We start from the raw sequence: 144,179 nt of genomic DNA on the forward strand, positions 1-144,179 counted from the left end.
TTGGTGTTAGAGGAATCGCAGCGTGGACACTTGAGAGCTTGTTGTGGCTGGAGTTGGTGGTGTTGTTGTGATAGTTCTTGGCCTTGTTTCTCCATCAGTTTACTTGTAGATGCCATCGAGTTTTTCTCATCTATCTGAGTCTGCGGCAAAGAGGAAAGCAAAGAAGAAAAAGAAAAAGGAAAAAAGAAAGAAAGAAAGAGTCTCAAGGTGGCGTTTTTAGGGTAAAAATAACAACACAAGTTATATATTCTCTTCCAAAAGCTAAGAAACAAAAATGGGGTCATGTTTTGTCTAATAATTGAGAGAGAGAGATAGAGAGAGAGAGAGAGAGAGAAAGAACCTGTGGCCACTCGTTAGTAGTTGGAGAGATGACAACCATCTTCTCACAGTTTCCCATTTCCTCTCACAAAGGAATCCGTTGAAACAAAGTGTAAACAGACAAAGAGCAGGTGGCAACCTCAGTTTCTCTCTCTCTCTGTGATGGGGTAGAAATACTGGGAAACTCAGTGCGAGAGAGATTACAGATTGGCATAAAAAGAGGGAGCTGTGTGATTAAATTATTCAAGTGATGGGTCATCTTGATCTTCATCTGGCATAAAAATAGATGGTTAAATATTATTATAATTTTTGTTTCAAGGAAAAGAATGTTTGGAGGGACATTATTCAAAATTCAAGAAAAGGACAGAGAGGTAAAGATGAATCTTTAGAGGTTCAAGAAAGAACAATACATAGCATAGACTATACAATTACACATCGCTACGTAACGTAACATTCTCTTGTATGAGAGATGATGGATTGGGGGAATCCAATCCCTAGAGCCCAATACCCAATGCACCCAACACAGCAAATCCCACTTCCAATTTAATATTACCATTCAAATTATATATGCTTATGAATATGACCTTGGCTAAATTCTTTTATACAAAAATGTAATGCTACATCTCATTCGAATTCAGTTTTCTTGAGATTCTAACATTTTCTGCTTTTGAAATTTCAATTTATTTTTTATTTTTTAAAAATTACTATTTGGTTAGTAATTTTTACATTATGTTCAAAATATAAATATGTAATTTTTTTATATAAAAATTAAATGAAATTCAGAAATTTATAGCGAAACAAATTCAAATAATTTTTTCATATATATATATATAAAATACTCATTGGAGACAAGACTTTTAAGAGTGACATAGGGTTGCATGCGTTATAGCAAATAAAATTAAGCATATTGTTGAAGATTTATGGCTGCTTTTTGAATGAGACTATTCAATTATATTAAAAAGACGATATGAAAATTCCAAGAGAAAAAGGACAAGAGAGCTCCATGTGGAGACTAAGTTACATCTCTTTCTCAAATACCCCCAGAAAAGATCACCATGCTAGCTAGCTTTATTCCTGATGGCTAGGGATGTAAACGGTTAGGATACCCGCGAAAATTAAACTACCCGAATTCGAACTCGATTTATATTAGTAATATCCGAACCTGTTTCGAACCCGATTAAAAATTAATTTAAACTATCCGAATCCATCCCAAACCCGATTATTATTATCCGAATAAAATCCGAACCCGTTTAATCTTATATATTTTAATTAATAATTTATATAAAAGATATTTTTCATTAATAATTTTCATTTAAAAAATTTAATATTTCTAAAGAATATTTAAATTTAAATTTTTAAATTTAAATATATAAAAAAAATTATAAATATTATCGTAAAATATATTTTTTATATTAAATTAATTATTTCTATAAATGGGTTCGAGTAGTGGGTACCTGTACATAAAACTCGAATCCGATCCGAATCCGTAATGGGTATTACTTTTAAAAGCCAAACCCATCCCAAATCCGATTATAACTACCCAAATCCATTCTATTAGTGTTCGGTCGGATTAGATATCCGAAAATATCCGATCCGTTGTCATCCCTACTGATGGCTCAATTAGCCAGCTCTTGCATGCTGTGCTTATTATTGAATATTTGTTTTTTTTTTTTAAAAGAGGAAAACAAATGAGAAAAATTCAAATACCGTTAACAATGTCAGGGAGAGAGATTAGAGAGCAGAGAGAGAAGTGGGGAAGGAAAGGAAGCATAAGGGTGCAGAGGCATGTGGTGGGCAGCTCAGCTGCTGAAATGGAAAAAAGCAAAGGCATTGTTTGGGGAACAAAAGGATTTTGTAGTCTTTCAAGGGATCTTCTCTTCCTCCCTAACATCCCATCATTATTCTTGGCGCAGTCCTTGGTTCCCCCCTCCATAGTTTAACTCTGATATTTGATAATTAATAGATAAATTGATTATTACTATTCAATATTTTTATACTATAATATATTTTACACTTTGGAGTAATTTTGGTGGGTTGAAGATATAGTTTTCAGATTTGGCTGTCACTTTTAGTTTTTTTTTTCATATAAAAGATCTTTTATTTGATTTATCATCGATCATATTAACTAATTAATTAGGCTGTACACATATAATGTACTTTTCAAACATGAAAAGAGTAATAATGGTAATATATGAAAACTTATAAGAATATTCTATGTAAAATGATAAATTATCCTATAATATTTTGAAATAATACTTTAGTTTTGTCGGAAATGACTAGATAAATCAATTGGACGTAATTCTATATACAGACATATGACACATGTCTCGATTGATGATTATCTAATTTTGGAAGATGTGTATTGACGACCTTAAATGAATTCTAAAATCAACCAATAATTTTTTTAGTTAAAAGTAAAATAAAAAAAAAGAAAAGGCAATTGATTATACGGAAATATATGTTTGGTGGTTTAGTTGATTTTTTATTGTCCTTCAGCGTGAGACTCTCTTATTTTTGTTTAGTTTTGTCATTGTCTCTATTGTTATCTGATTATGTTCATCCGTTTAGTAGGTAACTTTTCTGTTTTTGTTTTATTTCTTTATGCTTATAAGTTTGTGCATCTATATTAAGACTTTTTTGTGAACCTTGTTTTGTTGAGGGCTCCAAGTAATTGACAGAGAGAACGCACTTTCGGTGACGTTGGTATCTTGAGAGTGTGCTGCTACTTCCGGCAATTTCTATTCTCGCACACGGTGATCGGCTGAGCTCTTCCTCTCTTCTGGACCGCTATATGGATAATTGATTTAAAAACTCTATGGTGTTTGCATGTTGTTTTTCTTATTTTTTGTTCCTTTTGTTGTGCCTAGATATCTATCTAGTGTTGTTCTTATCTCTATCGAGGTTTGATGGGTCTGTGGATCTAGTGAAGTATTTGGTGTCGAGGTCGGTGTAGCCGATAGTGGGGATGTGTGTTTTGTTTGTTTTCATAATCTGTTTAGCTAGTTGTGGTGATACTCTATGGCGAAATCTCAAAAAGTCTATGGGCTGGCCATTTTTTCGATGGAGCAAGCTGTGTGGTGAGTCGGTTTGGTCTGGTTGTATAATTTGTGTGATTAGATTGATTTAGTTTGTTTTACTTTAGTTTAATTTGAGCTCATTTAATTTATTTATCTATGCCTTTAAATTTTATTTGAGTCCTCTTGTATTAATCCCTTAATAAAAAAAAAGAATAATATAAAAAGTGGTTGAAACATTTTTAAAATTATAATTTAAATTTACTATACATGTTTTTTAAGGAAAATATTTACTGCATATTTGATTTTTAGGTTTCATACACAATTGAAAAAATAAATTAATTAGCATGCTTTAGGTCCCATCAGATATGTATATTCACCATCACAATCATCAATTTCTTTTCACATTGTAATGCCAACTTGATTAATAATCCAATTTTCTTTTCTTTCTATTATTGTGAACAATTTTCAGTTTTGGGAAATTTTTTCACAAACGGACGTCTTGCAGCAGCAAAACTTTAAGAAAAATACGTGCTTAGTCCACCAATGTGGACTTAATTATAATAAAGTTCACATAAAAAATTATTGAAAATCATATATTTATAGTATTAAAACATAGATCTATATTATATCTTTAATTATTAATATTTATATCATATACATAAAAATAAAATAATATAAAAAATAATTTAACAGTTTAGTCTGATAGTACGTGAGAGATGTCAAATTCTACTCCTCCAATCTCTAATTTTTATTGAATAAAAAATAATTTAATAATTTCGATTGAATTGACATAACATAATATGATAAAGCATAAAAATTTGTATTTCAAGTTAGAATGTGTTAATTGACAATATAATTCGAAAAAACAAAAAAAGGAATTTTATCAAGGAATTGATTGTTTTGTTTTTTTGAAGGTTTTGTTTTTATCCAATATTCGCCCATATAGACCATGCCAAGCCAAGCCAATCCACATATATATATATGTAGATTTTTTTAATAAAAAAATTATTAACATCACTTTCTTTCATTTATACATCACTATTCAATTCTTCTTGAATTAGAAGTAACACCAACCAAGAATTTCGCAAAGCACTCACTGTTTGAAATTAAAAATTTTATAATAAAAAATTAATTTTTCTTTATTTTAAATACAGAATTGATAAAAAATAATTTTTTTTTAACAATGTAAAAATTGCATTTATCAAAATCAAAAGAGTCTCATATCCTTGAAATTAAAAATTTTATAACTATTAATTTTTTAAAGTTAAAAGAGGATTAATTTTTTTTAATTTCAAATAAAGAATTGATAGAAAATAAATCTTTTTTCAACAATATAAGAGTTGCATTTATAAGACCAAAATAGCTTTAGATAATGAGAGAATTAAAATTTTGTATACAACTAAAAAACTAGAAAAATAAACTCACACCAAACTGAAAAAATAACATACAAACTAAATTAATCTTCAAAATCCATTCAACCCGGCTATTGAAACTAATAAATCGTAGAGAGAGGGACACCAATCATCATCATCACTAAGAAATTGAAACCCACTAGCAACATCACCGACTAAAATAGAGCATTAACAAGACACATTGAGTAACATATCAACGACAATAACAAAGTTCAAAAAAATAACTATGCATGTCTAAACTAGAATCTCAAAGATAGTAGCTCATATAATAAATCTAGAATGCACAAGAAGGAAAACAGTCGGAGCCTACAGCCAACATCGACCCAAGGGAAGCGTGATTCCCTGGATGTAGCAGAGCGGTTCTAGGATACCAACATCACAATAAGTATAAGCCTCTCTAGCGGTAAAAAACTAGCTATTAACCCTCAATAGGTAAGATAAAGTAGCCAACCCTCACCCAGAAAACAATCTGGGCCTGCAAAATTACAAAAATAAAAAGAAACCCAAAATAAATAGGCTTCGCCATCTATGAGGAGGGAAACTAAGGATGACATATCATCGACTTTGTTCGAAGGTAAGGTAAGGAAAAATAACCAATTTAAAAGAAAATCAAAATAAAAAATAAAATCATCGGGGATTTCAACCAAGAAACCGCTTACACACGCTTTCCACTGCCTTCTGCTTTTAACCTTGACTTTTCTCCTTAGCGCTCATTAAAACAGGATTATTTAGATTCCGTCATTACTTTTAACTGATATCATTTGATTGAGCCGAAATCAGAAAAGATTAAAAATTGAAATTTTTTATTAAATTCTCGAAAATTAAAAAAAGTACTTCAAACAATTAAGAAAAAAAGCTATTTATAATAATAAAAATCTTAATATGAAAAATTATGAAAAAATTTTAAAAATAATTAAAATACAAAATTAACCATCTAAATGATAGAATTTAGCCTCGAACTTTATAAAGGTCTTAAACTCTCGTCATATTTTTAAAAAGTGCTCCAAACAATCAAGAAAAAAACTATTTATAATAATAAAAACTCTAATATGAAAAATTACGAAAAAACTTTAAAAATAATTAAAATGCAAAATTGACTCTCTGATTGATAGAATTTGACTTTAAATTTTGTAATAGGCCTACGACTCTCGTCACAATTTTAAAAGTTGTGCATTTTGAAATTCTCTTAAAAAAAAATTATTATGAGTTTTCAATTGAAAGTTTTAAATAAAAGTTACGTCTAATTTAAATCTTTTATAAAATTCAAAATTAATTACTTTTCATCACTAACCTCCTCCTCCTCTCCCTTTTATTTTAATAAAAAATAAATTAACTGAACTGTGATACTCTGTTGTTCAAATATGAGCCTATATATATGCCCCGACATTATGGGTACCCTATAATTGATTAATGGACCAAGGATTTGGCTTTAATAAGTCTTTTTCTATATTTGGTCCCTCTACGTATATGCCACCGTCGTGGGAACCCCTATGTTTTGATGTAGACTAAGATGGGATAATTGAAAGATAGGACAGGCTTACATTAGGGCAATTGGCATTGGCTGCCATCCCAATTGAATGAATTATTAGCCATCATTAACTCTCATGATTCATACTTGTGTATAATTTTGTCGCTAGACATGTCTTCATAAATTGACAACCACATCCTTCTCCTTTAATTTCTTTCTTTCTTTGTTACAATCCCACATTGCTTCATTATTTTATCCATGGGGAGAAGAGAGATCAAAAGGGCACGTGTCAAGTTTAATATATAATCATAATTAGTAAAGGAAAAAGTTTAATTAGTGGATCAATTTAATATAATTAATTAACCATCAGTTTGAAATTATAAATTTTGTTTTTAATAATTCTCTTATTTAAAATTAATAATTAATAATTCCAATGACCAATTGATAGTGTAATGGCTGTTGTTGGGAAGAAAAGCTTTTTGGATCTTGGGTGATTACCCACCCACATTCATCCAATCACTCCCTCGCCCACTACAACCGGACCAAAAATGCCAATTGGCTAACGCGAAAGAAACCCAACACGCAAGTTAAAGCAAAAGTCTGCATCAGTCTTCACAGAGAGAGATAGAGGGAAGAGGGCTCAAGCATCAAATCCGAGCCAATTATAGACATCAAAGGCTGATCACCATCATCCACTTCCAACACAGTGTGCAGACAAAGATCTCACACTCCATTTGCTTTTCTTTGCTTTTTATTCAAAAAAAAAAAAAAGTTTAAAATTAAAAAAAAAACTTGTTGATAATTATATTATCCAAAGTCTCTAAATTAAGAGATTGTTGCCAGTCAATCTATGGTAGATCAAAGAGAATTATTTCCCCAAATTAATTATTTTATTATTTCCTATTTAAATTAAATGTAGTGGATCATTTCTGTCCGGCCAAAATGGAGGACGTCTTGGGCCTCAATTAGTCTTCTACTATGCTTCAAGTTTCAGGCCGATATGGCTCAGTTTATGGATTCCCGGACCTGATAGTTCATAATTGTTTTTTGGAACGACATCGTTTCATATAGTGGGTCTAGGCTACCCGAGTCCGCTTTTTAGTTTGTTGACTGTAAATTGAGCCCGGTTTATCTTCGTTGTTGAGCTAAGTTGGAAGAGGCATCCTGAATTTATGAGTAATTCAGATTTAGAAGTTTCTAATTTTTCAAGAATTTAATTATATATTATCTAAACTCGTTTTAATAGAATTTGGTAAAATAACTCTGTTAATATCATGAAAAAATAAAGTCGCAACTCATGCTGATTTAAGTAACACTACTAGCAATTGTGCCAAGCTTGTGGTGGTAGTAAGCTTGTGGGTGATTCCCATATCAATGCTTGGCATTGGAATTGTTCCTGGCAAGAGCTCTTGGTAAAAGAGTGTTCTACTGTAATGCTACACTCAATAAAAAGTCTTTTGGCGGTAATATGTGCATCATGTATGAGATAATCACCTACTTGAAACCAACTCTTGATAAAAGAAAGCAACATTTTTTCTATGATCCTAGCCCTATACTTCCATTGGTTTTTGAATTTGATATCCGAGACTTATTAACTCGATTAATCTAGATTTATGTCGGATAGTCCCACTAAAAGGATAAAATGCTTGCTTCCTCTCAAGTTTTAAAGTGTTTCATATCTAAAACTTCAAATCGAGATCTCTAGTTAAAAGAAAAGAGATTCGTGTTATTCCATCTCATATTTTGGAGTTGTCTACTCTTTAAAGCCCTACCAAACTTTTTCAAAAAATTGAAAATTACTTGCCCTCACTAATAAGAAACAACAATCCCTTCCCTTCTATTACCTCATCTCGATTGTCTTTTTAATAAATGAATATAAGATTAATTTACAATAAATTACTTAATATTGTGGTAGAATCCAGAATTTCATTTGTTACTCTTGTTTTGTGATAGAGGATTCTCTCCTACATTAGACCTTTATGAGAAGAAAAAAAAAATTGAACGAATATAGTAAGGAGCCTTTGAGTTTACAATTCTTTCAAGTGATCTTGTATCATAATGAAAATCACACCTGCAAATGCTTCTTGAAATTTGGTTCTCTTGCTAGCAATGCCCGGATAACATGTCATGAGAACTAGAAACCAATCATCAGCTAAACTTGGATGCCTAATATGTGAGGGAATGTTTTGAGGTTTGATGCCTTGGGCCTATTGATTTCCATCAAACATTTCAATCTCTGGCGATCTATTGGTTTCATTTTATGTTTGTTCATAGTTTTCCAATTCCAATTTCTATATTTTGCTTAGTACTCTCTATATATATAGAGTTTAAGGTTTGGTGTCTTGATGCATAATTCCCACGAGTAATAATCAAAGTAGGATCATTATGGGACTGGTGTATAATCAATATTTTTATAGTGATGATGTTCTTATTTCAGACCATTCCATTAGTACCATGAACCTAGAAAGTAAATAGGAAAATTGAAAGCTCTATTATTTCATTACAAAAGAATGCTATAAATACATGTTTATACAGTAAATACATGGAAAGAATATAAATTATAGTTGTTGATTGTAATCTCTAATTGACTGAAATTTCAAGATTAATTATAATCATTGATAGGCAGAGATCAAGGCTGAGAGTAGGGAGAAAAATTCTGCAGAGAATATAATATCATATTTTCTTATTATGCCCCCACAAGATAGGGGTGAGCTGACAACACCTATTTTGGACTGCTGGTGAAGGAAAGTAAATAGAGGTACCACCTTGGTCAGAAAATCAGCAAGTTAGGAAGAGGATAGAACATGTTGAACAACAAGAGTATGGTCACGAACTTGTTCACGGATAAAGTGATAATCAAGAGCTAGATGCTTCATATGAATATGAAAAACCGGATTTTGAGAGAGAAATGTGGCCCCTAAATTGTTACAACAAATAGTTGGAACGGTAGGAAGGGTGGGATGAAGCTCTTTGTGGAGATTAACAACCCAATTTGTTTAAGCAGTAGTGTTGGTAAGAGCCTTGTATTCGGCTTCAGTCGAGGAGCGAGCAACAGTGTGTTGCTTTTTGGAGGACCACTCCAAAGAATAAAATGTAAGCTCCAGTAGAATATTCATCATCTGGATCACCACTCAATTAAAATTAGAGAAGGCCACAAGTTTTAAGGGGGCTCTGGGAGCAAGTTGGAGACCAAAGGTGATTGTGTACTTGAGGTAGCATATAACTCGCTTGCTAGTGTGTATGAGTTGGACGATTGAGATAATTTACGAACAATAAATGATATGTCTAGCCAAGTAATGGAAAGGTATTGAAGGGCACCAACTACTTGGTGGTACTGCTTCGGGTCGAAAGGGCATCAATTTTGTTCTCTCGCTGGAAATATATAAGAATAAAAAGTGATTGAGTTGTAATATCAAATTGGCTAGTCATTTGATATATAAAACAAGTCAATCATTTGTGCATGCTCATATAAAGTATTGACACTCTTTCCAACTTTAACAGTGGATTCTTCCCCTTGATGAAATGAAGTTCTAATCGTTATTACTATTAAATGAATAATTAAAGTTTAATTCTATGGTGAAATATATAAAATAGAGACAAAATAAGTAAAATTAAAATCACAGTCAAGGAAATCTGCATAAAAGATTGTTGAACCACCCTTCCATACTTGACATTTATAGCACTTTTATGAAGATGGCCTATTAGGGATGGCAGGCGGGCGGGTTTTCACGGGTACCCGATCCGCCCAAACCCTATTAGGACGGATTTGGATATTTATAAAACGGATTTGGGCGGATTGGGGTTTGAAAAATTTTACCCGTCTCGAATTCGGGTAGGGTTCGGGATTAGGTGATCGGATACCCGTTACCCGAACCCGTTTAGCTATACTAACCCTAATTCCTTATCCCTAATTCATTTTCTCATTTTACTCGAGCTTCTCTCTCTGTCGGCGCCTCTCTCCCCCCTTCCCTTCCCATAATTTCCAATTGACGCCTCTCTCCCACTTCACTGACGACTGCCGGCAGCCCAGTCGGCACCGGCGACATCTGCTTCCTCTCTCCAGTCAACGATATCTCCTTCTCTCTCTCTCCAGTCGGCGATATCTCCCACTTTCCAGTCAACGCATCTCTCCCCCACTTCACTTGACGAGTGCCGGCAGCTCAGTCGGCACCTGCAACGTCTCCTTTCTCTCCCCAGTTGACGATAAATCTTCTCTCTCTCCGGTCAGCGATATCTCCTTCTCTCTCTCCAGTGTGGCAACATCTCCCACTTCCCAGTCGGAGACAACTCTTCACTTACCAGGTTAATGTATTTTCCAGTTTAAATGTTATGCAGATAAACTTTACATCTTTTGGCACATTGATATATTTAGTCTCATGGATTGATTTTTTGAGCATCTTTTGTCAGGGATTTTCCTAACCTTTCTTTTTGCTGTTGTCATCTTCTCTTGTGGTTTTTTTGGATGCTTGGCATTTGTCAATATTGTTTTGAATATTATACTGCAAACTGGGGATTCTAGCTGACATGCTTGTTGTAGTCAGTAGCTATCTATTTTCGGAACTACTAGTTTAGTAGTAAAGTAACACATACTGGAATTATGCTAGAAACATGAAAGAAAAAATACTCTTTTCTTTTTTCAGGCACTTAAAATGGTTTTGGAAAAGGAAAATTGGCTGAAATTACAATCAGATACTGTAAAAACAATCAGTTTTGATGGGCTTGTTGGGGATGGGGCACCCTTGATCGTTCCATCAGGTGGTGACTCCACTAATATCAGATTGTGTCATTCTCATAAACCATTGAATCTGGTTGACCCTACTGCTGAGAAGAATGGTTTTACAAGTCGGTCGGGTTCGGGTAGTGTGCGGGTATTGCTAAACGGATTTGGAACGGGTACGGGTAGTAAAATTAAAACACTAAACGGATTTGGGATGGGTTTGAAAATTTTATATATAATCGGGTTCGGATTTGGGTACTCCCAATTTCGCGGGTACCCTACCCGTTGCCATCCCTATGGCCTATTTTTTTTATGCATGTATAAGAGGGTAAAAGTTTTCAACAATTTGAAGTACATTGAAACTGTTATAGTAATCAAATATTCAACTCGTAAAGCTCAAAATAATGTGAAATTAAGTTATTATCTATTAATTTAACACTTAAAATATGAGAACTATATTTAGAAAGTATGTGATAATGAGAAAATAAGACACAATCTCTTCAACATATGTGGACGCGCTATATAATTTTAGATCGCGTAATGCATGTATGACCAAATTACACTTAAACTCATTTTAGTATTTTAATATTTTATTGAACTTATTTTAAATTAATTTAGTCTATTTTAGAAGACAAATTTGTACAACCCATTTAGGAGAAATATTTCTCTAAGACAATCTCGAAAAAGAATTTTTAATGTAATTTAAATTTGATAGTTCGACTAAGTATCTTTTCTACATTGTAATTAAATCTTTCATAATCTAGAATTAGAGTTTAGAGGCTATAAAACATTCTTAAAATGGTAATCACGAATTTTAGTGTAACGACCCCAAAATGGACCGTCACCGGCGCTAGGATTCAGGTCGGCTTAAGGCCGCCAGAACCCGTAGCAAGCCTGCTATACTCTCTGTGTACCTGTAAAACTCATACATGATCATACATTTTCTGTGAAAATAAAACTCTTTTCTCTACACCAAGGCTTAACCTGTGCATGCACTATCTCTGTACTCTGTACTCTGTACTCTGTACCCCTGACTAGAGCTTGCTCTAGATGGGTTAACTCATACCTGTTAAGCCTGGTTTTTCACATACATAAAAACATATATACATATCCAGATCATGTATGTAATAAAAGCTTTACAACACAACACAACTAAGTCAAGCACAACTCTAACGTTATACACAACTATAACATCTCTTTAAAATTTACATGTCCACTCTATACTATTACAAGCTCTTTTACTCTTTCTGTACTCTGCTGAACTGTCCCTGTACACTGAACACTGAACCTGCAAAACTGGGGTTAAGGGAGTGGGATGAGCTCTATAGCCCAGTGAGTAGAATAGTAAAACATCTCAGTAAAACATGCTCGCATGGAATGCGTCATAACACAGACAAACCACATCAAGAGTAAACCTGTCACCACATAGTCCCAGTAACTCTGTGCCAGGGCGTAGAATCGAGCACCTGGTCTTCCTGTCATATATGTATATGTGTATATAACACCTCTGTACTTACCATTGCCAGGGCGTAGTCAAAGGCTCCTGGACTTTACTATATACCTGCCAGGGCGTAGTCAAAGGCTCCTGGTCTTTACTATACCTGCCAGGGCGTAGTCAAAGGCTCCTGGTCTTCCTGTCTGAGACTATTGGATCATTCAGCATTCACCCACATCAACAACTAACTATGCAATGCAACATATTCGTGGATACTAATGCAATCAACCTATGGCATAATCATGATGCATGAGATATGCTAAAACATTCCATTAGTCAATTAAAAGAGTTAAGTTTAGTTCCACTCACCTCTGGCTAACTGGACTGACTGACTCTGCAGGCTCTGAAAACGCTGGGCAGTACTCACTGCTGCTCTCTCTGGTTCCTCTGGTCTGTATAGGTACAGATAAACTCAAATGAGGGACCAAACTAGCTTATGAATCGAGCTTCTAAATCACTCTATTAACCTCCCCAAGAATCCCCTTAACCTCACTCAACTATCCATGCAAACCTTCGGCGGCCGAATCTCAAGCTTCGGCGGCCGAACCCTTTCGGGGGCAAGTTTCGGGGGCCAAAAGGCACTCCAGAGACGAAAGGCTCTAACCTTCGGCGGCCGAATCCCCCAAACAGAGCCGAACATGCAAAACTCGCGGGGCAAGCTGTGGCAGCCAAAGCCACCATGCCAGAGGTTCGGCGGCCGAATGAATCTTCGGCTGCCGAACCTGAGTTCATCCAGAACTCAGCTCGACGGCAAACCAAGCTCCTCCTTCCCTTCAACATCTCCAAACATGCATACTTCAACTATTCCACACACATATACGCAAGTATATGTTCACAGGGGTCCAAAACTATCTAATAACCCCAAACAACAAATCAAACATAACACATAAATATATATACATACATAAAAAACCACCAAACATGCCTCTCTCTTCATAATCCTATAAAACCTTCAGAAAACATATAAACAGATTCAAGAGCACCACTTACCTCCTGTAAGAAGAAGCTAAACACTCTGAACAAAAGGAAACGGACCAATTTCCTTCAATCGCTCAAACTCTCAAACACTTAGTTTTGTTTTTCGTCAAAACTTTCAAAACCTTAGAAAACACACACTACTCTTCTGCATGAGCAGCTAATACCACTTGCAGATGAGTCATGAGAGACGTGGCCTGCTCTATGGCAAGAATCTGAGGCCAACATCTGTCACAATACATGACTCAGCTGGCTGGCCACCTCAGCTTCGGCTACCCAATCGCATGCAAAATCATGCCACATTCGGGGGCCGAACTTGCACTTCGGAAGCCGAACCTTGAGCACTTTCGGCGGCCGAACTTACCTTCGGCGGCCGAACTTGGCTCATCTGCCTTGGGTCATTTCAGCTCAAAACTTAATGCCATTTGACTTTACCACATTAACACACATCATAACATGTAGTAAAACATAACTCCTACCCTCCTTTAGCATTCTGACACCCCGGATTCCACCGGACGACAGGAATTCCGATGCCGGATTCTAGCCGGGTATTACATTCTCCCCCCCTTAAAAAACATTCGTCCTCGAATGATTCGAAAACAAATAACACATAAACCCGAGGAAACTAACCTCAAAACAAATATGGATACTGCTGGAGCATAGACTCCCGCATCTCCCAGGTGCACTCTTCTAGGTTATGGTGGTTCCATAGAACTTTCACCATCGGAATCCTCTTGTTCCTTAGCTGTCTGATCTGCGTGTCCAGAATCCGCACTGGCTGCTCTATATAGGTGAGATCTGTATGAATCTCCACCTCAGGCTCACTCAGAACCTGATTCGGATCTGACACAAACTGCCGTAGCATAGAAACATGAAATACCGGGTGAATCCTCTCCATAGAAGCAGGCAAATCTAGCTTATACGACACATTTCCGATCCTCTGCAAAATCTCAAAGGGTCCAATGTACCGTGGAGCTAATTTACCCTTCTTCCCAAACCGAACCACTCCTTTCATTGGAGACACTTTTAGCAATACCATATTACCCTCCTGAAACTCTAACTGCTTTCTGCGAACGTCTGCATAACTTTTCTGTCTACTCTGCGCTGTCCTGATTCTATCTCTGATCACGGGCACTACTCGACTAGTAATCTCTACTAACTCTGGCCCTGCAAGAGCCTTCTCTCCTATCTCTTCCCAACAAACAGGGGATCTGCACTTCCTCCCATACAAAGCTTCATAAGGAGCCATCCCAATGCTAGCATGATGGCTGTTATTGTAGGCAAACTCCACCAAAGGTAGATGCTGCCTCCAAGAACCGCCAAAGTCTAACACACACAGTCGAAGCATATCCTCGATGGTCTGGATGGTCCTCTCTGACTGTCCATCAGTCTGTGGGTGGAATGCAGTGCTAAACTCTAATCTCGTGCCCATCGCACTCTGCAGACTTCGCCAAAATCTAGAGGTAAACTGAGGTCCTCTATCTGACACTATCGACACTGGAGCACCATGTAATCTTACTATTTCATCCAGATAGACCTGTGCCAACTTATCCACAGAATAGTTACTCCGAACTGGAAGAAAATGAGCAGATTTCGTGAGTCTGTCCACAATCACCCATATAGAGTCTATCCTGTTGGACGCTGCTGGTAAACCCACTACAAAATCCATGGCTATGTTCTCCCATTTCCATTCTGGAATCGGCAATGGGTTAAGCATTCCTGCTGGTTTCTGATGCTCTAGTTTCACCCTCTGGCAAACTTCACAAGCTGTCACAAACTGCGCCACTTCTTTCTTCATGGCTGGCCACCAATAGACTCTTTTCAGATCCTGATAAATCTTGGTGGCTCCTGGGTGAACACTATACCGCGCATTATGAGCTTCCCTCATAATGTCTTCCTTCACATTGCTCCTATCTGGTACACAAAGTCGACTCCCATAGCGAAGGATCCCTTTGCTGTCAAATCTGAACTCTGCACTGTTGCCTGACTGAACAGTCCTGGCAATTTTCATCAACTCAGGGTCCTCATGCTGTCTCTGAGCTATCTGCTCCAGAAACACAGGTGTCACTCTCATATGTGCTATCAACGCACCTGTACCAGACAACTCTAACTGTAATCCGTCGTCTAAGAGCTTATAAAGCTCCATCACAACTGGTCTCCGCTCTGCTGCTATATGGGATAAACTGCCTAGTGACTTCCGGCTTAGGGCGTCTGCCACAACATTCGCCTTACCCGGATGATACTGGATCTTACAATCATAATCACTGAGCAATTCTACCCATCTCCTCTGCCTCAAATTCAGCTCTCTCTGACTCAAGATGTACTGTAAACTCTTGTGATCAGTGAAGATCTCGCATTTCACCCCGTAGAGGTAATGCCGCCACATCTTAAGTGCAAAGATAACTGCTGCCATCTCGAGGTCATGGGTAGGGTAATTCAACTCGTGCTTCTTCAACTGTCTAGAAGCATAAGCTATCACCCTATCACTCTGCATCAAAACACAGCCCAATCCCACTCGAGATGCATCACAGAACACTGTGAAATCCTCATTACTCACAGGCAGAGCTAGCACTGGTGCTGTTGTCAATCTCTTTTTGAGCTCTTCAAAGCTCTCTTCACATTGGTCTGACCAGACAAACTTCTGGTTCTTCTGAGTCAATTTGGTCATAGGAGCCGCTATCTTTGAGAAGTTCTGAACGAATCTCCTGTAGTAACCTGCCAGTCCCAGAAAGCTTTTAATCTCAGTCACTGTCGTGGGTCTGGGCCAGTTAGCTACAGCCTCTATCTTCTTGGGGTCTACCTCAATACCCTCTGCTGATACCACATGTCCCAAGAAGGAAATGCTCCTCAACCAAAACTCACACTTCGAGAACTTGGCATATAACCCATGCTCTCTCAGTGTCTGCAAAACTATCCTCAGATGCTGGGCATGCTCCTCTGCATCTCTGGAATACACGAAAATATCATCGATGAACACAATGACAAAGTGATCCAGAAACTCACTGAAAACTCTGTTCATGAGATCCATGAATGCTGCAGGGGCGTTAGTCAACCCGAACGGCATCACTAAGAACTCATAATGCCCATATCTGGTCCTGAAAGCTGTCGTAGGCACATCTGCCTCTCTGACTCTCAACTGATGATACCCGGATCTCAGATCTATTTTCGAAAAACAACCTGCTCCAGCTAGCTGGTCAAAGAGATCATCAATCCGAGGTAGCGGATATCTATTCTTGATAGTGACCTTGTTCAACTGTCTGTAGTCGATACAAAGTCTGAGGGATCCATCCTTCTTTCTGACAAAGAGCACTAGAGCACCCCAAGGTGAGGTACTAGGGCGGATGAAACCCTTATCTACCAAGTCCTGCAACTGCTCTTTTAACTCTTTTAACTCTGCTGGTGCCATCCTGTAGGGAGGAATAGAGATAGGTCTGGTATCTGGCAGCAATTCAATTTCAAACCCTATCTCCCTATCAGGTGGGAGTCCTGGTAAATCGTCTGGGAACACATCGAGAAACTCTCGGACTACTGGTACGGCGGCTGGTTCCCTCACCTGACTGTCTAGCTCTCTCACATGAGCTAGAAACCCCTGACAACCCCTCCTAAGCAAACGACGAGCCTGAAGGGCTGAAATCATACCTCTGGGTGTACCTCTCCTGTCTCCTCTGAAGACACACTCTGACCCATCCTGGTCTCTGAGACTCACTACCTTCTCTCTACAGTCCAAAGTAGCACTATATGTAGATAACCAATCCATCCCTAGAATGACATCAAAATCCGTCAAATCTAGAACCACAAGGTCAGCTGGAAGGTATCTACCCTCTATAAACACTGGACTGAACCAACAGACTGACACTGCCACTGATGGGTCACATTTAGGTCCACTGACCCAGAGAGGATACTCTAACTCAGAACTGATCAAACCCAATCTCTCTATGGCTCTCGAAGCAATAAAGGAATGAGAAGCACCGGGGTCCATCAAAGCATACACATCTGAACACCCAATGATGAGATTACCTGACACCACTATGTTCGACATGTTCGCTTCCTCCTGTGTCACAGTGAAAATCCGTGCGGGGGCTACCGGATTTCCACCTCGGGAACCTGCTGTTGAAGTAGAGGCTGCCCCTCTCCCTCTACCTCTGCCACTACTCTGAGGCATGACTGGAGCTGCTGGCCGTACAACTGGCTGTACCACACTGCCTGAACTCATCTGCTGGGATGGTGCAAAAGTCACCTGAGGACAATCCCGAGCAATATGCCCTTCCTGTCCACATCTAAAACAAGCTGTAGATCCCAACCGACAAACTCCGCCATGTGGTTTTCCGCATCTTCTGCAGACTGGAGCTGTGCCAGAGCTTGAGCCACTACCTATTCCCAGACCTGACTTCACTTTAGTCCAGAACTTATTCTTTGTTCCTTTTGCTCTATCCCATCTCTTGCTGCCTGAAGTGCCTCCACTGGGGGCCTTAGAACCCGAAGCCTGTGCCTTTGATTGTTTCTGAATATTGGCACTAGCTTCCATTTTCCTGGCTGCGTCCACTATGGTGTGGAAACTCTCCTTTTCTGCTGGAAGAATCAAGGAAGCATACCTGGGATGCAATCTCATAGTATATCTCCTTGCCTTCTTCTGATCAGTATCATAGGCTTGACCCACATACTGAAGCAAATCCAGGAACTTATCTGTGAATTCATCAACACTCATCTCGTCTGTCTGTCGCAACTGTTCGAACTCTATGACTTTCATCTCCCGAGAACTGTCAGGAAAAGCCCACCCTGCAAACGCATCGGCGAACTCTCCCCATGACATGCTGTCCATTCTGGGTTCCACATAGTTCTTAAACCATTCTCTGGCTTTCTTGCATTTGAGTGTAAACCCTGCCATCTCAATGGCTCTACTATCATCAGCTCCCAACTCACTAGTTATCATCCTAACTGATATGAGGTATTCAAATGGATCATCTCCCGTGTTATATTTAGGAGCATCCAATTTCACGTACTCCGTCATTTGCACTTTACCTCCAGATGAGCTAGGTTGATGTCTATCAACAGGGGCTACTGGTTCTGGTGGTGGTACTGGTTCATTTATTTCTGGGTGTGCTGCACTTGGATGGGTAGGGGAAGATGGATACATAGGATATGGTGGGTAATAAGGATAAGGCATATATGGCATGTACGGAGGATATGGGACAAAACTAGAGTACTCTGACATACCTCCCATCGGATACTCTGGATAGCCAAAACCTGAGGTCTGAGCACCTCCCTGTGACTCTCCCATACCTTCCTCAAAACTGCCTATACCCATGCTATCATCTCTAGACTGATCAATCTCCATAGCTTCCCTCCTTTCCTCTGATCTTTCTCCTCTCACTGTTCCTCTTCTGCTCTCGTCGACAGACCTTCTAGGGTCTATTGACATACCTTCCCTGCTAGATCTCTGAGACCTTGCCCTTGGCAATGCAGGAGGACGAGCAGCTGGTCTCTCACTCTCTGGTGGGACTCCAGTCAATCGGGCTGATCGACGAGTTCCTCTCATCTTTCTCTGAAACCACAGCATATAACAGAGCACTTGAGCACATAAACAACACATAACAATAAGGCACATGCATAACTCATGGCATATCACAGATAGGACGCAAAACCCTATCCTAGTGGACATAATTTCCTATTGTGCTTGACCACTCTTTATGAGCCCGACACTGTCTCTATAGGTCCGATCATGTGAACCTAGGGCTCTGATACCAATCTGTAACGACCCCAAAATGGACCGTCACCGGCGCTAGGATTCAGGTCGGCTTAAGGCCGCCAGAACCCGTAGCAAGCCTGCTATACTCTCTGTGTACCTGTAAAACTCATACATGATCATACATTTTCTGTGAAAATAAAAACTCTTTTCTCTACACCAAGGCTTAACCTGTGCATGCACTATCTCTGTACTCTGTACTCTGTACTCTGTACTCTGTACCCCTGACTAGAGCTTGCTCTAGATGGGTTAACTCATACCTGTTAAGCCTGGTTTTTCACATACATAAAAACATATATACATATCCAGATCATGTATGTAATAAAAGCTTTACAACACAACACAACTAAGTCAAGCACAACTCTAACGTTATACACAACTATAACATCTCTTTAAAATTTACATGTCCACTCTATACTATTACAAGCTCTTTTACTCTTTCTGTACTCTGCTGAACTGTCCCTGTACACTGAACACTGAACCTGCAAAACTGGGGTTAAGGGAGTGGGATGAGCTCTATAGCCCAGTGAGTAGAATAGTAAAACATCTCAGTAAAACATGCTCGCATGGAATGCGTCATAACACAGACAAACCACATCAAGAGTAAACCTGTCACCACATAGTCCCAGTAACTCTGTGCCAGGGCGTAGAATCGAGCACCTGGTCTTCCTGTCATATATGTATATGTGTATATAACACCTCTGTACTTACCATTGCCAGGGCGTAGTCAAAGGCTCCTGGACTTTACTATATACCTGCCAGGGCGTAGTCAAAGGCTCCTGGTCTTTACTATACCTGCCAGGGCGTAGTCAAAGGCTCCTGGTCTTCCTGTCTGAGACTATTGGATCATTCAGCATTCACCCACATCAACAACTAACTATGCAATGCAACATATTCGTGGATACTAATGCAATCAACCTATGGCATAATCATGATGCATGAGATATGCTAAAACATTCCATTAGTCAATTAAAAGAGTTAAGTTTAGTTCCACTCACCTCTGGCTAACTGGACTGACTGACTCTGCAGGCTCTGAAAACGCTGGGCAGTACTCACTGCTGCTCTCTCTGGTTCCTCTGGTCTGTATAGGTACAGATAAACTCAAATGAGGGACCAAACTAGCTTATGAATCGAGCTTCTAAATCACTCTATTAACCTCCCCAAGAATCCCCTTAACCTCACTCAACTATCCATGCAAACCTTCGGCGGCCGAATCTCAAGCTTCGGCGGCCGAACCCTTTCGGGGGCAAGTTTCGGGGGCCAAAAGGCACTCCAGAGACGAAAGGCTCTAACCTTCGGCGGCACCTTCGGCGACCGAATCCCCCAAACAGAGCCGAACATGCAAAACTCGCGGGGCAAGCTGTGGCAGCCAAAGCCACCATGCCAGAGGTTCGGCGGCCGAATGAATCTTCGGCTGCCGAACCTGAGTTCATCCAGAACTCAGCCCGACGGCAAACCAAGCTCCTCCTTCCCTTCAACATCTCCAAACATGCATACTTCAACTATTCCACACACATATACGCAAGTATATGTTCACAGGGGTCCAAAACTATCTAATAACCCCAAACAACAAATCAAACATAACACATAAATATATATACATACATAAAAAACCACCAAACATGCCTCTCTCTTCATAATCCTATAAAACCTTCAGAAAACATATAAACAAATTCAAGAGCACCACTTACCTCCTGTAAGAAGAAGCTAAACACTCTGAACAAAAGGAAACGGACCAACTTCCTTCAATCGCTCAAACTCTCAAACACTTAGTTTTGTTTTTCGTCAAAACTTTCAAAACCTTAGAAAACACACACTACTCTTCTGCATGAGCAGCTAATACCACTTGCAGATGAGTCATGAGAGACGTGGCCTGCTCTATGGCAAGAATCTGAGGCCAACATCTGTCACAATACATGACTCAGCTGGCTGGCCACCTCAGCTTCGGCTACCCAATCGCATGCAAAATCATGCCACATTCGGGGGCCGAACTTGCACTTCGGAAGCCGAACCTTGAGCACTTTCGGCGGCCGAACTTACCTTCGGCGGCCGAACTTACCTTCGGCGGCCGAACTTACCTTCGGCGGCCGAACTTGGCTGATCTGCCTTGGGTCATTTCAGCTCAAAACTTAATGCCATTTGACTTTACCACATTAACACACATCATAACATGTAGTAAAACATAACTCCTACCCTCCTTTAGCATTCCGACACCCCGGATTCCACCGGACGACAGGAATTCCGATGCCGGATTCTAGCCGGGTATTACATTTAGGATGTTATAAGTAATATTTTAATTTTCTTAATACAAAGATGAGTATTTTTTGAGTGCCTCCATATTTAGTAAACTTATCAAGGTTTTCCTTTATGGTGGTTCTAACTAGTCTATTGCTCCATATATAATTTTCATTTTTAGTTATATTGGTTTATTAGGGTTGTGATAGAGCAACTTTTAAAAAAGAAAATTACTTTTTACTCCCTGAAGTTTAACGTAATTAACACTTCTGTCCCTCTATTTTGGCGACCCAACACTTAAGTCCATCTATTTTGGCGACCCAACACTTAAGTCCCTCACTTTCTCTTCCGTCCAAATTCATAGTCTTTCTGTCCATTTAAGCCGTTTGGTCAAAGATTCAAAGGTGAGATGATAATTTTTTTCCAAAAATATCATTCTCTCAACGTGAAATCCCTATTTTTCTTCTCTTTCATATCTTCTCCATTTCCTTTTATCCATTGTTAATTCTCCTCTCTTTTTTTTCTCTCTCTCTCTTTTTCATCTTTCTTCTCCCTCATGTTTTCTCTATTTCCTTTTGACATTGTTGATTTTTCTTTTTTTTTCTCTTTTTCATCTTTTTTCTTCCTTATATTTTCTCTATTTTTTTTGACATTGTTGATTTTTCTTTTTTTCTTTTTTTCTCTTTTTCATCTTTGTTCTCCCTCATATTTTCTCTATTTCCTTTTGACATTGTTGATTTTTTTTTTCTATTTTCCATCTTTCTTCTCCCTGAAGCATTATTTGAGAGTTGCAGAAAGGGTAAGAGTTATGGTGAAGAAGAAGAAGGAGTTATGGTGAAGAAGAAGAAGAAGAAGAAGTTGCAGAAAAGGTAGGAGTTATGGTGAAGAAGAAGTTGCAGAAAGGATAGGAGTTATGGTGAAGAAGAAGAAGAAGAAGAAAAAGAAGAAGAAGAAGAAGAAGAAGAAGAAGAAGAAGAAGAAGAAGAATCTACAGTGAAGAGGCATTGGGTTTGGGTTTCATGATTTTGAAATAGCGGGACTTTTAGTGAGGGTCAATTTTGTCAATTCACGTGTTCCAAACGGCTATTTTGGACGGAAGGACTACGAATTTGGACAGAAGAGAAAGTGAGGGACTTAAGTGTTGGGTCGCCAAAATAGAGAGACAGAAGTGTTAATTACGTTAAAACTCAGGGATTAAAAAATAATTTTTCCCTTTTAAAAATTATCAAAGCCTTGTTTATTGTCAACTGTGTACTCGAGATTCTTGATCACAAAGTGATTCAGGGTTCCATATCAATTGGTATCAGAACTTGATAGTAGATAAATTTTTATTTGTCTATGTTCCCTTGTTTTATTGTTTACTTTTAATATCATTATCTTTATTTCAACTATTGAATTCCTTGTTTATTTATTTTAGTTTTTATCTCATTTATTTAAAAGAAAAAAAAGTTTTGTTTCAATTGTGTGAGATTTAAAAAAGAACAAAAAAAAAGAGGAGAGATTCAAAGTTTATTGTTTCATTCGAAAAATATCAAGTTGAATTCAATAGTTCCATAAAAATCTTGAAAAAAATCATCTACAAAGAGAATGCATGAGCCACCAATGTGATGTCATTCAATCTAAACATGGACGAGAAATTGAATCTGAATCAAGTTTGGAAGATTATTCTATTGAAAAATTCAAGAAGTTGAGATTTCAGTTTTAAAATTCTTATATAAGACAACCTGTATGGAAGTGACTCCGTGTATATTGATCATTTTCTTGCCACTGTGGTGGTCGATTCGAGGAAGAATCGTCTTGATGAGGGAGGAATTGATGACTAAACTAAAATTGCCACTATAATTATTTAAAAAAACAACTAATGTAGAGATGGCTATATGTACATTGATCCATTTATCATTATTATGGTCATTGATTCAAGGACGAATCATTTTGAGGAGAGAGAAATTGATGTGTATAAAAAAAATTTTCAACAATTTGAAGTGCATCGGAGTTATCATAGTAACTACATATTCAATCCGCAAAACTCAAAATCATCTGAAATCAAGTTATCATAAATTAATTCAAAATTTATGAGATGAGAACTATATTTAGGAAGTATGAGATAATAAGATATAAGGCACAATCTCTTCAACATATGTGGACAAACCAGAAAATTTCAAATTACATAATACATATATGGCCGGACTGTATTTAAACTCATTTTATTATTTTGATATTTTAGTATTTTATTGAACTTGTTGTAAATAAATTTGATCTATTTTAGAAGGCAAATTCGTACTGTCCGTTTAGAAAAAAGATTTTTTCAAGACAATTTAAGAAAAAAATTTTTTTAATGTAATTTACATTTGACTGTTTGACTAAATATTTTTTCTATTTTGGAATTAAATTTTTTTACTCTAAAATTAGAGTTAAAGGCTATAAAACACTCTTAAAGTGGCAGCCACGAAATTTTGGATATTATCAATAATATTTTTATTTTCTTAATACAAATATGGATATTATTTGGATTTTTAATCACAAATTAATTCTGGGTTACGCATAATTTTTTCCTGATTTTTACCACTTTGTTTCAAGTACTTCTTTTTGTTCAACGACATGTGTTATGACAGAGAATGGATTATATAAATAAGCAGCAAATAATTTAAAAGCCCAAATTCTTTGTTTAATAATAAAAGGGATAAATTATTATTATGTCCATGATATTTAATTCACTATACTTTTGATATTAGATTAAAATATTCTCACAATTTTATTCCGTTAATTACTAAGGATATCTGTACAAATTTTTATTTTTTTTATTGTTAATTACTCTCGTTTTAGCTTTTTAACAAGTAGAGAAATTTTTTTAATTTCCTAAATACTCTAAAAAAAATACAAATAGAGAAACAGAAAGAAGTTTTTGAGGAGGAGCTGAGATCGCTCTTTGTGGAGGATTTGGAGATTAAATATGCCAAGAGTTGTAGAATAGAGATTGAGTTCTTGGAGGAACAGATAATGTTGAACCAACGACCTCTGTTTTTAATGGCTTTGTTGCAATTACACGGTATTGTAGGTTTTTGCTTTTTGGGTTTGCCAGAGACAAGGTGGAGTTGCAATTTGTGGGACTCCAAGAGGAAAAGAAAATGTTGTTGCAGCATTGCTTGAGTTGTGTAGGGGTGGTGGTCTAGCTGCAACCGAGAGAGGGCTCCGTGCACCAGCATTGGCTGGTTTGCTTCAGACTTTGCTCTTCACGGGCAAGAAGCGTGCACGAAAGAAAGCAGCATCACTTGCTAGAGTGTTTAGAAGGTGTGAAAATTATGCCTTGCATTTTGGCGGATTAGGACCTGGATATGCATTCGCCGGAAACTCCATTACGAGTCGGGATTCAAGATTCAAGTTTCGCCAGTGAAGTTTCAGTGGCCATGTCCATTTTCAGTACTCGTACTGTAAGAGTAACAAACAGTCTTCTCGTTGTTTACCATGCTTGTATGTGTCTCCCTTTTTCTTTGGTTGGTAATATTTACAAATTCTTTCATTGAAATTTGGATGATAAAGAGAAATTTTTACATATTCACCATATTTATATATTTTTTATCCGTAATATTTTACACTTTTCTTTTCATTTATATTTTTTTAAAACATTTAAGAAATTAAAAAGATTCGTCTATTCATTAACTAGCTAAAATAAAATAACTAACGGTAAAAAAATAAAAATTCAAATGAATATTTTTAGTGATTAACAAAATAAAACTGCGATGATATTTTAATTTAATATATTTTAATTTAATATAAAAAATATAAAGATATTTTAATTAATTAAGTTAAATTTAAAAAATATAATAATAATTTATCCTAATAAAAGTTCCAACGTAGAGGTCTTGTCACGATTCATGAATTGGACCCAGTAGGCAAAAATAGCTTGGTGTTTGGTAGAAACTTGAAATATTTGGTGAATAAAATATCTATCATCCATGTGTCCAAATTGAATGCTCTGGCCTTCCGATTCCTTGAGTCCTCAGACACCTACATGTGAGCCAACAAAAGCACATTGGATTAAGAAACAAACTTCGCTTATTCGATTCATGATGAACAGTACAAGGTTCTGAACTAGTACAAAGGGGGACCAACTCAGATGATAATGAACGTGGTCCTAATTGGTGAAGATAACAATAATTCATAAGAGATGGTATGGTTCCCCACTTTGCTTAAAAACCGTTGGTTGCAGCAAAAATATTAAAACAAATTAATGGACCAAAGTTGAAAAGTTGAAGAATTAGATGCCAAGGACATATAATCGATTATGATCGTACCATATCCATCTAATCTTGACAGATAAGTTTGGAGAAGTATTAAGCCATTTACAGTTGAATATATATGCAGGAATCTTTTCAAGAAAAGGGTTGTTTGCTTTCGAGTTTTAAAATTATAATTTTATATTCAGAACTCGAACACATTCAGAACTCGAATATAAAATTTCTGATTAAATAAAAAAATATACGTATATAAAATTTTTAATTAAATAAAAAAATATACATACTATCGAATCCCTTTTCGTCGTATTAATCTAATGGCATTATTTAATTAATAACAACGTGTTCATTTGAAAAGTCTTTATCTATATTAGTTAGATCTAGCAAGACTACTTTTGGATCACATTTATATTTAGAAGTATATATATACATGGGTTCTTACATATCAAATACAGTTCAGTTATAAAGAAGACAGGATTAGTATTTTACACCAATCATGTTCTTGTCTTGGAGCTCATAAAAACCTTAACTTTCCAAGCTTTCTACTATTACCTTTATGGTGAAAGAGAATAAAAATGAAGTCTCTGTGGTCCTCACATATAAATCTTCTCTTTTCTCATCACCCATTTATCAAGGTCTTGCTCTTCTTTATTTTCTGCTTCTCCCTACATCTTGTGTTTGCTTCTTTTACTTGTCTTTTTTTGCCTTCTCTTCAGTATGACAAGTAGCAAAGCTGAGGGAAAGAGGAGCTTGAAGGAGATGGAGGAAGAGGAGGATGAGGAGGATGAAGAAGACAGTAGTGGGTTAGGGTTTGGAGATGATGACAAGAAGAAGAAAGGGAAGAAAGGATCTAATGGTAGTGGATCACTGGCTGCAGTTTCTTGTCAAGCTGAGAATTGCACCTCTGATATGACAAATGCCAAGCAATACCATAGACGCCATAAAGTGTGTGAGTTCCATGCCAAGGCTCCATTTGTCCTTATTGCCGGAATCCAGCAACGCTTCTGCCAGCAATGTAGCAGGTGTGAAACCCTAATTTTCATGCCCTTTGTAATCTTCTCACTTCTTAATTTCCATACCAAATTGTTGATTCCACTCTAGTTCATGCCCATTAAGTCATTTCCAATAATGTCGGGAACCCTAACTTCTGGGTCATATTTTAGGATTTTTATATTTTCAATAATTTCTGAAAATAGTTTTTTAAATTTATACTATGTTTGTTTCATGAAAAATATTTTTTAATTTTAAAAATTACTTTTTACATTTTTTAGCTTTTGGGTAGTTAATAGAAAATATATTTGTTGTTAAAAAAAATTTAATCATTTTAATTAATTAAAAAAATTTTCTTTTTAAAAAATTTATTTTCTATGTTTTAAGAATTTTATTAATTGATTTAATTAGTGGCTAAAATCAATTTATTTATTCAGTGTACCCAAATTCAATTCTCTATTTCCTCAATCTCCCAAATTTTGAAAGAATTCATTAATAGAATATTAACTTCTAATTTCAAAGAACAACGATAAATAGAAATGCTTTTAATTGAGAATAATAATCTTAAATAAAAGATAAATATTAAAATTAATTAACTTGAACGTTGCAAATTATTAAAGGCTTTTTACATCTCCTTTTTACCATATTTTATTGACAAAGACTGAACTAATGTTGTGTATAATAATATAAATATGAGGTAATATTTTTTTAAAATCAAATTTATATAGATTTATAATATAAGTTTCAATTTATTTTATTGAAAATATTTTTTTAAAAAATATTTTCCTTAAAATCCAAAAACATGCTTTCATTTCAAACCTAACCATGCTTTCATTTCAAACCCACTTGCATTGATCTTTTTTTTTCATTTCCCTAAGTTGTCTGGATTAAGCACAACGATTAAATTTTTATAATTTTTTATAATTTATCTTTTTTTCTCTCTCTTAATTATTTCTGTATTAATTAATTTACTATTGAAAGAGTGAGATAATTGATTAAGGTGGCATAATTATTGATATGAAATAATTGATTAAGTCAATATTCCAATCAAATAACTTTTATATATAATATAAAATTTCATTTTTGCAGTTCTAGGTCTAGAGCTTTGAGAATTGAGGGAGTAGGAAGCCATTGGCTTTGATAATTTGAAACCCAACATTTTTTCCTATTTGCCTTTCTTTTTTTTTTAAAAAAAAAATCCTTAATTTTTAGACTATATATCTCTCTCAATCTCTTAATTTAATCTTGATTTTTACGTTAAATTGAGTTTTAGTTAATTTTTTTTTAAAAAATAATTATTAAATTAAATGTTATGTGCTGCAGGTTCCATGAGTTATCAGAATTTGATGACAACAAAAGAAGTTGCCGGAGTCGTTTAGCAGGACACAATGAGAGGCGCAGAAAAAGCTCTACTGACTATCATGGAGAAGGCTCAAATTAAAAAATAAATAAATAAAATTAGGTAAAGTAAATAAAAAGGTTTTTACCAACCACTGGGGAGGCAGAGGCTTGCAAAAGAGGGAGAAAATTATATATTATTTTCCAAAAAAATTGCCTCTTCCAAGCATATTTAGACACATTTAGTGATCTAAATATGTCATCTTTAAGCATGTGCTCTCTCTCGTATGTCAATTTAATAATATACAAATTTTACAATGCATATCAATCAGCTCTTTTTCAATAATAATATCTGATATTTAATTTACGAAAATAAATTTCGTTTAATATGATTTATTCGGTAGTTAAAAACATATATCCGTCTCTTAAATTTCATCCGAAATAATTTTAAAAAAATAATTTGAACTCTTAAATTTCATATCGGATTCAAACATGTCAATTTTATAAAATTTTGTGATCCCAAAATAATCTAGATAAAAAATTTGGTTGAAGAAACAAAAGCCTGTAAATGGCAATGAAAAAATTGAAATTCTCGGGAATTGACTACCATACTTGATCATTCCTAATACCCTACATTTTCATGGCAAGCTCCCAGGTGACTATTGCAGCTGCATTAGCTGGAAATGCTCGCATTATTGCCGGACCCAACCCTGCAAAGCATCCTTTAAGTTTATCAATCCTCTAAATCTAACATAAAGCCTGCCTTATTTCATGAGGCAAACCCCCAGTTTCTGGAAGTTGGATGTTATTCCAAAATTATAGAACCAAGAGAATGAGGACTGCCTCCCGAGTTCAGTACTCTGAAATGGATTTCTGGTGGAGATTTTATCTGGAGCAGTCTGGATAATTGTTTTCGCCACATCCTTAAGGGCAAAACAGCATACCAGAGCTGAAGCATTTTGTCCCGGTAAAAAAAAAAATTCTTAAATGGATATGGAAAATTTATTATTAATTATGCCACAAATTCTAATTTTCTCAATTTTCAATATACATCAAAATATTTTATAATAATTTTGTATTAAATATTTTCTCCATTACATAAACCTAAAACCTTTAAACCATGAATTTTTTAATTTTTGATTTATATTAAAAATATTTATAACAGTTTTATATTGAATATATTTTTTTCTAAGTAAATCTACTCTTAATCTTTAATTTATTAATTTTTAATTTATATCAAAATATTTTATTGTAAATTTATATTAATAATTTTTTAACAATATTAAAATAACAATTATTTTTATAAAATTTTTATTTTTTTAAATATGAAAGCTAAATTATTTATAAAAAATAAATTTAAAAGGCTAAATTATTACAGTTCAATAATAAATTTTAATGAATAACGGTTCTATTAATAAAATAAAAATTTTTCACATATTATAACAATATTCCATTAAATATTTTTTATTATGTTAATATAAACAATTTAATTTAAGTATTTGTATTTTATATATTTATTTATTGCAATATATTTTAAAAAATTATATAAATTTTATAAAAAATAATTTATTGAGTTGTATCAAATTTACTTTAGTAGAAGTAAGAAAATATTTAATATGAAACTATAATAAAATATCTTGATACAAATTAAATATTTGAAAATTTAGAGGTTATAAAATATATTAATATATATTAAAAATTAAAAAATTAAGATTATGAGTTTAAAATTTACTTATGACTAATAGTAAATTTTAAAGAAGGTATATTCTATTAATAAAATAAAATTTTAAAAAATGTATTATTTATTACTAAAAAATATGGATTAAATTATAAATTTTATTAAACTTTTAAAAATTATAATATAAATCAGCTTTTAATATTATATATATATATATATATATATATATATATATATATATATATGTGCAGTAAAGTATATTTTTTTAATTTTTTATTTTTTTTATTTATCAAAAATACTGTACTGTATAAAATTCAACTACCCCATTTTTAACGTGCGGTAGTTAAATTTTTATTTTTAAAATACTTTTTTACTGCAGTAAACTTTAAATTTGCACTTTAAAAAATAATTTTTCTCATACTAGAATTTAAGATTTTTTTTTTTAATCTTTATTTAGTAAAAAGCCCCCAAAAATGTAATATTCTAGTTCAGACATATCTAAGGCTCTCAGAATGCTTACAGCTACACCACCAAAGCCATCAATCACAATTCCAACTCCCATGTCAAAGAAGTTGTTGTGGTCAGAAAAAGAAGCTTTCAATCATTAATGCATGTAATAACGGACGGACATACTCATAAACACTGAAGAAGACTGCATTTTCAGAAGATTCTCTTAATAGTGATGTAAAACCTCCTCGAAAAATGCCTGAAACCTGAAAAAGTTTCCATCAGGTGAAGACTTAAAATTAAGTAGCAAACACGCAGAGGATTCTCACCCCTTCATTTTTTCTCTGTTTGAAGGGTACATTCAAGAGGAATGCTTTATCTCTAATTTGAAATTGATATTTTGAAATTTAAAAAATAGATTTTAAAATATGAGTTTAAAGTATGGGTGTAGGTTTAGAAAGAGAGAAAGGCATGCCTTTTCTTTTATTTTTTTTCTTTTTGTCCGCTAATGACGTTTACCGGCCTCTCTGCTGCTTTATCGTCTATCTCTATCCGTATATACTGACGTGTCAGACCTCTTTCCACGCCAGACGACCATTTAATTCTCCCGATACGCATACTGACAGGACTGCGAAATGATCATTCTTCCTCACGTCACATTACCAAGCTGGATTGCCTCTTACTGGACCTAAGCTTGCAATCGGCCCAACCTGCCCCATATGTCTGAATCAAAACTTGAGAACCAACTGATAACTAAAAATCAATTCTTTTATAAATTTTTAATAAATAATTAAACAAAATTGAACATATTTCTACTAAAATAACCAAATTTCATCTATTCGGTTATTCAATTATAATCGAATAATAACACACTCCTAGTTGACACTCAAAAGATTTGTGGGCTTTTTTTAACTGGCGGAGCATATAACTCCCCAAATTTTTAAAATTATTAGGAGTATTATGATAATTTTACTTTAACACAAAATCAATAGAAGAAAAATTACAGTTAAATACCTTAACTTTTAAAAAATTCATTAATTTATTCCTTAATTATATTTTATAAAATCACTTTTAGTAAAAAAAAATTCATTAACGTCTCTTGATTATTTATATTATTTAGTCCATATAATTTTAATTATTATATTATTTAATTTATATAATTTTAAATATTAATATCATTTAGTTCCTCCAACTAAAATCGAAAGAAATTAATTAATAATTTTTAAATAAATATACTAGATAATTTAATTTTATAAAATATATAAATATTTTAATATAGTGATTTTGATATGAGATGAATTAATAAATTTTCTATAAACTCAATGATTTTAAAGTAATTACCCCATAAATAAAACCCAATCCTTAATACTCTTACCCATATGTTCTATTCTTTTGCAATTAAAAAAATTTATTTCTAATTTTTAAAATTTCAATTCCAACTATTCTATTTTTTTTCTCTTTTCAAAATATTTATAAAATAAATTATTCAATTTTTTTTACTATTTTATTATTACAAAGTGATAATTATTTTAAGTTATATTGAATTAAAATTATACGTTAAACTATTTAAATATAAAAAAAAATGTTAAATTTTTAGAAAAAAAAAAGTTATAAGTAATAGTTTAATTATTTAATATGTTTCGTCTACTATTTAATTTTTAAAAAATAACTCTAATAGAAACGGATTAGATTTTTTTGTAGTTATAAATATAATTAAATCAAATAGTATTTCTATATATAATAAGTTAAACTATTTAGATTAAAAAAAAGAAATTCTAAAAATCCATAACATTTTATATGAACAAATTGATTCTAACTTTTAAAATTTTTATTTGCATATAATTTTTTCAATTGTTCTACTTGAATTTAAATCTCAAACTTAAAAATTTTATTTTTATATGCCTATAAAATAAAATTTTTATTAAATAAATAAAAATAATAATATTGCTGAAAATATGAAATTAAACTCTTAAATTTTTATATCCGTCACTGCTTTTCTCCATAACTTCGGTTTACGTATTTTCTAGCCGTTGTTTCAGACCTCTTTTAACACTCAGTTACTTGAGCTTGTGACGTTTCTCATCTTATGTTACATGCAAGACCAGAGCTTTGCTCATTGTCATGGTTTTCCTTAGAGGAGTGGCAGTGCCAACGGTCCTCTGAAAATTCTACTTGTTGATTAAGATTCCTTCTTTCTGGGCTTGAGCTTGGCCTTCTATTTGGGATGAGTTGGACTCGGTTAAAACATGTTTAAGGTATTATCTATTGTTGTTGCTCTTTTTAATGTATTAGGCCTTAAGATTTTTTTTAAAATTAATAAAGTCCCTTTTATCTTCAAAAAAAATATTATTGGGACCATAAATAACAAACGAAAATATCTGCCATCTTCACTTTTCCGACACAACCAGTATAACATAATCTGGCTTGAACAGGAACTTTTTTGCCTAAATCGAACATTTTCGCCCTTAATTTATTTTTAACACGAAATAATTAATTTTAAATTTTAACAGACATAGATTGAATTAAATTTTTACTGTCGATATTCGATGGAGACCTACAATAACTTTTTAAAAAAAAAAAAATTTCGTAACGCACGACTTTCAAAAATATAACAAGAATCACATACCTATTACAAAATTCGAACGAAAATTCGAGCGAAAATTTCTTCGTTGAAGGGCTTAATTTTATATTTTAATTATTTTTTAGACATTTTTATAATTGTACGTATTAAGATTTTTTTCTATTATAAATAGTCTGTTTTTATTTATTTGAAATTCACTTTTCAATTTTAAAAGAATTTTAAAAAAAATTTTAATCTATTATTTCTTTTCTATCGTTTTAATCAAATGACATTGATTAAAATTTCTGATGAAATATAATGCGTCTTTTGTCAAATTTAGTGTAAGCTACAAATATTAGTGATGCAGTCTCTTGACATGGTCATAGGCTGCAATACCAGTTACTTCCACAATCAAATTTTGCATATATTCTCGGACAGCTTACTGTCTGATTAAACCTTGCAAGCAACCGGATTCAACTGGGATGGAGCCATGGAGGAGGATATGTGTCTTGATTATGTCATTGTTGTGCTGGTCAATGACTTTATGCAAGTTTTGTTTGATAAAGATAATTTCTGATTGCTATTGATAAATTGATTTTTTATTTATTTATTTATATATATTTAAATAAGAAGTATCCAAATCTTTAGCTTTTTTAGAATAATCTTTAGTTAAATAATCAAATTTAACTAAATCAAAATATCTAAGGTTCTATTAAAAAAAAACATTTTTCATATCGTTAGCGTTTAAGATACTTCAAAAAATTATTCAAATATAAATTAATTTTAAAAAGCAATGTTATTTTCTTTTCTTTTTAAATCTTATTAAAATTACTAAACTATTTACATATAAATCTAATAAATTCTCCTTATTTTTAATATTTCAATCAAATAATAAAAAATAATTTATTTTTACAAAATATAAAACTTATTAAACTATATTATTATATATTTAATTCATTTCAAAATATTTAAATATTTATTTTTACAAGACATGAAGTATTTAATATTTTGTTAATTATTTAGTTTAATTATTTTTTGCATTTCTTATACATAAAAGGGTATTAAAATATATAATTTAGTCTCTAATTTTTATTTAAAAAGTCAATCAGCATTTTAATTTTTTTATTATTAATTTTAAATATTTAATTTTTATAAAAATATATACTCTAAATTTTTAAAATTAAATATTTATACTTTAATAAATTTAAGTGTTAAATAATGAAATGTGAGAATATGTAAAAGGAAAAATTAATATATTTGACATTTTTTAAAGATTGGGAAAAATTATAATTTGTTCACATATCATCACATTAAATTATTCACATAGCATTTTAATAGTTGGGGATCACTGTCATTATTACCATGACAATGTGGACAGCTTCCTAACTCATTGATTAATGGTCCCATATGAATAGAAATTGAATAGCTATATTCCACTAAATTTTCTTCCTTTTGATATTTTAATCATGAGCTTTATCTTATGGACTCATAAAAAAAAAAAAGATGAATAGAGGATATATTTTAATTACAAAATAATGCTACACACCAATCCTTCAATGTAAGTTACGAGCGGTTAATACAAAATAAAATCATGTGGTAGATATCTTATAAATAAGAAGCGCGGACTAGCACGAGAAAAGGAAGACTTGGATATCTCAACCAGGGGCGGAGGGAAGGTACGGCAAGGGGGCACGTGCCGTACCGGCGACCGGAAAATGCTTTGAAGAGGATGAAGGTGCCGCAGCGGCGCAGTCGGTACCCTACCAAAGGGAAGTTCCTGGCTCCGCCACCCAGTCATCACTAGAAGACTCACCCTTCTTTCCTCCCAATAAGGTGAGTTTCAGCACGAAATTACCATTATCATACATATTATGCCTGTGATTGTGGGATTCTCACATGTAGGCTAGTAATGTCTTGTATCAAGCAGATGACTATACTACCGTTGAATTATTATGAAAATACAATATCTATCTCTATCCCTTACGGTATAAAAGGAGAAGAATCACAGAGATAAATATACACTATTTTAAAATACTAAAACTCTCAATAGTTTATTACATTTTCTTTATTCGTGGAGATACTGACTTGAGCGTCAGAGTGGTTGTTGTGAGCACCCACTAGCACCTCACGTTTCTTCTTTTGCAGATTCTAACCAATTACAGCACAGTCTCGTTCCGACCATGTTATTAATTTAATCTCAGCAACATCATTTAGTTTCGCTGCTAGGAGCGCGTTGAACTCTATCTGTTCATTGGGATTAAAGTCGGTCTCTTATTCCTTTTTCTTTTGAAAAAAGAATCTCCCTCTTCTCTGATCTCTCAAAATGGTCATAATCATGCATGTCATTACGGGAGGACCTGATAAGGGCAAAGGAAAAAATAAGCGCATGGTAAAAGATATCTTGTTTGTTCGTCAAGAACTATGGACCAAGCAAGAAGTAAAGTTCGGTCCTGCCGATAAAGCGGTAGGGTTCTTTTAAAATGACCATTGGTTGTTAAGATCCTCCTGAACCAGTACGAGGTAAGGTAAGAATTTGTGAATACAGGTAGTTCTGTCAATCTTCCTATCTTAAATGTTTTTAACAAGTTAGGCTTAGATAAAAGCAGTCTTATCAGAGTTTTCTATCTTTTAATAGGATTAGGAGATAAAACTGTGGCAGTACTGGACACCATCAATAAAACTGTGGCAGTACTGGACACCATTAACCTTCCCTTTGTAACGACCCGAAAATCGGACCGCTACCGGCGCTAGGATCCGGGTCGGCTTAAGGCCGCCAAGACCCGTAGCAAGCCTGACATACAACCTGAAAACCTGTTTAATCCCATACATGATCAACAACATACATAAAAATTTAAAACTTTTCTTTCATACATCCAACTCAACCTGAACATGCACTGCACATAGCCATAATCATAATCATGATCCCTCTGTGGGATCTCATCAATGCCCCAATGGGCGATACATCATAAGATGAGTTGGCTTTCATGAACATAATAAAACATCTAAGATCATGTATTAAAAGGGATACCTCAAACATAATGTCAAGCACAATATCTAATCCTCAATATCATTACATGACTGAAACTGTACTTTTACATAACATTAATACATCTATCATGTCCACACTAACTATTACATACACGTGACTTCATTACTCTTGTAAACCTCCTGGTCTACCCTGTACCTGAAATCCTGGGGAAATTTGGGAGAGGGGTGAGCTACTAGAGCCCAGTAAGCAGAATAATAAAACACTTAAAACATATGATAACATGAAATGCATCACATCACAGCTAATCACATCAAGGATGAACTTGTCACCAATAGCCCTCTACATGGTCCAACTGTGCCAGAACGTAGAATGGGTCCTGGTCTTTCCCTTACATATCATAACATAACAGTGTCCAACTGTGCCAGAACGTAGAATGGGTCCTGGTCTTTCCCTTACATAGTGCCAGCGAACGTAGAATGGGTCCCACTGGTCTTACTTTCTGTACCGTACATATCATATCGTCATATCATAGATCGAGGGCTATGGATCATTCAACATTCATCCACATCAACATCAAAATGTGCAATGCAACATATTCGTGAATTCTAATGCAAGCAACCTAATTCATCACATGGCATTCATGATGCATGAACAATGCTCAAAACTTTGAAATTTATTTACTTTAAACGTAAAGGTTTATTCCACTCACCTCTGGATAGCTCTGACCAGACACTGGGGCAACAGACTCACTGCTGGGGTCCTCGGTTCCTCGGGTCCGAACCTACACAGGTGGACTCAAATGAGGGACCAAACATACATGAACATAACTCTAAACTATTCTCCAAAAACCCCTTAAAACATCATGGAATAATCATAGAAAAACATGCAAGAAAGGGCTGGACAGGGCACTTTCGGCGGCAGGTTCGGCGGCCAAAAGTCCCTCCAGAGCCGAAAGTCAGGCAGGTTCGGCGGCACCTTCGGCGGCCGAAGCTCCCAGACAGAGGCGAAAATCATGCATGTTCGGCGGCACTTTCGGCGGCCGAAAGTCCCAGACAGAGACGAAAGTCTCCTTTCGGGGGCAAGCTTCGGCAGCCGAAGGCTGCCTCCACAAGTATGTTCGGCGGCCGAAAGTTCCTTCGGCTGCCGAACCTGGTTTCTCCCAGAATGGCAGAAACTCAGCTCCCCTATGCATTTATGCCTCCTATCTCATCCAAACATGCATAAACCTATTCTACAACATTCCTCAAACATACACAAGCAAACATACAAGTTCCTAGGGGCATCAAACCATCAAAACCAACTACAACACACAAGCAACTCACATTGTCCAAAAACACAAATAAAACCCATAAACCTAACCATGAGCTAAACATGCATTCTACCCCATAGATCTTGCATAAAACTTACTTTAAACATGAAATGAGCTTAAGATCGGCTCTTACCTCTTGAAGATCGAGAGAGAGACGTCCTAAACTCGGAGGTGGGAGATTTTTGAGTTCTTGAACCTCAAAGCTCCAAAACTTGCTTAAAACTCAAAAATCTTCAAAACAAAGTAAAAACTTGTGAAAAACTCGAAAGATCTGAAGGAAAAGACTCAAGATCGGTGAGGGGTGGCGGAGAACTCACCTTGGCCGAAAATGGGGAAAAAGCTCGCCCGTTTTCGGCTAAGGGACCCTTTTATAGTGGCTGGCCAGGCCACGTTCGGGGGCCGAACGTGCCTCCGCATGCATGCCATGTTCGGCGGCCGAACTTGAGGTTCGGCGGCCGAACCTGGACTTTCCTCACTTATGCTTTCGGGGGCCTAAAGGCGCTCCCGAAGGCATGCATGTTCGGCGGCCGAACTTGGGATTCGGCGGTCGAACCTGAGTTTTCCTTCAAGGTTGTTTTTATGCAAAAACTCATTTCCATTTTACTTAAAACCATGAAATACCTTAAAACATTTTATAAAAACATGATTCTACCCTACTAGAGGCTTCCGACATCCGAGATTCCACCGGACGGTAGGAATTCCGATACCGGAGTCTAGCCGGGTATTACACCCTTGGTGTTGGGTGATGAGAGGTATAAGCAAGAGTTGTATGCAAAGTTTGCGGGGTTAGATATCCCATTTGAGTACAATGTGATACTCGGCCGTCTAGTCCTAAACTACTACGGTATCATTATTAATATGGGTGCTATGTATCTTAAGCTTCCGGCTCCAGGGCCATAGCAGTGGTCCGAGGCCATCCGAGGTTAACCAAAGAATATTATAGACACCTAGTAGAAAGCCTCAGGAAAGTAACCATGCCCATTGACTTGCTGGAGAAGTCAGAGTCTCACGTAAAACTAGAACCAATAGACCTGATAGAGGTAGTTCAAATAGGAAAGGAGCGAAAGGTACGGTTCGACACTGCACTGACCAGCGAAACAAGGACTCATCTGGTAGAGTTATTAAAGAGCTGAGTGTCAACTTTAACTTGGTCTCCAAAAGATGTAACGGGTGTAGACCCGACCTTTATCACTCACAAACTATCTATCGACAAGAACATAAAATCAGTCCAACAAAAGAAAAGAAAGTTCATACCAGAGAGGTAGCAGGTGATCAAAGAGGAGGTTGATAAACTCTTGAGTGCAAGGTTAATAAAGGAAGTACAGTATCCTACGTGGCTGGGCAATGCGGTCCTAGCAAAGAAAGTTAACGGAAAGTGGAGAATGTATGTGGACTTCACTGACCTAAATAAAGCATGTCCAAAAGATTATTACTCATTGTCGGCCATTGATAGATTGTTGGACTCGACCTCAGGCCATTCAGTGGTCTCTTTCCTCGATGCCATCTCGGGGTATCACCAAATCATGATGGATACTGAGGACACAGAAAAATCCGTATTCATAATAGATGAAGGAGTTTTTTGCTATAAGGTAATGGCTTTTAGATTAAAAAATGAAAAAGCAATGTACCAAAAGTTGGTGTTAGAAATCTTTAAGGACATGGTGGGTCAACTGTCAAAGTATACGTCGACAACATGGTGATAAAAAGTTTATCATTAGAAGAACACCCGAAGGATATCCGGAGAGTCTGATATCTTACACAAGGCGGCATGAAGCTGAATCCGAAAAAGTATACCTTCGGGATAAAGGTTAGAAAATTTCTAGGATATATCATCTCAGAAAGGGGTATAAAGGCGAATCCTGAGAAGATCAGCGTCATCCAAAACATGAAAGCACCCAAAATCATCAACAAAATACAAAGGCTAAATGGGTGAGTCACTGCTCTAGGCTGATTCATATCATATTCAGCCAGAAGGTGTCTTCCATTTTTTAAAGCCTTGAAAGGCAAAGGTAAGTTTGAGTGGGGAAAAGAGTGTGCAGATGCCTTTAAAAGTTTAAAAACCTTTTTATCCTCTCCTCTATTGCTAAGCCCACCTATCGAAAAGTGTAGTTTTATTTCTATATTTGTCTACGACGCAAAAAATAGTTTGTTCAGTGCTCGTTCATAAGAGCAATGGGGAACAAAGCCCAGTATATTATGCTAGCCAAGTTCTGAAAGGGGCATAGTTGAATTACCCTCCCCTTGAAAAATTGGTGTTTGCAGTACTCATGTCGGCCACAAAGTTACGACCGTACTTCGAGTCACACACTATAGAAGTTAGAACTGATTATTCTCTATGAAAGATTTTACACAGACTGGAGATATTAGGACAGTTGTCCACCTGAACGGTAATATTATCGACCTACAATATCAGGTATGTTCCCAGAACGGCCATGAAAATCCAGGTTCTAGTTGACTTAGTCGCGGAGATCACTCCACCGTTAGAACGCTCGGAGTCCTCTGAAGCAACCATAAAAGAATGGAAAGTGTGGGCAAACAAAGCTTGCACGGCCGAGGGCTCAAGAATCGGGATCCTTTTATAGTTCCAAACAGGAATAAAGTTTTGGTATATGGCAAAGCTTGCCTTGAAAGCCACCAATAACATAGCTGAATACAAGGTAGTAATAATGGCCTTAGGAATCATCAAGGAGCTAGGTATCCAAAAATCAATTATTTTTAACGATACACAACTTATTGTTAATTAGTGCCAATGACAAATTTAAGGTCCGAAAATCGAATTTCATCAAATATGAGGAAAAGGTCTGGTCCATAATGTAGAAAATCAAGAGCAGGCAAGGCCACTGCGAACTTCACTGGGTAGCCAGTGATAACAATGAAGAGGTGAATCTTTTAGTCAAGATGGCAGCAACAGGTGAATAACACTTAACTCAATCGTTTCGATTCGAGGAGTTACACACTCCGGCAACAGAGGTGGAAGAGTCCTTCTCCATAAAGGAAGGAGAATTATGGATGATGCTCGTATATAAATTCTTGACTCAAGATGATCTTCCAACCGACAAGTTATCAGTCAAACAGATAATAAGAAAATCTGCTAAATACATACTAATTGATGATTAGTTGTATAGGAGGTCCTCTATATAGCCAGGGTTGCAATGTGTGACAGAAGAGAAAGGCCAAGAATTCCTAAAGGATATCCATAAAGGTGATTGCGGAAGTCAGGAAGGGGCTCGAACAATCGCCCGGAAAGCATTTAGACAAGGATACTACTGGCCAATGATAATGCAAGATACGAAATTACTTGTCCAGAAGTATCGAAGATGCCAAGTACACGCAGACATCCTAAGGACACTGGGAGAAATGCAAGTGGCCATTGAAAGTCCTTAGCCTTTTTTTCAGTGGTGATAGACATCCTTGGCCCTTTCCCAAGGCATCTGGGTCAAGAAAGTTTGTTATCGTGGCAATAGACCACTTCAATAAATAGGCGAAAGCTGAGGCAGTATAATCCATTACTACCCAGCAAGCAATCTATTTTGTCAGCAAAAATATATTCACCCGATTTGGAATACCCAAAATAATAATTACCGATAGTGGAACACAGTTCGCAAGCACTAGATTTAGAAACTTTTGCAAGAAATGAAAATTTGATTTGAGGTTGAATACCCAAAATAATGATTACCAATAATGGAATGCAGTTTGCAAGCACTAGATTTAGAGACTTTTACAAGAAATGGAAAATTGATTTGAGGTTCAGCTCAATCTACCACTCTTAGTCGAATGGTATAACAGAAGTCACAAACAGGACTATATTATAGAGGCTAAAGAAAAGGCTCGACCAAGCCAAAGGTAATTGGCCCGAAGAATTACCTCACATATTATTGGCGTATAGGACTACTCCCAAAACAGCTACTGAAGAAACACTCTTTTTTTTGGTATATGGGGCTGAAACAATCATCCCCGTGGAAATACAAATGAGCAGCTTCAGGACACAACATCTTGAAATTTCAGGATATCCCGAGGAAATAAAATTCAATTTAGACCAATCTAAATTTTTGCAGAAAAAGCCCGCAATTAGAATGATAGTTTATAGGAATAAAATGTCCAAAATATTCAACAGCAAAGTCAGACCGAGAGCCTTCAATGTGGGAGACTTGGTCCTTAAAAGAGCAGACGTAATAGGTGACAATGCCAAACCTAGTAAGCTAGGTGAAAACTAGAAAGAATCGTTTAAGGTCTTAAAGGTTATTCGCCTAAGATCCTATAAGCTGGCCAAGCTAAATGGTTAAGTTATTCCTTATGATTGGAATATTGTAACTTGAAAAATTTTATCAATAATGAGTTAACAAAGTTACTGTCATATGTTAAGTACTCCAGTAACAAGAAACAGTGGATTGTCTTTCCAAAAAAAAAAAAGAAGAAAAAACCCAAGAAACAACAATCGGCCACAAGGCAGTTTTTGGCAGGTCAGGTCACAAGACGGTTTTCGCTAGACCACTCGGACGTTGGTCCCACTAATAATGATCACAAGGCAGTTTTCGCCAAGGCAGGTCACGAGGCAATTTTCATCAGACCACTTGGGCGTTGGTCCCATTAATCACGGCTACAAGGCACTTTTCACCAGGCCAAACTACAAGGCAGTTTTCGCCAGGTCAGGACACAAGGCGGTTTTCGCTATGCCACTCGAGCATTGGTTCCACTAATCACGGATACAAGACAGTTTTCATCAAGTCATAACACAAGACAGTTTTCGCAAGACTACTCGAGCATCAAGACCTCAAGACAGTTTTTAGTCAGGCCATATCACAAGGCAATATCCCAAACCAATAGGACTTAAAAGGGAGTATAATAATTTTCAAGGAATAAAGGGGAAGCCAATCAAAGATGATAGGGTAACTAAAAGGATAAACCAAGAACCAAGATGAATGAAGGCTACTTATTACGAAAACGCACAGGGCGTCAAGCGAGGTAGAGATGCATACTCGCCAACCCTTAAGTTCGAATATCCATTCTATTCTACTAAAAGTTTATAAAAAATATTTGCTAAACCGAGAGTCAAAATCCATAAAAAGATATGTTTGTACTATCAAACGAGATAGGCAAAATAAGCATTTTTATTCCAAAAGATTATAAGGAGATAAAAAGGACTCGAGTAAAGTCTCTATTACATTAGAACCCTAAAAAGTCTATTAACAAAAATTCTATCTCATCTTATGGGAGGACAAGGGCCATGCGAAGAACTGTCTCTCCAACTACCTTCCTGGCCTTGTTCTTGGGGACAACCTTGTATAATCCTCACCTTAGGATTGAAAAGGCGTTATAGTCGGACTGGTTTCAGCTTGTGGAGCCAAGTAATGTGATTGCATCTTCATAAAAAATCCAAGAATCACGACTTTGAAGAAGCATGACAGTCAGACCAAATGCAACTTTCAACAGTACACCCTCACAAAAACTCATCTTCAACTGCACTTCGTAGACCATGATGATATTTCCCACACAGATCCAGTTACCCTTAAAGAGAAGAAAGTAAGTACCTTAATTCGTGTCTCCCAAAAATAGTAATAGCAAAACACAAAGGAGAAAGAGGTTCTTATACAATGGCAAGACCGACAAAACCTTGCCAAAACTTTTCATGTGGACCGAAAAATGAGGCTGTCATTATGATTAAAAAAAGGCAAAAGGATATAAGTAGTCAAGTTGCGCCACGTAATCAAGAAGACAAAGCGTCACCTTTGAATCTGAAGAATCAAAAACCAATTAGAGAGCCTCTGATGCTACACAACAATTGTAATACCCGGCTAGACTCCGGTATCGGAATTCCTACCGTCCGGTGGAATCTCGATTGTCGGAAACCTCTAGAAGGGTAAAACCATGTTTTATGAAATGTTTTTAAAGTATTTTATGTTTCTAAGTAAAAAGAAAATTTAGTTTTGAATGAAAAAGACCAAGGAGGCTTTGCCAGGTTCGGCCGCCGAAAGTTATGTTCGGCCGCCGAACATGGTAAGGTTTTGGGAGCACTTTAGGCCTCCGAAAGCCTTGTTTGAGTAAGTCAAGGTTCGGCCGCCGAACCTCATGTTCGGCCGCCGAACATGCATGAGATGTGGGGGCACGTTAGGCCGCCGAAAGGTGGCAGAACCAGCCCTATAAAGGACCCCGTGACCGAAACAGGCGAGGTTTTCTCTCCCATTTCGGCCGACGGTAAGCTTTAGCCCTCCTATGGTCATTTTAAGTGTTTTCCCTCAAATCTTTCAGATTTTAACAAGTTACATCTTGTTTTTGAAGAGTTTTGAAGTTTGAGCAAGTTTGGAAGCTTGGAAATCAAAGAGTGGATTTCTCCCTACCTCCAAGCTAGGATCGTTCTTCCTCTCGATCTTCAAGAGGTAAGCTTAGATCCAACCTCTCTTGCATGTTTTAAGTAAGTTTTGAGTAGATCTATGGGGTAGAAATGCATGAGTAGGCTTGTGGAAGTTTATGTGATGTTTATGAGTTTGATGTGCATGTTCTTGAGCAATGTGGCTTGCTTGTGTGTTGTAGTTGGGGTATAAGTTAGTTTGAGGCCCCTAGGAGCTTGCATGCTTGTGTATGAGTGTTGTAGAAGAGTTTTATGCATGGCTAGGAAGTTTGGGGAACTTGGAGGCAAGAGGAGCCAAGTTTCTGCCCTTTGGCAGAAACCAGGTTCGGCAGCCGAAGGCACTTTCGGCCGCCGAACGTGGCTTGAGAGGCAGCTTTAGGCTGCCGAAGCTTGCCCCCGAAAGTTGGAGTTTCGTCTCTGTCTGGGAGTTTCGGCCGCCGAAGGTGCCGCCGAACCTGCCTGACTTTCGGCTCTGGAGGGACTTCCGGCCGCCGAAGGTGCCGCCGAAAGTGCCCTTCCCAGCCTTTTCTTGCATGTTTTCTAGGATTGTTTTGAGGTGTTTTTAGGAGGTTTTTGGGGGTATGTTTAGAGTTATTTTCTTGTTGTTTGGTGCCTCATTTGAGTCCACCTGTGTAGGTTCGGACCCGAGGACCCGAGACCCCCGGTTGTGAGACAGTCTTTTAGAGTCCGTCGTTAAAGCTTCGGTCACCAGGTGAGTGGGATTATTCCCTAAGTTTTTAAGTAATGAATAAATAAACAAATGAATGAATCTGATAGCATACTCATGCATCATTAATGCCATGCGATGTTTCAGGATGTTTGCATTAGAAATTCACGAATATGTTGCATTGCATAATTTGATGTTGATGTGGATGGTTATTGGGTGATCCATAGTCCTCTAATGTTATGTTATGATGATATGTTATGGAAGACCAGTGAGGCCCATTCTACGCCCCTGGCACTATGTAAGAGAAAGACCAGCGAGGCCCATTCTACGCCCCTGGCACTTTGGAATGTTATGTTATGTATGTTATGTAAGAGAAAGACCAGCGAGGCCCATTCTACGCCCCTGGCACTTGGAGATGTGAGGACTAATGGTGACAATACCATCCTTTATGTGATTAAATGTGATGTGTTGCATTTCATGAAAGCATGTAAAGTAAAAGTTATGTTATTAATAAAATGAATAATAATATACCTAAAAAGTGTGGAATTAAAGCAAATGTTAATAATAAAAATGGAGAATAAAATACCTAAAAATGGAGGAATTAATATCATGTTTTTACTTTTTACTCGCTGGGCTTTTTAGCTCACCCCTCTCCCCTAACCCCAGTCTTGCAGGTGCAGAGTAGATAGAGAAGTCAGCAAGAGTAAGAGAAGTCTCTGTAATAGCATAGAAGTGGACATGGATTAGTTGTAATGTAAAAGTATGTTATGTAATGTAATGTAAGTTTTATAGTGTGCTTGACTAGAGTCTGTTGTAATCCCTTAAATACATGATATAAATGTTTTATGATGTTTATGTAATCCAAGCCTGCTATATGTTATGTACCCCATTGGAGTATTTGTTGAGGACTCCAATGAGGGGTTTATGTTATGTTTATGCATGCACAGGCTGAGCTGGATAAAGAAATGTTTGAATGAAAGAAAGGTTTCATTTTTTTATGTATGTTTTGGTTCATGTATGGGATTGAACAGGTTCACAAGATGTATGTTTGGCTTGCTACGGGTTCTGGCGGCCTTATGCCGACCTGAATCCTAGCGCCGGTAGCGGTCCGGTTTTCGGGTCGTTACAGAATGGTATCAAAGCCCTAGGTTCATATGGTCGGACCTAGAGTGTCGGGCTCATAGATGTGATAGAAAGGTCAAGCACAATAGGAAATCATGTCCACTAGGATAGGATGTAGAGTCCTGTCTTGCATGAAGGTATGTATGCCATGAGATATGCTATGAATATGATGTGTATATGATGTGGGTTCATGTGTTTCCACATGAACCATTTGATGCTAATGTTTTGTTATCTGTGCTGTTTTTCAGTAAACAGAATGCGAGGAACTCGTCGATCGGCTAGATTGACTAGAGTACCACCGGAGGATGAGGGCACGAGCGCCCGTCCTCCAGCATTGCCAAGGGCAATGTCAAGTAGGTCCAACAGGGACAGAGCAGTGAGGGACCCTAGAAGGTCCTTAGATCTGGGTAGAAGCAGATCAGTAAGGGGTACAGTTCAGGAAAGAAGGTCAGTGGATGTGGGAGAAGAGATGGATGTGGACCAGAGGAGGGATGGTAGTCTTGGTGTGAGCATGCCAGAAGAGGGCATGGGTGAGTCTCAGGGAGGCACTCAGGCCTCGGGGTTTGTTCCACCACCCCAGTACCCACCTTTTTCACCATACCCCGGGTATTCGATGGGAAGTACATCGGATTTCCCCAGTTTTAATCATTACCCTTCTCACATGCCATACCCACCTTTCTACCCACAGTATCCACAGTACCCTATGTACCCACCTCCATCCTTCCATCCAGGCACGGCAAACCCTATCCCAGGGGATGCCGCACCACCACCACCAGCAGAACCCACAGTTCCAGAAACCCAAAGACCTCAACCTACCTCATCTGGAGGGAGCAAGGCCAAGATGACCGACTATATGAAGTTGGGTGCTCCCCAGTTTGATACCGGTGATGATCCGTTTGTGTACCTGGAGAAGGTCAAAACGATTACAGATGAGATAGGTGCTGATGACAGCAGAGCCATTCAAATGGCTGGTTTCACCCTGAAATGCAAAAAGGCCCGTGAGTGGTTCAAGGGCTATGTGAAACCGAGGGTGGACAGTCTTTCATGGGAGGAGTTTGCGAATGAGTTCGCAGGATGGGCTTTCCCTGACAGTTCCAGGGAGCTGAAGATGATTGAGTTTGAACAGCTGAAGCAGACAGATGAGATGGGTGTCGATGAGTACACCGATAGATTCTTAGAGTTGTTACCGTTTGCTGGGCAACATCTGGACACAGATCCGAAGAAGTCAAGGAGGTATATCATGAGGCTCCATTCCAGGTATTCCTCCTTGGTTCAGTCAGCTGATAGAGAAAGTTTCCATGCCATTGTAGACATGGCCAGGAGAATGGAGGCTAGTGCAATCATCGAGGGGACTGTTAAACAGTCAGTGACACAGCCTTCAGGTTCTAAGACCCCAGGTGGGGGAAGGATAGACCCTTCATCCTTGAGTTCAGCTAGTAAGAAGTGGAGCAGTACCACTAAGAAACCAAAGAAGAGTAAGTTCTGGAGCAAGATCAAGTCAGGTCTGGGATTAGGAAGTGGCTCAAGCTCTGGTGCTGATAATGCAGTGTGTGCAAGGTGTGGTAAGCTACACAGAGGGGTATGCCGGTTTGGGACGACGGCCTGCTACAGGTGTGGGCAAGAGGGACACATGTCCATGGAGTGTCCTAGAGCAGTTCCTATGGCACGGCCCCAGCAGACTACTTCAGGTAGTGTGGCACAGCCAGCAGCTTCAGCCGCGACACAGGCTAGTGGCAGAGGCCGAGGGAGAGGGTCAGCCTCTTCTTCATCAGCTTACAGAGGGGAAGGTCCGTCAGCTCCAGCACGGATCTTCACAATGACGCAGCAGGAGGCAAACGCATCAAACACCGTGGTGTCAGGTAATATCATCATTGGTTGTTCAGATGCTTATGCCTTAATGGACCCGGGTGCATCCCATTCTTTTATTCTCCGAGAGCGGTCGAGAGGTTGGGTTTGATGGTCTCTGGGTTAGAGTGTCCCCTATGGGTCAGTGGACCCAAGTGTGACCCGTCAGTGGCAGAGTCAGTCTGCCAGTACAGTCCAGTTTTCATAGAGGGAAGATGCCTATCCGCCGACCTTGTGGTTCTAGACTTGACAGATTTTGACGTCATTCTAGGGATGGATTGGCTATCTACCCATGGTGCTACCTTGGATTGCAGAGACAAGGTAGTTAAGTTCAGATGTCAGAATGGGTCAGAGGTTGTCTTTAGAGGAGACAGGGGGAGTACACCTAGAGGTTTGATATCAGCCCTACAGGCTCGTAGGCTGCTCAGGAGGGGTTGTCAGGGTTATCTAGCTCATGTGAGAGAGCTAGACAGAGATGTCAGAGAGCCCGCCTCAGTGCCTGTGGTTAGAGAGTTCTTAGATGTCTTCCCAGACGAACTACCAGGTTTACCGCCTCCGAGGGAGATAGAGTTCGAGATAGAATTGATGCCAGGAACCAGACCGATCTCTATCCCTCCCTACAGGATGGCGCCAGCAGAGCTAAAGGAGCTTAAAGAACAGTTACAAGAGCTGGTAGACAAGGGTTTCATCCGACCGAGTACCTCACCTTGGGGTGCTCCAGTGTTGTTCGTGAAAAAGAAGGATGGATCCCTTAGACTTTGTATCGACTACAGACAGTTGAACAAGGTCACTACCAAGAACAAGTACCCGTTGCCTAGGATCGATGATCTATTCGACCAGCTAGCAGGAGCAGGTTGTTTCTCCAAAATAGATCTGAGATCTGGGTATCATCAGCTGAGGATCAGAGATGAAGACGTGCCAAAGACAGCTTTCAGAACCAGATATGGGCACTATGAGTTCCTAGTGATGCCGTTCGGGTTAACTAACGCCCCTGCCGCATTCATGGATCTCATGAACAGAGTATTTAGCCAATACCTGGATCACTTCGTTATTGTCTTCATAGATGATATCTTAGTGTATTCCAGGAATGCAGAAGAGCATGCCCATCATCTGCGGTTGGTCTTGCAGACTTTGAGGGAACATGGCTTGTATGCCAAGTTCTCTAAATGCGAGTTCTGGCTGAGGAGCATTTCGTTCTTGGGGCATGTAGTGTCAGAGAATGGTATTGAGGTGGACCCCAAGAAGACAGAAACTGTGGCTAACTGGCCTAGACCCACTTCAGTGACAGAGATTAGAATTTTCTTGGGTTTGGCAGGTTACTACAGGAGGTTCGTCCAGGACTTTTCAAAGATAGCAGCTCCTCTGACCAGGTTAACCAGGAAGAATCAGAAATTTCTGTGGACCGACCAGTGCGAAGAGAGTTTTGAAGAGCTTAAGAAGAGGTTGACTTCAGCACCAGTTTTAGCTCTGCCATCTGGTGATGAGGACTTTACAGTCTTTTGTGATGCGTCCCGTGTGGGACTGGGTTGTGTACTGATGCAGAACGAGAAGGTGATTGCTTATGCTTCTAGGCAGCTGAAGAAGCATGAGTTGAATTACCCCACACACGACCTGGAGATGGCAGCAGTAATCTTTGCACTCAAGATGTGGAGGCACTACCTCTATGGGGTAAAATGTGAGATCTTTACAGATCATAAGAGCCTGCAGCACATCCTGAGTCAAAGAGATTTGAATTTGAGACAGAGAAGATGGGTAGAACTGCTCAGTGACTACGATTGCAAAATCCAGTATCATCCGGGTAAGGCTAATGTTGTAGCTGATGCCTTAAGCCGGAAATCACTCGGCAGTCTATCCCACATCACAGCAGAACGAAGACCAGTAGTAAAGGAGTTCTACAAGCTCATCGAAGAAGGGCTACAGTTAGAGTTGTCTGGTACAGGTGCCTTGTTGGCTCAGATGAAAGTGACACCCGTGTTCCTTGAGCAAGTTGCTCAGGAACAGCATGAGGACCCCGAGTTAGTGAAGATTGCCAGGACTGTTCAGTCAGGCAATGATAGTGAGTTCAGATTCGACAGTAAGGGGATCCTCCGCTATGGGAGTCGATTATGTGTGCCAGACGACATAGGACTAAAAGGAGACATTATGAGAGAGGCTCATGATGCAAGATACAACATTCACCCCGGAGCCACCAAGATGTATCAAGATTTGAAGAAAATTTATTGGTGGCCAGCAATGAAGAAAGAAGTGGCACAGTTCGTGTCAGCCTGCGAAGTGTGTCAGAGGGTGAAGCTGGAACATCAGAAGCCGGCCGGAATGCTTAACCCGCTACCGATTCCAGAATGGAAATGGGAAAATATAGCTATGGACTTCGTAGTAGGGTTACCGGCGACGTCCAACAGAGTGGACTCCATATGGGTGGTTGTGGATAGACTCACCAAATCTGCCCACTTCATCCCTGTCAGGAGTGGCTACTCTGTGGACAAGTTGGCACAGGTGTATGTGGATGAGATCGTCAGGCTGCATGGGGTTCCTGTTTCGATAGTGTCAGATAGAGGGCCCCAGTTCACCTCCAGGTTTTGGCGGAGTCTGCAGGATGCCATGGGTACTAGGTTGGATTTCAGTACTGCCTTCCACCCCCAGACTGATGGACAGTCAGAAAGGACCATCCAGACTATAGAGGATATGCTCAGGATGTGTGTGCTGGACTTTGGCGGTTCTTGGAGGCAACATCTACCTTTAGTGGAGTTTGCCTACAACAACAGCCATCATGCTAGCATCGGGATGGCTCCATATGAAGCTTTGTACGGAAGGAAGTGCAGATCACCTGTTTGCTGGGAGGAAGTTGGAGAGAAGGCCTTGGCAGGGCCTGAGCTAGTGGAGATTACCAGCAGGGTGGTACCCATAATCAGAGAAAGAATCAAGACTGCTGCAAGCAGACAGAAGAGTTATGCAGACATCCGCAGAAGGCAGTTAGAGTTTCAGGAGGGGGATCTGGTATTGCTCAAGGTGTCTCCAATGAAGGGAGTGGTTCGCTTCGGGAAGAAAGGTAAACTAGCCCCACGATACATCGGACCCTTTGAAATCTTGCAAAAGATTGGGAATGTGTCGTACAAGCTGGATTTACCTACTTCAATGGCAAGAATCCATCCGGTTTTCCATATTTCGATGTTGAGGAAGTTTGTGTCAGATCCGAGCAAGGTTCTTAGTGAGCCTGATGTGGAGGTCCAAGAGGATCTCACCTATGTTGAACAGCCAGTACGGATCATAGACACCCAGATCAGAAAGTTAAGAAATAAGGAAATCCCGATGGTGAAAGTCCTGTGGAACCACCACAACTTGGAAGACTGCACGTGGGAGACACGGGAGTCCATGCTCCAGCAATATCCCCATCTCTTTTGAGGTACGTGTGAAGTGTTTTATGTGCTTAGTATGTATGTTATGTGTTGTTTGGTGAACATTCGGGGACGAATGTTCTTAAGGGGGGGAGAATGTAATACCCGGCTAGACTCCGGTATCGGAATTCCTACCGTCCGGTGGAATCTCGATTGTCGGAAACCTCTAGAAGGGTAAAACCATGTTTTATGAAATGTTTTTAAAGTATTTTATGTTTCTAAGTAAAAAGAAAATTTAGTTTTGAATGAAAAAGACCAAGGAGGCTTTGCCAGGTTCGGCCGCCGAAAGTTAAGTTCGGCCGCCGAACATGGTAAGGTTTTGGGAGCACTTTAGGCCTCCGAAAGCCTTGTTTGAGTAAGTCAAGGTTCGGCCGCCGAACCTCATGTTCGGCCGCCGAACATGCATGAGATGTGGGGGCACGTTAGGCCGCCGAAAGGTGGCAGAACCAGCCCTATAAAGGACCCCGTGACCGAAACAGGCGAGGTTTTCTCTCCCATTTCGGCCGACGGTAAGCTTTAGCCCTCCTATGGTCATTTTAAGTGTTTTCCCTCAAATCTTTCAGATTTTAACAAGTTACATCTTGTTTTTGAAGAGTTTTGAAGTTTGAGCAAGTTTGGAAGCTTGGAAATCAAAGAGTGGATTTCTCCCTACCTCCAAGCTAGGATCGTTCTTCCTCTCGATCTTCAAGAGGTAAGCTTAGATCCAACCTCTCTTGCATGTTTTAAGTAAGTTTTGAGTAGATCTATGGGGTAGAAATGCATGAGTAGGCTTGTGGAAGTTTATGTGATGTTTATGAGTTTGATGTGCATGTTCTTGAGCAATGTGGCTTGCTTGTGTGTTGTAGTTGGGGTATAAGTTAGTTTGAGGCCCCTAGGAGCTTGCATGCTTGTGTATGAGTGTTGTAGAAGAGTTTTATGCATGGCTAGGAAGTTTGGGGAACTTGGAGGCAAGAGGAGCCAAGTTTCTGCCCTTTGGCAGAAACCAGGTTCGGCAGCCGAAGGCACTTTCGGCCGCCGAACGTGGCTTGAGAGGCAGCTTTAGGCTGCCGAAGCTTGCCCCCGAAAGTTGGAGTTTCGTCTCTGTCTGGGAGTTTCGGCCGCCGAAGGTGCCGCCGAACCTGCCTGACTTTCGGCTCTGGAGGGACTTCCGGCCGCCGAAGGTGCCGCCGAAAGTGCCCTTCCCAGCCTTTTCTTGCATGTTTTCTAGGATTGTTTTGAGGTGTTTTTAGGAGGTTTTTGGGGGTATGTTTAGAGTTATGTTCTTGTTGTTTGGTGCCTCATTTGAGTCCACCTGTGTAGGTTCGGACCCGAGGACCCGAGACCCCCGGTTGTGAGACAGTCTTTTAGAGTCCGTCGTTAAAGCTTCGGTCACCAGGTGAGTGGGATTATTCCCTAAGTTTTTAAGTAATGAATAAATAAACAAATGAATGAATCTGATAGCATACTCATGCATCATTAATGCCATGCGATGTTTCAGGATGTTTGCATTAGAAATTCACGAATATGTTGCATTGCATAATTTGATGTTGATGTGGATGGTTATTGGGTGATCCATAGTCCTCTAATGTTATGTTATGATGATATGTTATGGAAGACCAGTGAGGCCCATTCTACGCCCCTGGCACTATGTAAAAGAAAGACCAGCGAGGCCCATTCTACGCCCCTGGCACTTTGGAATGTTATGTTATGTATGTTATGTAAGAGAAAGACCAGCGAGGCCCATTCTACGCCCCTGGCACTTGGAGATGTGAGGACTAATGGTGACAATACCATCCTTTATGTGATTAAATGTGATGTGTTGCATTTCATGAAAGCATGTAAAGTAAAAGTTATGTTATTAATAAAATGAATAATAATATACCTAAAAAGTGTGGAATTAAAGCAAATGTTAATAATAAAAATGGAGAATAAAATACCTAAAAATGGAGGAATTAATATCATGTTTTTACTTTTTACTCGCTGGGCTTTTTAGCTCACCCCTCTCCCCTAACCCTAGTCTTGCAGGTGCAGAGTAGATAGAGAAGTCAGCAAGAGTAAGAGAAGTCTCTGTAATAGCATAGAAGTGGACATGGATTAGTTGTAATGTAAAAGTATGTTATGTAATGTAATGTAAGTTTTATAGTGTGCTTGACTAGAGTCTGTTGTAATCCCTTAAATACATGATATAAATGTTTTATGATGTTTATGTAACCCAAGCCTGCTATATGTTATGTACCCCATTGGAGTATTTGTTGAGGACTCCAATGAGGGGTTTATGTTATGTTTATGCATGCACAGGCTGAGCTGGATAAAGAAATGTTTGAATGAAAGAAAGGTTTCATTTTTTTATGTATGTTTTGGTTCATGTATGGGATTGAACAGGTTCACAAGATGTATGTTTGGCTTGCTACGGGTTCTGGCGGCCTTATGCCGACCTGAATCCTAGCGCCGGTAGCGGTCCGGTTTTCGGGTCGTTACAACAATCTTTCGATAAAAGTCGTGAGCTGTCAACACAAAATAAAGCTACATGGCAAGTATCTTACAAATGAAAAAAGCGAATCAGTACGAAAAAAGAAATATTCAAACACCTCAACACTCAAGCCATCACCAGACTCGTCATTCCCCCAACAAGGCGAGTCTCAGTATAAAATTATCATTATGATACATATTACGCATGTGATCAGCATGAAATTACCATTATCATACATATTACGTCACGATCTAATTATCATTACCATACATATTTTATCATTATCATACATATTACGGCTTGATCAGTATGAAATTACCATTATCGTGGAACCTGTTAACTAGTGATATTCTGTATTAAACATATAGCTATATAGTGATATTCTGTATTAAATATATAGCTATACTATCGTTAAATTATCAAAAAAAAAAATATCATATCCTTCTATCTCTTACAATATTAAAAAAAAAATCAGGATAAATACGCTATTCTAAAATATTTAAAACTCTCAAACATTAGAATATTTAAAAACTCTGAAACATTAAAACTCCCAGTTGATTACATTTTATATTCCTCCCAGTTCATTACATTTTATATTGACTTAGAACGAAATTTGAATTTCGAAAATCTCACATTTTCTATATCCAACCAACATATTAATTGAATTTTAATCACTATCGTTAATCACGTCATCAATCCAATCACATCATCAATTTAATTTCAATCACTATCACACAATATAAATATATTGAAAATAAAAATATTAAAATGAAAATTTTTTTATCAATGGTTCAAAAGTGTTAGAATAATATATATTCCGAGTAACGAAAAAAATTTACAAAATTAATTTTATTTGATTTAAATAAACTTGATTGTTATTATTTAAATTGTATTGGGTAAACCAACAATTCTACCAATTCTACTCGACCTCTGTACTTCATATTCAAGAATTAATTTAATTTAATTCATTTTCCGTTTGCGCCCTCTGTTTCGTCCTCAATCAGAGAGGATCCATTTTTTAAAAAAAAATCCTGGGTTTTGAAAAGTCATCGCCTGTGGCTGTTCTCTCTTCTTATCCATTATGGGACCACTTCCTTTCCCCCATGTCCCCTAAATATCATTAAAATGTGGGGCCTCATATCCTCTCATATCCTATGTCCCTTAAACTTTAATCAAGTAATTAATCAAAGCATAAACTTGGATAATCACTAAGCTACACAAGCTTTTACATTACTGATAATAACAAATGGATATAGATGAAGCCCAATAAAAAAATTTACAAATACATAATAAACTATTTATTTATGTCAATAATAAGAGTAGATCCATCGCCACCGTCCACGGCAGATCTCGACTTGCGAACATCAATCAGCCGTGATAACATTCCACACTTAAGCAATTTACTCACAAACGCTCGGATACTTCTAGTCAGCTAGTAGCCATAGAAAGCACTCACTAGTCACTACTCACAGCAACCATTAAAACGACAAAGATGCAGTGCAGATAGGGAAACAAAACGACAATATTTACATGGCAACCCTAGTTGACCGACACCTCAGCGATGCTTGCTTCTGGTTTCTCCACTGTAAAGCCTGCAATGATCACATGCAACCCACCTCATTTTAAAATCAAAACCAAATAGTCAGGGTTGGAAAATGAAATTCTAGAATTGTAGATCTTTGCCATCTGATGAGAAAAGTAAATAGATCTAAAGGCTTGAATCCACTGAAGCACAAATTAGCGTTCGACAAAAATACCAGACACTCGAGACTCGCATGCATGCAAAAAGAAGATGAAGATCTATTCCCATGCGCCACTATAACACCTGAAAATATCTCGAGATGTATAGTACAGAGCCAAAGATCCTTCTCATCTCGTGTGTGCTTGCAAAGAAAAGCAAAGAGAAAAGAAAAACTAAAAAGAAAAAGAAGTCAAGAACCCATCCACCTCTTTTTTTTTCCCATCCAGGTTAACCAAACATGCATAGCTCTGAAAGCTGATATGAAACTATGGAGGATCAATTTATATACCAGTCATAGACAGTGGGGGAGTTAGGCTGTGGCTTGTCGAAGAGCTGAGCACCGAGACCCTTAGTGGCAAGGTTGCTACCAGGGTGGAAAACGCTCCTCCATACGTTGTCCTTGCGAACCGAAGCCGGAGTTGTGGGCGTCACCGGTGTGGTAGGTGTCCCAGGACTTGCTGGCATGGATATGGACCTCTGGAACTTGCTCGTCTCTCCTCCCCCACCTACAGAAATCAAAGGAAAATATCATCCATGAATACAAGATAAACTATTTACTTCTAATTGATGGTTAAAGACTTGGGTTTTGTCAGCTCTAGTGATACCTATGGTCAGGGGCTTGGTGCTGATCTTTCTGAGCTTGCCAAGGCCACGATCGGGCTGAGGCCCGGCAACGACGTCATCCCACATCTTGTCGAGCAACATCTTTCTTCCTCCTTTTTTAGCTTGCTGAGGCCTGAGTGAGGGTTTCAGTAAGGTGCCTGGACCAGATTATATAGAGAGTATGAGAGCGGGTCTCAAATATCTATTATTGATGGGAAGTTTCCAGACAGGATTTTCCTACTTCCAGGCACGATTTTCTCGGGTATAATAACAAAATAAAGGATTGATGGAATAATGGAAATTATTCACTTATACATCCTCAAATATTATCGTTCTATAATACATGCGATTTAAGACTTATTCATTTAAATTAATAAAAGTAATTAATAATTTTAATTTAAAAAATTATAATAATTTATTTAAAGAATTAATATTAATTTAAAATTTTTAAAATGATAGATAATTTGACAGAGGGAATAATAATAGTCCATGTAAAATTACTAGGAATGAGTCGGGGGGGGGGGGGGGGGGGGAGTGGAAATAAGAAAAGTGGCAAGTGGACATAGAATAAAAGATATGGATAAGGATGAGGAAGAGTTGAAGACCGGGTAAAATAATAGTATCTGGTTATGAACTGATGGGTGGTTTGCTGGACAAGTGTAATTGTTTGTCCTATTCCATGGACAGATGTGGGTTCCAACTTCCATCAGTGTGGAAAATTATTATGATTTATGGGATTTGATGGCGTAACGTGGGGCCTACTGATTTGTTAATAATGGGATTTTGTTTCTGTGGGTGCTGGGCTTGACTACTGTACAGTGCCCGTATGTCCGGACGATGAGATTTTGTTTTTTTGGAATGGCGGACGGTGAGATTATCAGCACTTCAACAGACATGGGTCCCAATTTTAACAAAATTTCTTTTTCTTGGGCTGATATCTTTTATTGGTTTCCAAGGAATGTATGTTCCAGCAAGTCGATCGCTCCTAGAATAAAATGTAATGTGATAATCTTTGAATGGGGATCACATTTTGAGCATGTTCTTTCTTTTCTCCACAAATTACAAGCAGAGAAGGAAAAATCGTCCGTGATTTGATAAATGATATGTATTTACATATGAAAACTAACCTAAATTGTCATGGGCAGATTTCAACTAGTAAAGATAAGCCTAATCAGGCCCAGCTTAGCGATCTTGCTCTTGGCCCATGAGAAACGGTTGGGCGCCATTAACAGACATAATTGTGACTCAAGTCCTTTTATTTTTATTTGAACTACAGATTCTCTTCGTACTAAGTTGTCTCCTGGCGAGTATCTTTCGGCCATTAACATTAATTAGCTATTTAAGTTAATTAAAAAAAAAAAAAAAAGAAGAAGGAGAAGAAGAAGAAGAAGAGGCTCTAGCTACTCGGAAGCACCGTCAACAATTTTCATTCATCTTTCTTACTAACAAAAATGGTCAACTTTTTTCCAACTTTGGTATCGGGCTGAACAGTTCGCTTAATTACTATCCAATAGAACCAATCCAATTAGTAAGAATGGAAGCTTTATCTCCTTCAATCGATCAGGATTCGACTTTATTAGGAGATGGAAGCTTTTTCTCCTTCAATCAATCAGGATCCGACTTTATTAGGAGCAATTCAAAATTATTTATCTTGAATGCACAATGTGAATATAAAGGATCCCCTCACATCCTACTAATAATTAATATCTGAAAGAAGGGTGAAATATATAGATACCTTTCAAGAAGCTTTGATTTTGTCCGACTCTAGGAAACCAAGGATCCTGCCAAAAAAGAACAAGAAAATAAATCCAGAACCAGAAGTTTTTCACGCTTTCCCTTTAATCGAACATTAAATAGAAAAGCACGGAAGCGATATGAACATCATGGAAAAACAAACGTTAGGGGACAGTCGCTACTCCACATCCAGCTATACCTTTGTATAAAGCTGCAGGTTCTAGAAATCAAGTTCTCAACTAAATGGCAACCCACCTCCAATTGCAAAACAAGAATTCCATGGATGTTGCTGCAGATAGCTATTCATGCGAATCACCCTTCTTTACAGGCTTATCTATCAAGATCTGTGCCCAGCTGATATTTCAATCTCCAGTGAACAGCTGCAACTACAAACGTCTGTGTCAATCTAGGCAACTGAAACATAAGCCTGGCTCCAAATGTGCAACTCATAGCAATAACAAGAGATTGATCTAGGGCAAACATAATAACACAAAGGTCTCTGACAACCCTAATCATAAAGACAGAAACCAAGAGGAGCATACAAATATGTGATTGGACCAGAAAATAGTTCAGTCGTTTGTCTCCCCATGCAGGGAATGTCATGCTCAAGCCAAGTATTAAAGCACATAATGTTCCAGAAGAAACTTTCAAGTCACATTAAACAAAAATTCTTCTTTCCAATTTTTCTAAATTGACTAATTGAGTTTCCAATTGTTCACTTGTGGAAGGCTTCAATTCTGCTCAAGCTATTAGTTACAGTAAGCATAATTCAATAAACCTCCATAATTGTTTTTCTTTGTCACATGGGCTGAAGCACAATCAGAGCTTACTGATGACACCCTCTAAAGATTAAATTAGTAATAACCTACATTTGTTACAACAATATAATCAGAAAAACACTCGACTGCTAAAAAATTCCACATCTTGATTTCCCTCATTTTGCACCAGTTCAGTTTTCCAATATGTGCACCTGAATGTCAAATATGCATAATTAGGCACAGCCTAAGACTCTAAATCTTTAACAAAAGCACTTCACCATTAGAAAGGTCCAAGGAAGCATCATTAGACCTATGTTACTTGCACTCGGATTCAGGAGTCAGAAATGGGTGCATATCCCTGTGTCTGACTTGTCAACTTTCTGAATAAAAAATACGGACATATGGATCTAAGTTTAGACATGGATGCTTGCATACGTAATGTGAGATAAAATAAACTAGAACAAAGAAAAATAAAATTATCTAGGAATAGTTAATAGTCTAAATAAATTATCAAATACAACCAAATACATCATTCGAAATTCAACCAAATAACTTTTTTTATCTAAATACATGCTCTTCATCCTGAGAGAAAAGAATGCTCTAAACTATTTATGAATATGTCACTCAAAAAAGTATCGGATACATTCCATGTCTTATCCTATAAAGTGTTATGTCGACAAGGGTACGCTATGGTAAAATAAAGAGTCCGAGTATTAGAGCATTAGACACTGCTACAAATCAGAATAAACAAAAATTAAATTCATTCTTTTGACTTAAATTCTGTTCTTGATTTACACTTGTTCCAGTGATGTAAACCTCTTCTTTCCTACTTGTAGTTTTATCATCTTGCATCTCTTCTTTTTCTTTTTTTTTCCTTTGGGACAAACAAATATGGATGCAACCTAGTGCACACAGGTTCTGTATCTTATAACCTTGTAGTCTGGTTGTTTAGTGATAGATTTCAGATAAAGCATGTGGAGAAGAAAACCTGAACCAATCACAGGTTGGAGCTGAGAACAGAAGAGAAATAAGGCTCTAAAGACCATCTATATTCCTCAATGAAATCAAGTTTACAAAATATTTGGTATATAATTATGAATATCCCCATTCTTTCAATTTGTGTCCCCACCATACCTTATGTTTCTTCTCTAGGCACTAGGCAGTGAGTTTCTTCCAAACAGCTTCCCACCAAATGAACATGGAGTATATTCTCTGCCTTGCTCCATCCATAAGAATTACGATTTCTCCACTGAAACAGTCACTTCCTGCTTCACCATAGAGCCCGGTCCAATACTTCATGGTTGAGATTCTGGTATTCTACTAGGATTAAATTATGAACTACAATAGAGCAAGGCACATCAATTAGCACTTCACAGTTGAAAGATGCAGTGGTAGCTCTCAGAACTATCCAAAGGATATCATGCAAAATTTGCCTAGTACATGCTATCAACAATAATTTCATACATAAAGGGATGTCATAAGCAAAATAAGTTAAGCACCTCACTCCACAAAAAATCTCCATATATTTGACAGCATAGTAGAAAAACAACATGCAATAACACAGGCATCTGAAAACCACAACAAAATATGATAAACCAGCATTTACACAAAAAAGACAAAAAAAAGATAAAAACACTGAGTGTCAAATATAATGGCAGAAGTGCAAAACAATTAAGCACAAAAGTAAAAACTGCCAAATGACAAGATCACTCTGCTGCCTTCCATTAACTAGTTCACAAATATTTGCAACTCGTTCACCGTTCTTGAAAAAGTGTTCCAAATTGATAAATCATATCCAATTATAACCTCAAATAGGGGTGAAAACACATTGGTTTTACCCAATAAACCGAACCAATCTAATTCAGTTTTTCTGTTCGATTTTTCAGATAATTTAACTCAGTTTTGATTAATAATTAAAGGGAATTTCAGTTTTTTGTTTATTAAGATTTGAAAACTGCAAAAACTGAACTAACCGAGTCTATATGTGCACCCAAAAGCTGTGTCATTTTATCCATGTCTATAAAAACATGCTTTCATTCATTTGTAACTTGTCTTCCATTTCTTTCACAGAGCTAAGAGTTGTTTCTCTTACCTCTTCTTCAACCTCTCCTCTATCCCACATCCACCTCATCCATGTCCATCCTCCTCCATAAACAAAGCCAATGACCCATGGACCATCACATCCACCCTCCAGGCATAATTGATTCCTCCACAAAGTTGGTGTAGCACCATAGGAGCATGGTCTTAAAAAAAGAATGTTACATTGCATAGCAACTGTTATTTATAGGTTTCTGGCCCTCACATTACTGTTACTGTTACTCCCATTATTTAAGGGAAAAGAAAATTTTGTTCCTATAATGGTCGTTATAACAATAACAGCCATTATTTACCATTAAGTAACGGTAAGGGACCATTATCTAACCTTTTCTCAAAACTCGATGGAAGCAACAACTCTCATTTTTTTTAAAGTTTGGGAAGTTTTAAGCTGTTGTGTCTCATTTCCTCTCTCAAATTTCCATAAAAGTTAACTATCTATCACCAAAACTTCACTTCTTCTCTCTTGAGCTAAGATTCGCAACCGTCTTTCTAATTATACACATCTAAGTTATTTATCTTTGTTTTGGTGTGTTTTACTTATTTATTGAGGAAAATTATGTTTGATGCCAAGTTTTTATTATTAAATTTATAATATTGAAGAAATAACCTTGCCATTTAAAGTGTTTTGAGCACTTCTTGCTGCCTAAATTATTATTTTAGCTTTAAGTTGATTATTGCTAATGATGTCTAACGATGATAGATATAAAAGATATTAAATCTGTGTATTTAATTGCATTCATATTATTAAACATTTCTTCATTTCATGAACTTTGCAGTTCGTTTGAAAAATTTGCATAGCAATAGACCGTAATATTACAGCCTTTATTGTTGCAGCCGTCCTTTGTCATGCAACTGGATCTGGATCTCTATGTTGTTGCATGTAGCTCAATTGCCTCACCAAGTCGCATCATCAATGTTTGATGAGATTTCGAAGGTCTAAATTTCTCAAAATGTTGACATTTCTAAGATATTGTATCAATCTCGTTTATGTTGTTTTGATTGAGAATTGCTAGATTTGGTTAATTATGTTGATTCTACTTTCTGTTTGGGTAAAATTTGAGTAATTTTGTCAACTGTTGTTGTTGATACGAATATAACCATGTCAAGGTATTTAATCTATTTTGTTGGCGAAAGCTTCCTCACCTCTATAATTTATGTATTTCAATTTACATTGTTGGTAACTTGGTTTGAACACAAGTTGAGAGAAGCTTTCTTTGTATTGTCAGGTAGGAGATGGAGAGTGCTGAAATCTTGAATAGATTGATTCCAAGCCAAATTGAACCGACTTTTTATCGGTTCTTTGGTTTACTTATTACTTCAATATGGTTCTGTCTTTGAAAAACTTGCACTTTGGTTTTCATTGTTTTTGTTCGAAACCGAACCAACCTATTACATACCTCTAACCTTAATATTTTCAATCCCATGTGTATCTAAAAGAACATAGACACATTCCAATGGACCAAAGAGGCCTAAGTGAAATATACTAAAACACAAGACGAATTTGAAAAAAAAAAAAAGTTGAGTTTTAATTATGTCAAATAATCCTCATACATACTGTTGATTTTCTTAATTACTAGAATGTATAAGAAACTGTACAAAAGCAACAGAAAGGACTTGGCTTGGCATGTCAAGATTTCCCATACTTTGTACAATATCCCTGCAAATGAAAGAAGCAACCATCAAATGCCAAGCACGAAGAAGTTTCAAATCTAAAAATTTCTCCTTTCCCCAAATGCATATTGTAGATAAAACTAAGGTGCTCACCTCAATAAGCTTTGCAATTTTAGGTTGGCAAGAAGAAAGATATTGCTTAATTGATTCGATTGTAGTTGGAATTTGATGAGGCTGCAAGGTGCAAAGAACCTTCTCAACTGTCTTCTTAACTATTTTGTTATGTGCATCCTTGCTGAGATGACCCTCACGCCAAGTCGGTCTCAACAATTCTTTAACAAAATCAACAAGAGCAGCACGAAAATGCCTCAAAGTTCTGGATTCTCCATCTGTCTTTTGCTCAACATCCATTTCATTCTTTTGCCTAACCCTATCTACCTTTAAGTCTTTTTTGCGTCTTGGCCCGTCATTTGTTTGCCTAGAATCACAGTCAATATCAATTTTGCGTTTATTTGGTACATTATTGAGATGGCTACTGCTTGAAGTATTTTCCTCCTTGGGCTTGGTCTCTTTTTGCACATTGACTGCAGAAGTTCCCCCTACCACTTTTCCAGGTGTAAAGCAATTCTGGCCCAACACATTTTCATGGAATCTACTATGAGAAGATACAGTACTTTTGTCATTATCACATTCTGGTCCAAGGATCTGACTCACTGAGTTGCCATATGTTGGTAGATGTGATGAATTAAGGTTGGATGTTACTTGACTAACAAAAGAAAACTTAAAGGGAAGTTTGTATCCTGCAGTGGGCAAGTCAATGCTATCACGAAGAGGATCATACTGGCTTCCTGGAGATGATGTCATTGTGTGAGTGATAAAAAAGGATGGCCGAAAAGGTATAGATGGTTCCCAGTCATTTGAGAAAATTTTTGCTTTATGTTCTGTATAGCACAAGGGATCCTTAGATACACTGGTTAGGGGCACATTCTCTAGCTCTGAACCAGAGCGAGGGGAAGCAGTTTGCAGTATTGGAGATGATCTAGAAGCACAAAAGTCTCTATCATTCCCCAGCAGCTTTTGAGAACCAAGAGGACTTATATTCATGGAGGAAGTCAAAGAAAATGATGGTCCTTTCCAAGCTGAGATCTGGTGAGATGGCAACATACTACTACCTGAAAAAGAACTGTCCAGATATGAACCATGCACATATTGACCTCTAATACATGCTTGATTGTCCAGACTACTCAAATAAGAAGAGGAATTCCATCCGCGGTGATTGCTTGACGTTACAGCCACTCCACTTGAAGAACATTGATGTTCAGGAAGCAATCTGCTCTGGAATGAAGGAGAGCTGCCTCTATTAATTGCAGAGGCATAGCGTCCATAATCAGAAGCAGGCCAACTTTGTCTAAGATTCTCCTTTCCTAAATCCTTTAAGGAGGAAGAAACCCCAAGATCACCTTTTGATGAAGGAAATTGCTGGGTGTCAGGGTGGAGGTGGACTCCTCGGGACAAGTCCTCTCTTGGAAGTGATGAAGATTTTTGTTGTTCATCCAACTGATGAAATAATTGGCTTTCTCCATTTTCAAATGGCAAGATTTTTTCTGAAGAGAAACGACTAGGAAAGGCAGAACCATTTCCTATTGATGAAGCTACTAAGTCAGGAAAACCAGACAACTTTGGTTTTTCCATTATGTTTTTCAAACCTGTGACAGGAGAAGGTGCAAGGTGTACATTATAAATATCATAGAGAATGTTCCTCAACATTTACACCACAAGGAATATTATATACCTTCATCAAACTGGTCTCCTTTTGATAAATGCGAAACAGCTGCATCTCCCTCCAGCTGTTCTTTAGCATTATCTGCTTTATTATTAATATGAAGGAACCTACAGGAACTACCTCTAATGCACCATCCTTTAGCAAAAAAGTTGCAGATAACTGCTGGGCGTTTGTTCCAATCCTTAAATTCAGCAGAAGGGGATGGACTTTGAGCCCTTATCTCTGAAGTGACCACTCTGGAAAACCTAATGGTTAGCAGGAATAAGGAATTGGTAGGTAGCACTCAGCAAATGCAGAAATGTTTCAAAGAATAAAAACAGATATTAGGTAGTGAAACGCAACAGGTCCAGTGATGTGAAAGTGAAATTAAAGAAATATCCAGCCAGTATCAACACACCTTGATGCTGTTTGCTCTTTATCCTCCGGCTGCATTTCCATTGGCTTAACTTCTACCTCAGAATCCAGAATACCATTAGTATCCATACTTAAGCAGTCTTTTATAGCTAAGGCATTGGACACCTCATTTCTTGCAATACTAGGACTGGTGGTCTCATCAGATATAGATTTATCATTGCATAAATGAACCTTGCAGTCACCATTGTGTTTGCTGAGTTCTTGTGAGTTTTTCTTCACAAAGGCCTCAACATCTTTCTCAACTGCAAACTGTTGACTTTCATTCCCCCCAGTGGTTAACAAACAGTCTCCTGATTTACAACACTCAGAATCCTCATAGTTCACATGCACTTTTTCCTGAAATGTCAATGATTCATCCAAAGGACCAGAAAGTTTGGGATTACTGATGCTGTCTTGTATGTGGGAATTAGATTGCAGTCCCAACTCAGACCTTCCCAACGTGGAAGATAATACCAACTGCCCCTCAACCTCCTTATGTTGACCAACATCTACATGGAAGAAGAACTAAATCAAGAAATGAAGCAATACCAATTTCCCTAGAAAACATGTCTGCTATGAGGCCCTCAAAACAGATCCTGGGAGATTTAGGCCTATTCATTTGTTGAAAACAGTAGTAATTTTCTAGAGAAGTTCTCTATGAAAAATTAAAAACAGAATTTTGTAGGCATATGTGCTAACTTTTGATAATGGAGAACTGAAAAACTGAATTCCAAAACTTCACTAAGGGCTTATTTACTCGAGGAAAACTGTAGCAATTTTCTGAAAAAGTATTCACAAAAAAGCTAAGATACAAAGTTTTGTGTACATATTTGGAAATTTTTTTCAAAATATAACTAAGATTTGCAAAACGGCCTTAAGTTTTTTTCTCCTATTTCATTTTATAATACAAGTTTTGCTTTTTAAATCTTTTTCAAATGAAAAATAATGACTTCTATATCCAAAATTATACTATCTATATCCAAAATTATACTATCACCTTTTGATAACTAAAATTGATAAGTTATTGAGCAAAATAATTATTTAAATTGAAAAAGATAATTATATTATTATAAAATAAATAAATAAATAACACATTAAAAGATTTAGAAGTAAATTTTAAATATATTTCATAACAAAAATTTTAAATATATTTTATAACGATTTACTTTTAATTATGAAAATATATGAACAATATTTTAATTTTTTAAATTAGAAAGTTATTTTCTATTATTGACAAGTCTTCCTTTTTTTCCTTATCTTCCATAGAAAATGAAAACTAGAATATTCTTAAAAAATGAGAAATAGAAAACAAAAACTATTTTTCATAAGTAAAAAGGTCCTAAAATTTGGAAAACAACTTTAATTTGCTTTCCATTATTTTTCTTTTTAACAAAAATTCTGTTTTACAACTCTTTTCAAAGTGAAAACAAAGATCTTTCTACATTCAAAATTATGATACAACTTGTTTTATAATTAACATAAAATAATTTATTTAAATTTTTATTTACAATAATAAAAAAATTAATCATATAATTATAAAACAAATGAATAACAAATTTAAAAAATTAATGGTAAAATAAGTTCTCAATATACATCATAATGGATTTTTTTAAATTATAAAATATATGAATGGTTTTTTATTTTTTGAATTAGAATACTTTTTATTATTGACAGGTAAATACATTTTCCATGTTTTTCCTTATTTTCTATGGAAAATGAAAACTAGAGTTTTCTTGTAATATGAAAGCTAGAGGTATCTTGGAGAATAAAACTAGAGTTTTCTTAGAAAATAAAAGAAAAAATTGTTTCCACAAGTAAACAAACCCTTAATTAGTAAACGGAACACAAAATCAGCTCTCCAAGTGGTTCTTGCTAAAAGGGGAAAAAAGAGCTTGCAAGGTTGCATTTATCAACAATTGCAGAGTGAAGCATAAATGAGAAGTCTACCTCATTGTGATGGTCTCATAAACTCACAAGACCCTCATAATGCAATACAGGTCAAGGGCCGGTAACGTGACAAGATGATTATGCCAAATCTAACCACGTAACAATAACAAAACTATAGAATGAAATATAAGCTCGTGATTTTCCAACCAAAATTAAGAAAATGAATGATAGCAGGGAGCAAATTCACCATTTCAAAGCCAGTATTGGAGGAAATTGCATTCTCTCTTGGAAAACAATTCCTGCATGTTTGGCATCAAAGGAGATACATTATCAAATCTCTCAAATAATGTCATTCCTACAAAGGCCAAGTTGGGAAATAGTTCACTTTTTTATGAAATGTTGCTTTTAGCCTTAAGGATGGGTCATTAGCTTGTCTAGGACTTTGGGGTACTGCCTACTGGATTGTATATCTCAATTTTTTTTACAACTGCACTTTACTAAAAGATGTCTCAATCTCAAAAGCTAATGCTGCCTCTTGCCTGCGTTAATCTTTTTCCTTCTTTTCTATTTGAAGTCGTATCTCTCATTCTTCATGTACATATCAACACACACAAAAATGAGCACACACATGAAAAGACAAATTTATAGTGTAGCTCCTCCCAATCATGATGTTGGGGGCAGGGTGCTATATCATGAAATTTTGTCCAACCCTTCACCTTCATAGGACAGTTGATTGGAAAATCCTATTCTGAAACCCAATCTATTCAGCCCAAAAAATTTGCCCATGGATTTCCTACGCAGATCTAAAATTTCAAGATGGCTGCCAGATTCAACTATACAAGTTTTGGAGACAGGAATAGCCAAGCTCAACTCAAAACTCAAAATGAGCATCAGGCTAATCTCATGCCTAAAATATTAATTCTAATCAACCTCAGAAAACGCATGTGCTTACCCAAATTGATTAAAATGAATTAAGACTACCCTTGGCCAACTCAGCACAGCTTATTCACAGTTCTAAGCCTAAAAACTTTCATATGAAGCACCTACTCTTAAGGATCAGACTTAGCTCACCCTATACTATAGGGCAGCCACTGTTATCAGAATCTTTCGATTCGAATCAATTTTTTCAACAAATCGATTCGAATCTATAAAGCGAATCTTAAATGTACCTCAATCTTATGATTCTTGATTAGAATCTTATGATTCTCGATTCGATTCTGCATGCTAGCGATTCAAACATATAGGGTAAATTACAAATTCACCTAAGTTGTGACTAAATTGAAAGAATTAATAGCAAATCAAGTGAATTAATATGAATCGATCGAGCCTTCACCACATTCAATCAATTATTTACGAATTCAGACCTTATAATTTTTTACAATTCAAAATCTCATTCATTTTTACCATGAAAAAAATGCACATAAAACCTTTCCTTAACTATTTTTCTTCTACCACCCATTCTTTTCTCTCTCCCTCTTCTTTCTTTCCTTTTTTCTGTTTAGTTAATTTACTTAACTAATTATAGTTGTCATGTTATGACAATTTATTTATTAATATTAAAATCTGCTATCTCGTTTTACTAAATAATTACTTGATTAAATTTAAATGAGAGTTTCAGCATATGTATAATAATAACTATTGTTTACAATTTCAGAGTTCATAATTTATAATATAAAACTATTAGATAACAAAGGCTATCCTATTATAAAGAATATTTTTAATTATACAAATGACAATTATATATTTACCAAAACACGTCATTATAAGATTTCCTTTTACTCATTTTCAGAGTAGATATTATTTTTAATTAGTTTTTAGAAATTTTTAATGAATCTTATGATTCAATCTGATTCTCAATTCTTGATTCATAAAATGAAGATTTTGATTCTTGATTTGAATCTCAATTTGACAACTATGGTGCCAGCATCTACACAACTAATTAGTAGACTATCCTCAGTGCTTATCGAGCAACTTCATTTTCCTTTCTTTAGGAGAACTTTTAACAATAAAACAAAAATAGGTGGTCCAGGAATTTCAAGAAACAGGTATTATGACTTTTTCAAATAATTGTTTCATAAAAGCAGCATCAACCTTCAAATTATAATGTTCAAATATGTTCCTTAAATAATTATCAAGGTTGATTAAAAAGTGATGTAATTCCTCATTTAGAGAAAAGGGTGAAATTATCATTCCCATCTGAAATTAAGCAGCAGCAACATTCACAATCTAACGTAAACACTAAACTTGCAAAGTAGAACAATGTAACATACACAAATACCATTATATTTCAACATCAAGGACAGTTATATTTCACATGTAGAAAAATGTAACAACATCAAGGACGGTTATATTCTACTGTAACACACAAATAAATACGATTATATTTCAACACCAAGGACGGTTATATTTCACATGTAGAACAATGTAACAACATCAAGGGCAGTTATATTTCATAGTTACCGGACTCTCTCAACTCTCCTGTGAACTGTGTTCCGGATACTTCATACTGAAATGCAGTACTTTTGCGTCCCAAATCATTGGGAGACGCGATTTGAGACACCAAAATAGAGATTCCAACAAGAAATAAAAAGATGAAAGGGCTATAACAAAGGAAAAGTAAAAAGAGGAAAGTACATTTTAAAACAATTTAAGTGAGATACAAATAATAGATTTAAATGTTAGTAGAATAGGCGACAATGTTAACTTGAGTGTATAAATTACTATTTTATTAGTTAAACTTTAAAATATTCTCAAAAAATGTAAATATTATTAGCTAACATACATTTAATTATGTAAACATTATATTATATTGCATAAACATAATGTACATGCCCCAAATTAAATTGGGACACCAACTAAACGTACCACTAGTCCAATTAGCATACCTATTAAGCCTACCCTCTATGTATCCTATATTTCATTCCTTAGCATACCGCGATTTAGAGTACTATGTTATATTTCCTCTTATAAAAGCAATTAAGGAGAGTTGTGGTTTTGCCGATGCCAATCACCAAAAAGATTTCCACCATAAAGCAAGGTTCACACTTCCTCCCTCAAAACCATTCAAATTCAAGGAGAACAATAATTTCCCAAATGCAAGAAAACCTAGAATCATCCCAGTAAAATCTAAAATATAGCAAATGTCAATGAATCTCGATCACTTGGCACACTCCTCAGAAGTATTGCGGACCAAACTGTACCTTTTGACTTATTAATTTCTAGTACTTGTTTCATCAAGTGAAAGACCGGGCAACCAGATCCTAATTACATAGTTCCATATAAAAAGAGCATAGATTTGATATCAGATAACCATCAATCATCTCTATCTCTCAATCCAACAATGTTTCCAAACAACATCACAAAAAATAGCACTAAGGAAAGCAACAACAACGTCACAACACAAAGCAATTTGCTGGGAAAAATACCAAATCAAACTTAGAAAGGAACTAACCGTTGAGTTCGACATTAGATTCCTTTGATGAATCTAACTTATCATCATCATCATCATCATCATCTTCTTCTTCTTCTTCTTCTTCTTCTTCTACTTCTACTACTTCTTCTTCTTCTTCTTCTTCTTCTTCTTCTTCTTCTTCTTCTTCTTCTTCTTCTTCTTCTTCTTCTTCCACTTCAATTTCTTCTTCTATCTCTTCTTCCTCTTCTACTTCAATCTCTTCGTATTCTTCTTCCTCTTCCATGTCTTCTTCATCAACATTACCGTTATGGACTTCTTCTTGTTCCTCCACTTCTATTTCAGGCTCCTCTTGTTCGCGGTTATCAAGGTCTGAATCGGAGATCTCCGCCGGCGAATCGGATGAGGGAGGCGAGTGGTCATCATTGTATTCGGCGGTGCGCGCGGCTGTGGAGGATGATGGTGGCATTGGGTTTCAAGCACCTGGAAGTTGCGCTCCCTTGGGTTTGAGCAGTTTGTTCCGGCTCGTTAGGGTTCACTACGCTTAGAGATTTCGGGCAAAGAGGTCATAAGACGGGCTCTTTCACAAATGAGTAATGACAACGATATAAACTCATAGGCTGTTCCCCTCAATCGGCTGAAATGAATTAGCCCATGCGCCACCGTTTCATCACTTCCTTTCTCATTTGGCCCATTTTAGTCTATTTCCAAGGTTTGCAGCCTTTGTTCCTATTAGTGGTCTCCTGTGGTGTTTTTCTTTCCCTTGCCTTCGGGTAGGATAGAGATTGTTTTCTATTTTATCTTTTTTTTTTTGCCTCTGCCTTTTAGTTGCCTTTGACAGGAGGATGGTTTAGTTGCCTTTGACAGCAAGAGGATGGCTTTGTTGTTTGCTTTGTTATTTCTATTGTTTTCTCTTTTTAGTAGGTTTGAGTCTTGATATGATAAGTTTTTTCGAGTCTTTATATAGACTTTTTCAATTTATCATCAATGATTTCATTTAATTACAGGAAAAGGTTTTATTTGTAGTGATATTGATATCTCAAGAATGCGCCACTATATTCAACGATTACAGTTTTCACGCACCATATTTGATTGAACTCTGTAATGTTCCCTTTTTTGTATCAGTGTGGATCGTCGATTCCGTTTTGAAGATTTTTTCAGCTTATGTTGCTCATTGATATTTAGCTTTCTTCTTGTATTTGTGATGTTTGTTGGCTTATTTTCTTTCTTTTGGTTTGATGTTGATTCTTATTATACACTTATTCTTATAGCGTCATTTCATAGGTATATCGATACAACGAAAAAATCAGTGTTATAGTCGGTACATATGTATTATTTATCTATTTACCTCTTGGATTTATATAATTTGATATGTTTTAATTTATTTTTTAGTTTGACTCTTAAAATTTTAGTTTGGTTCATTTTTTTGTTTTGTTTTCGACCTTTAAATTTTTATTATGAAACTTGTTAAATACTATAAAATGAGCATTAGTTAAAAAAAGAAAATAAATGCACCTACTCTATCAACAATTTGCATCAAGCAAAAATATCTACCCAAATCTAATTGAATCCTACATACTTCTACAAAACCTGTAAATAAAAAAGAGGATATATATATATTATAAAGTAAGACTAGTGCATAGACGACAAGAACGAAAAAATTTAAAAAGAAAAAAAGAATTAACTTATAAATCTAATAATAATTAAAATTAACTAACTACTTTTAGTTTATTGTAAGGTTTAGAGATGGCAATAAATCAGATATTTTCGGGTACCATATCCGATCGAATCTCAAGACAATGAATTTTGATAGTTATAATCGGATTTAGAATAAGTTCAAATTTAAAAAGAATATCCGTTGCGAGTTCGAATCGAATTCGGATTTTATATGTAGATATCACTATCCGAATCCGTTTATATAAATAATTAATTTAATATAAAAAATATATTTTATCATAATATTTATAATTTTTTTATATTTTTTATTTAAAAATTAAAATTTTAAATATTTTTTAGAAATATTGAACTTTTTAAATGAAAATTATTAATTAAAAATTATTTTATAAATTATTAATTAAAATATATAATACTAAACAGATTTAAATTTTATATAATAATAATCGTGTTTGGAATGGATTTGGATATTTAAATAGTTTAAATTAATTTTTAATAATTTATATTACTAATATAAATTAAATTCAAATTCGAATATTTTAATTTTTATAAATACTCTATCCATTTATCTTCCAGTTTAATGGCATAGTCTTTTGCAAAGGACTTTTAAAATATTTCAATGGACCTTCATATTCAATTGGGCTCTCATCATATACTACTTAAATCCACTAAAGAAATAACTTATACACTAAGAGTTGGACACCATTCGGCCAAGGTTAAAAAGAAGAGCAAGTGAATTTATTTTCCTTTCTTCAAGTTTACTACTATAATCTAATTTATCTTAATTGAATAAAATAAAATAAAAAATAAAAAAGACAAGAAATAAATTCAAACAAGGCAAAACACATATTAAAATAAGGAAATAAATATTTACAAATATAATAAGAAATAAATTCAAATAATGAAAGAAATAAACTATAGAACGAAATGAATTCCAACGTTGAAAGAAATAAACTGGCTAAAGTGATTATATTGTCACTAATGAAATTTTAGTGGTTTTAATAATGATTTTGATGAGATTTAGTGGTAATTATTTATCAGTTATTGTTTTCACAACTAAATAATAAAAGTGACGGGTTCATATCCACCTGTGTTGGTACGTTATCTTATAGTATAAAATATATAAATTTAATTATTATTTAAATTATCAATAATGATAATAATTATAATATTTTATTCAATAAGGGATGGCAAACGCTCTCACCTTTGACGATAGCAAATATACTACCTCCATGGAGGAGGACGATCGGATTGACAGGAGTACAAGGAAAAAACGTAAAGAGCTGGCGGATGATGCTCCGGATAACTACTTGGACGAAGAAGACCACGCGGTTTTGGATGGCGGGACAAGGAGGGATGATAAGGAGCCGGAGAAGCCTGATCTCCCTAAATTTTCTTTCAAAGACACATTGTTGAATCAACATATGGGGACTAGAGATGCTTGTTTTTGATGATGATGCAATGAGTGAAGTATCGTGGGAATCTGATGATGAGGGGGATGCTACTAGCCCTAGGGTTAAAATAACGCCAGACGAAAAGAACACGCTTCGACAGCCCTGGCGAAACTCTTTGATTCTTAAACTTTTGGGACGTTCGATAGGTTATGTTTATTTATCAAAAAGAATCTCTGAGCTTTGGCGTCCGAAGTCTCATTTCAATGTTATAGCTCTTGATAATGGCTATTTTTTAGTAAAGTACACTAGCAAGCAAGACTATGATCATGCACTTTTGGGTGGACCTTGGATGATTGCTAATCAAGTACAGTCTGGGCCAGGATTCCTTGCTTACCTATTGAATATTACAATGACAAGTTCCTTTTGAGAATTGGGAGCTTGCTCGGAAAATCTATTAAGGTGGATCACAATACAAGTATGGTGAGTAGAGGACACTACGCCAGGATTTGCATTGAGATTAACATGGAAAAACCCTTAGTGGCCAAATTCAAGCTTCACCGACGTGTTAGACCAGTGGAATATGAAGGGCTCCACCTAGTGTATTTCAGTTGCAGTAGATATGGCCATGAAGCCGAGAAGTGCCCGGTGAGGGGAGGTTCTGGCGATGCCGGTAATCTTGCGGGGAAAGCCCATGCCAATGATCCGATTGATTTGGATAAGGATGAGGGAAGAGCAATCCCTAATAATCCGATGATTGTCAATGATTATGGGGATTGGATGCTTGTCAAAAAAGATAAAAGGAATTTCAAAAAAGTCTCTAACACAGTCCTAGTCAACAAGGAGTCTTCTAAGGAGAAATATTCTGCTAAGGAAAAAGGGACACAACCTTTGACGGACCATTCTAATCGATATGCTGCTTTGGAGATTAATGAGCCAGCTCCTGTTGAGCCCATGCGACTACCCCCCTCTAATACTATTGATAAGGGCTCATCCCGAGCTGTGCCGTCCTCTAGTGGCCCGCAAACTAAAAGACCTGCCAGTAAAAACCCAGTGAGACCTGGTGCTGGAGATACTGGGACATATATTACTTCTACTCCTACCAATTCTTTTTTAGTTTTGAATAAAGTGGCTACTCTTCCTAAGCCTAAAAGAGCTGCGGAGGAGACAGAACATGTCCTTGTTTTTGGAGGGAAGACATATGCTTCGGTCTCTCGTACTGTTACCAACCGGGGTGTCTTTTCTAACCATGCCAACACTCATGCCAATGGTAACCTCGATTTTCCTAATGTGGAGAATCAATTTTCGCATCCCTCTACTCCTAATATTGACAAGAACCTGAGAACGAATGAGATTCAAGAGATGGACATTGTTCCTGAGATTTCACTTGAGGGGGTAATGCTTTAGTCTCTCGTCTGGGGGAGAGATGGTCAATTGATGTCTTCGCGTGGAAGCTCGTTATTACTTGCAAGCTGATGCTGTTGGGGTTATATGGTCTTGTGGCTTTGCTTAAGGGCTTAATACCCTCCTTACTATGTAAAAAAAAAATAATGATAATAATTATAAAATTTACAATAAAATAAAATAAAATAATAAAATTAAACAATTCAACAAAATAAAATTTATAAGTATTAAAATATCTTAATTTCGATTATTTCATTTGATTAATAATTATATTTTAATTATGAAATCTAAAATAAATAATTTTAAATAATTGATCCTCTTTTGAGTAATACCAAATTAACCAAAAATTATTATTTATTTCTAATAATACTTTAATTAATTTTTAAATATTGTAATTATTTTATTTAAAACTCTACGGAGATCAAATCTTTATGTTGATATAATTATTATTTTTATGATATTCAATTCACAATTTAGTCTTACAAACATTCTCTTATTATTAATTTAAGAATAAAATCATTCAAGTATCATGAAAGTAATTAAAATATTAATATTAAGAATTGAATAATATATAAAAAAAAATTAATTCAAATAAATTAAATAGAATCAATGATCTAAGTTACATCAAGTTTCTAGTAAAAGAATTTAGTTACTCATGATCAAAAATTGAATAACATATCCATAACTTTGAAAAACAAAACAAAAGAAGTGTGAATTTTTCATTCTAAATCTTTCAAATTTTTCTCATTGAAATTTTCACCGTTAAGCAAAAAAAGTATTTCGGCCTCTAAATTATGAAGTCCTTAAATCTTTAAATTATAATATTATAATGTATTTATAATCATTAAAATTTTATTCCATGTTCTTAAGAAAAACATGAAAAATCAAGACTTTTAATAAAAATATAAAATATTAAATATAAAGAATTACGAAACACGGAACAGATCATAAAAATAAGAATCTATCAATATTGTTTACGGTGTATTTTGATCAATTTTTATATAAAAAAATGAAAAAAAATGTAAATATAGCATGTAAATAAATTAATTATTTAAATATAATAAGGAAAAAATCAAATAAAGTAAGAAATAATTAAAATAAAGAAAATTATAACCATTAATCTAATAATTCAGACATGGAACACAGGAAATTAAATTTAAAATTAAAAAAAGGGCAAATTTCCCAACTCGTTTTACATATTTCATATCAATTCCTCATTCATCATTTTCAAGACAGAATCTAGTCACTTTCACAATACTATATTCGCACATAGCTCTTATATTTATTCTCATTTCCGCTTATAAATTTAAAACGGTATGAATGTCTCTCGTAAATATAAGTTAAATTGAATACTCAACCATTTTATTATTGCACCCACAAACTTATACGGGTGTTAAGTGCATATGTCCATTTTGCTATTAAATTGAATCTGTTAAATTTTTATATATAATTTGAATTATATCTGATGTGACTGAAATAACACTGTATTGCGATAAAGTGAGGTGGTTGACATTTATAGCCGTCACTCCGATACTCAAGTTAATAAACTGAAAAAGAAAGTGTAATATAATATTTTAAACTCAAGAGTAGTTGTCTAAGAATCTTTAAACTCATGGGTAGTTGTCTAAAAATTGCATACTTTATCTCCGTAATCATATGATGCTGTAAGAAGATATAGTTGGTTATCACATCTTTTAGAAATTCGACTAATATCGGCAAATGGATATGAGATTCTGTGTAATTTTCCATGGAGATGAGATTTCGTGATTATAAATGTAATGGGATCAGTTAGATTGTCCTTTCTAATGGTAATTTTTCATGGAGTCTCACCATGTAGTTGAGAGGGCAAATTTTGACAAAGAGTCAAAACCTATGGCATTCGGGTCTTCTTTTCCGCTGAGACCAGATATCATCTCATCAGACCTTTATCACGTGACCCTAATTTTAAGTGCCAGGCGTATTTTGAGCGATTACTATAATAATATTTATTTATCTATTTAACTAATTAAATAAATAAATTATGACTATGATCCAGAATTTTAATAAGTAAACTATATAAATCTTATATAGTTTTAATTAAGTTCTTATTTAATTAATTATATCAAAATCGTAATTTTTTCAAATTATAATTTTATCTTAATACCAATTTATATACAACCAAATTCTACTTAATTTAACTTTTCGTTTTATTTTCTCTTGCAATTATTTATGTGTGTGACTTATTAAATTCCAAATATGTTGGCAACAAATATAATTAACTAATTAATTAACGATCAAGAATATTATATAGCAATATGTCAAAACTACCCAAATATTTAGAATATCAAAAGTTATTTGACTTAACTTTTCAGTACATGATTTGTCTGTATAATTAATATCTCTTCGTTACAAATGTCTCGATTTAACATTTGATTTTAACATTTAATGCATAGAACATGTCTGCAATATTAAATCATATTAATTCTCATTTATTAATCATTGACCTATTGAATGAAATTTCAAATCTTAATTATTAATTTCATTCTACCTTATGCAAGGATTTCATGATCAATACTAACAAAGAACAAAGAACAAATGAGACATTCCCTAATTTATCCTAGGTGATGAATTTTATCTCAATCACATAAATATTTTCATACAGTTTTTAATATATCAAATTCATCTCAATTTGTTACTCATGAACCAAGTAACGTATAAAATGAATCAAAACATAAAAGTCTCTATATAAGATTATTTATTGATTTCAAGTTAAAGAATTACTTATATAACCATCACTTGAATAATCCATAGACATAAATTATTTCTCATATGAATTTCTCAAATATGTCAGTTTAGTGCACTTATTCATAAAATAAGTATCTACGTATTAGTTCTAAATATCTCACATATCTCAACTTATGAGATCATTTGCTTTCTCTAAAAGCAAACAACATAATACATATTAGTTTTCACAGTTTTAATTATTATCCAATTATGATAAAAACATCGATCAGGTGATATTATTTAAATGTAATAAGAATCTCACAATTATAACGATATTATAATTTTCTTTACACAGTAATATAGTTTTATGAATTTTATCTTTACTCCAGATTTAGTTCAAGTAACACTAAACATAAATAACTGCATTTATTTAATTGTATTTAAATATTTAAAATATATTATCATAATATCTAATTACAAGGCATATTACTAACATCTATATATTAAAATAAGTCATTTTGTTGCGCAAAATATAATTGTTAATAAATATAGATTTTTTTAAAAAATAGAAATTTATTTTCATTAAAAGGGGTTACAAAAGTCCAAGAGATGCAAATAAAGCTAACGCCTTCTTACACCATAACTGGGTGAAAGGTCTTAAAGTCTTTAAAAGTCCAAAAACTTACACTACTTAAGATTCAACAAATAAACTTGATCCATTCCTTGACCCAGTAACCACCACAAATCAAGATCGCTCCCATAAACTCTTGTCACCTATACATATGAAAACTGATTAGGAACTCCAACAATATTAGCCAAAGCATTCAAAACTAACTGAAGAACAGAGGAGATGGTTCAAATCAAGCAACAAGTAACCCAAGCCATTTAAAATCAACAAATATTGATACTAGTAGAGGGAGTCGCACATGCAACACTAGAACAAGATAGAATGACGAAAGCCAAATATCACCAAAAGAAAAGGAATGACTTCTTTAATAAATTCTAGCTCCCATTGCCTGAATTAAGAAAGAGATACCTTAAGATGATAACAGTCAGCAAATAAGAAATAGAAGCATTCATCACAAAATTGTGAGTCGCTTTTGTCACCTATCGCCCGAGAATAGCTTCTATATCAATATGAGGATCTCTATTTATAAAAACAAAGAAGACCAATAACCAACATAATAATATAGAATAAATATCTTCTCTCTTATAATAATTATAATGTAAGAACCCACTTTAGAAAAGGCGGAGAAAGTCACCTCTGCCCGATAGTGGCAGGGGCAATCTTAAATCCGATAAAAACTATAATTTTATTGAATGAATTTGTGTTTGGGTTTAATTTTTTTTATCGAAGAATTTGTGTTGATAGATGAATGAATCTATATGAACTTGAATATAAAGGTTAATTTTATAATTTTTAAATACTCTTCCTCGTTTAATTGACTATTTACTTGTTGACTACTAGATTTATTAATAGAAGGATCTAATAATTATATTTGGACAAAATTAAGAATATTTTAATTCGAGTTAAAAATTATAAGGACCGACTAGTTAATTTTATTAAAATATAGGGATTTCATAGTAATTTTTTTAATATAAATATGATTCAAAGTAAATAAAAATACTTTTTTAAAACAAATATCCTATTTTTTAATATTAATTATCTTTAATATGAAAAATCCATATAATCAATGAATTACCGTTCTAGTAGCTATGGAGTTCAAATGGTGACATAAATTTCCTCAACCAACAGATCTGCTCAAGAGTCCGATTATAAAGATCAAATGAATTGTTATATTAAATCTTTCAAAGCCACATTTCAACCTCAATAGCACCATTTTGTCTCTGTAGCCTCGCAACCCTTTTGGTCTTTGCCTCCAATAAGGATTATAGATGAACTTTCACAAAGCCCTAGCTAGTAAGGAGAAGACAGAAGTAGAAACAGTGGTGGCTAGGAATTATAATAGATAAATTATCAGTTGGAGTTGCACTGATTTCTTTGATATCCTTGATTTCCTCATGATGGAAAGTTTAGGTTGTCTTGAAGCAGTGCTCCTAACCCGCATGAGAGGGTTTAAAAATATCATTATAGAGCGTGATATTAAACAACTCATAAAAATTATTAACCGAGATGATGCGAGTTAGAAGAAAATAATTTTACTTGGGTCAAGCACTCTTGTAATGAAATAATAAACTCTCTTACTAAATAAGTTTTCAAAGATAATTTTTTTTTAATAGATATGTGTTTATTTAGTCAATTTTATTTTTAATATTATAGATCGATGATAATTTTTTTGTTTGACAAAAAAAATCATCCAATTAACATGATAAATAAAAGTGTATAATAATATAAATTTTAAAATACCTGGTTAAAATTTAAACTAAGATAATATAATTTTAAAAAATTACCTCAATACATTAAATAAAATTAAGTATTTATATTTTGCTAGAAAATACTACGCCTAAATGTTGTCTTAAAAAAAAAACAACTCGTGTGACTAATTAACTTTTTAAAAATAATAAATTTATTTTAATATATATATATATAATATAAATTAATTTATAATTTAAGATAATTAAAAAATATAAGATAAAAATATTGCATTTGCTCTAAATTATAAAGCAAAGCTAAAAGAATGTTAAATTTTATTTTTTATTAAATTTACTTATAAATTATTATTGAAAAGATTAAATAAACTCGATATAATATATTTAATATTTTAATGATGATTTATAAATAAATTTAAATTAAAATATAAAATATAATATTTTTATACTGATAATTTTAATATTTTACTCACAAAATTAATTTTGTATAAATGCAGTTTTTATTTTTTTGTCAAGAGAAGAAAAGAATGTGATATTGGATAATTTGTCATTAGACAACGTCACGTCATCCCGATGATTGCGCAGCAAACAGCGGTCATTCCTCAAGGGGAAAATGAGGAGATACAAAACTCTTTTAAAGTCAAATAAACAGAGTTGACGAGTATCCTAAACCGTCCGATTAAAATCTACGTCACAAATATCACTGAGGAGCATCCACGTAAAAGTAAAACAAACACATAAATTCTTTGCGCGTAAACATTTCCGTCTTCTCCCCGTCAGGTGCCTTCTGGACTTTTGAAGTGGACGCGGCAAAAAGAAACCTGGAAGCAGCAAAAGAGCAACTGGAAATAGCAATTTCATCCCTTACATTTCATCTTATGTCATCATCAGTCCAGTAGTGGGACTGCCATTTAATGGAGAAATAGCGCCCCATTAGACATCGAACAACTCTGATGGAGACTTATGAGCTTTCAGCACGTTGGATTAGAAACTGTCCACCAAGGATAATGGACCCCATAGGCACTCCAGCACCTGCTCATTTCGCGATTCAACTAAATGAAGAAAAGTGCAAAAAATTAAAAAAAAGATCTAAAATGTTCGTTGTTTGTCATCAGTCTCCCCTCTTTCTCTTTACTTACTTTTTTTCTCTCTTAAAAAAGCCAACGAAAACTCAAAAAGATTGCAATCGCCAGGAAAGAATGAAGCTATAGAGAGAGAAGGGGAGAGAAGGAGAGAGCGTATTTTCAAAAACAAAACGGAAGAAAAGCAAAATTCAAGCTCAAATGCCGAGATTTCTTCTTCTTCATTCATGGCTTCTCATATTTTGCTTAGTTTTCTCCACTTATTTGGCAAGACCTTGTGAGTTCTTTCACTTAACTTTATTAGTTCTGTGATTCAAATTTTGATCATACAATGCCCGGGGATTTTAATTACGGATTCTTATAGTAAGTTTGTCTTTGCATTTTAGTTGATTTTCTTCATAGATTAGTGTTTTTTTTTCTGAATGTGTAGGCATGCTTATCGATTATCAACTGTTTCTTGTTTGGTTGATCATGGATTTATATCTTTCGTTTATCTTTCGCATTGATGATTCACTTTTAAATCTGATGGAGATGGTAATTAGCAGTTTGAATTTATACACACACATATATGTATCTATGTATGTATATATGTAACAAAGCATTAAGCTCAAACTAGTTGACTTGGCTATTTCTATATTTTTCACCACTCAGGACTGTTCAAAAGCAATTCAATTCCATATTAACATAAAAAAGTTGTAAATCTTTTGAGCTAATTCTCTCAATATCATCTTAGGTTGGACTGATCACATCAACTTAATCAGCTATCTCTTATTTTATACCTTATATATACTACATGCACTTTTTGGTCAGATGTATTATCATACCACCATTTATTCATCGTACTTCCATCATACGCATTTTGTGTGTCGGCTGGCCAAACCATAATTTTCTAGAGCTTTCTTTTCACATTTCAGGGATTCCATTTCAACCATCATTTTAATTCTATGAGTTATATCCATATTTATTGCCCCTTTTTTAGGACTGTAGAATCTAAATGCTTCACTTGGTTGCTTTTTGTCTCCAACATTCTACTCAATCAAACATCACTTCCATTCCTTCTATGAAAGCTAGACTCACAATACATATATTTTGTGTTACTTCTAATTTGCCTAAAATCTTTATTCTCAGGAGTCCTTTACAATTCATCCATTAAAATCATTTGCAAATAACATGCAAAATGAGAGATTTTCATGAATATGACTAGTTAACTCATTCATAACTAAGATAAATAGGTACAGACTCGAAGCTGATACTTGATGTAAACATACTGTCAAGAGAGAACTCATTTATAGCCTATCCAACTATTCTTACACTTGTGATCGCTCTCTCATACATATCCTTAATGACATTTATATATTTGAGATAAATTCATTCCATCTCCGGTACTTACCAAAGAACTTCTCTCAATATTCTATCATGTGTCCCTTTAGATCAATGAATTTCACATTGAGGTCTTTCTTACTCTCCTTTTAAATTTCCATCAATTCTGTTGCTAGAAGATAGACTCTGTTGTAGATCTATTAGGGATAAGACCAAACTGGTTCTTTTATAACTTAGTATCCTTAATTATGCATTCAATCTCTTTTTTCCATATCTTCATCATGTGACTTGTTAGTTTAATATCACAATAATTGGTACAACTTTGGATGTCTCTTTTGTTTCTAAGGATAATAACCAAAGTTCTCTTCATCATGTGACTTGTTAGTTTAATATCATGGTAATTGGTACAACTGTGGATGTCTCCTTTGTTTCTAAGGATAATAACCAAAGTTCTCTTCATCTACTAATTGGCATCTTGCCAAAAAAAGTGTTGGAAAAAAGAAGGAAATGAAAACTTTCTTATCCTTCAGTTTTTTTTTTTTTGGTTATCAGCTTCACTAAGTAGGGAAAACTTTACTACACTAGACTTTGTATGGCTAAATCCATTCAGTCAATGTTGATTTAATAATTTCTGTCAGCAAACAACTAGAAATGTAGGGATACTTTGCACCTCTTTTATATATTTTTTTCTCTCACATGGTCAGGATGTAAGATTAATGTACCTAGAAATTGGAATTACATGAAAAATAAAGAAGGAAAGAAGTGAAAGAAAAAACCATGAATCATTGCTTCACTCTACTATCTATTCTATAACTATGTCTTGATGGTTAGTAATGATGGAGCCAAAATTGATTATTTCTTGTCACAAGGATTATTAGGTTTTTGTTGGGAGAATATACACCCTAGTCAAGCACTTACTAACCTGTTAGATTTTTGGCTCATATTCCTAGAAGGATTGAAAGACTTTGCTAATTAGGGTCGGGAAATAAAATATTTCTCAATAAGATGGAGTATTATTTCCTGGATAGAGTAAATCTTCTATTATTGTTTTATTCATAAGTTCAATTCCTAATTAGATTAGGACTAAAATTATTGACACTATAAATTGGAGTATTATATGAGATTATTTGGTTGCCTATTGAGGAGAGGGGTTTTTACCCATTTCAATCCCATGGGGGAAAGAAGAAAATATTTCGGCCTAAGGTGGAGAGAAGGCATAGGATTCAAGTAAGAGGAATTCTTGTCCACTAACGAGAGGGTTATTTCCCATGAAGTTGAAGACACTCTTTCTAGTGTATAATATAGTTATAATAAATATATTGAGTTATTCTTATAAGAGAATGAGAGAGGCTAACTAATGAATTTATTATTAGCATTTTAAGGTGAAAGATGAATGCATGTGGATGTAGCCTTGTATTGAGAAGATGAACTACATTAAATTCTTGTATTTTGCTTTTATTATTCCTAGGTGATTTTCCCAGCATAACCTTTTGAACAATAAAATAAACTAGGACCTCTCAATGACACAATAATGTTTCACATTCAAACAAAGTTGATCTAGTTGCTTTCTTTAGCTTGGAGATTACTTTGTTGTTTCGCTTGCTATTTTGGTGTTGAACTTGTGAAATTTGTTTTTTTTTTTCACAGCACCCTGGGTCATGCGCATAAGCTGTGGAGCTCGTCAAAATATGCATACTCCACCAACCAACACACTTTGGTATAAGGATTTTGCATATACAGGAGGAATTCCTACTGATTCATCTAAGACTAGTTATATTGCTCCTCCACTTAAAACTCTCCGCTATTTTCCGCTATCTGAAGGTCCCAATAATTGCTACAATATTAAAAAAGTGCCAAGAGGACATTATTCTGTAAGGATCTTCTTTGGATTGGTTGCACATCATGATCCTGATCCTAATTTTGATAATGAACCTTTATTTGACATTTCTATCGAAGGCACCCAGATTTATTCTTTACAATCAGGTTGGAGCAACCATGACGATCAAACATTTACTGAAGCGCAAGTGTTCCTCACAGATGGTACTGCCTCGATTTGCTTCCATAGCACTGGTCATGGAGATCCAGCAATACTTTCGATTGAAATTCTTGAAGTTGATGATAAAGCATACTATTTCGGCCCAGAGTGGGGTCGAGAGGTAATCCTCAGAACATTGAGCAGATTGAGTTGTGGCAATGGGAAGTCAAAATTTGATGTAGATTATAGTGGGGACCGATGGGGTGGAGATAGATTATGGAGTCGCATGACTACATTTGGACGGAATTCTGATAAAGCTATATCTACTGAAAATAGCATTAAGAAGGCTTCAAGTGCACCAAACTTTTACCCGGATACTCTTTATCAGACTGCCCTTGTTAGCACTGATAGTCAGCTAGATTTGGCATATACAATGGACGTAGATCCTAATAAAAACTATTCAGTTTGGCTACACTTTGCTGAGATTGATGTTTCAGTCACCGGTGTAGGGCAAAGGATATTTGACATCCTGATTAATGGTCATATTGTATTTGAAGGAGTCGACATAGCCAAAATGAGTGGGGATCGTTATACGGCTCTTGTACTGAACACAACAGTTGCTGTTAATGGGAGAACTTTGACAATAACCTTGCGCCCTAAAGAAGGTAGCTATGCCATAATCAATGCCATTGAGGTTTTTGAGGTTATCACAGCTGAGTCCAAAACTTTATTGGAAGAAGGTACAAATTCTATGCTGCTTTTCATTTTGATGAATTTAAGTTTGTTTATGTGCATGCATGATTCCATATGGTTATAGTGCTGCTATGAAGTTCATTTAGTTTCCATATATGACATCTAGCAGTTGTTTAATGCATTAGAATTACTCCATTTTTGGGGCACTGCTTTCCAATTTATGGCCTGAAATTGGTCAAAACATGCATGTTACTGTCATATTGACATCTGATTTTCATATTTCTGGTATCATTTAATGGATCGTAACAAAAGTATTGAAGACCTTTGTTTGCTGATCAAGTTATCTTATGATTATCTATCCAGTGTCTAGCACTTCAAAAACGTTTTATTTAAATAATATATTTGGTCAATGTTAATATTCTAACAAGAAAACAAGCTGTTGGTGCCCCATCGATTGAAGTAAAATCAAGTCAGTTCTGTTACTTATCCTCTGCATTAGAGATTATAGAAGTAGTACTCTTCATTCTGTGGATTGTTTAAGCAAATGAAATTTGGAGGTTCTTCCCATAGCTCTGATGGGCACACAAAATTATATTATCACTAATGGAGAAAGTCGAGAAGATTGTTGTTATAGTGGTTTTTCTTTAAGAGAAACCACCAACTCATGGTAATAAGGTAGTGAGAACTGAAACTTTGATGAAAGGAAGAAAAAGAGAGCAGAAGATTTAAGAGAAAATACTTGATTATTCCCCTCAAGCCAATTGGGGTATATATACTACTTACAAGAGTATACACTAGGTAAGAAAATAAATTAATTCCCTAATTATAGCCTAATCATATCCCAATCATATCACACAATCATATCCCTAATTACCACTACAAATCTAGGCTATTTATAGAAATAATCTCAACACTCCCCCTTAAGCTGGAGCGTACATATCATATGCTCCAAGCTTGTTACAAATATACTCAATTCGTGGTCCTCGAAGTGATTTTGTGAAAACATCAGCTAGCTGATCATTTGAGTTGACAAAGCTAGTAGAAATGCATCCGGACTCAATCTTTTGCCTAATAAAATAGCAATCCACCTCTATATGCTTCGTCCTCTCATGAAAAATTGGATTTGATGCAATATAGAGGGCAGCTTGATTATCACATATCAACTTCATTTGGCCAGTATCACTATATTTCAATTCCTAAAGGAGTTGCTTCAACCAGATGAGTTCGCATGTTGCTAAAGCCATAGCTCGATAGTCTGCTTCTGCACTTGATCTTGTAACCACACTCTGTGTTTTACTTTTCCAGGATATGAGATTCCCTCCAATCATAATACAATATCCTGAAGTAGATCGTCTATCTGAAGGGGAACCTGCCCAATCTGCATCAGAATAGCCAACAATTTGTGAGTGACCCTTGTCTTCATAGAGTAGACCCTGTCCTGGAGCTCCTTTGATATATCTAAGAATGCGAATGACTTCATCCCAGTGACTACTGTATGGAGTTTGAAGAAATTGACTAACCACACTTACAACAAAAGAAATATCTAGTCGTGTGATAGTGAGATAATTGAGCTTGCCGACTAATCTTCTGCATCTAGCAGGATCTTTAAGTGGCTCCCCCTGTTCAGGAACAAGCTTAACATTTGGATCCATAGGAGTGTCCACATGTCTACAGTCTAACATGCCTGTTTCTTCCAATATATCCAAAGCATATTTCCGTTGAGAAATTGCAATACCTGTTTTAGACTGTGCCACTTCAATTCCCAATAAATATTTCAGTTTCCCCAGATCTTTAGTTTGGAAATGACTGAACAAATGTTGCTTAAGCTGAGAGATTCCATCATGATCATTTCCTGTAATAACAATATCATCAACATAGATCACCAAGTAGATGCATCTATCACCATTATAACGAAAAAATATAGAATGATCAAAATTACTTCAAGACATTCCAAACTATTGAACTACAGTGCTAAATCGTCCAAACCATGCTCTTGGAGACTGTTTTAGCCCATACAAAGAGCGCCGAAGACGACATACTAAGCCTGACTCCCCCTGAGCAACAAACCCTGGAGGTTACTCCATATAAACTTCTTCAGCGAGCTCTCCATGAAGAAAGGCATTTTTAATGTCCAATTGATGCAGGGTCCAGTGATTAATTGCAGCCAATGAGATAAGGAGGCGAATAGAAGCTATTTTGGCTACGGGAGAGAAAGTATCACTGTAATCAAGCCCAAAAATCTGTGTGTAACCTTTAGCTACAAGGCGAGCTTTAAGGCAATCAATTTTGCCATCAGGTCCCACCTTAACTGTGTAAATCCATCGACAACCAACAGTAGACTTACCAGGTAGTAAGAATACTAGTTTCCAAGTTCCATTATTATGCAGAGCAGTCATTTCCTCAGCCATGCCATTACACCAACCAGGATGATCTAATGCTTCTCTAACTGTCTTGGGTATGGAGACAGCAGACACAGCAGAAACAAAAGTATAATAGGAAGGAGACAAACGATGGTAACTCACAAAATTATAAATGGAATGAGGATTTTGGGAAGAGCGAATACCTTTTCGAAGAGCAAGAGGAGTAGCTGCTGTAGTTGAAGGCATGACCGAAGTAGGTGATGACGGAACGGGAGGTGAGTCATTAGAAGTACCTGCATTAGGGAGAGAAATGTCATTGTTATTAGTAGATGGGTGAGACCGACGTGTATAGACCTGAAGAGGTGGCATAGGAGTGGGAGATGGACACACTTGTGGCAAAGAAGAAATAGGAGCCGGAGGTACAGGCAAAGCGCTAGGGACAAAAGTTTTGTGTGTTGGACTAGAAGAAAAGTAAGGAGAGGTTTCAAAAAAGGTGACATCTGCAGACATAAAATATCTGTTAGTAGTAGGACCATAACATTTGTAACCTTTTTGAAACCGTGAATAGCCGAGAAAGACACATTTAACTGATTTGGGTTGGAGTTTGTCTTTGCCAGGAGTATGATCATGAACAAAGCATATACATCCGAAAACACGCAGAGACAACTGGGTGGTATTCTGGTTAGGAAATAGGACAGAATGAGGACTTTGATGCTGCAAAACAGAAAAAGGCATTCGGTTAATCAAGTAACAGGCGGTGAGGACAGCTTCCCCTAAAAAACGCAACGGAACATTGTGATGTAGGAGTAAAGTGTGGGCTGTTTCAATTAAATGCTGATTTTTCCGTTCGGCAACTTCATTTTGTTGTGGAGTATAAGAGCAAGAAGTTTGGTGAGCAATACTTTGAGTAGACAAGAAATGAGTGAATGAAGAAGACAAATATTCTCTTGCATTATCACTTCGCAGTATCTTAATGCGAACACCAAATTGATTATGGATTTCAGCATAAAACTTTTGAAAAATAGGAAACAAATCAGAATGATTCTTCATCAGAAAAAGCCAAGTGCAACGAGAATAGTCATCAATAAAGGTAACAAAATATTGAAATCCCAGAGTTGTACTAACCCGATTTGGACCCCAAATATCTGAATGAACAATGTCAAACATAGAACTAGCCCTATTATTGATTCTCTTGGGAAAAGAAGCTCGAGTTTGCTTCCCGAGTTGACAAGACTCACATTCTAAAGAAGGCAAGGAAGAGATGCTAGGAACCAGTTTTTGTAACTTGTTTAGACTTGGATGTCCCCAACGACTATGAATGAGTTCAACGGAGGTGGAAGACACAAAAGCAATTGAAGAGTTAGAAGTGGAAAAATAGTACAATCCTTGTGACTCATATCCTGCTCCAATCATCTTTCCAGTACTCCAGTCTTGCACAACCACAAATTCAGTAGTAAAAATGACTGAATAGTGAAGATCTTTAGTCAATTTGCTAACAAAGATTAGATTGTATGGATAGTCTGGGGTAAATAAAACATTAGTAAAGGGGATAGAAGGAAGGAGATATATGTTACCGATCCCTTTAACTTGAGTTTGTGAACCATTAGCTAATGTGACTTTAGATGATGTGGAAGGTGAAACAAGAGTAGAGAAAAGGGAGGGATTACCAGAGATATGATCAGAAGCACCAAAGTCGAGAATCCATGAACCAATGGGTAAAGACTTGGTTAGATAAGTAAAAGAATTACCAGAATGGGCAATATTTGATTGGGCCATAGAGACTGAATCTGAATTTGTATTGAGGGTGTTTTGATTCTCAGACATGTCGAGAGAGATTTTGAAACAACAAGGGACCAAGTAGGAACCCAAATCTGCAAACAGAAGCCAAATCTGCCAAAAAGAATGTCTGTGAATAGTAAATCTGACGATCGTACCTACTTGGCTTTGGTCGCCGGTGCCGGGCAAAGCTGGGAGAAGAATCGTCGGCGTGAAACGGTCACCGGAAAGTGGTGCACGCGTCCGTGCGTGGATGAAAGACGTGTGAAGGCAAGTTGATCTGATGACCGGACCTACTGGGCTTTGGTCGCCGGCGCCGAGCGAAGCTGGGAGAAGAATCGCTGGCGTGAAACGGTCGCCGGAAAGTGATGCACGCGCCGGCGCATGGCCGGAAACAAGTCTGTGCGAGGTGGCACGTCTAGAGGCGGTGCTTCGCCGGAAAGTAGATCAGAGGCCGGCGTGGAGAATGGGCTGGGTGGTGAGACTAACTGATTTCCAGAAAGTCACCAAAGCAAGATGTCAGATCTGCAACTCAAAGGTGAACCAAATTTCTTAGCTCTAATACCATGAAACTTTGATGAAAGGAAGAAAAAGAGAGCAGAAGATTTGAGAGAAAATACTTGATTATTCCCCTCAAGCCAATTGGGGTATGTATACTACTTACAAGAGTACACACTAGGTAAGAAAATAAATTAATTCCCTAATTATAGCCTAATCATATCTCAATCATATCACACAATAATATCCCTAATTACCACTATAAATCTAGACTATTTACAGAAATAATCTCAACAAGAACAATGAGATTGGCATCTTTAGTGTATTGTCACTTTCTCTTCATATCATTGCTATGAAGTGATGTTGTCTTGATAATGCCATTAAAATTTGGAACTTGAAATGAGTTGAATCATTTGAGGAAATCCACCACTGCACCTTATCTGCTGGAGGGAAAATAGAAATGGTGAACTTATAATATAGCTTAATGTGCTGCTGCATGAGAATGGTATTATCAAATAGGCAAAAATATGAGGATGCAGGACAGACTCGAATTATCTGTATGAATACAAGCTCAGGTTAGCAAAATAGGCAAAATAAATGGTAGAAAATGGGTATAAGGCTTTGGGTCTTGATGTAGTTGGAGACTGGAGTATGCTGAAGTGTGATTAGAGGTACACTGATGGAGCTTAAAAGTTGCTGAAATTTTACGGCAGCAGGGGAAAGAGTTTCATAATGCACATTGTGAACTGAAGGGGAAAGGATTGGAAAGTTGATCCAAGTCTCCCACCCAACAAGTGATGTGAGTGCACGTACAAAAGACGGGGTAAAAGTAGAGGTGTACTGCATGGAATGAGGTTGGATGATTGAGTGGTTTCACAGTCGAGAAGCCATCATGGGGGAGGATGTACAAGAGACAGTATCAAAAGAGAGGTCTACCTAGGGAAAGGAGGTGGGATGACCTAGTGGAAAGGAAAGAGGTCAGAAACCACGTAAAGGAGGTCAGATGGCCAATATTAATCACTGTGAATTTGTTAAAGAATTAATGGATTATTTGAAATTTGTATATTTTGGCAAAGGGAATATTTCTCGTGTTTATGATATGTGTAAAGCGTTTTATCGAGCTGAGAAAAATGATAGAATTCTGACCTCTTATTTTATGGATTTTAAAAGAGTATGAGGAACTTAATGTCTTGATGTCTTTTAGTGCATATGTGAAAACTTAACTAACTCAACGAGAGTAAATGGCTGTTATGAACTTCCTTGTAGGTCTCTCTCCAGAGTTTGAGACAGCTAAATCTCAGATTCTTTTTGACTCTAAAATATCATCGTTACATGATGTTTTCACTAAGGTTTTGTGTACAAAGTCTCCAATTCCTTCACACACCACTAGTGCTCTTTTAGTCGCAATGATAATGGCAGACAGAATAACAGAGGTGAGCAAAGGGGAGGTTTTAATAGTGGCAAAGGATCTCAGCGTCTTGGGAAAGCAGTTTTTACCTTTGAGTCCAGTGGAACTATTTGTTATTACTGCCGTGAATCTGGACATATAAAAAAGACATGCTTGAAACTTCAGAATAAGAATCAGCGCTTGAAATGGCACATATGGCAGTTGAGGCCTCTTCTAATAAGGGAATTTTGATATCTGCAGATGAGTATACATATTTCACCCAGTACCAGTCATCTCTGCAATCTTTTGACCCCTTTATCACTGCAATTGTCGAGTCAGGTAACTCTACTGCATGTCTTGTGTCGTCATCTTCTAAATGGGTTATTGATTTTGGTGCTATCGATCATATGTCAAGTAATTCTACCCTTTTATCCAATCTTAAGTCTCATGCATCTTCTTATGTTACTCTTGTTGATGGCACTAAATCTTCTGTCATGGATTCTGGACATGTCAACTTAACTCCTTCTCTTTTTGTATCATCTGTGTTATGTCTTTCTAAGTTTTCCTTTAATTTGCTTTCCACATGTCAACTTAATCCCTTCTCTTTTTGTATCCTCTGTGTTATGTCTTTCTGAGTTCTCCTTTAATTTGCTTTCCGTTAGTAAACTCATTCATGCACTGAATTGTTGTGTCTCATTCTTTTCTGATCATTGTGTTTTTTTAGGATCTTTCGACGAAGCAGATTATTGGTAAAGGGTGTGAGTCAAAGGGTCTTTACATCTTGGATTAGCAACTATCTAGATATCTTGCATGTTCCATGAGGTTAATGCCTTTTGATGTTTTTATCGTTTGGGGCATTCTTCTCTCTCGGCTTTGAAGAAGTTATGTTTACAGTTTCTCTCTTTGTCTGTTCTAGATTGTGAGTTCGCCAAACATCATTGTTTACCTACAGTGTCTTAAGTCAATAAATGGGCTTCGTCCCCCTTTAAACTAGTCCATTCAGATGTTTGGAGTTCTTGTCCTATCGTGTCTAAGTCTGACTTTTAAGTACTTTGTTACTTTTGTTGATGATTTCTCTTGCACTACTTGATTATTTTTAATGAAGAGTCGTTCATAATTATTCTTTATCTTTTGTGCTTTTTATGCTGAAATCCAAACTCAATTCAATATTTCCATTCAAATTTTGCAAAGTGATAATGCTAAAGAGTATTTTTCTGGGGAATTTCAATCTTATTTGTTACAAAAAGAGATTCTTCATCAGTCCTCCTGTGTTGACACTCCTTTACAAAATGGAGTTGCCGAAAGAAAAAATCGACATCTTCTTGAAGTAGCCAGAGCCCACTTATTCCGGATGAAAGTACCTAAATGCTTTTGGGTTGATGCTGTATCTACTGCTTATTTTTTTATCAATCGCATGCCCTCCTCCATCCTTCATGGTGATATCCCTTATAATATTTTGTTTTCCAATAAATCTTTGTTTCCTATTGAGTCACGTATTTTTAATTGTACTTATTTTGTTCGTGATGTTCGTCCGCTAGTTACTAAATTGGATCCCAAATCACTCAAACGTGTCTTTCTTAGCTACTCTCGACTTTAAAAAGGGTATCGTTATTTTTTCCTGATCTTAATCGGTACCTTGTGTCTGCTGATATAACATTCTTTAAGTCCACTCCATTCTTTCCGCCATTATCTATTTATAATACCCAAGGGGAGAAAAATGACCTCTTATTATACACTGTTTGCTCTCTGTCTCCTCAGACTCTTCATGCACCTTCCGCTCATGTGCCAGGTCGGCGCTCCCATTTATCATGTTTATTCTAGATGCTTAGAGGACTCTGACTATGCTCCGTTACCAACTTCTTCATCGATAGATCCTGCTTCCACCAATCCTTCACCGTCTAATTTGGATTTTCCCATTGCTCTTCGCAAAGGCAAACGTACTTGCTCTCATCCATTTCGTCTTTTGTCTCTTATAGTCAATTATCCTTTTCTTCTCGTTGTTTTGCCACTGATTTAGATTCTATTTCAGTCCCCAAAACTGTTATTGAGACTTTATCTTATCCTGGTTGGCGTGCTGCAATGGAAGAGGAAATGATAGCCCTAGACACTAATGGTACTTGGGAGTTGATGTCCTTGCCCCTAGGAAAGCGGGCTATTGGGTATAAATGGGTGTTTGCAATGAAAGTGAACCCTGATGGATCTGTTGCTCGCCTCAAGGCCCGTTTAGTGGCCAAAGGTTATGCTCAAACTTATGGCGTTGACTATTCTGATACATTCTCTCCAGTTACCAAGCTCGCATCTGTTCGATTGTTTATTTCTTTGATAGCTACACATGATTGGCCTTTGCATCAACTAGATATTAAAAATACTTTTCTCCATGGTGACCTTCAGGAGAAGGTTTATATTGAGCAACCACCTGGTTTTGTTACTCAGGGAGAGTTGGGCAAGATTTGTAAACTTCAAAAATCCCTCCATGGCTTGAAACAGAGTTCTCGGGCATGGTTTGGCAAGTTTAGTAAGGTGGTCCAACAGTTTGGAATGAAGATGAGTAAGTGTGATCACTCAGTGTTTTATAGAAAGTGGAGTAATTCTGCTTGTAGTATATGTGAATGATATTGTTATCACAGGAAGTGACATTGCTAGCATTACATCTCTAAAAGAATTTCTCAAAACACAGTTTCATACAAAGGATTTGGGCTACTTGAAATATTTTTTGGGCATCGAAGTTATGTGGTGTAAGAAAGGCATTTTCTTATCTCAAAGAAAATATATTCTTGATTTATTAGCAGAAATAGGAAAATTGGGTGCTAAGCCTTGTACTGCACCAATGACCCCTAATCTCCAACTTACCACAGAAGGCGGTGAGCCATTTGCAGATCCTGAAATGTACCAAAGATTAATTAGCAAACTGAATTATTTGACAGTGACTTGTTCTGATATTGCATATTCAGTGAGTGTGGTAAGTCAGTTTATGTCCTCCCCTACTGTTGCTCAGCGGGATGCTTTGGGACAGATTCTTTGCTACTTGAAAGAGGCTCCTGGACGAGATCTCTTCTGTGGTAACTATGAGCACTCAAATATTGAATATTTTTTTTATGCTAATTGGGCAAGCTCGAAGGTTGATAAGAGGTCAACCACTAGATATTGTGTTTTTGTGGGAGATAGCATGGTCTCATGAAAAAGTAAGAAGCAAAATGTGGTCTCTCGTTCTAGTGCGGAATCTGAATATCGAGCCATGACACAAGCCGTGTGTGAAGTATTGTGGGTGCGTCAACTGTTGAAATAGGTTGGGTTCACAAATTCGCTGCCTGTTAAGTTGTGGTGTGATAATCAAGCAGCTATCCACATTGCCTCCAATCTAGTATTTTATGAGAGGACTAAACACATCGAGATTGACTCACTTTGTTCGTGAGAAGGTCCAACAAAAGATAATCTCAACAGGATATATCAAACCGGAGAACAGCTAGGAGATATCTTCACTAAGACTCTAAATGGGACTTAAGTTGATTATATATGTAATAAGTTGGGTATGATTAACATCTATGCTCCAATTTGAGGGGAGTGTTATTGGTTATAGGAAGTAAATATTGATAGATCTACTAGTTGCTTAATCTTAGGGATTGCATAATCATAGGTTTGATTTCCTTTCCTTTCTAGATACGGTTTTTCATGTATAAATATGTTGTAATTTCTATCGTAAAAGATAACAAAAATGACGTTTCTACAAGCTCATAAGAAAAAGAAACAAGTGTGATCAGGCACCAGATTCTCTCTTCCCCTTGAGAATCGCGTTTCGAGTATTGTGTACCTAGACGCGATATTTTTGCGTTACAAATCATTGGGAGATGCGATCTAAGTCACCAAAATAGAGGTTCCAACAAGAAATGAAAAGATGGAAAGAAAGAGGAAAGAAGAAAGGTAAAAAAATATGCCTGTATGCAATAGTATGCTGGCACAAGAGAAAAAAGAAAAAGAGGAAGAAGAAGAAAGACTATAACAAAAGAAAAATAAAATACATTTTAAAACAATTTAAGTGAGGTGGTAGATTTAAGTGTTAGTGGAATAGATGGCAGTGTTAACTTGAGAGTATAAATTACTATTTTATTAGCTAAACTTTGAAATATTTTTAGAAAATATAAATATGATCAATTATTAGTCATATTTTTAATTATGTAGACATTATTATTTATTGCATAAACATAAGTTACATTCCCCAAATTAAATTGGACACCAACTAAATATACCACTAATTGAATTAGCATATTAAATTGGACACCAACTAAATATACCCCTAATTGAATTGGCATACTTATTAAGTCTACCCTTCACGTACTCTGTATTTCATTAATTGGCATACCACGTGCCTGTATAATGACTCAAGAGTAGCATGATCTAGGCAAAGATATTACGCAATATAATGGGTTTTGTAATTGTAGAAGTTAACCAGTATTTTATTTTTATCAATCATATAGGAGAAGATTAAGCCATATCCTGGATCACTTTTGCTTTCTAATTTCCAGCATGTATATCTACACCTATAATCTGAATAAGAAGGCGTGGAAAAGTTTTAGATCATTTTTTTTTTTTTCCTTTTGCTTTTTGCTAATGTTGCTGGCTCCATCATTGAGCTTTTAAGGTTAGAGCTCTTAGGAAACAACATTGGTTGGACAAAGAACATGTTCAATTCCTCTTCACTTATGATCATACAATGATGTGATCAGTATCTCAGGACCATATCAAAAGTATGGCATCAGGATTAGTAATAAATGGTAATTGATGCAGTGAGATTAGTGAATTTCATTAAAATGAAAGGAATATGAAGCTCATGGAGAAATTGTTTATAAAGAGAAAAGAATAATAACAAGTGCCAAATAAAGAAGAAAATAAAGAGAAATCTTGGACTGCTTTTCTTTTATGGAAAATCTTCTGCATTTTTTAGCATTTGGGTCTTTTGGAAAATTGGGCTTTAGAAAATAATTTTCCGCTCAAGAAATCTTGCTGTTTTCAAGAGGAAAACATTTTTTAAACATTGACAAATTCATTAAATAAAAGGGAAACCAAGGGAAATGAAAAATACAAGGAAACTATGCAACTACAGCCCCATTGCTCTACAACATAAAGAAGGTAAAATTTTGGAATCATGAAATAAATATACAATTTTAAAATTAGAAATTGTTTTAACTCGACTCAGATTGTAAAAATGCCCTTATTTGACTTGAAAGGACCTATTATTTGTACTATATAATATCAAGATAACTACTTATTGAAAAGGGTCACTAATCTCATAAATAGCAATTCCTCCTCCTCCAATGCCTAAAGCTTTCTTCAGTTCTTCCAGTGAAAAAGGAAATTTAATACAGTAACTATTTTATCATAGGAGTAATTGGGAAAGGTCATGAAATTTTTTCTCCATGACTGTGGGAGGTCTGGATCACTTTTTGTATGGTCATCTCTCACCATCTATTTCCACCATACATTTCTGCAGCAGCTGTTTGGTATCAAGATATTGGTTTAGATTTTGTCTATCCTCGTTCTAGATCTTAGAAGATAATGTGGTTTTTTGATCTTATGATTTTAACACTACCAGTAGTTATATTCCTTAGTATGAAATGCATATTTGGACAAATATCTTTTGGATGGAAAATGCAGCTTTTCTGAAATTGGAACTTGTGCAAGTCATTACTAATTTTATTACTCTTCTTTGTTCCAGTTAGGGCTTTACAGGCATTAAAGGGTGCATTGGGTCTTCCACTTCGGTTTGGCTGGAATGGTGATCCGTGTGTTCCCCAACAACATCCATGGAGTGGAGCAGAGTGTCAATTGGATAGAGCTAGCAGCAAATGGATCATTGATGGACTGTACTTTCCTGATCCTGTATCTCGTTTTCATTTTATTTCATTTGCTTCCAATTAATTCCTGAGATTATAGTTTTGACTCTTTTGCTCCTCTGTTTCACATTTATCATTACCTTCTCAGTTTTTCCATCTGCTCAAAATGTTTTGAGTGGATTGTCCTTTATTGATGATAAGTTTGAAAAATGGGCATCTTGAAGTTGGTACAAGACATGACTATGCAGTTGACTTTTTAATCTGCTTGTTTCATGATTTACATTGAAGTTATCTGCATGGCCTCTTGGATATATATATATATATATACACATATATGTGCATGTGGTTTGTTCGACCAATTTTCAGTTTTTTTAATTAATTGTTCCTTTTAACTTTTTCTACAAGTCATTGAACTATTGAGCAATCCTCTTCCAATTAATTTGGCACTGAATGCAATTACTTGATGGTTAAGATATTAAGAGTTATCTTCTCTATGGTCAGTGGTCTTGACAACCAAGGTTTGAGGGGCTTCCTGCCAAATGAAATATCTGGGCTTCATCATTTACAAAGCATGTAAGTGTTTAATACATGTCTTCCACTAGTTTCAATTATGCTTTCAGGATTTAATTCTTTTGAGATCTTTGTAGCTTGTCTGCGCTTACCTTTTTTTTTGGCATTTGCAGAAACTTAAGTGCTAACAACATTCATGGGGCTATTCCACCATCCATTGGAATGATAACCAGCTTAGAAGTACTGTAAGTGTAACTTCTCCATTTGTCCTAGCCTGATGTAGTAGCTGCGATTGATTTGTCAGAATGAAGGTTTAATTATACAAAGCACAAACTAATGCATGCAAAACTATATTTATAAGAAAATGAAGAGTTCAAGTAATTCTGCTTAACTTGTTCTTAGTTGCATATAATCTTTTTTTTTTCTTTGATTTAGGGTAGATTGCATCAATACATTGTCTTATCACATCTAGTTGTATGGCAGGGACCTCTCTTACAACTTCTTTAATGGATCAGTTCCTGACAGCATTGGACAGTTGACATCAGTGCGGAGATTGTAAGAACTGTCACATGGCTAATTAATTGCTAGTGTTTGAATATTCAGAAGAGGACTCTAATTCAAGTTTTAATTGAAGGAATCTCAATAGCAACTCTCTGTCTGGAAGAGTCCCAGCTGCATTAGGAGACAGGCTTTTGCGTGGAGCTAGCTTCAAGTAAGCTCTTATAAATGTTGCTGCTAAAAACTTTACTGGCTTTGGATTTTACTCTATAACATGCTAAGACAAAATATATGCGCACATCAGGGTTAAATTTCGTTCTTATATAAAACAGATGAGTAAAGTAGAAAGTTGAAATTTCTTGGCATTTGGTACCAAGTCTTCTGGAATCCTTACAGTGGCTTTTGCAGTTTTACCGATAATGCAGGTCTTTGTGGTATGCCTGGATTGCCTACTTGTGGGCCCCACCTCTCTGCTGGTGCAAAAATTGGCATTGCCTTTTGTGCATCTGTGGCTTCCCTCCTCATGGTTATCTGTTTGATGTGTTGGTGGAAAAGACGACAGAATATTCTCCGAGCACAGCAAATTGCTGGTAAGGACAAACACTGATAATTGACAGCATGATTTAATAGTTCATCTCTTCTTATCAAATTGGGAATTTCTAGCATTATAATGTTGGATAATAATGCAGACAGCTAATCATAATCAATACCCTAACTTCCTTCTTGACTTCCTCGTATACAAGTAAAAAGAAATTAGTCTTAGACCATGTAGTTTTAGACAATGGATCAAACATGAAAGCCTGCTTTAGTAACATTAGGCTTCTGTCGGGTGCAAATTTACATCCTACCTTATTTTGTCTTTAACAGCAAGAGGTGCTCCTTATGCAAAAGCAAGGACTCAAACGGCACATGATATCCAGATGACAAGGCATCACAATCATGGTTATGCAAGGACAGCCGTTGAGAATGGGCCTAGCTTACTGTCATGATTAATCAACCATCGCCTTCAGAATCCAATCCATTTGAAGTTTGTTCCTGCTTTGGTTTCTGGAATTGGATTTGCTCCTAAATATGAGTCCCAAGACCTGATGATTTGATTTGGCACACTCGTTGAATTAATGGTACTTCCTAATGTGCCCATTCTTTCATGATTTTGTTCTGTGAAGTTGAAGAAGCTGGTTACAAAGCCCGCTGCATCCATCCAGTATCATCAAATGCCACATACAGTGAAAATTCATGTTCATTTTTTTTTAGAATTCTTTGCTTCTATCCCGACAAAGTAAGTTGCATATAAGGTAAAATATAAAGTTAGTTTCAAAGGAACATGTGATTTGTGTCCTGAAGCGGCACTAGTCCAGTCCAGGTTGAAAGGATAGTAGGATACACAATTTTAGCTTAGTTTGCTTTTTCTTTTTGTTAAAAATGGATGTTGTATGACGTTATCTTTAAAGAACAGAGGCATGTAATTGTGCAACGGTCAGTGCTGCATTTCCTCTCTTCAATTCTTAGTAATTTCCTTTTTTTTTAACTATGTATCAGCATCAGCATGTCCTCGTGATGATGAAAAAGAGTGAACTGCCAATTAGTAATAAACTAATAATTGCTCTGATACTGATGACTAATATTACACTTTGTGCCTTTCAGAGAGATCCTTTTCGAGCAGTGACGAAAAGTGATGATATTAATGGCAAGTATGCGGTGAAAAGATTCTTCTGCTTTTGTTTAAAGTAAGCAAGCACAGGTACTCATCGTCTTAGCAAGTCTAGTTTCTCCGTTTTAGCTCAGAATCAAGTAATGGTAAACTAAAAGTTATGCTGAGGAGAAAGCTTAGCTTTCCTAATTAACCTAAGAACATAAGCATTACCATTATTTGAACTTTGGGTGGTGAATTGAAGAACACGATTAAATTTGTCAGAACATAATTTAACCTAGGGTAGCTGGTCTGTACCAATGGGCAGTGGGCTGTAAGCATAATTTGAATTTTGGTGAGCGAGTTTGGGGGCTCGAAGCTGAGGAAAGCTGACCTCATACCTCAGTGGTGTGAATTTTTAGCGCAGTTGATATTTTGGACCACAATAAATTGTTAAAATTGCCCTTCAGCAATCCTTTTGCTTTTTGTACTGTCACCACTTAATTTCACTTTGCTGTTGGGCTGTCAATGAGGATGGGGAAAGGGGGAGGATAACTGTTACCATTGTCTCTTTTTTAGCATTCTATGCGCCTTTGCTTCCTCCAAATTAGTGGCAGCAGCTACAGTTCATTATGAAAGTATAAGAGACTCATTAGACCACTGTCACTAAAAAGGCCCTATTAATGAACTCCATTGATGTGAAACAGACATATAGCCTACCAAGAATACCGAGTATCTTAGGATGGATTTGAATGACATATATTTGATCTAGAAACGAGTTGGGATTTATTAAATGATAGTCGTCTTGGATTCAAGCTAGATTCAAATGTTACTCTACCTTAACTAGTTTATATGAATAATTAATTAAATATAATTTATAATAATATTTTTTGTAGTTTTACACATTTTGAATATTTCATATGATTTTTTTAAGTTTAAAATATAAATTACTCTTTTAAATGTGTTTATTTATATTATTAAATTAAAATTTATAAAATCAAAGGGATTTGATTATTTTTTTTATAATTGATTTTGAAATGAGTTTCAATAATCTAACTTAAAGTTTAATAAGTTTGAGACACGTAAAAATATTAAATATATCAAATAGGTTCAGATTAAGATAGGACTGTTTTCATAGGTAACTCACCTGCCACCATCCCTAAATAAAGGAGGATTGTTAAAGTAATTAAAGACTTCTAATGGCCATATTATTTTTCTTTTTCCAAAGAATAATTATTTTTAATTAGATATTCTTTTTATTTCAAGTAAATATTTGAACTAAAAATCCTAATCTCGCAAACACAACTTCAATTCCGGTGTAAAAGCAAATTGTTTCACATTTTTCTTTTCAGTGATATAAATACTAGACACGAAATTTCTTTAATAACTTTCAGAGACAAACGGGTTTCCTTTCAGCGTGGAAACAAAAACATAGAGGTAGCGGTTCCCATTTAATTAGTTTCGCAAAGAAAATTTAGACCAATAAAAGAAATATTAATATTATTATGCAGTGGTCCCAAGTAACATTGCTACTGAGCTATCAGCCATGTGTCCGATTCTTCCCAGCAAACCAAACCCACGAAAACAACCAAACAAATTAAAAATAAATTCCCATTACCGTCCCACACGTGTCCGTGATGTAATAATACCCAAAATTATAAAAAATAAATTAAAAATAATATACAAATATATAAAAAAAAATTGAAGCAAATATCACTAAAATACCTTCTTCACGTGAACATGTGTCAGTTTCCTGCAGCGGCTGAGCCCTGAGGCTGAGGCTTCAGTCACAACCATCATCCTCCACCACCATCCTCCTCTACACCGTGCCACTTTATTTATATTTATTCACTTTTATTACCTTTCAGAGAGGACCCCCAAAACTGAGTCAAACACGCCATCTTTTCCATTATAACTCGACTCGGTCCTGTCTCCTGCAACTCAGACACCACTCCCCTATGTACCCTCCACGTGGGGACTCTGTACCCTGCCCTTTCTCTCTACCCATTCTGCACCTAAAACAACACCTATCCTCCAATTATATCCCGACACGCCACCTTCTCTCTATAATCAATCATAATCCCTTCCCTTTCTTATACAATTTTTCATTTTCTATTCTCATTAAAAAAATATATAAATAAACTACTATAATACTATAATAAATGAAATAGAACCAAACAAAAGGCAGGCGCCGCTCAGCAGCGCCGTACAACATGGGTTTAGGGCTGACATCATCACCACCGGCGCGGAGACTACACTACTCACATGACCCACAAACTCCCTCTCATGTCTAATCAGGCGGCGGCTATCTGCCCCTTTTTTTATTTGAATTTGACGGGACCCACTTCCCTTTTTTTCAATTAAAGCTGGTTTCTCAAATATCCATGTGAATATCCATCCTTGTGTCTCCACCGTTGATGCCAATCCAATGGCGGAAGGCTAACATGTGTATAAAATAGAGAGATAGATGGAGGCTGTCAATTCCTTTATATAAACAATTACACATTAAGCTGGTCGTGCCGTCTTGCCGACGATTACGGGTGACTACGTGGGTCCCTCCACTTTTTATACACTTCTTTTCCCTCTTCTCTTTTTAGAGCTGTTTCTCTTCCCTCTTCTTCTCTCTGGACCGTAAAGTTTGCTTTTTTTATTCCTTACTCTGTTGCCTGCTGCTTCTTCTCATGGCGTCTTCAAGGGAAGGACACTACAGGGGTGTGAGGAAGAGGCCATGGGGTCGCTATGCTGCTGAAATACGTGACCCTTGGAAGAAAACTAGGGTTTGGTTGGGTACATTTGACACACCTGAAGAAGCTGCACTGGCTTATGATGGTGCAGCTCGTTCTCTCCGTGGAGCTAAGGCTAAAACCAACTTCCCTGCTCCAGCCACTGGTCTCTCTCTCGACCTCAACGCCCCATCTGATTCTCACGATCGTTGGAGCTCAACTGCTGGTCACCGCTTCGCCTTCGGTGAGTTCCTGCAAACTGGGCTTCTTAAAGAGATTAACTTTAACGGAGAATCTTCTGGGTCCGTGCCAAATGAGATTGCTGCTACTACTGCTGGTGGTGCTGGTCCTCCGGTGCCGGATACTGGTGTTCAGCCGTCGTTTTTGGGGATTGTGCCACGTGGCTTGCCTATAGATTTGAACGAACCTCCACCGTTGTGGCTGTAATATTACTTACGACTGACGATGAGCTCTGTGCTAGCTAGTTCCCGTAGGACATTTTCCGGCTGGTTTTAACTTTACTATTTCCTTCTAATCTCCCTTTTTCTTGCTTTTTATCTCCTTTTATCTTATGTTTCAAAAGGGAGTAAGAGTAACATCAAATCATTAGCATAAAAAAAAAAAAAAAGACAACTGATCCATCTGTATATATATGTGTTCCTGTGTTTTTATGAACACCCTTTTTTTCACCTATTCTTTTATTATAAATTATAAATTATAAATATATTAATAGATGGAATGTTATATATATCCATAGTTGATCTCAAGCTTTCCTTATCTTTTTTCTTTTCGTTCCTACCAAACACAGCCTTAGTATCTAAAAATGGGTATGGATTCTCTTACTTTGGAACAATACATTATGAACCAGAAATGAAACTCCTACTTTGCATTGCTAGCGTTTGTATTGCACGTGCTGGTGAGTCGAGCGTGTAGGGGTTGGACTTTTTAAGGAAAAAAAAGGGAAACGAAAAGCCAATAGTTTTGGTGGAACGCGAAGGCAAGCGTGTGGGTTAGGATTTTGCTTTTGGCTTTCAAATGGGAAAGGAGCAGAGAATGGGTTGTGAGATATATTTAGCAAAAGAGCAGCGTACGAATTGGGTGAAAATTAGAACCACTCGCTGGTCAAAGCGCGTGTAGTACAAAGTGACCAAATTGCCCTTTGTCTAAATGTAGTTTTTGTTTGTCCCAATTCCCAATAAGCAGTGTCATTAATTACTAGGAGTGAGTGATTAAGTAAATTAACGTTGTTAAATTAACGAGATTTGTTTTTGTACGAGAATCTGCTTATGGGTTTTTCCTCTTTTTGTTACGTTATCTTCTCGTGAGATTATGGAAACCATTGCATTCTTGTGATGGATAAAGTTCATTTGCCGCCGACTACTACTGCCTTTCTTTCTTTTGTTTTTTTTCTCCTTGAGAGGGAAGACCATTTTCTAGTATTTATTCTTTTCATTTTTATTTGTAATTTAAGGGTTTTTTTAATAACAATAATTAAATAATTAAATCACTTAAATTATAGAAATATAATTCTTAATTTAACTAAATTATCATTTTTCTTATTTACACACTCTAATTATAATAATTCTCTCTCCATTAATTTATTAATAGAAAAGTGAAATAATTAAAAGGGAGAAAACTAAATAATAAGATAAATTTTAAGAAATTATAAAATTTAAAGTAAAATTGAAAGAAACTAATGATATAAATATAGATAATTTTGGATAAATTAACTAAAAATGGAAGAAGGGGTAATATTAAATCATTTTATTTTAATAACAAATTGAAATTATAATCTAATATAATAAGAACAAATTTGAGATTAGTTGTTTTTTTTTTTTTTGGAAAATATAAGGAAAAGATCAACCAATGCTTCCAATTTATTTATTTATTTATTAAATTTTATTAAAAATTAAAAGATATTGTGAAAAATTTATTGAAAATAATATAAAATTAAATAGAGTTATAATAATTAATTTATATGTTATTATAATGTAAAAAAATAACAATAATTTTGAGATAATTAAAAAAATAATAAAAATAATAAAATGGAGAGATTATATGAAAAGGAATTTAATTAGAAACATTTTATACCATATTCTTCTTAGGCATTTACAACTAATATGAAAATGCAAAGAATATTTGAAGAAAGTTTTGACTATTAGAAGCTATAAGAGAGGAGGCAGCACCACCCTATCTCAGATAAGTAGATAAGTAAACGGTGATATTTCAAGATCCAGAGAATAGAATTTATAGTAGTTGTGTAAACTCTATTAGAGAGGAACTCCCTTTTATTCCTTTCTCATTTGTTTGTTAGCGACGCTTAACGGTTGCTACAGTGCCACTTGTCTATATCACGCGGGTCCGTACATACAAATAATTTTTCACCATGCTAAGCAACCATTTAATTCCTTTGGCGCGCAGGTGGGTAGGACTGCAAAGTGACTGGATCTATTGTCCTTTTTCATGTCATGTCACCGAGTTGGATTTTTACTTGCTGGACTAGACTCGCGGGTGACCGAGTCTACTCCCTGTGTCTGGGTCAGAGCTGGAGATGCGGGACCGGTCGTTGAAGAAAGACTTCATGGACTTAGGGCCAATATCGTCTTATTGAGCCCAATATTTTCTTGGAGCAGCGAAACCAAACGATCATCAAATGAAATCATGGTGATTCCATTAGTAGCTTCCAAAATCCTGCATTATTTATGAGCTCAATAATTTGCTTGATCGCACAAAAATGAGTTTTACATATATAATATAATACATGTATTTTATTATTACCGGAGTTCATGCACGATAGTAATATTTTAATAACAGTGTAAAATTATTATTTTAATATTATTAAAATAATAATTTAACAGTCGCGCAAAAATAACAAATTATTTATGTCACAATATGACAGTGTAAATAGATATAATAATTTTCTAATATTTTTTGTTTGGGTTTATAATTTAATTACATATAATTATTACCATAAATCTATTTTATAGTAGTGACGTGTATATGTATGGTCTTGAAGACAAATCACTCTTTAAGGCATTTATATTTTATATGCTAATCTCAATAATGGAGCATAGAGTATAAGATTTATTTTGGAAACCCAATTGAAAAAAAAAAAAAGCAATATATCATATAGGACACTAGAGGCTGCCCATGAAAAGAAACAAGAGGTGTCGGCTCCAAGTGGGATTGGGTAGTGAACAAGAAACACTCACCATTAAAGCAAATGGAATTAAGAAAATTGGGCACTAGTGATAATGACTTCTTTTTTTTCCTTTTCTCTCCTTTAATTCTTTATTGACTTTATAATATCTCTTTCCTTGGCTATTGGCTATGATGTACATATGCCTCGTTTGGATACTGATTACTCTAATCTAATCCTTATTATGGTTAAGTAAAAAACTATAATAAATTCCATTAGGAGATAATTTGATTGATTTTTCTACTTTTAATTTTTATTTTTAAAATTTAAAAATATGTGAAATTACGATTTTGAGTAATTACATTAATTTATTATGGATAAATTTTATATCGGTTTGAAATCGAGATTATATGTCTCTCATAAGAGTTTTAGATATTTCTCTCTTTTAAATTAATTTTTAGAATGAGTTAAGTCTTAATCTAAATTTAATATAGTACCAAAATTTTTAATTGATATTGAATAGACGTGTCTTTATATTAATAAGTAAATCAGAGAGATCGATTTTTGAAATTTGAAAAAAGAAAAATTCATTCTCAATAGAAAACCTATAAAGTGTGGTAGAATATTTCATGGGCTAATATAATACAAAAACAATATGTCACATTCAACATATTTTTGTAGGTGAAGCAATACTATAAAGTAAGTGGAGAGGGGAATGAATCAAACCCACAAAGACAAATCTGAAGAAAAAAAAGTTAAGAACAAAAGCTTTAATCACGCGATTAGAATCTCTTTTTTAAAAATTACGTGTTAAATTCATATGAATTAAGAAGTGAGATAAGATGATACGAGATTTTTTCTTTAATTAAAAGTTTTAATTTTAAATTTTGAATATTAAACATATATTTTTAGAATTTGAGAAATAGTAATTTAATCGTTAATAAATTGATATATTATAATTTAAATTAATCGAAACTTTATATTAAAAAATAATATGATTAGATTGTAAGAGGATGGGCCCTACAAAAATATTGTTCTGTTAAAAGATAAAGGCACAATGTATTAGTCAACGTTTTCATTTTCAACATTTTTGTAGGACGGTGCCCTTTATCTATAAAGTAAATGTCAACTACAATTCTGAATGTTCCATCCAACCACTAAAATTATAGAAAAAAAAAAAAAAGAATTCTCCACGTCTCATTCTATTGTCAATTTCCTATTAAAGCTTCCTTTAAATTGAAATTAAGAGGTGAGATGCATTTATTTTAAATATTATCAAATAGTAATTTACAATTTTATAATTAAAATATATTAAAAAATTACAGTTAATATAATTTAAAATATATATATATATTTGTTGTCCCTTGAGGCAACCCAAGAGGGGGTGAATTGGTTTTATAAAAAATTTAATGGCAAAGACAAGAAATTAGAAAAGAATAGGGAAGAGAAAAATCAACACAAAGATTTATAGAGGTTCAGCTATCCAAGCCTACGTCCTCTCCTCAAGCTCCACTTGAGAGTTCAACTCCACTTGAGAGTTTAACTCCACTATCAAATCTTCTTTGGGTGAAGATCAAAACCCTTACAATCTTAGAGCAAGCCTTTGCTCTTTACAAATCTCTTTTTCCACTCAAGAGCAATTCTTTGCTCAATGCCACACTCACAACAACAGAATCTCTCAATCAACCTTTACTCACTCAGAAAAGCCAATCAATTACAACTCAAAACAAGCTTTCAAGAAATCAATGCTTTGGCTCAAGGTTTTGAGAGAGAGAGAATGAAAAATGCTGTAATCTCAATAAATATTTGCTTAGATGGTTGTTGTAACCCCTTAACATCAAAAACAAGTTGTATTTATAGTTCTATCATAAATATGGCCGTTGGGGATGCATTAAATGCAAATAGAGCCGTTTATGTTCAGAAATAACCGTTATACCGTGCCCAGAAAAACTCAGGTTCGGCGGCCTAAGCTTAGAGTTCGGCGGCCGAACCATTTGAGGTGAAGAAACTATTCCTTTAAAAAAGAACTTTCGGCGGCCTAAACTCAATGTTCGGCGGCCGAACATGGTGGACTTTCGTTTCTGTTCCTCACTTTCGAAAGCCAAACTTTAGGCTTCGGAGGCAGACCCAAAACACACTTTCGACGGCCGAAGGTTAAATGTTCGGCGGCCGAAAGTGTGGGACTTTCGTCTCTGTCCCTCACTTTCGGAAGCCGAAGGTTACACTTAGGGGGCTGGTTGAAAACCCACTTTCGGCGGCCGAAAGTCAATGTTCGGCGGCCGAAAGTCAATGTTCGGCGGCCGAAAGTCAATGTTCGGCGGCCGAACATATGGGATTTTCGTTTCTGTCCCTGACTTTCGGAAGCCGAAAGTTGTGTTTAGGGGGCACAAAATCCCTTCTTTAAAACTTTGAAAAATCATAACTTAGGCTATAAAAATTCATTTTTCAATCCGTTTGAATATTTGTAACCTATATTTTTAGATCTTTCATTTTGATGAAAAATATTTTCAAAATCACTTCTTTTGAAAAATTTCATTTTGGTCCCTGAAAGTCAAGTACTTCAAAAAAGTGGCCATATCTAAAAGAACTTTTAGAAATGAAAGAACCCTTGAGCCATCACAATTAATTACTTAAAATTCACAATGAATAAAATGACAAGCATAATAAATAAAAATACTTTATGATCCCTTTCTTGTAGTATGCTTCCAAAATTGGCACTTTTCACTTTTGTGACTGAAGCAATATCATTTGTTTCAATAAGGGACCTGCAAGCTCAATACAAACACTCTTGGAAATAATTAGTAGCACACCAATCGTTTATTAATCATCAAAACAAGGATTAGGACATTTAGGTCCAACAATCTCCCCCTTTTTGATGATGACAAACAATTGGTAAACATTAGGATAATAATCATAAGTGTAGTGTGTGCATTTTAAAAAAAAATTCTCCCCCATAATGTGCTCCCCCTGTTAAAAATACTTTATGCCATATTTAAAAAGTGAGAAGGCACATAAGGGAGGTTTTGACTCAATGCAATGCTATGAGATGTAATGGATCCTATATGAATGAATGAGTCCCAACAAAAATGCATCTCAAATGAATACACACAATATCCACAAACCAAGAGAGATTAGTCCCAACAAAAATGCATCTCAAATGAATACACACAATATCCACAAACCAAGAGAGAAAAAAAATTTAATCCAAACGAGTCAAATAAAAATAGCCAATATCCATAAAAATTATCAAATGTATACATAAGTAATACCATCTCTCCCCCTTTTGACATCATCAAAAAAAAAAATCACAATATCAGAAGGGAAAGAACAACAGCAACTAGATAAACAACAAAAAAATATCACTGAGGCGGCTGAGGAGGTGGCACTCCAGATGACTGCTGAATGAAGTGCAAAATCTGTCTCTGTTGCTCGATCATGGTCTGCTGCTGGTCTGTAAGGCGTGCTAACTGCTGCTCCATCTGAGTCTGGCGATCAGACATCTGAGTCTGGCGATCAGACATCTGAGCAACCTGCAACTCCAGACGACCCATGGCATCATACAGATCAGATGCAGTCCGAGAAGATGTACCCTGCTCGGTGGACCGCCCGGTACTAGTATCGCCATGGGGAGCTCGCTCTGTCTCACGATCAGCAGGAGAAGCATCATCTGACTCCTCATCAGAACCATCATGTGCCTGTGCTGCTGCATGTGCTGCTCTGCGAGCTGCAAAATCTCTCCTAGAATTATAAAATTCATTGCCTCTCCTAGTCAAACCCATGTGGTGGAGGGTAGCCTCAGTATAGGGGGTGTACTCACTAGACAAAGGTAAGGCCGACTCGGTACCTGGGTCAACCCCTAGGGCTCGAAGAAGAAGAGTGAGATGACGGCCAAAGGGGAGACAACCTCGACTCAGCCTAAGGGAGTCTGCTATAGAGTGAATCATAATATGTGGCAGGTTAAGGGTTCGACCCTCTAGCAGACAAGATACTACAAACATGTCAGAGTAGGAGAGTGCAGTCCTATGACCCGATCTAGGGAGAATCTCATAGGTGACTATGTGGTGAACAACTTTAGGGAGAGTGTTGAGGTCACAGGCCTTAAGCCTAGAGGGCTCCTCACGATCTACGTCTCCTGAAATAATCCTAGTCTGGTGAAGGGAAGAGACCTCACCAGTGATCCACTTATGAGTGGTAGAGACAACAGCCCCAGAGTTGGAGACACCTAGATGCCGAGCAATGATGTCAGGAGTGAGGAAAACTCTCTGACCATTTACAAAGCTGACCAGGTGGGGGGGAGTGTGACGGGTAAAGGTGTGTAGGTTTGCATAGAACTCCCTAACAATCCTAGGATGGGTGTCTGATGGAGTGATAAGAAGGTGCTCCCAACCCTGAACAATGAATGGCTGTAAAAAACCATGAGAACGAAAGAGCTGAACACTGTTAGCATGAATGGTTCTCCCAGGATGAACAAACCTGAGAGAAAAAGGCTGAAAAGCAGGATCATGCTCTCTAACAACAGGAAACTCAAAGGGTGGAGAGGCAGGAGGGTCAGAGGAGGGGGACCTAGGAGCCTCAAACTGTCTACTGGATTGACCTCTAAAATATGGATGTCTACGGGCTGTGGTTTTTCTACCCATGTTACCCAAACAACAGCTACAGAGGCAAATGAAAAAAAATAAAAGAACCAACCATAAGCAGCAATACCACAAAACTTAGCCCATAATCAACACAAAATCTCAACCAGTAAGCATCACAGTCATGCATTGATATATAAAGTCCCAGCTAACAAGATAACCCAGCTAATCACAACAATAAGATAACCCAGCTACTCAGTTACTGCACCATGGCCATATTCAAAACCAGAAAAAAAAAATCTGATGCTTCATAACTTGCAAAAACATAAACAAATATCTAAGACAAAACCAAGCAAATCAACCCAGCTAACCGCGTGTAAAAAAAATATACTCAGCAGATTTTACAAAAAAGAAAATACCAGCAGAGTTTATATTCACCCAGATATCAGAAAGGAATATAAAGAGAGCTAACAGAAAATTAAACAGGCAGTTTGTATACATATACCCAGCTATCAACAAATTAACCCAGCTAACAGAGAGCAACAAAACAAACAACAAAAAAAAATTCAGCAGATTTTAAATACTCATATCAACAAAACTCAATAAAATCACAACCCTAAAGATCAAAACAACAGAAAATAATAAACAAAAATAAGGAAAAAAAAGAGAGAGAAAACAAAACTTACCCAAATGAAAAAGCTCGAAATGGGTTCCGTGAGAAGAGAAAAAATGTGTTTTGAGGCGTTTGAGTGAAAGGAAAGATGAAAAATTGAGGTTTTTGAGGAAAAAGAGGCTCAAAACGGGCGATTTGGGAGAGGGAGACGAAGAGAGCTTCGGGGAGAGAGAGAGAGCTTCGGCGAGAGGGAGAGGGCGCGCGAGGAAGACGATGAGCTGTCGCGGGGGGTTTTTAAGGGACGCGCATTTTCGGCGGCCGAACTAATCTTCGGCGGCCGAAACTGGGCAAGATTAGGAGGCCGAACTTAAACTTCGGCGGCTGAACTTCACAATGTTCGGCGGCCGAATAGAATGTTAGGCGGCTGAAAAGGATAAAAGACAGAAAGACATAAAATTTCCCGCTTTTCATATTGCCCTTGAAATTGAAGGTTAGGGGGCCGAAAGTGCCTCCGAACCTGGAATTTTTGGGCTTCCCCTCCCCCTTTTTTTTTTTTTTTTTAAAAAAAAAAATTAAAACTATATCAAACAATTTTGACAAGCTTTCAAAAAGATACAAAAAAAATACACTCAACAAGCAACACCATCTAGCATTCCCAATTCCCTTTTAATGAAGTTAAATCTTTCTTCATTTAAAGGTTTAGTGAAAATATCAGCTAGTTGGTTGTTTGTATCCACAAACTCAAGAACAACATCACCATTTAACACATGATCACGAATGAAATGATGTCTAATGTCAATATGCTTAGTTCTAGAATGTTGAATGGGGTTCTTGGTTAGATTGATTGCACTTGTATTATCACATTTAATAGGAATGTGATCAAAAGATACTTCAAAATCTCTTAATTGTTGTTTAATCCAAAGGATTTGACTACAACAAAGACCCGCCGCCACATATTCGGCTTCGGCGGTTGAAAGTGCAACCGAATTTTGTTTCTTGCTACACCAAGAAACAAGAGATTGTCCTAGAAATTGACAAGTACCCGAGGTACTCTTCCTATCAAGAATGCTTCCAGCAAAGTCGGCATCCGAGTAGAAACATAAACTAAAGGATGAACTTCTAGGATACCATAATCCCAAATGCAATGTGCCATGTAAATATCTAAGAATGCGTTTAACGGCATGCAGATGAGACTCTTTAGGACATGATTGAAAACGTGCACATAAACATACAGAAAACATGATATCCGGTCTAGATGCGGTGAGATATAAAAGGCTTCCGATCATACCTCTATAGAGCTTTTCATCAATAGGCTTACCCTTTTTATCCTTGTCAAGCTTGGTGCTTGTGCTCATTGGAGTTCTACTTGGCTTGCTATTCTCCATTCCAAACCTTTTGATTAGCTCCTTTGTGTATTTGGCTTGGTTGATGAAGATGCCATCCTTAGCTTGTTTGATTTGAAGCCCAAGGAAGAATTTAAGTTCTCCCATCATGCTCATCTCAAACTCACTTTTCATAACTTTAGAAAACTCTTCACACAAACACACATTAGTAGCACTAAATATAATATCATCAACATATATTTGCACTACAAGGATGTCATTTCCATGATTTTTGACAAAAAGAGTTGTATCCACTTTGCCTTTTGAAAAACTATTTTGCAAAAGAAAATTATTTAGTCTTTCATACCAAGCTCTAGGAGCTTGTTTTAAACCATATAAAGCTTTAGACAATTTAAAAACATGATTTGGAAAGTTATGATTTTCAAACCCCGGAGGTTGCTCAACATAAACCTCCTCCTCAATAAAACCATTTAAAAAGGCACTTTTCACATCCATTTGAAAGAGATTAAAATTCATGTATGATGCATATGCAAGCAAGATTCTAATGGCTTCTAATCTAGCTACGGGGCAAAAGTTTCATCATAGTCTATGCCCTCCTCTTGGTTATAGCCTTTAGCTACCAACCTAGCTTTGTTTCTAATGATATTGTCATCTTCATCAAGTTTATTTCTAAACACCCATTTGGTGCCTATGGTGGGGTGATGTTTTGGTCTAGACACTAAGGTCCAAACCTTGTTCCTTTCAAATTGGTTGAGTTCTTCTTGCATAGCAAGAACCTAACTCTCATCACCAATAGCCTCATCTATAGATTTAGGCTCTATATGAGATATGAATGCAATATTATTACATACATGTCTAATAGAAGATCTAGTAGTTACCCCTTGTGATGCATCACCAATTATTAGATCCTTGGGGTGATCCTTCTTGTAGGCCCAATCCTTTGGTAAGTCATGTTGGACTCCTTGACTTTGTGTAATTTGCATTTGTTGCTCTTGAAGTCCAACTTCATCTTCCTTTGCCTCTATTGAATCCTCCTTGGGTTGACATTGATCTCCATGAGATTGAGGATCTTCAATGGTCAACTCATCAAGGTTACCTACAAGATCATCATCACAAGATACCTCCTTTCTAGGAGCAAAGGGATTAGATTCATCAAAAACAACATGCATTGACTCTTCAACTATCAAGGTTCTTTTATTGAATACTCTATATGATTTACTAGAAATAGAGTATCCTAGGAAGATACCTTCATCGGTTTTGGAGTCAAATTTGCCTAGATTATCCTTATTGTTTAATATGAAGCATTTGCAACCAAAAACTCTAAAATAACTAACTCTAGGTTTCTTTCCATTCCAAAGCTCATAAGGAGTTTTATTTAGGAGATGTCTAATTAAAACTCTATTTGAAACATAACAAGCCGTATTTATGGCTTCCGCCCAAAAATAAGTAGGTAAATTATACTCTCTTAACATAGTCCTCCCCATATCTAAAAGAGTTCTATTTTTTCTTTCAACAACACCATTTTGTTGGGGAGTTCTAGGAGATGAAAAATTATGAGTGATCCCTAACTTATTGCAAAAAGTTTCAAATTTTTCATTTTCAAATTCTCTACCATGATCACTCCTTATAGAAGAAATTTAAAAACCCTTTTCATTTTGAACTTTCTTTGTAAAACTTTTAAAAGCATCAAAACAATCATCCTTATGAGCAAGGAACACAACCCAAGTATACCTAGAGTAGTCATCAACTATAACAAACCCATAATGCATGCCACCAAGACTAGCTACTCTAGTTGGACCAAATAAATCCATATGCAAGAGTTGCAAGGGTCTAGAGGAGATTACCTTATTAATAGCTTTAAAAGAACTCTTAACTTGCTTACCCATTTGACATGCATCACAAACTTTGTCCTTTTCATATTTGATCTTTGGGAGGCCATCAACTAGCTCATCTTTGCTCAAATTTTTGAGGAGATCCATGCTAGCATGAGAAAGCCTTCTATGCCAAATCCAAGAGTTATCACTAATAGACACAAAGCACTTCATATCTTGGTTAGTCATAGCTTGTAAGTCAATAAGATAAATATTCTCAACTCTTTCACCAACAAACAATATTTTGTTATCCGACATTCTAGACACAAAACATGATTTTGGTTCAAAGATAACTCTACAACCTTTATCACATAATTGACTTACACTTAATAAATTATGCTTCAAACCATCAACTAAGAGAACTTTATCAAGAATAGGAGAGTTTTTCTTACCGACTTTGCCTATACCAACAATTTTACCTTTTCCATTGTCTCCAAAGGTTACTTGTCCACTTCCGTCTTTCTTTTCAAGAGAGATGAAGTGACTTGAATTTCCGGTCATGTGCCTTGAACATCCACTATCTAAATACCATTTGCTTTCAATTTTTGAGGATTTCAAGCACACCTAAAAAAAGAATTCAAACACTTTTAGGTACCCAAATGTACTTGGGTCCTTGGGGGTTAGTCATTCCACTATCCAATTTCCATATGCTACCATATCCAAGATGCAATTTTCTAATAGTACACTTATAATTGGTATGACCAAACTTGCCACAATAGTGACAATGACCATTGAACCTTCTTACTCTAGGTCCATAGGTGAGTGAGTGTGTTTGAGTTCTCATGTGGCCATTTCTCCTTTGTTTATTGAAAGCATGTGAGCAAGAGATATGATTAGAGTGGTGATTTTGTGAACTATAAGTGTGTGTTCTATAATGATCATTTCTCTTATATGCAACTTGCCTAGGTGTGTGTCTTATATGAGTGTTGTAACTAGTGGATTGGTGTACATGTGCATTCCTTGTAGGTGCATTCCTCATAGACAAATCACTACTAGAATCTTTAGGCATATTTCCATTTGAGCTAGAAACCTTAGGTTCATGTGAGTTAGTAGCTTTAACAAAAACGGTTTTAGAAAAATTTGCTTGAGTTGATTTATCATAGCCAGGGCCATACTTGATGCTAGGAGACCTTTGAGAGTCTAAAATCTCATCAAGTTTGTCCTTGCCTTTTAAAAATTTTGAAAGGGAATTTTTCAACTCAAGGATTTCATTTTTCAAATTTTTATTTTCTAGTGAGAGCTCATCTAAGGATTTTTGTAAAGAATCATTTGAGGGTAAAGGTTCCTTAGGTGAGTTCTCACTTTCCTTTTTAAAGCTAGCTAACTCACATTTCAAAATTTTATTTTTCTTATGACTCTTTTCAAGCTCATCATTCATCAATTTTAAAGCACCTACAAGTTCATTATATGAAAACTCAACATCATCATCATTTGAAGTAAAGTCATCAAGAGTAGTTACCTCATCGGAGCTTTCCTCTAGAGCCATGAAGCACATGTTGGCAATTTCATCACCAACCTCCTCTTCTTCGGAATCATTTGACTCATCCCATGTTGCTTTGAAGGCCTTCTTCTTAAACTTCTTGATAGGCTTCTTCAACTTGGGACAATCCACTTTGTAGTGACCCGGCTTATTACATTCATAGCAAATGACTACTTCTTTTTTGCTTGATTCACCCTTTTCCTTTCTAAAATTCTTCCTTGGGATGAACCTTTTATTTTGGAGAAGCAACTTCCTTATTCTCCTAGTTACCAAAGCCAATTCTTCCTCACTTATCTCTTCTTCTTCCTCACTAGTATCTTCGGAGGCTACCCTTAGAGCAATGTTCTTTTTCATCTTGCTAGGTTCCTCCACTTGCTCTCTCTTTAGAGTCATCTCATAGTCAATGAGATTCCCCAAGAGTTCATCCAATTGCACTTTGGTCAAGTCTTTGGTATCCTTTAAGGAAGTTACTTTTGGTAGCCATTCTTTAGGTAGACATCTAAGGATTTTCTTCACCAACTCTTCATTTGTGAATGTCTTCCCAAGAGATTTCATCCCTCCAATGATCTCAATGAACCTATCATACATTTGGCTAATAGTTTCATCGGATTTCATCTTGAACAACTCATATTGATAGATGAGGGATTCCATCTTGTTTTCCTTGACTTGATTGGTACCTTCATGAGTGACAACCAAAGCATCCCAAATTTCCTTGGCGGTGGACTTCATGCATACTTTGTTGTACTCACTTCTACTAAGAGCACAAAACAAGATGTGAATGGCTTTGTCATTGAGGGCTACCCTTCTCTTCTCTAGCTCACTCCATTCACTCTTAGGTTTTTGCTCTTGGTTTCCATCAATGAATCTTGTGGGAAAGAAAGGCCCATTCTCTACAATGTCCCACAAATCAACTCCTTCCGATTTAAGGAAATAATACATTCTATTTTTCCAATATAGAAAGTCATTTCCATCAAAGAAAGGTGGTCTCACAACCGATTGACCTTCTTGAGAATTGAGGGCTGCCATTTGATCTTTACTCCAAGATAATTATATCTTCAAGAAAGGGAGACTTAGCTCTGATACCACTTGTTATCCCTTGAGGCAACCCAAGAGGGGGGGTGAATTGGGTTTATAAAAAATTTAATGGCAAAGACAAGAAATTAGAAGAGAATAGGGAAGAGAAAAATCAACACAAAGATTTATAGAGGTTCAGCTATCCAAGCCTACGTCCTCTCCTCAAGGTCCACTTGAGAGTTCAACTCCACTATCAAATCTTCTTTGGGTGAAGATCAAAACCCTTACAATCTTAGAGCAAGCCTTTGCTCTTTACAAATCTCTTTTTCCACTCAAGAGCAATTCTTTGCTCAATGCCACACTCACAACAACAGAATCTCTCAATCAACCTTTACTCACTCAGAAAAGCCAATCAATTACAACTCAAAACAAGTTTTCAAGAAATCAATGCTTTGGCTCAAGGTTTTGAGAGAGAGAGAATGAAAAATGCTGTAATCTCAATAAATATTTGCTTAGATGGTTGTTGTAACCCCTTAACATCAAAAACAAGTTGTATTTATAGTTCTATCATAAATATGGCCGTTGGGGATGCATTAAATGCAAATAGAGCCGTTTATGTTCAGAAATAACCGTTATACCGTGCCCAGAAAAACTCAGGTTCGGCGGCCGAACCATTTGAGGTGAAGAAACTATTCCTTTAAAAAAGAACTTTCGGCGGCCTAAACACAATGTTCGGCGGCCGAACATGGTGGACTTTCGTTTCTATTCCTCACTTTCGGAAGCCAAACTTTAGGCTTCGGAGGCAGACCCAAAACACACTTTCGGCGGCCGAAGGTTAAATGTTCGGCGGCCGAAAGTGTGAGACTTTCGTCTCTGTCCCTCACTTTCGGAAGCCGAAGGTTACACTTAGGGGGCTGGTTGAAAACCCACTTTCGGCGGCCGAAAGTCAATGTTCGGCGGCCGAACATATGGGATTTTCGTTTCTGTCCCTGACTTTCGGAAGCCGAAAGTTGTGTTTAGGGGGCACAAAATCCCTTCTTTAAAACTTTGAAAAATCATAACTTAGGCTATAAAAATTCATTTTTCAATCCGTTTGAATATTTGTAACCTATATTTTTAGATCTTTCATTTTGATAAAAAATATTTTCAAGATCACTTTTTTTGGAAAATTTCATTTTGGTCCCTGAAAGTCAAGTACTTCAAAAAAGTGGCCATATCTAAAAGAACTTTTAGAAATGAAAGAACCCTTGAGCCATCACAATTAATTACTTGAAATTCACAATGAATAAAATGACAAGCATAATAAATAAAAATACTTTATGATCCATTTCTTGTAGTATGCTTCCAAAATTGGCACTTTTCACTTTTGTGACTGAAGCAATATTATTTGTTTCAATAAGGGACCTGCAAGCTCAATACAAACACTCTTGGAAATAATTAGTAGCACACCAATCGTTTATTAATCATCAAAACAAAGATTAGGACATTTAGGTCCAACAATATTATATTTTTCATATATTTTCTATTTATTTTATACACTAAATTATTCCTTAAACTAATTAATTTGTTTTATAATAGTCAAAATATTTTAATAGCAACTTCAATAAATATTAAAAAAAAAACAAAGGATAAAACCTAATCACTATCTTCCAATTATCTATATAAAACAAATTTGGTGATTCATGAATTAGCAAACATAATCCTTTTGGCAAGGCAACTCTTTCTCATTTTAAATTATATGCTTATTTTTGTCCAACACCTACCTACTTGCTTCCACTAATCTAATATTAAATCATCTTATGGTTATTCAAATTTGAAAACATACTTTTTTTTTTCCTCAGGCCCACAGTAACAAAAGAAGTGAGCATAATTTTCTTTTTTTAATTTTGTAATCACATTTGATGAACGCCGGTAGGATGAGGAGTATTCGGTTCAAATTGAAAAAATTGACCGAACTAAATTAATTTAAAAATTCGGTTTAGTTTTTTTATCCAATTCGGTTCGGTTTTTAATTTCAGAAATTTTAGTTATTTCGGTTAGGTTCAGTTTGATTTTGATAAAAAAAAATTAAAAAAATCAAACCGAACCGATTAGTGATAATAATATGTTATTTTCAATAATATAAAGAAATTAAATCATATTAAAATTTAAAATACTTTATTAGTGTAAAAATAAAAAATTTATTAAAAATCAAAATCGATCAAACCGAATCAGACCAGTTCGGTTCGATTTAATTTCTGACCAAAATTGATTCGGTTTGATTTTCATAAATACTAAAATTTTGATTTTTATTTTATTCGGTTCAGTTCGATTTTGAACCAAACCGACCAAATGCTCACCCCTAACCATCGGCTTTTGGCACTTGGGCTGAAACTAAACTCTAGAGAAGAAAACATGCCCAAAACCCAATAGACCTCATCGAACAGACCAACCCATCAATACGCCATTCAACCAGTGATTAAAGCAGGTCGGGCTGATCCATGGCCTAGATTCATTAGAGGAGGGACTAGCTTAGGTGATGTGACGGGAGGAAGGAGACCAAACCCAGCTACCCAGCGGCCCTACCAACATGTGCACCGAAAGGGAATTAAATGGTCGCCTGACAGGAGTGGGTACGCTGATATGTCTGTACATACAAGTCTGTGCGACAGGAAGTGTTACTATAGCAGGGTGATGGTTATGCGTACAAAAAAAAGAAATAAAGAGAGAAAACTTAATCTTTTCGGGCTAAACTACAAACACTTTTGTAAATCTTATTCCCTATAAATTTCACAACATCAATATTGAATATTTTAAATAAACAGAATACGACTATAATGCTATTTTATTGTCTTCGTAATGTCTAAATGCATATATTTATTAGTTTTCATATATAATATCTCTCAAAAGAATAATAAATGATTAAAAAAAAATCTTGTTGGATATTACATGATAAATATTAATAGGGATGAGTATTCAGTCAGTTTAGTTTAAAATCAAACCGAATAAATTAAAATTTAAAATTTTAGTATTTATAAAAATCGAACCAAATTGATTTTAGTCAAAAATTAAATCGAAGTAAATCAGTTTGATTCAATTTAATTTGATCAGTTTAAATTTTTAAATTTTTTTTTATTTTTTACACTTTATTATTAGTGTTTTAAAATTTAATTGGAATAATAGATTTCTGAACAGAATAGTAAAATCTCAAATTTGAGTTATAATTGGCATTTATTATATAAAAATAATTATTTTATATTTTTGCTTCTATGATGAAATGCCATACTAATTTCTAAAGAAAAAAATCCAATGATACTTAATATTCAAGATTGTTGGAGGTTAAAATTTGCAATTACAAGAGAGAAAATTTGTCTCTTTCTCATTCTTCTTGGTCTAGTCGAGTTTTTTTCCACCTATAATTAGGCTTCTTTTGTCCTTTTTGTGCAAAGAAAGATGTTCCTCATTGACTTGGTTTCATGGGTTTCATCCTTGCTTTACGGGTTTAGTAATATATAATTAAAAACTTTACTATTTAATTTCTGAATATTATTATTATTAATAAATTAATTTTTAAATTTTAAAAAATTTATTAAAATATTTATATAAACACAAACACATGAGAACACCAGCCGAATCCACTGCATTGGAACCGTCACATTGACTGTCATAATTACAAAGAGCAGATAAAACACATTACAATCGATTGAATAATAGAACTAATACAAAGCAAATAAAATGAACAAACAAAAGAAAAAAAAACAATATACAAAAATAAAAAACACTTAAAACACTAGAATCCCAAGTAAAAAAGTCAATCGGAGAAAATTTTAATAGAATTTATCTTAATAGAATTTAGCTGAGAACGGTCTATAAGTATAATATCGATGTGGTCTCAAATTGATGGCGAAAAGCTATAAAAATCCCTCTTCCAAATGGTAAAAGTTAGATCCGAAACCATTTCAATAAAATTCATTAAAAGAATTCTCTACGAAGATTCGAAAACAACAATAGCCAAAAAAAAAAAAAAACATATGCAAAACCACTGTTTTTTGGACTAAAACCAGCACTTTGGCAAATGAACTTCAGTAATACCTCTAATTAATGACATTTGCAACAACTAACAGATTTGACTATTGAGAATCTAAAACTCGACTCGATGACCTCACACTTGCACAATCCCTTCTCCTTTATTTTATTGTAATTTTCTTTATTCTTATTAGATAAATAAAATTTTTTTAATTTTTAAATATAAGATAATATAATAATATTAATTTTTTAAATTCTTTTAAATAAAAATTAATTTTATTTTCCTTTACATATTTTATTTATTCAAACACTCTTTTAGATTGACAGAAAATTCAATTCAAAAATTAGAATCATTGAAATCATTAGAATGTCCATGAAACTGATATCAACACACCATAGTTTGTTTCATTTTAAATCCGAAACTCACTCTTTAAAAAAATTATATATTATATAAAATAAAGAGTTAATTGATAAAAAAAATTATATTTTATAATTTTCAGTAATTTTTTTATATTTTAAAAATAATTGATTTAAATTTATTATTTTTAACTTTTTAAAAATTAAACTTAACCATTAAAACTTTCTTTAATTTAATAACACAAATGCGATATCATCATTACGCTGCGGATACATTATTATTATATAAGACAAAATAATTAATAAAAAATTATATATTTTATTATCCTTTATAATTTTATCCTATATTTTTAAAATTTTTATTAATTACACCGAATTATTAAAATAATTATTAATCCACTAATAAAAATACAGTATTTTTTTTAAATAAAAATATTATATTATTATTACATTATCATATTATTATTGTGAAATATTTATAGATATATAATTTTTATGTTTATAAAATAATTATTAAAATTAATAAAAGTCTAATAAATAATTTTATAATGCAAAAAAATTAAATTTATTTTTAAAATTTATAATAAATTAAAAATATTAAATTTATTTATAAATCATTATTCAAAGATCAAATAAAATTAAATAAATTGAAAATAGAAAAATAGATAAATGATGATTTTATTTAGTTTTTTAATAATTATTTGAGTAAATTTAATTTAAAGAATTAAATATTTTAATATTATTATATAATTTAAGGTTAAAATTTTAATTTTTAACTAATTTTATAATATATAACATGATTATATGATATTTTTATTAATAATATAACAGTAAATTAATAATTTTTTAATAATCTAATATAATTGATTAAATTTTAAAAAGTATATAATTAAATTAATTATTTTTAAAATATAAAATAAAATTATAAAATATAATTTTTTTTTACCATCAAACCTAAAACAAAGATACCTATAATTTTGCTTTTTCTACTTTTGACTAGAAAATATCTTTATCTGATGGTGTAAATGATGGGTTGTACGTAGCGCAGAATCAGATGATATGAATGTCAGATTTTTTCAGAAGAAAGCAGACTAAAAAATTATTTTAAAAAAAATTGACAGACAAGTTAAAAGAGAAAAAAAAAAAAAAAAAAGGTGCGTAAATCAGAATCATGGATTATAACAAATTACGTAAAACATAAAATAATAATTAAAAAAAGGGCAACACGCAAGCTCCCTGCAGAGCACTCAACTCAGCTAATATATAGCGTTTACGTCAGCAAACAGTCAGTGGCAACAGCATCATCAGTGCTGCTCCTGCACCCAGCATCACCATCTGCTACCCACCTCCGCCGATCCAGCCGTCATTTCACCTCCTACAACGACAGATTTGACCCCACCCACTCTCTGTGTGGTCCCAAATAATAAATAAATAACGAAAATCAAGAGATACGAGTGAACTTAGACGATAGCTAAACAGATTAGATGTATTCGTCCAAAATAATCTGTTTGAAAAAAATAAAGGGACCCACCAGCCCGTGTTCTACGTGGCAGCAGCGCAGGATTGTTGGGATTGGACCCGTCCTCACGAGCGAATCTGTCGGCAGCAGAGGAGGTCACGGCGGTCTAACGTTTCCCACCACACAAGGACATCAGTAAAACACCAAATTAATGCCTCCTTTTATTGTTCTCGTTTCGCGGACACGAACTCCGTGACCCTGTCGGTGACAGCGGCGGCGCTTCTGCGACGTCGTTCTAGACGCTCTCCTCATTCAATTTTCACAATTTAACGGCGTCATTAAAGGGCAATGAGATTCCCATGGGGGCTTCGTTGTCTTCTCCTGTCAGCATCTGTTTTCCTTTTTCTTTTCTTTTCCCTTATATTTTCATTATATATATATTTGAAAATAATGAGCTTATTTTTTTTATAAAAAAATGGAGGACTAGAGATAGGAAAACCAGTGATGGAAGAAGGGGAAGAAAGAAACAATGGGCTGAGAAAAGGTTGGTGGGGGTACAATCGGGAGTGGAAAGGAGTACTGGAGATAGAGTGTACTCCAACTTTTGTGCATGGTCGTGGACCACGTGTTGAAGAGAGAGAGAACCGCAAATAGCCCTGGCTGCGGGGACTCTCATCATGCACAGAGGACGGTGGCGCAATCTTCACCCCACTTATTCTGTGGGTCAACAACAACTGCCATCACTTTATCTATTGGATATATACTGGGTCCTACCAACTTCTTTATCTTCTTATTAAGCACGTTTTTCACTTTTTATTATCATTAATTAATCTTCCTTATTTATATTCCTTTTGTTAATTCTAAAATGTTTCGTCATTTTGATTAACAGAAAAATTTTAAAAATTATACAATATTCAATGTCTATCTGTGATAAGCACACATTGACTTTCCGGACCAAATCATGAAAAAGAAATCTACGGCCCTTATGCAACTTGGCCATCTAATAACTAAAGGCATGATTTGACATTCACCTCCCCTGAATCTGAAAAGAAAAAAAATTCAGTTATGCATAATTTGAAAAAAAAAATCGCAAAGCTAAGGCCATGAAGGAGACATTAGGAAACACTCCTATCATGCAATATTTTCCCACAAAACAATTGCTCTTAAAATTCAAGCACATTGAACTTGCATTTAACTACCAAAAACCTTTTTCACTCTAGAAGACAACGAGCCCCTAAGTATGAGATTATTCATAAGGACTAAATAAAAGGAAAAAGAGAATCAAAGTGCCTATCCACTATGATAATTTGAGATTCAGAAAATAGAATTTTATAAAGGTTTAGTGAACTTGAAAAAAACTTAGTCCTAGAGAAGGATGCCCTTCCCCTTTTTATTTGTTTCCTTTTGTCTGCTAGTGGCGTATAACAAACTTTTCGTCATTGGGCCACCTGTCTCTGCCATGTTGATTCGGACGTACGAGAATATCAGATATATGTTGCATGCGTAACGGCCATTTAATTCTCCCCTGGCACGCATGCGGATGGACCCATCAGGCGGACGGGCTGACCACCTTCCTTCCTCCAGGCTGGGCAGGAAGAGGAGATCAAGACTGAGCCCAGAGGAGATCTGATCGTTGGGCTGAAAAGGCTGGGCCGGTCTGGTTGAGAAATGTAGGTGGAGTCCGGTCTTAAGGCTGAGCGGGCCGGACCTGATTCATGCGGGAGGCTTAAGGGCCTCCAAGTAATGGGCTGTCGTCATGGGCCTGACCCCAAACCGGGATGGAGAAATCCAACGGTCATCAATTGCCCCTTTACCTTCTCATCAATTATTGCCCGACTGATGAGAGGGTAAATACTGAGAGTCATTATGACCGCGCCGTCTAAGTACAGTCTGCCTCAAAACATCCTTTCACCTTATTACTGTTTCAAATTTCGCATTCCCTCTGTCTTCTCAAAACTCTTGCTTCCCTTCGCTCTCTATGCGCTTTGCTAGCTTCATCTCTCTGCCTTCCTTGCTTCCAAGGTACGTTCTTCTCTCTTCCATGGAAGACCCAAAGATCCCCGATGTCGTCCATCTAGAGTCTAGCATCACCCCTGTCAATCTAAAAAATTTTATTTCTCGGGAATACCAAGACACTCCCCTCTATCACATTCGGGCTCCTCTCCAGAACGAAAGGATCGTTCTTCCCGATCCTCCTCCTCCCAGCTTGATAGATCCCCAGAAGGATCTTAGCTTAGTGTTCTTTATTAAACAACGGGATTACGGTCTAACCTTTCCCTTTTCTCCTTTTTTTTATCGAGGTTTTCCAATATTTTAAAATAACCCCCCGGATGTTATCTCCTAACTCCATTCTGTTTATGTGTTCCTTTGAATCTATCTGCTTGAGCTAGGGTTTCACGCCCACAGCGCGTCTGTTTGTAACCTTCTTTCGCCTTGTCAAGGCAACCCAACGCTTCTATTATTTTGCCCCCCGTGGGGGGTTGTCTATTTTCACGGTTTATAAGGACTCTATCAAAGGCTGGGTAGAGGGATTTGCGGTGGTGCAGTTGAAGAAGAAATCTGGGTTGGTTTGGGAGGTCGATCTCACTTGGGAAGATGTTTATTTGGATTGTAATGACCTGCCTCAGCTGAGTCTCACTGAGCAGGTCGGGTTCCTTCGACAGACTTCCGTTGACAGGAAGTATGACGTCGAAAAGTGTATGTTTGTGTCCAACCTGCAGAATGTCAAAGACGTGGGTATTATACCTTGTTTAATCGTTTTGTCTATTTTTTGTGATTTTTATTGAGTGTTGTTCTAATTTGTTCGGATTTTGTATCCTTGCAGCTTCTGGTGTGAAGATGGACCAGATCAAGCCTCCCAAGAACTTTACATTGTCCCGGGATAGCATGAACGCCGCTTTGGATGCCTTCCTGGCCGGGCAATCTGTGGGGGAGTCTGCTCAGAGGGTGGCTGAAGTTATCTCTTCTAGGTCAGCCAGTCGACCCCCTGCTCCAGTTTCTACCCGAGCTCCCAAGCTGAGCTCCTGAGGTACTAGGTCTTCAAGGCCCTCCAGCCGTAGCAGGTCGAGCTCGGCTTCCCAATCTGCTTAAGCCCCTAGGTCCCCACGGGCTTCTACCGAAGGGGCGAGAAAGGCTCCAGGGGTGGCTCCTAGGCCGGTTAAAGACACCGAACTGGGGAGGACAAAGCCTGCTTTGCCTTTCGAGGGTGTTTCCGGGGAGAGGCTCGAGGCCTCCACGATTGAGGAGAGGGTCCCTAAAGGGGGGGATGGAGATTATCCCCGTTGGCAAGGGTATTCAGGGGGCTCCTGCCGAGGCCGCCCCAGTTACCGAGGAGTGGGAGCCCGGACCAGTCAGTGAGGTTGTCTCCCAGGGCATTGTGGAAGGGGCTGAGTCTGGGTCGGTCTAGGTCGTTCCTCCTCAAGGTAAATCGTCGGCAGCCTTTAAGGGTCCTGCAGAAGGGGCTGGAAGTAAGCGTCCCCCTCCCTCCAAAGCTCTGGCCCTAGCTCCCGTTTCCAAGAAGGCTCGGGCCTCTAGGCGTACTGCCCCAGCTCTGCCTCCGCTCGAGAAGAAAAAGACTCTGGTGGTGCCCCTGCTTTCTGCCCCAGACAATGACATCCTGAACGCAGAGGACATCACCCATCAGTCCCCAACGAGCGTGGTGGCTGAAATTATCCGGGAGCGGATGTTTGGTGGGGTCGCAGAGGCCTCAGATCCTCGCCTGTTGGCTCTCACCGGCCTCTTGGCCAACTCTACTCAGGAGCAGGTGGCCTTCCGGGCTCGGTCCAGAGAGCAGCTAGGGGATACCGCCAGGGAGATGCTCTTGATGGTAACTTGTGCCTGTCTCTTTTCTGTTTTTAATTTATTTTTACCTTTCTTTACCTTCTGACTTTATTTATTTTTTCTTCTGCTAGGCAATGGGTGTTTTCATGGAGATAGATGCCCGGGATCGTGCCCTCAGGGACTCAGTGGACCGCCGTATTGAAGAGGCACGTCTCGAGGAGAACTTGTCGGCGACCAGCGATGCCCGAGGCAATCTTGCGGCTGCCCGAGAGCACTCCAGGTCCCTCCAGATAGAGCTACATACCGCGCTGGAGGCCCTCAAAAGGGCTGATGGGAGGACAGCTGAGGCAGAAGATCAGCGTGATGAGGCTTTAAAGCAGCTGTCCTCCTTGGAGGAGATCCGGCGAGAAAGGGATGAGGCCCTGAGCCAGAAGGAGGGGGTCCAGCACCAGCACGAGCTGTTGAAAATTGATTTTGATGCCGTGCAGGCTCAAAAGGAGGAAGCCCTAGCTCTGGTCATAGTTTTGGAGCAAGAGCTGAGCAAGCAAGCTAACAGCGTTAAGGGCTTGACCTTGGCGGCAGAGGAGTCCAAACTTCAGAATCAACAACTCTGCCAACAAGTCAATGCTTTGGAGAAGAGGTGCTCAGCCTTGCTCGAAGATGCCAAGCTGGCTGAGGATAGAGTCCAGTTGGAGTGCGAGGAGCATCTAAGGGAGTATAAAGAGTCGGCCGAGCTAAAAAGGGAGATCCAGCAAGCCTGTGAAGCTTATCTCCAAGATTATAAGGACTCTTCGGAGCTGAAAACCAAGATAGCTGAGGCCTGTGAGGAGCGACTTGCTGAATTCAAAGGCTCTGGCGAGATGAAGACTGTTGTATGGAATAAGAGCTTCCGCATGTTCGTCTCTGGATACAATTGAGGCCTAAGGACTGCCAGATATGCCCCCTCCACCCCGTAGGCTGAACTCCGAGCTGCTGAGGAGGACTCTGATGGCGAGGAGGTGCTATACGGGGAGGATGACAGACCCTTGCCCAAAGGAGCCCCTCGCACTGCAGCCGGGCCTACTCAAGAGGATGCCGAGCTAGGAGAAAGGGGTGATGAGGCTGTCGAGGCTGCTGGACCTCGAAGGGGAGAGGAAGTAGGGCCCCAAGGGGAGGAAATGGTACCTTTTGTAAATAGTAGTATAGGAGATAACAATGTAGACAATGTAGATATACCTAGGCATGTAAGTCCTCTAAGGACGGTTTTTCCTCCAGCAGATGTAGATGATTAGAATAAGTTGTAATTTTATCTCAATGAAATAGAATCTGTGTTTTGTCTGTATTTTATGCTTGAGTTATTCTTGCTTTTATTTACTTTTCTAGCTTTACCGGACTGCTCAATCTATAAAAAGCCCAACACATTAAGAATAAAACATTTAAGCCACGTGCTCCATAATTTTTCTAAGGAGTCAATTATACCATTTTTCATTTCTTGCCCTCGAGCCAATCAGGGTTGGAATTTTAGCAAGGGGCTTAACTTCTAACTTATGAACTTTTTCAATTTCATAAGGGCATTCTTATCTGCAGGCCCTTTTCGAACTGGGTCTGCCTTAAGGATAAAATCTTTAAGCTACGTATTTAATTAATCTCCCACAGTGCTCAAACATATCAGGTCTTCACCATGAGCTCGATTTTTAATGATTGACTAAACTTCCAATTCACGAGTTTCTACAAACTCGTACAGGCGTACTTATTATTTTCTATTATGTTAACTCGTCCACAATGCGAGCTCAGACGTATATCATGCCTATAACCAAAGTGAAATGGATCACGTACCTTTTAAAGTGATGAGCAGGGCTGGCCTTTTTATTCTTAGTTTTATTCTGATAGGAATCGAGGTTGGGGCCTTGTCTGCTCGTGCTTTAGATTTCCTCTTGGATCATAGGAGGCTTGTAACTTCAGTTTGCCCTTAAGCTTTCTGAGTTCGGCCCTTTTCTTGCTTGCTTTTCTGGGCTTATATTTGCGTGTCTCAGGTCGGCGCTTTGGGCTTTACGTTGCTTTTGTCTTCTCAACTCAGTTTTTTGGTGCCGGGATATCTTGGGGATCCCAGTCACCTACCTTCTTGAGGTCTTGTCATCTCAATTTGGTTTTTTGGTGCCAGGAGGTCTTGGGGATCCCGGTTATCTACCTCCCTGAGGTCTTGCCATCTCAGTTCGATTTGCGGTGCCAGGAGATCTTGGGGATCTCGGTCACCTACCTCCCTGAGGTCTTGCGCAAGATTCAGGCTCTGTGGCCTTATTGTCGCTTCATCGTCTCAGTTCGGTTTTGTGGCGCCGGGAGATCTTGGGGATCCCGGTTGCCTACCTCCCTGAGGTCTTGTCATCTCAGCTCGGGTTGCGGTGCCATGAGATCTTGGGGATCCCAGTCACCTACCTCCCTGAGGTCTTGCGCAAGATTCAGGCTCTGTAGCCTTACTGTCGCTTCATTGTCTCAGTTCGGTTTTGTGGCGCCGGGAGATCTTGGGGATCCCGGTTACCTACCTTCCTGAGGTCTTGCCATCTCAGTTTGGTTTGCGATGCCAGGAGATCTTGGGGATCCTGGTCACCTACCTCCCTGAGGTCTTGCGCAAGATTCAGGCTCTATGGCCTTACTGTCGCTTCATCGTCTCAGTTCGGTTTTGTGGCGCCGGGAGATCTTGGGGATCCCGGTCGCCTACCTCCCTGAGGTCTTGTCATCTCAGCTCAGTTTACGGTGCCATGAGATCTTGGGGATCCCAGTCACCTACCTCCCTGAGGTCTTGCGCAAGATTCAGGCTCTATGGCCTTACTGTCGCTTCGTCGTCTCAGTTCGGTTTTGTGGCGCCGGGAGATCTTGGGGATCCCGGTCGCCTACCTCCCTGAGGTCTTGTCATCTCAGCTCGGTTTGCAGTGCCAGGAGATCTTGGGGATCCCGATCACCTACCTCCCTGAGGTCTTGCGCAAGATTCAGGCTCTGTGGCCTTACTGTCGCTTCGTCGTCTCAGTTCGGTTTTGTGGCGCCGGGAGATCTTGGGGATCCCGGTCGCCTACCTCCCTGAGGTCTTGTCATCTCAGCTCGATTTTTGGTGCCAAGAGATCTTGGGGATCCCGGTCACCTACCTCCCTGAGGTCTTGCGCAAGATTCAGGCTCTGTGGCCTTACTGTCGCTTCGTCATCTCAGTTCGGTTTTGTGGCGCCAGGATATCTTGGGGATTCCGGTCGCCTACCTCCCTGAGGTCTTGTCATCTCAGATCGATTTGCGGTGCCAGGAGATCTTGGGGATCCCGGTCACCTACCTTCCTCAGGTCTTGCGCAAGATTCAGGCTCTGTGGCCTTACTGTCGCTTCGTCGTCTCAGTTCGGATTTGTGGCGCCTGGAGATCTTGGGGATTCCAGTCGCCTACCTCCCTGAGGTCTTGTCATCTCAGCTCGGTTTGCGGTGCCAGGAGATCTTGGGGATCCCGGTCACCTACCTCCCTAAGGTCTTGGGCTTTTATGCCTGTTTTATTTTTCTTTTTTGTTTCTTTCATGAAAGCGATGTAAGCTATGGAAAATAAAGAATTTGGACGATAACAACGTCTATTTTATTACCATGCTTTAAAATACAATCAATCTTTTTACATTTGATAACATATCAGGGAAAGTACCTTTTCAAATGCTGGATATTCCAAGCATGGGGCTCGAGGTTTCCCTGCATGTCCTCAAATCGATATACCCCCGGTTTGACCACTTTTGCTATTCTGAAGGAGCCCTCCCAAGTCGGTGCTAGCTTTCCTACTGTCGCTCTCTTTCCAGTAGCTTCCAGGTTTCTCAGAGCCAGATCTCCTACTTTCAGGCTTCTTTCTCTGACCCTTTGATTATAATAACGGGCCGCTCTTTGCTGATAAGCGGCAGTACTGTAACGACCCGAAAATCGGACCGCTACCGGCGCTAGGATCCAGATCGGCTTAAGGCCGCCGGGACCCGTAGCAAGCCTGACATAACCTGTAAACCTGTATAATCCCATACATGATCAACAACAAGCATAAAAATTTAAACTTTTCTTTCATCATCCAACTCAACCTGAACATACATGAACATAGTCATAATCATGACCCCTCTGTGGGATCTCAACAATGCCCCAAAGAGCACTATAACATGAGATGAGTTGGCTTATATCTGTATCATCAAATATCTAAGATCATGCATCAACAAGGGATTACAATACTCATAGGGTCAAGCACATCTATAACCTCAATATACCTCATTACATAACATACTGAATCTCTTACATTACATCATAATACAATTGTCATGTCCACAATCTAACTATTACATCAACATACTTCAAAAAACTCTGGCTAACCTTCTGGTCTACCCTGTACCTGCACACCTGGGGTTAGGGGAGAGGGGTGAGCTACAAAGCCCAGTGAGCAGAATAGTGAAATCATACATTAAAATTTCATGCCATTATGTAATGCAACACATCACAACTAATCACATCTCGGATGGTATTGTCACCTATAGTCCTCCACATAGTCCAACTGTGCCGGGACGTAGAATGGGTACAACCGGTCTTTCTCTTAACATAACATATCATATCATACAGTCCAACTATACCAGGGACGTAGAATGGGTACAACCTGGACTTCCTCTTACATCGTGCCAGGGACGTAGAATGGGTACAACATGGACTTCCATACCATATCATGCCATAACATCAATCATATCATATGAGGACTAAAGGATCATCCAATAACCAATCCAAATCAACATCAACATCATAAATGCAATGCAACATATTCGTGAATACTAATGCAAACAACCTATTATATCTCATGGCATTCATGATGCATGGGTCATGCTCAAAATTCATATTTCATTTATTTTAAAACTTAAGGTTTATTCCACTCACCTCTGGCTAGCTCTGACAAACTCTGTAGCAGCTGGCTCACTGCTGGGGTCCTCGGTTCCTCGGGTCCGAACCTACACGGATGGACTCCAATGAGGGACCAAACATACATAAACATAACTCTAATATACTCCCTAAAAACCCCCTAAAACATCATGAAATCGTCACATAAAAACACGCAAGAAATGGCTGAACAGGGCACTTTCGGCGGCAGGTTCGGCGGCAGGTTCGGTGGCCGAAAGTCCCTCCAGAGCCGAAAGTCAGGCAGGTTCGGCGGCACCTTCGGCGGCCGAAACTCCCAGACAAAGGCGAAACTCATGCATGTTCAGCGGCACCTTCGGCTGCCGAAAGTGCCAGACAGAGACGAAAGTCTCCTTTCGGGGGCAACTTCGGCAGCCGAAAGGCCTGCCTCACCAGCCATGTTCGGCGGCCGAAAGTGCCTTCGGCTGCCGAACCTGGTTTCTGCCAAAGGGCAGAAACTTGGCTCCTTTATGCACATTCGCCTCCCAACTCTCAAATCATGCATAAACTCAACCAAAACATGCATACAAGCTCCTAGGGGCCTCAAACAAACAAATGCCCCAACTACAACACTTCAAGCATACTCAAACATGCCACATTGTTCAAAAATCACATAAAACCTAACATTTGCTTAAAAACTCATACAACCCTATACATGCCATTCTACCCCATAAAATCACTTAAAACTTACTTAAAACATGCATTGAGCTTAAGATCGGCTCTTACCTCTTGAAGATCGAGAGAGAGACGACCTAAACTTGGAGATCCATGAAAATGAGCTCCTGAGTTCCCAAAGCTCCAAAACTTGTTTCAAAAGTTCAAAACCTTCAATGCAAGCTTAAAACTCAAGAAAAATGGTGGGAATTTGGAGGAAAAACACTAGTGTAATACCCGGCTAGACTCTGGTATCGGAATTCCTACCGTCCGGTGGAATCTCGGATGTCGGAAGCCTCTAGTAGGGTAGAAACATGTTTTCATAAAATGTTTTAAAGCATTTCATGGTTTTAAGTATGAAAATTAAATGAGTTTTTGCATGAAAAGCCTTTGGAGGAAAACCCAGGTTCGGCCGCCGAAAGTCAAGTTCGGCCGCGGAACATGCATGCGTTTTGGAGGCACGTTAGGCCCCCGAAAACATGAGTGAGGGAAGTTCAGGTTCGGCCGCCGAATGTCAAGTTCGGCCGCCGAACATGGCATGCATGCGGAGGCACTTTCGGCCCCCAAACGTGGTCTGGCCAGCCACTATAAAAGGGGCACTTAGCCGAAATGGGCAAGCTTTCTCCCATTTTCGGCCACAGCTAGCTTCCGACCTCCCTCTTCCAGATCTAGTGTTCTTCCTTCAAATCCCCACCATTTTTCTTAAGTTTTAAGCTTGCATTGAAGGTTTTGAACTTTTGAAACAAGTTTTGGAGCTTTGGGAACCTAGGAGCTCATTTTCGTGGATCTCCAAGTTTAGGTCGTCTCCCTCTCGATCTTCAAGAGGTAAGAGCCGATCTTAAGCTCCTTATATGTTTTAAGTAAGTTTTAAATTGTTTTATGGGTAGAGATGCATGATAGGCTTTAAGTTGAGTTTATGGGTTTGATGTATGTTCTTGAGCAATGTGGCTTACTTGTGTGTTGTAGTTGGGGTTTAAGTTAGTTTGAGGCCCCTAGGAGCTTGTATGCTTGTGTATGAGTGTTGTAGAAGAGTTTTATGCATGATTAGGAAGTTTGGGAAACTTGGAGGCAAGAGGAGCCAAGTTTCTGCCCTTGGCAGAAACCAGGTTAGGCAACCGAAGGGAGTTTCGGCCTCCAAACATGGCTTGAGAGGCAGCTTTAGGCTGCCGAAGCTTGCCCCCGAAAGTTGGAGTTTCGGCTCTGTCCGAGACTTTCGGCCGCCGAAGGTGCCGCCGAACATGCATGAGTTTCGTCTCTGTCTGGGAGTTTCGGCCGCCGAAGGTGCCGCCGAACCTGCTTGACTTTCGGCTCTGGAGGGACTTCCGGCCGCCGAAGGTGCCGCCGAAAGTGCCCTGTCCAGCCTTTTCTTGCATGTTTTCTAGGGGTGTTTTTAGGAGGTTTTTGGGGGTATGTTTAGAGTCTTGTTTATGTTTGTTTGGTACCTCATTTAAGTCCACCTGTGTAGGTTCGGACCCGAGGAACCGAGACCCCCGGGAGTGAGATAGCTACCTTTGAGTTGTTAAAGCTTCAGTCGTCAGGTGAGTGGAACAACTCCTTAAGTTTTAAAGTAAAGTAAATAAATAAATGAATGAATCATAAAGCATTGCCCATGCATCACTAATGCCATGCAATATTTCAGGATGTTTGCATTAGAATTCACGAATATGCTGCATTGCATAAATTGATGTTGATGTGGATGGTTGATTGGATGATCCATAGTCCTCGATATGTTATGATGAGATATGGCATGTTATGTATGAAAGTCCAGGTTGTACCCATTCTACGTCCCTGGCACAAAGAAAGAGAAAGACCGGTTGACCCATTCTACGTCCCGGCATATTGGAATGTTATGTTATGATGTGTTATGTAAGAGAAAGACCGGTTGACCCATTCTACGTCCCGGCACTTTGGAAAGGAAGAGGACTAATGGTGACAATACCATCCTTTATGTGATTAGCTGTGATGTGTTGCATTTCATGAAAGCATAAAGAAGAAAAAAAAAAGTTAAATAATATGTGGAAATAAAATAAAATAAATAATAATAATAATGATAATAAAAAGAATAATAAAATAAAATGAATAATAAATAATGAATAAGAATAAAGGAAATAATAAAATCAATGTTTTTAGTTTCTGCTCATTGGGCTTTATAGCTCACCCCCTCTCCCCTAACCCCAGTCTTGCAGGTGCAGAGTAGATAGAGAAGTCAGCAGAGTAAGAGAAGTTTATGTAATAGCTTAGCTGTGGACATGGTTTGTTTGTAATGTAAAAGTATGATATGTAATGTAATGAAAGTTTAATAATGTGCTTGACTAGAGTCTGTTGTATTCCCTGTACACATGGTCTTGTATGAGATATAATGTTTTTATGATGCCTATGTAACCCAAGCCTATGTTATGTTATGTTACCCCATTGGAGTATTTTGATGAGGACTCCAATGAAAGGTTTATGTTATGTTTGTGCATGCACAGGCTAGGCTTGGCAATGAAATGTATGAATGAAAGAAAAGTTTTAAATTTTTATGTATGTTGTTGACCATGTATGGGATTAAACAGGTTCACAGGATGTATGTTTGGCTTGCTACGGGTTCTGGCGGCCTTAAGCCGACCTGAATCCTAGCGCCGGTAGCGGTCCGGTTTCCGGGTCGTTACAACTAGATTTGGAAGAGGGAGGTTGGAAGCTAGCTGTGGCCGAAAATGGAAGAAAGCTCGTCCATTTCGGCTAAGGGTCCCTTTTATAGGTGGCTGGCCAGGCCACGTTCGGGGGCCGAAAGTGCTTCCGCAAGCATGCCATGTTCGGCGACCGAACTTGACTTTCGGCGACCGAACCTGGTCTGCCCTCACTCATGCTTTCGGGGGCCTAACGTGCCTCCAAAACGCATGCATGTTCGGCGGCCGAACTTGACTTTCGGCGGCCGAACCTGGGTTTTCCTCCAAAGACTTTTCATGTAAAACTCATTAAATTTTCATACTTAAAACCATGAAATACCTTAAAACATTTTATGAAAACATGATTCTACCCTACTAGAGGCTTCCGACATCCGAGATTCCACCGGACGGTAGGAATTCCGATACCGGAGTCTAGCCGGGTATTACATTCTCCCCCCTTAAGAACATTCGTCCCTGAATGTACCTCAACTAGTATACAAAGCATGGCATAAAGCATAACACACATGCAAAACACATAAACACATAGGGATCTAACCTTAAAAGAGATGAGGGTACTGCTGGAGCATAGACTCCCGTGTCTCCCAAGTGCATTCCTCCAAATTGTGGTGGTTCCACAGGACTTTCACCATCGGGATTTCCTTATTTCTTAACTTTCTGATCTGGGTGTCTATAATCCGTACTGGCTGTTCAACATAGGTGAGATCCTCTTGGACCTCCACATCAGGCTCACTAAGAACCTTGCTCGGATCTGACACAAACTTCCTCAACATTGAAACATGGAAAACAGGATGGATTCTTTCCATTGAAGCAGGTAAATCCAGCTTGTACGACACATTCCCAATCTTTTGCAAGATTTCAAAGGGTCCGATGTATCGTGGGGCTAGTTTACCTTTCTTCCCGAAGCGAACCACTCCCTTCATTGGAGACACCTTGAGCAATACCAGATCCCCCTCCTGAAACTCTAACTGTCTCCTGCGGACGTTTGCATAGCTCTTCTGTCTGCTGGCAGCAGTCTTGATTCTCTCTCTGATTATGGGTACCACCCTGCTGGTGATCTCTATTAGCTCAGGCCCTGCCAAGGCCTTTTCTCCAACTTCCTCCCAGCAAACAGGTGATCTGCACTTCCTTCCGTACAAAGCTTCATATGGAGCCATCCCGATGCTAGCATGATGGCTGTTGTTGTAGGCAAACTCCACCAAAGGTAGATGCTGCCTCCAAGAACCGCCAAAGTCCAGCACACACATTCTGAGCATATCCTCGATAGTCTGGATGGTCCTTTCTGACTGTCCGTCAGTCTGGGGGTGGAAGGCAGTACTGAAATCCAACCTAGTACCCATGGCATTTTGCAGACTCCGCCAAAACCTGGAGGTGAACTGGGGCCCTCTATCTGACACTATCGAAACAGGAACCCCATGCAGCCTGACAATCTCATCCACATATACCTGCGCCAACTTGTCCACAGAGTAGCCACTCCTGACAGGAATGAAGTGAGCAGATTTGGTGAGTCTGTCCACAATCACCCATATGGAGTCCACTCTGTTGGACGCCGCCGGTAATCCCACTACGAAGTCCATAGCTATATTCTCCCATTTCCACTCTGGAATAGGTAGCGGGTTAAGCATTCCAGCCGGCTTCTGATGTTCCAGCTTCACCCTCTGACACACTTCGCAGGCTGACACAAACTGTGCCACTTCTTTCTTCATAGCTGGCCACCAATAAACCTTCTTCAAATCTTGATACATCTTGGTGGCTCCGGGGTGAACGTTGTATCTTGCATTATGAGCCTCTCTCATAATGTCTCCTTTTAGCCCAATGTCATCTGGTACACATAGTCTGCTCCCATAGCGGAGGATCCCCTTGCTGTCGAATCTGAACTCACTATCATTGCCTGACTGAACAGTCCTGGCAATCTTCACTAACTCCGGGTCCTCATGCTGTTTCTGAGCCACCTGCTCCAGAAACACGGGTGCCACTCTCATCTGGGCCACCAAGGCACCTGTACCAGACAACTCCATCTGTAGACCTTCCTCAATAAGCTTGTAGAACTTCTTCACCACTGGCCTCCTCTCTGCCGATATGTGGGATAAGCTACCGAGTGATTTCCGGCTTAAGGCGTCTGCCACAACATTCGCCTTACCCGGATGATACTGAATCTTGCAATCATAGTCACTCAGCAGCTCCACCCATCTCCTCTGCCTCAGATTCAGATCCCTCTGACTCAAGATGTACTGCAGGCTCTTATGATCTGTAAAGATCTCACATTTTACCCCATAGAGGTAATGCCTCCACATCTTGAGTGCAAAGATTACTGCTGCCATCTCAAGGTCATGTGTGGGGTAATTCAACTCATGCTTCTTCAGCTGCCTAGAAGCATAAGCAATCACCCTCTCATTCTGCATCAGTACACAATCCAGTCCCACACGGGACGCATCACAAAAGACCGTAAAGTCCTCATCACTAGATGGCAGAGCTAAAACTGGTGCTGAAGTCAACCTCTTCTTAAGCTCTTCAAAACTCTCCTCGCACTGGTCGGTCCACAGAAACTTCTGATTCTTCCTGGTTAGTCTGGTCAGAGGAGCTGCTATCTTTGAGAAGTCCTGAACGAACCTCCTGTAGTAACCTGCCAAACCCAAGAAACTTCTAATCTCTGTCACTGAAGTGGGTCTAGGCCAGTTAGCCACAGTTTCTGTCTTCTTGGGGTCCACCTCAATCCCATTCTTTGACACTACATGCCCCAAGAATGAAATGCTCCTCAGCCAGAACTCACATTTAGAGAACTTGGCATACAAGCCATGTTCCCTCAAAGTCTGCAAGACCAACCGCAGATGATGGGCATGCTCCTCTGCATTCCTGGAATACACTAAGATATCATCTATGAAGACAATAACAAAGTGATCCAGGTATTGACTAAACACTCTGTTCATGAGATCCATGAATGCTGCAGGGGCATTGGTTAACCCGAACGGCATTACAAGGAACTCAAAATGCCCATATCTGGTCCTGAAGGCTGTCTTCGGCACATCCTCCTCCCTTATCCTTAACTGATGGTACCCCGATCTCAAATCTATTTTGGAAAAACAACCTGCTCCGGCTAGCTGGTCGAATAGATCATCGATCCTTGGCAATGGGTACCTATTCTTGGTAGTGACTTTGTTCAACTGTCTGTAGTCGATACAAAGTCTAAGGGATCCATCCTTCTTTCTCACGAATAAAACTGGTGCACCCCAAGGTGAAGTGCTCGGTCGGATGAAGCCCTTTTCTACCAACTCTTGCAACTGTTCTTTCAACTCCTTTAACTCGGCTGGGGCCATCCTGTAGGGAGGGATAGAGATCGGTCTAGCTCCAGGCACCAACTCTATCTCGAACTCTATCTCCCTAGCAGGTGGTAAACCTGGAAGCTCATCAGGAAAGGTAAACCTGGAAGCTCATCAGGAAAGACATCCTGAAACTCTCTGACAACTGGCACCGAGGCCGGCTCCCTGACCTGACTGTCTAGCTCTCTCACATGAGCTAAATACCCCTGACATCCCTTCCTAAGCAACCTACGAGCCTGAAGAGCTGATATCAGACCTCTAGGTGTGCCCCTCTTGTCTCCTCTGAAGACGACCTCTGACCCGTTCTGATCTCTGAACCTGACTACCTTGTCCCTGCAGTCCAAGGTAGCACCATGGGTAGATAGCCAATCCATCCCTAGAATGACGTCAAAGTCTGTCAAATCTAGAACCACAAGGTCGGCGGAGAGGCATCTTCCCTCAATAAAAACTGGACTGTACTGGCAGACTGATACTGCCACTGACGGGTCACACTTGGGTCCACTGACCCATAGGGGACACTCTAACCCAGAGACTATCAGACCCAACCTCTCAACGGCTCTCGGAGCAATAAATGAATGAGATGCACCCGGGTCCATTAATGCATACACATCATAACACCCAATGACGAGGTTACCTGACACCACGGTGTTGGATGTGTTAGCCTCCTGCTGTGTCATGGTGAAGATCCTGGCTGGAGCTGATGGACCTTCACCTCGGGAACCAGAAGAAGAGGCTGCCCCTCTCCCTCTACCTCTGCCACTGCCCTGAGTTGTGGCTGGAACTGCTGGTTGTGCCACACTACCAGAAGCTGTCTGCTGGGGCTGGCCCATAAAAGGCGCTCTAGGACAATCCCGAGCTATGTGTCCCTCCTGTCCACATCTGAAACACGTGTTAGTCCCAGCTCGACACACTCCCCTGTGCGGTCTTCCACATCTCTGGCATTCTGTACCATCTGAGCCTGAGCTCGAGCCACCGCCAAATCCCAGACCGGATTTCAACTTGTTCCAAAACTTATTCTTCTTCGGCTTCCTGGTGGTGTTATCCCACCTCTTCTTACCTGAGCTCTGAGAAGAGAAACCTGGTCCTCCTCTGCCTGGGGTCTTAACCCCTGAAGACTGGGTCACTGACTGCTTCACTGACCCCTCAACTATAGCACTTGCTTCCATTCTTCGAGCCATATCCACCACAGTGCGGAAACTTTCTCTCTCAGCTGACTGAACCAACGAGGAGTACCTGGAATGCAGCTTCATAACATATTTCTTGGCTTTCTTCGTATCTGAATCTAGAGCTTGCCCTGAAAAAGGCAATAGCTCTAAGAATTTATCTGTGAACTCCTCTACACCCATGTGCTCTGACTGCCTCAGTTGCTCAAACTCAATCATCTTCAGTTCTCTAGAACTGTCTGGAAAAGCCTATCCAGCGAACTCATTCGCAAATTCCTCCCATGTCATACCGTCTAGTCTCGGGTCCACATAACACTTGAACCATTCCCGTGCCTTCTTGCACTTTAAAGTGAACCCTGCCATCTGAATGGCCCTGCTGTCACTTGCCCCTAGCTCATCAGTTATTGTCTTCACCACTCTCAGATACTCAAAGGGGTCATCCCCTGACTTGTATTTGGGAGCATCTAGCTTGAGGTAATCTGTCATCTTTACTTTGCTCCCATCGGCTGAGCTAGGTCTAGGTGGTTGAGTAACTGGGGCTGCTGGTTCTGTAGGTGGTGGAGGTGGAGGTGCAGCATTTCCCGGGGTGGGGTTTGCCGGGTTTAGATAGAAGGGTGAGGGTGGATAAGCTGGGTACTGTGTGTAGGGTGGATAGAAAGGTGGATAGGGCATGTAGGTAGGGTAGGGGTTAAAGCTGGAGTAATCCGATGTACCTCCCATCGGATACCCTGAACCCTGTGGGAAGGGTGGATAATGGGGTGGAAAACCATACCCCGAGGCCTGAACGCCTCCCTGAGACTCCCCTGTCCCTTCTTCCTCCATGCTCACATCCAGGTTTCCATCCCTCCTCTGATCCTCTTCCATAACCTCCCTCACATCCGAAGAACTTCCTCCTCTATCTGTCCCCCTTTTGCTAGCATCAAAAGACCTTCTAGGGTCCCTTGACACTCTCTCTCTGTTGGCTCTACAAGACATTGCCCTAGGCAATGTAGGAGGACGGGCGCTCGTGCCCTCATCCTCAGGTGGCACTCCAGTCAATGTTGCAGATCGACGAGTTCCTCTCATCCTGTTTTCTGAAAATAGTACACATCATACAAACATTAGTATCATATGGTTCATGTGGGCACACATGAACCCTCATCACATATACATCATTCATATCATAGCATATCATTAATGCACATGGATAAAGTCATGGCATTTCACATCATCATGCAAGACAGGACTCAACATCCTATCCTAGTGGACATGACCTTCCTATTGTGCTTGACCTTCTAGAACATCTATGAGCCCGACACTCTAGGTCCGATCCTATGAACCTAGGGCTCTGATACCATTCTGTAACGACCCGAAAATCGGACCGCTACCGGCGCTAGGATCCAGATCGGCTTAAGGCCGCCGGGACCCGTAGCAAGCCTGACATAACCTGTAAACCTGTATAATCCCATACATGATCAACAACAAGCATAAAAATTTAAACTTTTCTTTCATCATCCAACTCAACCTGAACATACATGAACATAGTCATAATCATGACCCCTCTGTGGGATCTCAACAATGCCCCAAAGAGCACTATAACATGAGATGAGTTGGCTTATATCTGTATCATCAAATATCTAAGATCATGCATCAACAAGGGATTACAATACTCATAGGGTCAAGCACATCTATAACCTCAATATATCTCATTACATAACATACTGAATCTCTTACATTACATCATAATACAATTGTCATGTCCACAATCTAACTATTACATCAACATACTTCAAAAAACTCTGGCTAACCTTCTGGTCTACCCTGTACCTGCACACCTGGGGTTAGGGGAGAGGGGTGAGCTACAAAGCCCAGTGAGCAGAATAGTGAAATCATACATTAAAATTTCATGCCATTATGTAATGCAACACATCACAACTAATCACATCTCGGATGGTATTGTCACCTATAGTCCTCCACATAGTCCAACTGTGCCGGGACGTAGAATGGGTACAACCGGTCTTTCTCTTAACATAACATATCATATCATACAGTCCAACTGTGCCAGGGACGTAGAATGGGTACAACCTGGACTTCCTCTTACATCGTGCCAAGGACGTAGAATGGGTACAACCTGGACTTCCATACCATATCATGCCATAACATCAATTATATCATATGAGGACTAAAGGATCATCCAATAACCAATCCAAATCAACATCAACATCATAAATGCAATGCAACATATTCGTGAATACTAAAGCAAACAACCTATTATATCTCATGGCATTCATGATGCATGGGTCATGCTCAAAATTTATATTTCATTTATTTTAAAACTTAAGGTTTATTCCACTCACCTCTGGCTAGCTCTGACAAACTCTGTAGCGGCTGGCTCACTGCTGGGGTCCTCGGTTCCTCGGGTCCGAACCTACACGGATGGACTCCAATGAGGGACCAAACATACATAAACATAACTCTAATATACTCCCCAAAAACCCCCTAAAACATCATGAAATCGTCACATAAAAACACGCAAGAAATGGCTGAACAGGGCACTTTCGGCGGCAGGTTCGGCGGCCGAAAGTCCCTCCAGAGCCGAAAGTCAGGCAGGTTCGGCGGCACCTTCGGCGGCCGAAACTCCCAGACAGAGGCGAAACTCATGCATGTTCGGCGGCACCTTCGGCGGCCGAAAGTGCCAGACAGAGACGAAAGTCTCCTTTCGGGGGCAACTTCGGCAGCCGAAAGGCCTGCCTCACCAGCCATGTTTGGCGGCCGAAAGTGTCTTCGGCTGCCGAACCTGGTTTCTGCACAAGGGCAGAAACTTGGCTCCTTTATGCACATTTGCCTCCCAACTCTCAAATCATGCATAAACTCAACCAAAACATGCATACAAGCTCCTAGGGGCCTCAAACAAACAAATGCCCCAACTACAACACTTCAAGCATACTCAAACATGCCACATTGTTCAAAAATCACATAAAACCTAACATTTGCTTAAAAACTCATACAACCCTATACATGCCATTCTACCCCATAAAATCACTTAAAACTTACTTAAAACATGCATTGAGCTTAAGATCGGCTCTTACCTCTTGAAGATCGAGAGAGAGACGACCTAAACTTGGAGATCCAAGAAAATGAGCTCCTGAGTTCCCAAAGCTCCAAAACTTGTTTCAAAAGTTCAAAACCTTCAATGCAAGCTTAAAACTCAAGAAAAATGGTGGGGATTTGGAGGAAAAACACTAGATTTGGAAGAGGGAGGTTTGGAAGCTAACTGTGGCCGAAAATGGAAGAAAGCTCGTCCATTTCGGCTAAGGGTCCCTTTTATAGGTGGCTGGCCAGGCCACGTTCGGGGGCCGAAAGTGCTTCCGCAAGCATGCCATGTTCGGCGGCCGAACTTGACTTTCGGCGGCCGAACCTGGTCTGCCCTCACTCATGCTTTCGGGGGCCTAACGTGCCTCCAAAACGCATGCATGTTCGGCGGCCGAACTTGACTTTCGGCGGCCGAACCTGGGTTTTCCTCCAAAGACTTTTCATGTAAAACTCATTAAATTTTCATACTTAAAACCATGAAATACCTTAAAACATTTTATGAAAACATGATTCTACCCTACTAGAGGCTTCCGACATCCGAGATTCCACCGGACGGTAGGAATTCCGATACCGGAGTCTAGCCGGGTATTACAAGTACGGATTTGAGCTTCCTCCCTAACTTCTTTTAAAGCATCCATGTTACTTCTTAACTTATCATCGTTGGTGCTCTCATTATTGAATTGGACTCGATGGTTGGGGACCTGCAGCTCGATTGGAACCACAGCTTCAGTGCCGCGTCTCTTTAGTGGACATCCTGGGAGTAGTTCAGAATGCCCACAGGATGCTATTTAGCTCTTCTGCCCAATTTGCCTTTGCCCCATCCAGTCGCTTCTTCAATCCCTGGAGGATGGCTCTGTTAGTGACCTCTGTTTGGCCATTGGTCTGAGAATGGGCCATCGAGGAGAATTTGTGTCATATGCCCATATTCGCTGTGAATGCTTTGAAGGCACTGCAGTTAAATTATCTGCCATTGTCTGAGATGAGTACCCTCGGTATTCCGAACCTGCAGATAATGTTGCCCCATACGAAGTCTATTATCTTACGGGCTGTGATTGTGGGGATCGCCTCTGACCATTTCGAGAAGTATTCCACAGCCACCACTACAAATTTCTTCTGCCCCGTGGTCTTAGGAAAAGGTCCCAAGATGTCTATTCCCCACTGTGAGAACGACCACGGGCTGGAAAGGCTAGACTGGGGAGTGGTTGGGACATTGATGGCATTAGCAAACCTCTGGCATACATCGCATCTCCGGACAAACTCTTCTGCCTCTTTTTTAACAGTGGGCCAATAGTACCCTTGCCTGAATATTTTATTAGCCAGCCCGTGGCTCCGATACGTGAGCCTGGAAGAAGCAACGAAAGTGATGGAAGAGATACACCGAGGAACGTGTAGAGCTCACGAAGGAGCAGAGATCTAAAAAATAGGGTTTTACAAGAGTTTAGTGAACTTGGAAAAAATTTAGTCCTAGAGAAGGATGCCCTTCCCCTTTTTATTTGTTTCCTTTTGTCTGCTAGTGGCGTATAACAAACTTCTCGTCATTGGGCCACCTGTCTCTGCCATGTTGATTCGGACGTACGAGAATATCAGATATCTGTTGCATGCGTAACGGCCATTTAATTATCCCCTGGCACGCATGTGGACGGACCCACCAGGCGGATGGGCTGGCCACCTTCCTTCCTCCGGGCTGGGCAGGAAGAGGAGATCAAGACTGAGCCCAGAGGAGATCTGATCGTTGGGCTGAAAAGGCTGGGCCGGTCTGGTTGAGAAATCTAGGTGGAGCCCGGTCTTAAGGCTGAGCGGGCCGGACCTGGTTCATACGGAAGGCTTAAGGGCCTCCAAGTAATGGGCTGTCGTCATGGGCCTGGCCCCAAACCGGGATGGAGAAATCCAGCAGTCATCACACTAAAAACAGCACAATAACTCTCAAAACAAGCTGAAAAATGTCTAAGCTGTACTAGAACAAGACATGGCTTTTATACTTATCTTTCCTCAATTATCTAAGGCCAAAAATGTCTTCACAACATTGTCTATAAAACTTATTAAAAAAACAATGCATTTAAAAAGAAAGAAAGAAATGAATGCATACCATCGTCGATATTATGTTGTGTAACTCAGAATAGTCAGTCTCATGTTACTTTGAAACTTAAAATTGCATTCAAATTACAAATACAACCTCTTCAAAAATCTAAAAAATCCAACCTCTTAAAAAAATGATGATTTTATTCATTTGACTTACTCCAATATGTTACTAATTCATTATTTAATTGCAAATGATTTAGAAAAATAAAAATAAAATAACTTCGTCATAATTAAAGTGAAACCGATGGTGTTCCAATGATAAACAAGCAAAACTAAAGAATTAGAAATGAACAAGAATATGAGAAGAAAGGGCTTGATATACTCGAGAAAGAACATCATCGATGAGAGACAGAGGTGTGTTGTAGAATTTGTATCGATAACATCTGCCTTCCAAATTCACTATAAAAATTCTCCCTATGAGCTCTTCTAGCTCCAATCACTGTTGTTGAGTCATATGCCTACCTTAATCCAGCTCTGGTAATAGTCGGTTAACGAATGACAATCGCAAGCAAACTACAAATGTCAAATGGCAAAAATAGCCGATAGCATCTCTTTGACGTGTTATTGACCTTTCACTTTTATGTTTGTCTCTTGCTTCTTATATTATTTGATAAATCTAGATTTCCTCTTATTTCATGATAGATCTGATTTTTTCTTGTTATCCCATCATATGGGTCCCTCAATGCTGGATTTGATAAAAGGACCTATAAAATAAGGAAAGAGGGTCAAGGGGTCTACCGGAATACCCCGGTGGAGACTCTCCGACATTCAAATCAGGTTCATGAACTAATATAGTATGAATAGGTAAGAGTTGCATAAAAAAAATAAAAAATATGAAGTCCAGAAAGAAGAAGACCTCTAAAAGAAGATTAGATGAACTAAGATATTTTTAAAAAAATAAAATTGCAAAGTTTTTATTTTTTTAATTAAATATCCCTTTAAAGATTAAATTTTTATAATTTAAAAGTATATGAAATTTTAAAATTTTCATTTGAATAAAATTAAATAATTTTACATATTTTGATTAATTGATAGTCCTGTTTGATCTAAATTTTTTTGGTTTAGGCCAAAAAATTTTTAAATTGATTCTAAACCATGTATTATATTGCAGTACGAAAAAATATACATATATTTTTTAAATTTCATATACTTGCAGCAATGTAATGAAGCCTTATATAGAAGCCAGATGGAGATTTTGTTATATGATTTATACAGGAAGCAAAGCTGCTCATGATAAGATGATGTCATGATTTATATGATTTATAATAATTTAATTAAAAAATGAAAATTTCAGTTTAAAATCGAATAAATAAAAAATTTAGTATTTAAAAAAATTAAGTGATGTCAGTTTCTATTTAAAAATAATAATAAAAAGTTATTTTGATAAATAATAATCCATTTGCTTTAATTTTGAAATAATCAATTAAAATTAATTTACATGTTAATTGGATTGATGTATGATTTTCTAAGGGACTGACCTCATTGCTTAGCTCATCAAATGCCTAACCTTCTGCCTAATCACTTAGTGTTTCTTACTTAACTTTGATTTCAAATTATATCATTGCTTAATTAGAAAACTTATATTCACGGCTAATTTAAATCCCCCTACTTCCAACCAAAACGTTGTCGTATTAAATAATTGCCTTCTAGAATCCTGTTGCTAAAATGCGCTGCATAATACGTAGAGAATGGATAGATAGAATAGAAGGGATGTCAGTGTCACCTCAACCGGCGACACATGTCCACCATAAAAAGGCGGCAAAGCCAGCAGCTGGCCCACAACCACACCTAACGTTTTTTTCTTTATTATTTCATTTTTTTAATTATTTTTTAAAGATTTCGGCGGTGGCTTTTTAAAATGATATTTTTATTTTATTGCTTAATATAATTTTAATAAAAATATCATTATGTTTTAAAAATTATTTTTCCGCAGCGCGAAACGTGGCGTATCATTAGGCGAATCTGCCGTCTAATATAGCGGATGAGGAAATGGGTCCCACCAAATTGAATACTATTTTTAACACCTACACGCCTCCCCACCCGCCGGCGCAACTGTCTGCTCTATCGGACACGTAGCCTTGTCTCGCGGCTACTATGCGCCGTAGTTTCTAAAATTAAAAAAATTGTTCATGAAAATATTTTA

General features: G+C 37.2%; 6 protein-coding genes across 14 annotated transcripts in view; 3 read left to right on the forward strand and 3 right to left on the reverse strand.

Annotated features, from left to right (window-relative positions):
- LOC110603144 (dof zinc finger protein DOF1.4) overlaps nt 1-578 on the reverse strand; it is a 1,920-nt gene extending 1,342 nt beyond the window's left edge. Inside the window, exons 1-2 of the mRNA XM_021740835.2 lie at nt 341-578; nt 1-140 (exon numbers count right to left, since the gene is read on the reverse strand). The exon at nt 1-140 is cut by the window's left edge and continues 1,342 nt beyond it. Coding sequence (XP_021596527.1) covers nt 1-140; nt 341-397 — 197 coding nt within the window. The 5' untranslated portion in view covers nt 398-578. The remainder of the gene's footprint in view (nt 141-340) is intronic.
- Nucleotides 579-26,286: 25,708 nt separating this feature from the next.
- LOC110603540 (squamosa promoter-binding-like protein 3) lies at nt 26,287-28,268 on the forward strand. Its single transcript, XM_021741294.2, has 2 exons — nt 26,287-26,634; nt 27,926-28,268. Exons 1-2 carry the CDS (start codon nt 26,330-26,332, stop codon nt 28,041-28,043), a joined length of 423 nt encoding a protein of 140 aa, XP_021596986.1. The 5' UTR covers nt 26,287-26,329; the 3' UTR covers nt 28,044-28,268.
- A 25,656-nt stretch (nt 28,269-53,924) lies between these two features.
- Nucleotides 53,925-55,248, reverse strand: LOC110603719 (auxin-repressed 12.5 kDa protein). Its single transcript, XM_021741594.2, has 3 exons — nt 55,091-55,248; nt 54,775-54,991; nt 53,925-54,336 (listed from the first exon to the last, which is right to left on the reverse strand). Exons 1-3 carry the CDS (start codon nt 55,188-55,190, stop codon nt 54,300-54,302), a joined length of 354 nt encoding a protein of 117 aa, XP_021597286.1. The 5' UTR covers nt 55,191-55,248; the 3' UTR covers nt 53,925-54,299.
- Nucleotides 55,249-55,945: 697 nt separating this feature from the next.
- On the reverse strand, nt 55,946-69,473 carry LOC110603718 (protein FRIGIDA-ESSENTIAL 1). Of its 8 annotated transcripts, none has more exons than XR_006349006.1 (9): nt 68,803-69,471; nt 63,469-63,973; nt 63,081-63,316; nt 61,442-62,994; nt 61,233-61,334; nt 58,715-58,918; nt 57,078-57,202; nt 56,824-56,869; nt 55,946-56,687 (listed from the first exon to the last, which is right to left on the reverse strand). XR_006349006.1 is itself a non-coding variant. In XM_021741588.2 (5 exons), the coding sequence occupies exons 1-5, from the start codon at nt 69,227-69,229 to the stop codon at nt 61,305-61,307; spliced, it is 2,751 nt and encodes a 916-aa protein (XP_021597280.1). In that variant the 5' UTR covers nt 69,230-69,471; the 3' UTR covers nt 61,184-61,304. The 8 variants fall into 8 exon arrangements, 1 of the variants encoding a protein (XP_021597280.1); XR_006349004.1 differs by having other exon boundaries at nt 57,022-57,202; XR_006349005.1 differs by having other exon boundaries at nt 56,824-57,202; nt 61,274-61,334; nt 68,803-69,472.
- A 9,866-nt stretch (nt 69,474-79,339) lies between these two features.
- LOC110604072 (receptor-like protein 4) lies at nt 79,340-98,381 on the forward strand. 2 transcript variants are annotated; one of them, XR_002486201.2, is made up of 10 exons: nt 79,340-79,622; nt 82,313-83,380; nt 95,065-95,212; nt 95,684-95,755; nt 95,866-95,937; nt 96,176-96,247; nt 96,327-96,404; nt 96,599-96,780; nt 97,058-97,311; nt 97,835-98,381. XR_002486201.2 is itself a non-coding variant. In XM_021742143.2 (9 exons), the coding sequence occupies exons 1-9, from the start codon at nt 79,547-79,549 to the stop codon at nt 97,177-97,179; spliced, it is 1,890 nt and encodes a 629-aa protein (XP_021597835.1). In that variant the 5' UTR covers nt 79,340-79,546; the 3' UTR covers nt 97,180-97,670. The 2 variants fall into 2 exon arrangements, 1 of the variants encoding a protein (XP_021597835.1); XM_021742143.2 differs by lacking the exon at nt 97,835-98,381 and having other exon boundaries at nt 97,058-97,670.
- Nucleotides 98,382-98,880: 499 nt separating this feature from the next.
- On the forward strand, nt 98,881-101,242 carry LOC110603443 (ethylene-responsive transcription factor 12). The gene has a single exon (XM_021741173.2). It carries the CDS (start codon nt 100,502-100,504, stop codon nt 100,988-100,990), a length of 489 nt encoding a protein of 162 aa, XP_021596865.1. The 5' UTR covers nt 98,881-100,501; the 3' UTR covers nt 100,991-101,242.
- Nucleotides 101,243-144,179: the final 42,937 nt, after the last annotated feature.

Source organism: Manihot esculenta, chromosome 16 (assembly GCF_001659605.2).
Source record: "Manihot esculenta cultivar AM560-2 chromosome 16, M.esculenta_v8, whole genome shotgun sequence".
Taxonomy (NCBI): domain Eukaryota; kingdom Viridiplantae; phylum Streptophyta; class Magnoliopsida; order Malpighiales; family Euphorbiaceae; genus Manihot; species Manihot esculenta.

Excerpts from the sequence above, each read along its gene's own strand:
- LOC110603540 (XM_021741294.2), top strand. The coding sequence starts at position 26,330 with ATGACAAGTAGCAAAGCTGAGGGAAAGAGGAGCTTGAAGGAGATGGAG. Across the intron at positions 26,635-27,925 it reads TTCTGCCAGCAATGTAGCAG|GTTCCATGAGTTATCAGAAT; the intron begins GTGTGAAACCCT and ends TATGTGCTGCAG.
- LOC110603719 (XM_021741594.2), bottom strand. The coding sequence starts at position 55,190 with ATGTTGCTCGACAAGATGTGGGATGACGTCGTTGCCGGGCCTCAGCCC. Across the intron at positions 54,992-55,090 it reads CACCAAGCCCCTGACCATAG|GTGGGGGAGGAGAGACGAGC; the intron begins GTATCACTAGAG and ends TGATTTCTGTAG. Across the intron at positions 54,337-54,774 it reads TCCCCCACTGTCTATGACTG|GCTTTACAGTGGAGAAACCA; the intron begins GTATATAAATTG and ends TGATCATTGCAG.
- LOC110603718 (XM_021741588.2), bottom strand. The coding sequence starts at position 69,229 with ATGCCACCATCATCCTCCACAGCCGCGCGCACCGCCGAATACAATGAT. Across the intron at positions 63,974-68,802 it reads ATCTAATGTCGAACTCAACG|ATGTTGGTCAACATAAGGAG; the intron begins GTTAGTTCCTTT and ends TCTTCCATGTAG. Across the intron at positions 61,335-61,441 it reads AAATTGCAAAGCTTATTGAG|GGATATTGTACAAAGTATGG; the intron begins GTGAGCACCTTA and ends TTTCATTTGCAG.
- LOC110604072 (XM_021742143.2), top strand. The coding sequence starts at position 79,547 with ATGCCGAGATTTCTTCTTCTTCATTCATGGCTTCTCATATTTTGCTTA. Across the intron at positions 95,938-96,175 it reads ATAACCAGCTTAGAAGTACT|GGACCTCTCTTACAACTTCT; the intron begins GTAAGTGTAACT and ends GTTGTATGGCAG. Across the intron at positions 96,405-96,598 it reads TTGCGTGGAGCTAGCTTCAA|TTTTACCGATAATGCAGGTC; the intron begins GTAAGCTCTTAT and ends TGGCTTTTGCAG.
- LOC110603443 (XM_021741173.2), top strand. The coding sequence starts at position 100,502 with ATGGCGTCTTCAAGGGAAGGACACTACAGGGGTGTGAGGAAGAGGCCA.